The 144,179-nt window shown below is 37.6% G+C and overlaps 2 protein-coding genes across 7 annotated transcripts; one reads left to right on the forward strand and one right to left on the reverse strand.

Moving 5' to 3' along the window:
- The first annotated feature begins 26,835 nt into the window (after positions 1–26,835).
- nav2b (neuron navigator 2b) lies at positions 26,836–116,524 on the forward strand. 4 transcript variants are annotated; one of them, XM_073813413.1, is made up of 36 exons: positions 26,836–27,075; positions 31,948–32,065; positions 32,464–32,516; positions 32,612–32,684; positions 34,452–34,719; positions 35,717–35,856; positions 47,270–48,170; positions 48,694–48,803; positions 52,205–52,316; positions 55,912–56,256; positions 65,447–65,569; positions 88,213–88,339; positions 89,888–90,185; positions 90,629–91,283; positions 91,768–92,154; positions 95,337–95,494; positions 95,775–95,942; positions 100,027–100,079; positions 100,813–100,836; positions 101,185–101,259; positions 102,880–102,963; positions 103,642–103,753; positions 104,440–104,606; positions 107,524–107,696; positions 108,617–108,770; positions 108,851–108,998; positions 109,094–109,191; positions 109,274–109,369; positions 109,464–109,632; positions 109,759–109,991; positions 112,075–112,229; positions 112,342–112,413; positions 113,225–113,421; positions 113,520–113,638; positions 113,747–113,950; positions 114,058–116,524. In XM_073813413.1, exons 1-36 carry the CDS (start codon positions 26,851–26,853, stop codon positions 114,181–114,183), a joined length of 6,720 nt encoding a protein of 2,239 aa, XP_073669514.1. In that variant the 5' UTR covers positions 26,836–26,850; the 3' UTR covers positions 114,184–116,524. The 4 variants fall into 4 exon arrangements, with proteins under 4 accessions (XP_073669514.1, XP_073669516.1, XP_073669515.1 ...); XM_073813415.1 differs by lacking the exons at positions 26,836–27,075; positions 31,948–32,065; positions 32,464–32,516; ... (5 more) ...; positions 52,205–52,316; positions 55,912–56,256 and adding an exon at positions 64,132–64,257 and having other exon boundaries at positions 90,605–91,283; XM_073813414.1 differs by lacking the exons at positions 26,836–27,075; positions 31,948–32,065; positions 32,464–32,516; ... (6 more) ...; positions 55,912–56,256; positions 65,447–65,569 and adding an exon at positions 82,613–82,764 and having other exon boundaries at positions 90,605–91,283.
- A 592-nt stretch (positions 116,525–117,116) lies between these two features.
- On the reverse strand, positions 117,117–120,190 carry dbx1b (developing brain homeobox 1b). Of its 3 annotated transcripts, none has more exons than XM_065273584.2 (4): positions 119,655–120,190; positions 119,349–119,450; positions 117,783–117,970; positions 117,117–117,690 (listed from the first exon to the last, which is right to left on the reverse strand). In XM_065273584.2, exons 1-4 carry the CDS (start codon positions 120,004–120,006, stop codon positions 117,382–117,384), a joined length of 951 nt encoding a protein of 316 aa, XP_065129656.2. In that variant the 5' UTR covers positions 120,007–120,190; the 3' UTR covers positions 117,117–117,381. The 3 variants fall into 3 exon arrangements, with proteins under 3 accessions (XP_065129656.2, XP_065129655.2, XP_065129654.2); XM_065273583.2 differs by having other exon boundaries at positions 117,783–117,973; XM_065273582.2 differs by having other exon boundaries at positions 117,783–117,985; positions 119,655–120,187.
- Between the last annotated feature and the right edge of the window lie 23,989 nt (positions 120,191–144,179).

Genomic DNA, 144,179 nt, shown 5'->3' on the forward strand with positions numbered 1-144,179 from the left:
GATTGAGAAAGCAGTCAAGAGTGCAGATTTGGTCGGAGGTCCCGGGTTTCCGATGTGATGGAGGTACGTTCAGAGAAATGTCCACATCATCACCAACTTCAGTACCAGCAGCAGAAGAGAACCACTGTCTCGCATGCTCTTGAAGACCAGAAAAAGGTAAGATTAAGTTTTGCTGTGTTTTTGTGACCCTGTCTGTGGCTTAAGTGTCATCAAAGTTTAGTTGGAATGGAGCATCAAAGTTTGATTTTAATCATTGCTTTTTTTTACTTTCATTTCAATCTTTGAAATGACCTTGCTCAGTTTAATAAAGACATAAATGTTAATTTTCACAGATTTTTTTACATTATTTAGGAAGATTTTATTTAAATCATAGTAAAAAATGACTTCCTGGGAGTTTGCAGGCAGGGTCACATAAAAATACTACTGTATTTATATAGTACTCAAATAGTTAAATATTACTTGCACCTGCTAGCTTTTGGTATCTTTGTTGAACACTTGGAAAGTGCATTGTTTTTTTTCTGTTGAATTTTTTCCCCTCAAAATTCCCATTGAAACTGAAAGGCTAAAAATCTGCATACCCTACTGAAAAATCCAGCAAACACCAGCATAAGCTGGTAGCTGGTTTTAGCTGTTTTAAGCTGGTTTAAGGTGGCAGTATCTGGTCTAAACTGGTCCTCCGAGCCTGGCAAAGCTGGTCAAGCTGGAAGACTTAAAAAGTGACCAAATCACAGCTAGACTAGCTTGCTACACCAGCAATACCTGCTAAAACCAAGCTGGGAGACCAGCTAAAACCAGCTCAACAGCTTATGCTTAGTTGGTTTTGGGTAGTATGTAATCCATACAGTCTCGTTCTGTATGAAGAGGTCCTCACTAGTACCCCACATTTGCACAGCTGAGGCACCTGCTATTATTGTAATGAAGCCACATTTAGTGTTAACTGTCAAGATCATTAGTTATTATTTGGCCAAAGTAAGTGAGGATGATTTGGTCTAATGACTTGTTGGGTGTAAGATGGACCTTAAGGCCAAGAACCACATCGGGAAGAATCAGCCTCAAATCACTCAAATGCCAAGCTAATATCCAGAATGCACTTGGTTTATTATTGGCTAAAGCTTTCACCATCAATAGTTAATGTGTAAACTTGAAAATAGTAAAAATTATTATTTAGAGGTGAGGTGTTTGAGTGGTTTTTCTTTTGCAAGATACAAAAAATGATAAGCAAATCTTAACAAACTTTATAGTTGTCAGACATTAGTGGAACTTGTTCATGTGATGAACTGAACCTTAGATTTCTGTTTTTGGAGTCTAGAAACACTCTAAAAACAAACGGTGCTATATAGCACCAAAAGTGGTTCTTTGCTCGTAATCATATAAGAACCGTTTTTAGTGCCATATAGCACTGGTGAAGCACCTGTGTAGAACCAAATAGGGGCCATATAGCACCACATATGGTTCTACATAGCACTATATGGTTCTACACAGGTGCTTCACTGGTGCTTCACCGGTGCTATATGGCACTAAAAATGGTTCTTCTATGATTACGAGAAAAGAACCACTTTTGGTGCTATATAGCACCGTTTGTTTTTAGAGTGAATGGTTAAACTTAAAGGACAAGTTCGGTATTTTAGACTTAAAGCCCTGTTTTCAGATTGTTTATGGTGAAATAGAATGGTTTTGACTGAAATTTCGACATTTGCCGCTGCCCTGAGAATTTTCGCGTGTTTGTGTTTCAGCTCAAACCTCTACAATGGGTTTAATGGTGCACTGGAACAATCCTTCCTAAAATGCATTAAACTTTCGTTTACAAAGACGTGAAACTCACCGAGTGGTCAGGGGTGTTCACTGGTATGCTCACACAAAAATCGCTGCAAAAGATGCTTTCCAACAGCTGTTTTAGCATTCGTTGTTAACTTGTGGACCTATTTTTCCAAACGCCTCACACCCGTACATTCTTCCGCTTAGAGCTTGAATAATAGACACTCCAGCCCAGGTGGTGGCGCTAATCCGCCTTTGCCAATTGCAAGAATAGAAACAAAGTTCCCGGCGCGGAGTAATACCGTACCTCACAGGACGTCTAATACAAGTCCATGGAGCTGGTAAAAACTACGATAAAACCTGTTGGAATGCGTCTTTTGGAGCGATGTTTGTGTGAGCATACCAGTGAACACCCCTGACCACTCAGTGAGTTTCACGTCTTTGTTAACGAAAGTTTAATGCATTTTAGGAAGGATTGTTCCAGTGCACCATTAAACCCATTGTAGAGGTCTGAGCTGAAACACAAACACGCCAAAATTCTCAGGGCACCCGCAAATGTCGAAATTTCAGTCAAAACCATTCTATTTCACCATAAACAATCTGAAAACAGGGCTTTAAGTCTAAAATACCGAAGTTGTCCTTTAATACATTGACTGCACTTCGGATCAGTTGGTTAAAAGAATTGTAAGTTTTGGGAAAATGACCAGCTTCATTTACTGTGGATGCCACTTCATATATGTATAATTATTTAAAATCTGCCTTTATAAACAAAAAGCTTTTTTGGCGGGGGGCTACATTATGATCTTGCCTTGCATAATCAGCTGCACTTTTCTCTTGTAGAAACCTTTCTATGAAACATCTAACATCACATAACATCAGGTTTTTCTTCTTCTGTGGCCAATGAAAAGTTTTTGCCGAGTTCACCTGCAGTACAGCTGCACATTCATTATGATTATAACAGTGTCACAACCTGACAGTTCAACAAAGAACAGGTTGTTCTTCCCAACCTTTGGCATGCCTTGTTTCTCTGACCTAAGATGAGCTGTTGCTTTTATTTATGCAGGTTTCTTTCAGCAACCAAATCTGGTTTGCAGCATAAATCCAGATTAAAACATTGAAGGCCTCCCGATCGCCCCCTGCAGAATGCCTCTCTTTCATGAGCTGAGTTCAGCCCGTGGACTTCTGCGTTAATTCTCTGTTTTTCCTGTCATCACCATTAACTGGTTCCACTGACACGGAATCAAATCACTTTATAGGGGCCGTTAGGAACGGAGAATAGTCCACAGTCTTCCTTCTCGATATAGACAAGCTTGCCATTAGACATTAGGGTTTCTGCGTCAGACTGTCGAGCATTGTTAAAGTTTCCTTTGGTAAGCTTTCTGTGGGTGTGTTAGTCAGATGTGTGTTAGTGAACTCTCCTGATTTGCCTTTGTATTCCAGGCTCTTGCCCAACTGGGCAGAAGATCAAGATTTTGAAGTTTGGTTTTCTTTTTGTCTTTTTGAGTTACCTTTAAAGAATTTATTTAAAAAGCCCTTTAAAAGGTTATATCAAATACATGCTAATGGTAAAGGTGGTCTCTTGTAGATGATGTTCAGTCTGTGATGATTCATTTCTACTATTAATCATTGGCAGTAACTAAATGTAACGGCTAACTGAAAGTAAACCTTTCCAAGTGGACTTATTAAATCCAAAATGCTAAGTAGATGTTGTCGGGGTTGTGTAATTACACAGTTGTATCTATATCTATATTCTGTGGTGCATTTGAAGCATATTATGTAACATACAATACGTAATTTTGACAGATTGAATTAGTGATAGGCCAATATATTGCAGATGCCGATATATCGGCCGATATTTGGATTTTTTTATCTGCATCAGCCAATAATTTTCTCTTACTCAAAAGCCACTCAGTGTCACTCAATGTAAAGCCAAAGTCTGGCAGACAGTAAAATGACCAATCATTCATTTTTTTAACATGACGCTATGTTGTGTCACGCACCACACTAGCTCAACAAACTTATTTAAACAGTATCGTGAGATGTCAGATCCACATTAATTACGTCTATGTCTAAAATTTTATTTAGTTTCCCCAATTTTGTGTTTGTCTCTTATTAACTGTAATAACATTTTTGTTATATCGGTCTTTTTTCGGCCAATCGGCCATACAGCTTTCCTAATATCGGCATCAGCCATAAAAAAAACATCGGTCGACCAACTAGATTGTATCATTTTATGAAAACCAACACATGGCAATTTGTACCTATTTCACGAGGTGGCAAATTAATTTGAATCGCTATAAACTCATTTGAAATTTTTCATCTACTTTCGCCGCAGTGGCACTTTTATTTTCGAATGACCCTACGTTTTCGTACAAAACATGGTTGGAATTAATACAAAATCATGTACTTTTTCCCTTTCCCATATCTTTTATTTGTGAAATGTAGGGATGTAACGATTCAACCGTGTGTCCCATTAAAAATGCCTGTCTGAAATCGATTCTGAATCGCAAGGTTGCGATTCTTTGTTTTACTCTTTCACCGCCAGCATTTTTCATGATTTTCACAAAAGTTTAATGCCTTCCAGAAAATGCTTCTTTTTAAATATATAAACATACAATATATGAAATTTAAGAACAGACCCTCTGTTTCAAACAAAAAAATCAGTTTCATCCTACCTTCATGTGTTCTGTTTTTATCACCTCTCAAATATGTGTAGGTTTCATCAAAAACATCAAATTTTGAGCAAAAAGTTGAGATAATTCAATTTTTGTGAAGGACTTTTGATAGAGATGAGATGCAGAGCGATCTTTAAAACATACACGGACATACAGCTGTTTGCCCAAGGGAAATACTTCCGTTTTTTATAAGTTGCGGACCTGGTGGATAATAGCGGTATTGCAGATTGACGAGAGATCTCGTCAATGGTGGGGAAAGAGTTAATGCACAGCTTGTGCGTATACTACTAGGAAGTCCTTATCAAGCTAAAATCATTAGAAGTCGGAGTCGTTAATAACGTGCATTTAAAAAAGCAACACTCGTTAAACACAATCATTTAAAATATTTGAAGAACAGTGATATAAATATTCCTGTAAACATTTCCTGGAATAGCATTCGTAAAGCTACTTCTTCTGTGGCACAAAGGGAGTTTCTGCACGAGAGCGCCCCCTGGCCTTCGGATGTGCCTGGATTTCACCGTAATTCATTCAAATTCATTCACTGAGAAAACACGCATTTGAACGGTTAATCGTTACACCCCTAGTGAAATGTGTCAAGCATAATTGTGTTATGATAGCCAAACCGTAACCTAAATTTATTAGAAAGTGGAAATTGTGCGAATTGAATATGGGGCCAATAGAAATACGGCAATTTCGGATAAACCCCTATATATCGCAAAACAGTTTTTCCGCTCTGGTGAGGTGGTTTTACAGGCAATTCGAAAAAGGAGTATATTGCAAACTGCATTGGAAACAGTTTTTCCGTATTTGCAGGTCATTTGGCACATTACATCAAAAAAACCACAAAATGATTCGGGAATCAACTGCTCTGTATGCTTTCGAGCCGTTCTCGCGATATTTTGATGCTTGTGCGGCGCCGTATGAAGTCGAACACACACGTCACTACAACCTTTTTTGGAATGACTCATCGTGAGACAACACAATTACGTTTTAGTCGCATAACATTGGTTAATTTCGCAATAGTTTTAGTTGACTTTTACAAAATAACACTAAAGTTTTGCATAAATCTTTAATGGAAATGCAGTGTAATTTAACTACTACACAAATTTGTGATTGTGAAAAACTGTACTATTTTTATTCTTGAGCGAGAAATCTATTCCTAATTTGGTCCTGCTGGAACAATGTTTTGTAGTCCTGAAAAGTCCTCTACAAAAACAATCATAAGTTAGTTTAATAATACAACAGTGTGATACTTAATAAGGTCCAATGGGAAATTCCGTAATTGGAGGACTTTGTGGTTGAGAGTTTGGGAATTGGTCTTTTTGGGTTTAATAAGGTGTACATACACTATGGTGTACAAACATATGGTGTATATTACAGTGACTTAATGATTTGTACACAAAAATCAATTTTAAGTCTTTCCTTCCTGGATCTTTAACCATTCACCTTCAGAGCGGATCTATATTCTCTGTGGGTCAGTAGGAAAGACCTTGAAGCCTAATGGAGGTCAGCTTTGAGCTAAAGATTAGCTCTGTGAAACTGCGGCTCTGTTTATTGACCTCTGCTATGACATCATTCCCATTTAATAGTTTTTATTTCACTTTTTAACTGTGTAAACCAGTCCATAACTGCTATTAGTTTTTCTGATTTGCAGGTATTTTTTGAAGGGTTAAGTCACCAAAATTAAAGTCATCATTTACCCTTTCTTCCTTCAGAGATCTTAGTCAAAATATTAGTAACTGACAGATTCAGTCCCCTGAAAATGTCAACAACTTACCTCAACATTTCTTCTGTTTCTCAAAAGAACGTAAATGCAGCAAAATAAATGACATAATTGTTGGGTAGACTGTCCCTTTAATTGTACAGTTGTAACCTTTCGAGAGCATAGATGATCTCACCAGTTGAAAAAGGAAAGATAGCAGTGGAAATTATTCATGAGATAACCACATTCATATTCAGATGACCTTTACAGTGTCTGATGTTTAAAGGTTGAAAACATAATTTATTCATACTGTAGGTATATTGGTCATTGCAAAGGAAACATTGGTGTTAATAGAGGCTTGTACGTTACCTTTCTGAATGATGTTAAATAGAGGTCGATACTGGAGTCCTCATCAGTGCTCTTCCCCTCCCAATGTCTTAGAATCAAATTATATGGAAGGCGATCTGAATTGCTAAACGTAAATTAGGCCATATCAAGAGTATGCTATGTTTCATCTGCACTGCTACCTATGTGAATTGATTTTTAAACCTAAATTTATTAGAAAGTGGTTTGCAATGCAAGTTAGAGACAATAGCTGTGTTTATTACACGGCTCTCTGGAATGCTTGATTCTGATTGGTCAGTTGAGACATTTGCAGGTTCGTTCTTTTCGAATAATTACCGCTCCAAAATAATAACGCATAGCCGGTACTACTTTTATGAGTAAGATCGCTCCGCGCCAATAAAGATCAATAAAGATTACTGTTTGTTTGGCGCCATCTTGTGACAAACACTCGACAACCACGACAAGACACAGAGAGCTTACTGAGACTGAACTTGACAAAATAGAGCATGACAGCTACGAAGCCAACACACAAAAAAATACAGAATGGGCATTAAAACTTCTCAAAGACTGGTTAAGAGGAAAAAATAGAGACAGACAAGTATGAAGCAGAGGATCTTAATAAGGTATTACGATCATTTTATGCATCTGTGCAAAGTTTCGCGGAAGGATAAAAAATGTTAATTTAAAACAAATATGCCAATAAAATGTTTCAAATTCATATTCATGTCCAGTTTTTTTTCTTATGTGACAAGTAGCCGTGTAATAAGCGGGATAATGTAGAGTCAGCCGGTAGTTATCGGGAAATAAGCCCCTTCAGTGTGATACAAGACCCTCCGCTTCGCGTCGGGTCCTGATCACACTGTCGGGGCTTATTTCCCGATAACTACCGGCTGCCTCTACATTATCCCTTACTTATAATACCCTTCAAATTGTGCGAATTGAAAACGGGGCCAATAGAAATACGGCAATTTCGGATAAACCCCTATATATCGCAAAAGTTTTTCCGCTCGGGTGAGGTGGTTTTTCAGGCGATTTGAAAAAGGAGTATATTGCAAACTGCATTGGAAGCAGTTTTTCCGTATTTGCAGGTCATTTGACGTGCGTTAAATTAACAATTAAACGCATTACATCAAAATACCACAACATGATTCGGGAATCGACTGCTCTGTTTGCTTTCAAGCCACTCTCACGATATTTTGATGCTTGTGTGGCGCCGTATGAAGTCGAACACGCACGTCACTACAACCTTTATTGAAATGACTCATCACGAGAAAACACAATTACGTTTTAGTTGTGTAATATTGGTTCATGTAAAAAACTGTTGTTGTAGTGAAAGTTGGGCGCGTAGTGAAAGTTGGGCGCGTAGTGAAAGTTGGGCGCGTAGTGAAAGTTGCGGCGTGTGGTGAAATTTGTGCGCGCAGTGAAATTCGACGTCATTCACATTGTATCATTGTATTATTTAACTAACTTACAATTGTTTTGAAATACGCGTCATTCGTGCGTGATATTCCTTTTTCTATAAAAGTACGAAAATGTGTTCTGGGTGTCCACATACCACGACAATGATTTTGTCCTCCATTGTTATTTCGTATTTCTGCCTCCGCTCGCTACGTCGTAATCACGTCACTACTAGAGCAAGCTCCTGATTGGTTAACGTGGTGCGAATATCTGCCAAATCTTTTTTTTTACTCAATTCGCATCATTCATGTTGCAGGATGTCTATTGCATCTTTGCATTGACTTAACATGTAAATCATTCATGCTTTATGCTTCATTTGCATCTGGTATGAACCAGATAAGACACTAAATGTGTCTAGAATGTGTCTTCAATAGCAGATTTTTTTTATAGTTCACCCAAAAATGCCTAAATGTCTTTAGTTATTTAAAAGAACCAAAACGCAGATTTAAAGTTTTGTTTTGGGTTTTCTGTAAGTCGCTTTCCATTGTGTGGTATGACGCAGCTAGCAGCCTTGTTTTACATGCCTAGGTTTGCTTGTCCATCACAGTTTAGTGCCCCTTCAGAGTGGGTGGGATTTATAGACTTATCGTTACAGTTGCACCACCTCTACCGTTTTGACATAATCATAAACTATACAAACAAATGCTCAAAACGGGAGCAACGGAGCATATTGATGAAATGGTTTTATTGATTTTTGGCGTGTAGATGTTTTTCATCACTAAAAGGGAGTTTGGGAAATTGTACAACATCACTTGGGTTGCTCGACGGCTCGGTCTTGCATTTAGCAATGATGCTGGTAGTGACGATTCTCTAACTAATCTGCAGTGTTTTCATGCCACGTTTTAGTAACAGTACGGCTCGCTTGGAACCTAATGCCGCTTTTCATTAGATAGTACAGCCCCATACAGCTCAGTACTCCTCACAGGTTTTTCACCTGCAGTACCTAGTACCTGATACTTTTTTAGTACCACCTTGGTTGAGGTTTCCAAGCAAACCTTTCTTGTTGTCAATAGCTCTGTTGTTTCAGTTGTTGATTAAAAAGTAAACATCCTAAAACTGCACAAACAACAGTTTAGATACATAAAATTTGCGCTTAAAAAATCTGCATTTGGAGAAATTGGGGTTCAAACAACCTGAAGATGAGTAAATAATGAGAAATTTTCATTTTTGGGTGAGCTATCCCTTTAAAGTTTATCTCTGTAAAATATGACGGATTGTGTTTTGTTTTTGTGTTTTGTTGCGTGTGCACCAAATGTCTTGTGTTGTACTGTAAACAAATAAGGGCATCTGCATCTGAAAATCTGAGGGTTATGTGTGTAATTTTCCTTTTTTTGTTTTCTTCATCAAGAAGCCTCCCGTATAGTCCCAGTGTTTGATCTCCAGGGTCATGTACACAGGCATTTATTATAAGATGCTACGTCATTCATTGATTTTCGGCACAGTCGATGTGAGACTAAGGAACGATTTAGTTAACACTCGTATCCAAACCCATTCATCAGACAAGTTTAATACCATGAGTGTCTTTGGTAGACCCTCACTTTGTCCCAAACCGAGGCATCTTTGGTAGATGTTATTTTGTGGTTCTGTATTTTGTGGTTTTGTTACTTTATAAATTGTAGGCTGGAAAATCAAAATTTATTGGCAAAATGAAAGACTGGGTTTGCGAAAGTAATTAGGGTTGTAAGCTATTATTTACAATATTTATATTTCTAATTCTGATGTTTGAGGTCTGTGTGGTTTGGATTTCTTAATATTCCCCTTTCTCTATCTTGGGATGAAACACTCTCTGCATGATCTTTTGTTATTCTGTTTTCCTCTTGTTATGCTAATTCACAAATGTATTCTTCTCTTTGTTACTGCAGTTGGGGTTAGATTAGGTGAAGGGACCGCTAGTCTGCATATAGTATGAATCCTGAAGCTGTGTTTATCCATGGGACCCTGGAGTACCACAAAAATATCATAATGCAGTCATTTCAGTACTGTGCTATCACGGTACCACCCCAGTGCTTTTTGTAACAAGCTCTTGTAATCACACAGGGTTTGATATCATGGAAAGATGCATTAAAATTTTAATCTTCCATATTTGAACTTTAATCTTGTGCGATCTGTGACCTAGTAGCAGTGGCGGCGTTTCAAGAAAACCTAGGGTATGGCAAAAATTCTTCGTACAAGAAGGCCATTTAAATAACGAATCTATGAAACCATTATATCCATATGTGTACATACTCCACCAACCTGTATAAAATCATATTATAATTGCACGGATGTACACTTACTGACAACAATACGGAAGCAATACAAATGAAAAACAAAAATAGAAATCCTGGTTGTTTAAAATGCTTTTCAAATGTTGTCATTCTTAACTAAGTGCAACTCCAGCAACAGATAAACTAAAACAAGATAATATCAAAACATACTGTAACATCCCTTCACAAATCTTGCCATAACAGCCGCCAATAAACACTTATAAAAACACAATAAAGACTTTTAATGATGTGATAGAGCACACGTAGTTAACCCAGCCAGCTAACCAAAGACTAAAACACTAAATAAAACTCTTAGTAAAACAGGGCTAAATGCAAAAACAACTTTTGGTCGTCGTGCAGTTTTTATTCCACAAGTCGCCATATTCAAAAACGCGCGCAAATAATTAATACACTTCGACTGGGCTACAATTTCCCAGTGTAAGAGAACATGTTTATTTATCCACAGAGAACAAATCATATTACTTCTGGAATAATGTATGCAATATGCATTGCGCGAGTGTGGGGGAGAACCGTGAGTCTGTTTGAATGTTAAAACAAAAAAAGGAGTTTACAACAGCGATTATAATAAGATTATAACAACAGCGGTCATCATGAAACCTCCTGCACAATTCAAGCTGCGCTGCAAGAATGACAGGCTTGTGACATCAAAGTACCGCGAGGGTGAGGTGAGAAATCATGGGAAGAGTTTGCTTTCAAACCGCTCTCGCGGCACGTTGATGTCATCCACATGTCGGTTCCTGTATTATAGCATGAAGTCGAGCACACGCGTAAATTATCCATATTAGTGATGTACCAATGTTCAGATATGTTCTACTGAAAATATTTAATATTATTTTTAATGAGCTTCATTATAGCCTGTTGATTTCTGGTGTTTTGTCTGACTGCTAGGGTATGGCAACTGCCATACCCTGCCATACGCAAACGCCGCCCCTGCCTAGTAGACAGTCATTTGTCAAGACATTTTTATGATAGATGTGTTATGTCTATGGCTGATCCATTGGAATTTAGGAGTTTAGACTTGAAAACATTTTTGATAAGGAAATTCCAAGTCTCTTTTAGGAGATCTCTTTTGTTTTGTGTCCTGTACGTTTAGTGGCGCAGTGATCTGTATGTGTTGATGTGATGGGAGGTGACTCAAGGAGGTGATTCAAGCAGATTCGAGTAGCAGAGTTTTTCCTTTCATCTCCTCTAACTCAGTCGTGAAAGTTTCTTAGCCTGGTTATGATTGTGCTTTAAATGGGGGCTGTTTACACTTGGTATTAAGATGTGTTTTCATCGATCGGATCACAATTGGGCGAGAGAGACACATTACGTTAACACCTGGTATTTAAATCCGTCTTTTTTGTCCACTTTCGACCGCTTCTGTCCTGAATACTGTGAGGGGGTGGTGAGACGGTGGGCGAGTCTCTCTGCTGTCATTCAAACCCGAGCGGGAGTATATGGACGCAAAGTCCATTGCTTTTTTGCTGCACAGAGTTTTGTACGTGTGTATGTAAGAGCTTTCTCTGAATTTTCAGCGCAATTGATGAAATAGGATCGCGCAACTTTCACACGCTTTCAAAATGAAACTACGGAGATCAGTCGCTTTAGTTTTATCAATGAAAGGCTAAAAATAGCGCTGTTCACCGTATGTTCACGCCAGAAGTAAAAAAAAGACGTAAAACTTGTGTTTAATACCTCAGATTAGATAAATGGGCGGAGAGAAGGCGGTCGCGTGTGGCTGTTCAAACACATTCAACCACATGTGCGTTCCGCAACTCCGAAGCGATCCGATCGAAAGTAGGCCTGGCAAACTCGATTCCTTTTAAGGATCCGGGTTATTGTGAGTCACTCACTAAAGTGATCCGGGTTGTGTGATTCACTTGAGTCATTTGAGTCAGTATTGCTAAATTGCCAAGGAAACTCAGTACAGACCCACTTGTAACCAGCTGATCCACGCGACTCGAGATTCTCAGACCGGATCAGACTCGCAGACCATGGACATGAGATTCGCTCTACAGATCCACTAACCGGCTGATTTGCGTGGATCAGCCGGAGCCGGTTAGTGGATCTATAGAGCGACTGAAGTATCCTCAAAAGCAAATCCATAACAAAATCCTTTCACTTCTGAAATAACATGCTTATAGGTTTTAGGTTTGGTGTGTATGGTCAACCATTTAAAAAAGAAGCCTAATAACAATAGCATAATAATATAGAGAAAATATAGAATAAAACTGTCCTGCTATTGTAGCCCTCAGAGCCGGAGAGGCAGTTCGCGCAGATCAGCCGGTTACGGATCAGCCGGCGGATCAGCTGGTTACGGATCAGTCGGTTACGGATCAGCCGGTTACGAGTTGAGAGACTCTCGAGTCAGAGCAGATTCGCATGTCTCTCGAGTCCGCATGGTTTCCGGCTCTGGGTGAGAATCTCGGGTCAGTTCGCGGCTCGCGCGGATCCATGGGTCTCTCGAGTTTGCAATGTTTCCGGCTCTGAGTGAGAATCTCGGGTCAATTCGCGGCTCGCGCAGATCCGCAGGTCTCTCGAGTTTGCAATGTTTCCGGCTCTGAGTGAGAATCTCGGGTCAGTTCTCGCGCAGATCAGCCGGTTACGAGTGGATCTGTAGTGCGAGCGAAGTCTCATCAATAATGTTGAAAGAGGTTTGTGTGTGTGGTGGCGCTGTTTATGGTTTTACATTGAATAGTAGTAGGACTCAACTGATCCGGGTTAATGACACTAGAGACTCGCGACTCATGAGTTAATTTAAAGATCCGGGTTAAAGATCCGAGTGAGTCGCGACTCGAACAGGTCTAATCGAAAGTGGTTTCGACTACCTCTGGATGTGGTCGAAAGTGGACGAGCTCAAAACGTTTTGAACACCGTTTACACCTGGCATTAACGCCGTCCACTTGTGATCCGATCGACGAAAACGCATGTTAATGCCAAGTGTAAACAGCCTCCCATAGTTCTTGCTAGTTTAAACCCTATATTAGTATATAAACTAATGTACAAAATTGGTAAAAAAAAACTTTAACCTTTTAAAAAGATTAGATTTAAAGGATAATTCTGGTATTTAACACTTTGAGTCTCATTTCTGGTTTGTTTTGGAAGAACTACAGTGATGGACACTGAAATTTTGACAATGGGTCGTGTCTTGACTTTTTGACTCGTTTAGAAGCGTCTCTTGACTGCTTCAAAATGGAAGTCAATGACCATGCACAAACATGTCATTAAAACAACACTTAACGTTCATTTTCAATACTGTGCTACTCACCGAGTGGTTCGTGGTGTTCGTTGATGATTAAAAGCAAGTTGTGTAGCGAAATACAGTTTCTGTCGTGTTTTATTTGGCATTTTGTAAAATTCAATTGACTTCTCTTGCTAGCTGATATATCACTCCGCCGCCGGGAAACAGAAAGGGGTCTGTTTACATGTGGTTGTAGTTTTTTCGCTCGGTTTCTCTCAAAAGAAATTTTTCCCATATTTGATGGCTAAGTAACCAGCTTTAGGTTTGAATTTGAGCTCGATTGTGACTGTCTATACGCTAGACACCGAGCGAACTTGTATGGCAAAGTGGTTGTCGCCATCAAGTGGTCGGGAGTGTGCTAACGCTTCAGACTCAAATATAGAGCGGAAGTATATACGCAGTTGTGAGATATCTGAAAAAATAGTTCCACTACAGCAAATAACACAGATTGAAATCATACATTGCGCTGATATATTTGTTTTTAATCATCAACGAACACCACAAACCACTCGGTGAGTAGTACAGTTTTGAAAATGAACGTTAAGTGTTGTTTTAATGACATGTTTGTGCATGGCCATTGACTTCCATTCTGAAGCAGTCAAGATACGCTTCTAAACAAGTCAAAAAGTCAAGACACGACCCATTGTCAAAATTTCTGTGTCCATCACTGTAGTTCATCCAAAACAAACCAGAAATGAGACTCAAAGTGTTAAATACCGGAATTATCCTTTAAATAAATTAAGTCTGTCGAGTGCAATGCACACCAAATATTTTTTTTCTGTATTTATGTATTGTTTCAGTAAAAATATCAAAAGTTAAAATATTTTATAAAAAATATAAAATATTTTCTGGATCTTATAACTTCAAAGAATGTTTCAAATGTAAGTGAAAGTTCACCCCAAAACACAAACATTGTCGTCATTTACTCAAGTTGTTACAAACCTGCTAAACACAAAGCAAGATATTTGTAATCAAGCAGGAGCACCATTGACTTCCATTGTAGGAAAACCAAATATATGGAAGTCAATGGCATTTTTGGCTAAAATATGCTTCTTTGTAATGACTAGAATAATGAAATGAATGCAGGTTTGAAGTTACTTGAGGGTGAGTAAATGATGACAGAATTTTCCTTTTTGGGGAAACAATCCCTTTAAGTTCATTTTAATGTATGTACAAATACAGTTTTTTTGTTGTTGTTGGTACTGGGTTGGTTGCCTCTTGAAAAATGAATGTAAAATGAATGGGTCAGAAGCAAAACCAGTTCAGTGCAGGCTGCAGGATTTTCATCATTTTTTATCATTAATTTATCTGGAACAAGCTTTTTAAGTAAGTGTGGAACTGGGGGTGTGAAGACCACATGGCAGTGGTGCTTTTTCAAAGGACAAACCTCCCCCCATCCACGGCTTGGCTTCAATAAATAATAGATGAAGCCTCAGAATCAAGGGGGCTGGGGAGCACACGCCTCTCATAGACCCTCAGATGAAATAAAATTAAATACAATGAGTATAGTCCATCTACATTCAACGTGAGTCTCTTTTATTACCATTTAATTAAGTGATTTGGTTGAAATTGATAATTTATTTAATCATTTTTGTCTCATTGTTCCCCTGAATGTTAAGTCGAGCTGAATGCTTGAGAAATAACATCTAGTTATAATATTCTTGTGATATAATAAGGTGTTTGAAAACTGTTTTGAATTCTTAATAAATATATTCAGTATTAAATATAAATCCAAAATCATCTTAGCATGTTACTTTCCTTTTAATGTCATTTATATGCCAGTAGGTGGCAGTACTGCTGCAGACTGCTAGTACAGAAGACCTCAGATTGACTGAGGGATCTCACTACTTGCTTACCATCTCAAATACCAAACGGTGCACTATGCACTATGTACTGTGTATGTCTAGTGTATGAGTCTATACATATGCTATTTGGGACACAAACTATTCTTTGTTTTGGATTTTTACCCCATAAGGCTCTTTACAAATTAGCACCACATGCAGCTTTAAATTTTTTATTTATTTTTTTTTTCAAAAAATTTACTTTTACTATTTTTAATACGATTTTGCAATTGTAGGCACATCAATGCACTAACGCACATTACAAAATCTTGTAAATGTACTTCCTAAAGTAATTTCTTCATTTCCCCCAGTGGTTGCATTTAGGCTGGTGTATTCTGGTGTATTTTGCATGATAGGTCTACGTTTTTGGTTTCCTGGAATTAGCATCAAGTTGAAATTCTTTAGCATTAAGTGTGTAGTAGTGGGTGGATGGTTAACCAAAAATCAAAGATGTGAGGATTTGGCAACACCGTAGTCTACAATTGAACAGCCCCAAAAAATGACATAAATCGGATGGTTTGTTTTTATGTCTGATCTTTATCTGTCTCTGTTGCCAATTGAGGTCACATGTGCTTTTAAGGGTTTTTCCTCTTTTACAAACTTTAACTTATCAACTTATGTCCCACACATTTAAAGGGATAGTTCACTCAAAAATGAAAATTCTTTTATCATGTCATCTGTCATCTGCTTTCATGTTGTTACAAACCTTTATAAATGTCTTTTTTTGATAAACACGAAGGAAGATATTTTGAGGAATGTTTGTAACCAAATCGTTCGTGAGTACCATTGGTTTGGTCCCTTTAAAACATTGTGTAGTAAAGCTGGATTTTTTCTTTTAAGGTGCTTTAGAAGGAAACTGTCTACTAACTAAGCAGCTATTGTATCCCATTGGTGTGCATTGATATCTTGCCTTATCTGTGTGATATAAAGGAGAGTAGCGTAATCTCAGGTCCCTCATGTACTTCTAGTCTAATCTCTTTGACGGAGGCATTGTTTCGTGTATGAGTTCCTGTGTGGTGGATCTTTGCACGTTTACTTCCTCCAGGGCAGCCGTGATTCGCGTGCCACTGCAGGACTGTTGTATCTCCTCCTATTTATATCTACTTGCTATCAACTGTTCTTTCCTGTACAAGCAGCCCTGACTATGACTTTGACCTCTTTCCTTAGGAAGGAATGCTGTCCAGGATGTAGAGAGGTGCCCAATAAACTATAAAGAGGTGATCCTGTATTGCTGATTTAGTTGACTTGGCAGAAACCCTGGTCCAAAATGTAAGTCATTTTGGCAGAATACTACCCATCTACATGCAGTGTAGCAACTATATTTAGCTTGTTTTAATATATAAATGCTTGTTCTTGAGACAGTTGGTGGTGAAGTACGGTTGTTTAAATAAGCAAGTCTGTCTGGCATCTATTCAAGACTAATAAGTCCTGGTTATTTTATTTTAGGAAGATTATACAGTTTTGCTTGAAGATTTACTTTATTTAGGAAGTGATGGCTGACAAGCCAAAATTGTGGAGAATGTGCTATGTACAGTATGGTATTGGTGTATGGCAGGGGTTTTCAAACTTTTTGGTTAGATGAACCCCCTTGACTTTATTATTTACTTACATTACCCTCTTAGATTTTAAGTAGATGTTTTAATAATTTAATAGCACATTTGTAACTTAGAAAACATTTAGTTTTCATCCATTTTAAAGTTTTTAACTGTACATAGTTATTAAGATGAATCCCAATTAATCATATACAAAATAAAAGTTTGTGTTTGTATAATATGTAATTTTTTATATGTTTAAATATTTTATATTATATATACACATAAAAAATATACATCAACATTTTTTTATTCATGTTTGTGTGTTTATTGTGTGTAATTATTATATATAAATAAACACACATACATGAATAAACAAAAAAAATATTTAAACATATACACACACACAAACACACACATGTAAATGTTTTTTAAATACATACATGCATATGTGTATTTATATATACTAAATAATTTCACACAGTGCACACTGCACACACATATTATGCAAAAACAAACTTTTATTTTGTATGCAAATAATATTGATTAATCTTTTGACAGCTCTAGTTATTATTATTATTATTATCACCTGTTATTGGACCTTCATCTCATTTTCGTTAATTGGTACAACAGATTATAGTTGTTGTGGTTGTAGTAGTGGGGGTCACATGACATGCACATTCAGGGCTCCAGACTAACTTTTTTCACTGGGAGCATAGTGGCTCCCAACTGAAAATTTTAGGGGCACAACCAGAAAATTTAGGGGCACACACTGTAAATCAACATGCTAACCACATAATCACATTTATACTAATTTAAACTGTATTACTAATAAATACTTGGTAGATGCAGAAAGTACAATGTGCTGTTTCAAATTCAGCGTCACATTACAAAAAAAAGGTCAAATTTAATGGTCACATATGTGCGACTGGATGTAAAATTCAGGGGCACACTCTCATATTTTGGTGGCAAAATGCCAGCATTTGGTGGCAGTCCGGAGCCCTGACATTATTTAGATTTTATTTATTTAAATTTAATGATTTATTTATAATCAAGTAATTGTTTTCCATTAACTCACAAATGCCCGTTTGGGAAAACCTGGTGTATGGTAGGTTTTTTTGGCATTTTGTATATTAGCCAAGACAAGGTTTTTTTTTTTTGCAAAATCTGGCACATTTTACATAAACACATTTTGTTCTTCATTTGATTAATTTAGTTTTGTTCCTGAAATAAACTTAAAACTTCTTATTTCTAAGTACCTATTTTAGGTCTTTGATTGGTTTGTGCTGTGCTAAGATTAGAACTGAAATTTCAACTGAAGAATCTCAAGCATTTGTTAAATGATAAGTAGCTATAATATTATTCTGATATTTATCAAACACATCATGTACAGATTCAACCTCCAGCTGATAGCACCTGTCAGGTTTCCATGCTAACAGACTGGCTAGCAGCATTACGCTAAGATGCTAATCTAGTGTGGAGTTTCACTAAACCCCTTATGCTATGAGTGGTTTGTGAATGTTGCTTATGGCTGAAATCCCCTACTAACCTCACCTAAGGAGCAGTAAGGTGTGTGGTTGTGCGGTAATAGGATTCAAAAACAGGTGGTGTTTGATGTGACCTATTCTCTGCATTTGCTTCTCAGTTAATGCCTCTTTTTTTGCTGTAGTGTGGCTGTAATTTCGATTCCCTCGTTATTTCTTTCCGTGTATATGTGATGTGTTAAAACAAGTGTAAATTGGAAGAGCCAGTGAGAAACTTCTCTTGTAAAATTACAATGTCAGAAGATTTTGTGGTTTTTCTTCCAAATAAGAAAGTATGCATGTGTGCATCTGTGATGCTATAAAGTGTTAGCGGTGAACCGTAATTTTTCATCACCGTTACTGATCTTTGACTGGAATGGTAGCGTATTTGAACGTTATCCTTCAGAAGGTGCGATTGTACACATGAAGGATCTTCTGACCCTGTTGCAGATACAGCGAAACATTTAAGACAGTAATGAGATTGTTTGCTGACTAGGCATGCAAATTGTAATCTAATCATTGGCTTGGAAAAGTGGAATAAACTGGTGCCAAGTCCCGTCTGTCTTTTATAAAGCTAGTGAAAGGAACTCCAATACCGTAAGTTTACTAGGTCATCAACAAAGTTTTGCTTTCCTATTAAAAATTGTAAAATTAAAATAGCAATTTTTTACGGCTTCCAATGTACCTTAAAGAAGCAATGAAAACCTCATGCCTCTGAATAGGCTTACAAGAAGCAATACAGAGTCAGGCATCATTTAGTGTCAGCCATTTAGCTGATAGTATACTGCTATCTCTGTGTCTGTATCCTGTCGGCAGAGACTTGCTATCATTGAAGTACAACTGGCATTTAGCCGTGAACCAATTTTGGGCAATAGTGCAGCATGCCTGGGATAAAGTGGGCAAAATACGCAGCATAATTTAAGTGAATTAATGCTAATAATTCTGGTTGTTCAGGTTTGTGAAGCATGTGCAAGTCTTGCCTCACATTGCCTGGTTTTGGTTCTGGAGGTGACTGCGTTTTGGTCAGCGTATCGCTGATAGTTCTGAAGTGATGATCTGTTGTCACCGCACAGCAGTGTTTTGCTGAAGTGAAGCGTCTGTTTCACATCCTGTCCACGTTTGTCTGATATGGTCCTCTGATGACCTATACATCACTGCTCTTGTTTCAAGCTGTTAGCATGAATTGTGATACAGTTGAAACATAAGGCCTGATCATTGCTGTACATCTCAGTTGAAATAGTTGCATCTTTTTCTTTCAGATTTCTTCAAGCATTTTTTCAGTACATAAAACATTACGGTCAACATGATTTTTTTTTCAGTTTTCATTAATTTACTTTCTTAAAGAGTAACTAAACCCTAAACCAACTTTTTTTAGTTAATGATCTGTGAGAATGGGGCTTTATTAGTGCTGTTCATTGATTTTAGTAAGTTTTTTGACATTTGGATATAAAGTGTTTCAATACTACAATATATGGTGTAAAAACGTCTTAGTGCTGCCCTCTTCAGGTTGAACGGTGGCTACTGCAGTTGAATTTTCCTATTGGATGGTGGGTCCAAAAAATGACTCGTGACATAAGCAGGTTCAAAATCACCACGCCCTAGTTACGATCTCACCACACACTTAGTTCGTCCCCTCTATCTCCTTGGGATCTGCCCACTTTTCTTGCATTTTTCAAATATTGCCAGTGGGTGGAGTCACGCTCTGACCAGGGGTTTAGTTACACTTTAAAAGGCACCAATTGTCACGATTTTACATTTCCTTTGGTGTGTAAGTGTGTATTAGTTCATGTTAACAAGTAAACAATGACGCGAATTATCATCTCCAACGTAAATCTCTTTTCTTGGACTACAACAAACACACGGATTGTAGGCAACATTTTACTTCCTGAGATTGGTGATGTAGAAAAGACCGACATTATCATAATTCCTCTCACTTCGGACTCATTGTATTATACCAAATACAGAAAATATTTTTTATTGCTAAAAATATGTTTTTTAGCAATGAAATAGGTCCACTTTAATATATGTTGTTATATAATTGGTTTATAAAGTTTTTGTCCTTGTAATTTTTCATCTCCACCTCAAGTTTCCTTTTTGTCTGACTTTAACAAGTCGTCTTATTTTTCTTTTTTTTATTAATTTCCAATATTTTTGTCCAAAAATATCATTAAAGGGGACATTTCACACATACTTTTTTAAGATGAAAAATAAATCTTTGGTGTCCCCAGAGCACATATGTGAAGTTCTAGCTAAAAATACCATATAGATAATTTATTATCGCATGTTAAAATTGCCACTTTGTAGGTGTGAGCAAAAATGTAACATTTTTAGGTGTGTCCTTTTAAATGCAAATGAGCTGATCTCTGCACTAAATTGGTGTGCCGTGGTTGGATAGTGCAGATTAAGGGGCGGTATTATCCCCTACTGACATCATAGAGGGAGCCAAATTTCATTGACCTATTTTTTCACATGCTTGCAGAGAATGGTTTACTAAAACTAAGTTACTAGGTTGATCTTTTTCAAATTTTCTAGATTGATAGAAGCACTGGGGACCAAATTATAGCACTTAAACATGGAAAAAGTCAGATTTTCATGATGTGTCCCCTTTAAATATCCTGTTTCATTAAAAAATGGGACCCGGTCTGTGAAATCCAGGCTATGGTGTCATAATCTATTTATGAGATTAGTTGCATCAAAGGTTGATTTCACATTGATTTCAATCTTTGACATGACATTACTCATTCAGTATTAAAGATTTCAAGGTTATATTTTCACAAAATGTTCAAAATGTTTAATGATTTTATGCAGAAAACAGTAAATCACAAAAATGACTTTAGCTGAGTTTGTCACATTGAAGTCAAATAAATGTACATGCATTTTCCTCAAGGACAGTTCTCTTGGTTTATAATCATGTTAGCTGACTGCAAGGACAAACATTTGTAAAGGAATTAGTATAATATTTAACAACCTGTGTATCAGAATGGATTGACAAGACATCTAGTCATGCAAAATGTATTTGAGTGGTGTCTTTGTGAGATTTCAAGGTCTGTTGACCGTGACCCTCAAACTTTAAAATATTACTTCCACAGCAAACACCTTGAAAACTGCTGGGTACACATAGCTTTTAATTTTCCATAGGAGAGAGTAACACATGCTCACACTAAACATAATGGGTTTAACAGGTTCATTGTTTGTGCCAGACCACGGTGATGTTTATCCGTTCTTACTGTTTAAGATTACAGTGAACTTAAATGTAACCTTTCCTGCTCTGTCCAGAGAGCAACATGTTGGGAATGAACTGAGCAGATGTCCACACACGACAAGTGACCATATGGGATAAGCTTATCTTATTGGGTCAAGTTTAAAGGCTAACTTTGAAAGAGTTGTTCTTTAAGTGACCCCATGGGCTTTCTCTGATCTCTATATGTTAAAAGTCATTTCAGAGAAATGTTTCAAACCGCATTATAAACGTTAGAAATGTGTTGCTAAAGCATTTAAAACCTTTAAGCTATGTAGTACTGAATTGTGGAGTTACACCATTAAAGGAAAACACCACAGTTTTTCAATATTTTACTATGTTGTTACCTCAACTTAGACGAATTAATACAAGCCTATCTTTATTCAAAGTGTACACTAAGTCTTTGTACAGCGCTTGTTAAAGTCTTAGCATTTAGCCTAGCCCCATTCATTCCTTAGGGTCCAAACAGGGATGAATTTTGAAGCCACCAAACACTTCCATGTTTTCCCTATTTAAAGACTGTTACATAAGTAGTTACACCCAGTAAGTATGGTGGCACAAAATAAAACGTGGCGATTTTTTTTAAGTGCATAAAAAATGAGAACTATATTGTATGGCGGAAGAGCACTTAGTTTGCAGCACTTCGGCATGGGCGCGCAGTAACATCATCACTCCTGACTACTCCTACGGACTTCAGTCAATATTACTGCGCCCGAGGTAGAAGTGCTTTTCCGCCATACAATATAGTTATCATTTTTTATCCGCTTAAAAAATCACCACCCGTGCGTCCCAAACTGCCTACTTCCATACTATATAGTATTCAAAGAGTACAAGAAGAAGTGCTTTTCGCCTACTATGTAGTATGGAAGTATGCGGTTTGGGACGCAGGGCACGTTTTGTTTTGTGCCGCCATACTTACTCATGTAACTACTCATGTTACGGCGTTTTTTTAATAACCCATTTTTTGTTTTCAGTTCTGAAACTTACAGGATGTTCATTCAAATATGATGACCTCATATATAACAAAAGCTCAAGTTAAAATTGATTCCTTAATTCACCGCTCCTTTAATACCTGACTTTACACATACTTTAATGTACACATGATAACGTTTAATTAAAACCATACGAGATGTCTACCGAGGGCGTGAGAATTACTTTGAGCCATCCAATCAGCCTTACAAAGCCACAAGTGGGGTTCATCTACAGGGGTAAGTTGGGTTATTTTTGTCAGAGGAGAACTCAGTTGGCCATGCACAGCTGGATATTTGCTGCTGTGGGTATGTTCGGTTGTAAACCACCACCCAAAACGTGTTTGCCTTCGAGGGGTATTCTCGTGGTTTCAATGATCAGATCCAGTTTTGGGTCTGTAAAATTGAATCCATGCTGTGTGTTGTGGTTGCACATGTGTGTTTACCAAAGCCTCAGCTTAGCAACCTGCACCTACCACCCACCGTTAATGTGGTAGTGCGGCAGGTTTTTATTACGATGCCCTTTCCTTGATTCTCGGTGCTGGATAAGTTCCTTATGAAATAACCTGAACGAAACTTTTTTTTTTTTTTTGGTGATAAGTTGCTGTAATGTTATCTTTTATATGTAAAGATGATGTGTTTAATTTATATTATAATATGTAATGTTAAAATACTTTTAAGTTAGCTGTGTGTAAAACGGCATCTTTGGTCCAAATGATAGTGAGTTTAAGGCGGGCTATCTTTTTGTCCAATCAATGGAATTTTTGCAATTCTGTTTGATGACGATAGTAGCACAGAACTTAATTTTTTTACATTTATTCATTTAGTAGACATTTTTAATTATAAGTGCACTACAAGGTATACATTTTGGGTATACATTTATTACTTGAGTTTAACTGATCTATGCTAGACTGAAATCATTCCCAATTTAGCAAATTCGACAGCGTTTTGTAAGATTGTGAAGTGATGCATCGGTGCCTTTTGAAAGGCTGCAGATAGGCAGTGGGTTTCATTTGTCCCCATAGGGATTATTGGGTTCAGTCTGCAGACTTGCAGATTTGCTGCTCTGGCAGAATTTTATCCTCCCAAAGCCGCCGCTCAGCCTGTGTGAATAACCAAACACTTTCTCTTAGCGTGCAGCTATAAATGCCACCAGGTATAAGAATCCACCAACTTCTGAAAAATCAAAGCGAATGAGACATAATGTTTCAGTCAGGGGAAAACCCTGCACATCATTTTGATTTAGAGTAAAACACCTGTGCTTTCAGGCAGTTTTTGTACTTTCACTGAATGTAATAATGTTACTGTTTAATAGATGTTGTTCGCAGGGTAAATTGCTTTGTTGAGATGACAACAATAACAAACAATTCTTAAAGGGATAGTACACCAAAAATTAAAATTCTGGCTTTAATTACTGCACTTACCTTTGTAACGTTTTAAACCTGATTCACTTGTACTTTTCTGTGTAAAGGGGCGTTCATGCTTTGACAAAAACTATAAGGGTTCACACCACACCAAAGATAAAATTGTGACACTGTACAACTTGCTGAGGGCAAAAAATATGGTAATGCAGGACTGTCAGTCAGTCAGCGACCGTGGGCGGGATTCCGCATCAGTCGCGCGTGAAGTTCGTGCGAATGTTGCGAATTAAGCTTTGCTGCCGGAAACGCGCGAGTTGAAAAATTGTAACTTAGGTGAAAAAATGCGCCACGTTAACTAGGGCTGTAACGATTAATCGTGCAAATGCGCATTTTCTCAATCAATGAATTTTAATGAATTACGTTGAAATCCCGGCACATCCCAAAGCCAGGGGGCGCTCTTGTGCAGAAACTACTTTTGTTCCACCGAAGAAGTATCATTACAAACGCTATTCCAGGAAATGTCTGCAGGAATATTTATATTGCTGTTCTTCAAATAGTTTCAGGTATTTTCATGATAATAAAGAACGATTTTGTTTAAAAGGTGCAGTGTGTAATTTTTAGAAGGATCTCTTGACAGAAATGCAAAATAATATACAAAACTATATTATCAGGGGTGTATAAAGACCTTTTTATAATGAACCGTTATGTTTTTATTACATTAGAATGAGACGTTTTTACCTACATACACAGAGGGTCCCCTTACGTGGAGGTCGCCATTTTGTGCCGCCATGTTTCTACAGAAACCTTTAACAGACAAACTTTTTTTACTAAGTTGTCTCTGACGATGACCTGTTTTACCGGTGACGGCTACTGTAGCTTCTCTATGTGTTTCAAAAGCGAGGGGTGAGCAGTGTATTGAGCCGTTAGTTGCAATTTGCAACCTCACCACTAGATGCTTCTAAAATTTACACACTGCATCTTTAAAGAGTGTTGCTTTTTTTAAGTGCACATTATAAACGACTCATGATTTTAGATTGTTAAAGGGGCCATGTCACAGGACTTTTTTAAGATCTCAAATAAATCTTTGGTGTCCCCAGAGCACATATGTGAACTTTTAGCTCAAAATACCATATAAATAATTTATTATAGCATGTTAAAATTGCCACTTTGTAGGTGTGTGCAAAAATGTGCCGTTTTGGGTGTGTCCTTTAAAATGCACATGAGCGGATGAAATTCAAACACTGATCACAATGATGGTGGTTTGTTGAAATTGAAACTCAATTGTTCTGTGAATTATTTTCTCTCTGCACTAAATGGCAGTGCTGTGGTTGGATTAAGGGGTGGTTTTATTATAATAAGAGCTCCTTATGACATCATAAGGAGAGCCAAATTTCAACGACCTATTTTTTCATGTGCTTGTAGAGAATGGTGTACCAAAACTAAGTTACTGGGTTGATCTTTTTCGTATGTTCTAGGTTGATAGCAGCACTAGGGACCCAATAATAGCACTTAAACATGGAAAAAGTCAGATTTTCATGCCATGGCCCCTTTAAGGACTTCCTACTGACCAAATGCCGTACTATACGCACAAGCTGAAACACAGAAATGCAGCCTTGCGATTAAGAATCGATTTCAGACAGGCATTTTTAATGGGACAATTAATCGTTACAGCCCTAGCGTTAACCAATCAGGAGCTTGCTCTAGTAGTGACGTAAGCGAGCAGAGTTGCAGAAGCCCCTCCCGTCACGCGAATTTCTGTGTAACCGTGGGTTTACACCAGCCGCGTTTGAGGCGTCAAAATCGTGTCTACCGCGCCTAGTTTGCCGCTTGAACAGTTGTTTACTCGCTACTTATGCGTGAAATTCTAGTCATCGAGACATTCACATCGAAATTTGCCCCATAGATGCGCGAATGAAGCAGAATCGCATCTGCTGTGCTAAACGGCTCATTCGCCCCGCGAGACCTCCAGATGCGCGTCAACGCATCTTGACATTGATTTAACATTGAAATCACTCGCACTTGACGCCTCTACCGCGGCTGGTGTGAACACAGCATAAATGTCTCGATAACTAGAATTTCACACGAGAATGAAGCAAGTACACTCAAAATGTTAAATCGTCCAACAATGCACGGTAGACGCGAATTTGACGCCTCAAACACGTCTGGTGTGAACCCAACATCAGAGTAGAAATTTAGAAGAATTTTTTGCCTTGTACTACTATGCTATTTACTCATAATATAGTTAGTTACTATAACAATAATAAATAGTATCAGTTTAGGCTTCCCAAACCATAATTCCTTAGGGAAAACAAAGTCCTAATTTTTCAAAACTTAGATCGTATTTTGACCGATTAGGCTGTTACCGAGAGATGTTAGTCTGTGAGTTTTCCCATTAGACACATCTGCTGTTGTGCTAATGACTTCTAATCCTCCACAAGCTTGTGGTTTATGTCTTGCTGCCATTGCATCTGGAGGCTGGTTACATGGAGAGTTCATTTACAGACCGTAAGTGTATCTTACACTGACAACAGATTGCATCCTGCGTTCCCTCTTATCTGTAAGTTCTGCCTGCCACAGTTTGCTGACTTGTTTCTCAACAGTGGCTATATTGGGAAGCACCACGGTGCTTTGCAACTAGGAGCAGGTGGCGGGCGGAGCCCGATTCTCAAGTCACATCTTAAGTAGAGGCTCACCGGACGAGAAAAGCCCCGAAGATGCCGATGACGGAGAAGGTTGTGGCTGATCCTCATGGGAAAATCATATTATTAGTAGGTTTCGCGAGTGTGTGTAGACGTCCGTGTGATGTTGTGCCTTTCAGTACCGCATGAACGCGGGTTCGTGGACGCATTTCTCCAGTTGTTAAGCCTAGTGTGGTCACTGTGCGACCAGACGACCTCGTGCCAGGGCGATCGTGTGTACGCTGCAGTTTTGCAAACGTGGTTGGAGTGAAAAGCATGAGAAGATGCCTGCTATTCTAGTTGCCTCCAAGATGAAGTCAGGATCGCCTAAACCCGTGCACGGTACTGCTCTGCCAATTCCAGTCAGGGTAGTGACACACCAGAACGGACCCCTAAAGCATTCCAGCCTCATTCCTCTAAAGTCCACCGTCTATAGACAGCACAGTCAAGGCAGTGCAACTTTACAGAAAAAGAATCAGACAACCAAAGGAACATCAGGAGATCCTCAGGTTGGAAAGCTGATGCATTATTTATTTGTGCTTTTCTGGCTGCATTGATTTTTCTCTTTTATGCTTATTGATCGTTTTTTGTTTTATTTGACATTGTGCAAGTTTATTGCATGTGCACAGTTAGATGCATAAGGATGCTCTTTAGCTTAAATAAGACCTCTACTTTGTTGTTTAATCAATATTTATTAATAATCCAGTTAATGTTTTTTGCTGTTTTATAAAGCATAACCTCTTTTGGTTACATTTTATTTTACAGTGTAATTATTACTTAGTATTTAAATGTACAATGATTTACAACATGTGCTTACTATAGGGTTGGGGTTAGGTTTAGGGTTAGGTTCAGGGTTAGTTGAAATTTCTCAAAATTAATTGTGTTGTGTGTGTGTAGAGCAGGTGGTCACAAGGTGCAATGTTTCTTTTATTAATATAATTTTTTTTATTTGAAATTGCGTCTGAGCTGCAAAAATACATTTGCAATTCTCATGCGCTTCAAACTTTTCTAAAATAAATTATTTTTTATTTATCACACACATATTTTCCCATGGTTCCCAACAACTGTTCGAACTTTTACAGCCTAACCACTATGCCACAGTACAAGTGTCAGTCGTATCCATGTCTTTGAAATGGTTTATCCTGGCCACATTACTGTCATTGTGTCTTGCGTTTGTAATTTTCCCAGCCGACGGCCCTTGCCTTACGTTTACGTGATAAAAATATTATGATTTTTAAGAATAGATCCCGCTGCCCTGGTCAAACTAAATTGTCTGTAAACAGCGTCCACAGCGGCGGTGTGCGAGTTTACAGTACGCCTGCGTGTGTGCGCGTGTTTATATAGCTTCATGCGTTGAAGAGAGACTTGAAGGATGCCCAGAGCCAAGTTCTTCATGTGGTGTGGTCGAATGAATAGCTCAGCCAGTTGGTCTGTAATTACGGCACACGCGCACACATGGACACGGTCATGGAGGTTTTACTATAGTGCTCCATTAGTAGCGGTGAGCCACACTGCAGGTGGGCATTTGGCCATATGGACGCCACACACACCAGTCCTACGGGCCAATAGGGGGACCGCCTTCAGCAAACACTGGTGCTAATGTACTACTGTACCTCTGTCCCACTTTGTTCTGGCCAGGGGGCTGGAAAATGCTTCACTTTAAAGAAAGTGCCACTGGGTTTTTTGGTACAGAGCTGATGTGAGAATAAGGTCGGCATTGTCAAACAACGCGATCACTGTAGGATGTTCAGTATATTCATGTAGTCTTGTGTTTGGAAAATTTGTGAAAAAGCAAGGAATGGAAAGTCAACTTGAAAGTTCCGAAAAGTTTCACTTGGATATATGTCACCACGAGGAAAATAAGACAATCACTACTTCAGTTTCATTGTGACTTTAAAGGATTAGTCCATTTTCTTAAAAAAAATCCAGATAATTTACTCACCCCCATGTCATCCAAAATGTTGATGTCTTTCTTTGTTAAGTCGAGAAGAAAGTAAGTTTTTTGAGGAAAACATTCCAGGATTTTTCTCATTTTAATGGACTTTAATGGACACCAACACTTAACAGTTTTAATGCAGTTTCAAAAAGGACTCTAAACGACCTCAAACGAGGCATAAGGGTCTTATTTAGCGAAACGATGGTCATTTTTGACAAGAAAAATAAAAAATATGCACTTTTAAACCACAACTTCTTGTCTTCCTCCGGCTGTGTGACGCGCCAGTGCGACCTCACGTAATGGAGTGGAAAGGTCACGTGTTACATATATAAAACATTTGCAGACCATTTTAAACAATAAACTGACAGAAAGACATTAATTGGTATCATTCGACATAAAACAACGTCGGAACGGTCCTCTTTCTCCACACTTGTAAACACTGGGACATAGTTTCGCACGTCATCTGTGACCTCTTGACGTATTGCGTGAGGTCGCACTGGCGTGTCACAGGACCGAAGATAGACGAGAAGTTGTGGTTTAAAAGTGCATATTTTATTTTTCTTGCCAAAAATGACAATCGTTTCGCTAGATAAGACCCTTATGCCTCGTTTGGGATCGTTTAGAGTCCTTTGAAACTGCAATTTTAAACTACATTATAACTGTTAAGTGTTGGGGTCCATTAAAGTCCATTAAAATGAGAAAAATCCTGGAATGTTTTCCTCAAAAAACACAATTTCTTCTCGACTGAACAAAGAAAGACATCAACATTTTGGATGACATGGGGGGTGAGTAAATTATCTGGATTTTTTTAAGGAACAGGTCAGGCATAAATAAAAATGTGGTTATATTAACTTCAATTCAGTTTCATTTTATGTTAGTCAACGTGACTTTACTCCGGGTACTCTGGTCAAAAACATGGAAGCTAGGTGAATTGGAGATACCAAATTGCCCCTTCCCTAACCTGTGTATGGATTAACTTGTGTGGATCAACTTGTCTATGGATTAATTGGTGCTCGGCATGAATATAGCTATAGCTGGAATGACGTTAAGAATAAGTAAATTAAAAAGAAAGAATTTGATGTTAAACGTTAGTAATGTTATCTTCTTAATTTTGAAAAATTGAAATGTAAACAAGCAGATTTAAGCGACACATTCCAACATGACACAACCATGTGTGCGTCTACATGCACAAAATAAGCGGATATCTAGCAAAAATCTGTTTATCAAAGAAAACTGTTTTCATGAGTTTACATACAAATCAATAAACCGGCTATGCAGACAACTTTGTTTACATGGGACTTGGAGATTTATCAGGTTTCCCACAGGTAGTGACGTCACCGCATATAGTACATAATAGTCGTTCAAAAAGCTGACAGTACATCTGTCTTAAGCTATACTGTTGTATCTCTTATCATGTTAATAAACCTGTAAATATAACATGAGCTTTAATTTTACAGTTTCTCTGCCAACTGCTTTAGTCGAGTGGAGACTTTTATGCTTTACCTTGCGCTTGCTTCCGCGTGTAACGTTTATCTTTCACAAGCAGAGACATGCGCACATGAAGAAAACCGTGAAAATGCCGGTTCAGGTGTTAACAAAAATCTACTTGTGACAATTGGTTTTTGCTTACGCCGTTTATGGGCTTTCCCCTATAAAAGAAAACTGTTTTATGCGTTTACATGAACCCACATGTTATCAGTTTATTAAGCATAATCGGTGTAAGACTGTGCATGTAAACGCACTCATTAACATATAACAAATCTCATTGGTTCTCACGCATCTCATGAAGAAACATGCAAGAGTTTAAATGCAAGTTATAAATAAGCTAAAAAATGACTTTTTCTCACACAAACGTATAATTTCGCTTCAAAAGACATATGTTAAACAAGGAGTCATTTGGATTACTTAAGTGATGGATGGATGTTTTTTAAAGCATCTCCATTTCAGCACTATATAAGAAGATAACATGACAGCACAGCATTTTAATATAAATTGTATGTGTTAAACTGAAGAAAGTAATTAATATACATCTGGGATGGAATGAGTGAGTAAATTATGATTTTCATTTTGGGGGAATTATTCAGTTAAACTTTAAATGGAGAGTGCTGCTATGCTGGTTTTGTGACCTGCATGGTCTTATGGTAAAGCTAGTTTTCCATGAAACCATGCAGTTGATTATTCCCAAATTTTAAAGTCGGCGAGCAAGTGTGGTCTGTGTCAAATGTGCTATACACAATCTTCTAATGCTATGTTATATATGCTACACAGATGGGTTACTGCGTTGTTAACACAACGCACCTCTTTGTATACGTTTCTATTATTAGATGTTATTCTTTTTACATGCTGTCCACCACATGTTTACAGCAAATGGGTGGAGCAGTTCTCTGAACTCATGTCGAGTCTCTGTATTAAAAACAACAGTAAATCCAGATTTAAAGGGATAGTTCACTCAAAAATGAAAATGCTGTCATCATGTACTTACCGTCATGTTGTTACAAACCTGTATTAATTTCTTTGTTCTGGTGAACGCAAAGGATATTATTTTGTAACCAAACCATTTTTTGAGCACTATTTACTTCCATAGTAGTATTTTGGAAGGCAATGGTGCTTCCTGTTCAAATATCTTCTTTTTGTGTTCAGCAGAACAAAGAAAAGTATACAGGTTTGTAACAACATGAAGGTGAGTAAATTATGACAGAATTTTCCTTTTTGGCTGAACTATCCCTTTAAATCAGGAGTGCCCAAACTCCATATCGTCCTAGACAATCGTAACATTTAATTTTCCGCCATTCTTAGTACACGATGTCACTACAGAAGAATCAAGTTTTACCTAGGAAAATATCTAAACACTTTGGTTATTTTTGGGCTGATGCTAATGGTCTAATCAGATTCAATGAATTATGCTAAGCTATGCTAAAAGTGGTAGCGCCAGACACAGAGATCGGCTGAATGGATTTCAAAACGGTAAAACTCAGATGTTTAACTCTAGGGGAGCTGGAAAACGAGCCTTTTTTTTTCTTTTTTTTAAGTGGATTGTCCCTTTAACTTATCCAGCAGCAAACAAACACCTATAACTATCTACTATCTATGGGGCCAGTTGAGAATGTGCTGCCTCCTAGTGCTTACTTTATGTAATTGCATAAAGATAATAGTAGAATGGCATGCTACCATATTACACAGTAAATTTAGGAAAATTAAGGAAATTTTATGTATGCAAAAAGTGTTTTATAACACAGTGATAATATTATTTAGTAATACATTTTCAGGATTTTTTCCAAAACATTTTTACAGCCTGCTTATATATAATATAATTTTTCCCAGTCTGTATTTTTCATATTTTAATGCTAGCTGATGTACCACAATGTGGCTTTTGTCTTTCATTCATGCAAAATCTGAATCCCGAGTAAGATGTTAAATGTCTCTCTGTTTTTCTTTGGATAAATAGATTTACACAGACTGGGCCAACCACTACCTAGCCAAGTCCGGACACAAGCGACTGATTAAAGACCTTCAACAGGATGTTACCGATGGCGTTTTGTTGGCAGAAATAATTCAGGTTGTAGGTAAGAGGAAACATTAAAAATCATTTTCCATCGCAAACCTCTCTTGGATAACAAAACCTACAATTTTGCTTCACTGTACCGAATAGTAATTCTAACCATAATGAGAATATAAAACAGAAGGACACACAAGTACAAGTTTGGCTGTCACCTGTATTATTTTGAATGGGGCTTAATTTATTTAGCATTGTAGTTGTTTTATTGGATCGGTTTATGAGAAGGGGTTATTTGTGGACGCTTTATGAGCCTGCGAGCAAGTTGTGAACATTTGTGTTAAACCAAAATAAAATGGGCTTATGCTGAAAGTGACACATTTTCTTTCATGACTATTATATGAGACCACACTTGATGTGTAACGTGTTACTCGTAAAACTTACATTTACATTGTTATTTCCTCACAGCTAATGAGAAGATTGGTGATATCAATGGATTTCCTCAGAGCCAATCACAAATGGTAGGTCGTATTCCAGTGTGTGTCCTCTACCTTTGAAAACGAAATAGGACACACAATAAAGAAAACAAATCAATAACTGTTTTTTTCTATGACAGATTGAAAACATTGATGCCTGCCTGGGATTTCTAGCTGCTAAAGGAGTGAATATAAAGGGACTTTGTGCTGAAGGTGAGCAACAGTATGAATGCATACATTTTACAATTTGTGTGTACACTCATCTAAAGGATTATTAGGAACACCTGTTCAATTTCTCATTAATGCAATTATCTAATCAACCAATCATATGGCAGATGCTTTAATGCATTTAGGGGTGTGGTCCTGGTCAAGACAATCTCCTGAACTCCAAACTGAATGTCAGAATGAGAAAGAAAGGTGAATTAAGCAATTCTGAGCGTGGCATGGTGGTTGGTGCCAGACGGGCCGGTCTGAATATTTCACAATCTGCTCAGTTACTGGGATTTTCACGCACAACCCTTTCTAGGGTTTACAAAGAATGGTGTGAAAAGGGAAAAACATCCAGTATATGGCAGTCCTGTGGTTGAAAATGCCTTGTTGATGCTTGAGGTCAGAGGAGAATGGGCCGACTGATTCAAGCTGATAGAAGAGCAACTTTGACTGAAATAACTACTCGTTACAACTGAGGTATGCAGCAAAGCATTTGTGATGACACAACACGCACAACCTTTAGTAGGATGGGCTACAACAGCAGAAGACCCCACCGGGTACTACTCATCTCCACTACAAATAGGAAAAAGAGGCTACAATTTGCATAACCTCACCAAAATTGGACAGTTGAAAACTGGAAAACTGTTGCCTGGTCTGATGAGTCTTGATTTCTGTTGAGACATTCAGATGTTAAAGTCAGAATTTGGCATAAACAGAATGAGACCATGTATCCATTATGTCTTGTTTCCACTGTGCAGGCTGCTGGTGGTGATGTAATGGTGTGGGGGATGTTTTCTTGGTACACTTTAGGCCCCTTAGTGCTATTTGGGCATTGTTTAAATGCAACAGCCTACCTGAGCATTGTTTCTGACCATGTCCATCCCTTTATGACCACCATGTACCCATCCTCTGATGGCTACTTCCAGCAAGATAATGCACCATGTCACAAAGCTCGAATCATTTCAAATTGGTTTCTTGAACATGACAATGAGTTCACTGTACTAAAATGGCCCCCACAGTCACCAGATCTCAACCCAATAGAGTATCTTTGGGATGTGGTGGAATGCGAGCTTCGTGCCCTGGATGTGCATCCCACAAATCTCCATCAACTGCAAGATGCTTTCCTATCAATATGGGCCAACATTTTTGAAGAATGCTTTTAGTACCTTGTTGAATCAATGCCACGTAGAATTAAGGCAGTTCTGAAGGCGAAAGGGGGTCAAACACAGTATTAGTATGGTGTTCCTAATAATCCTTTAGGTCAGTGTACTTTTGTATGCAATAATAATAGAATTTACATTTATGCATTTGGCAGATGCTTTTAGCCAAAGTAACATTACAAGGCAAACTTTTTTATTCAGCATGTGTATGGGTTCGAACCCATGATGTTTTTTGCCACTTATGCAATGCTCTACGACTGAGCTACAAAGGAGAAAATGCGCACTTCAAAATTCAGCTTTTTATATTTTCAGTAAATGCATTTACACTACAAAATTCATAAAAAATTTGTATTCATCTGTGCATAATAAGTTGTTAAGTGTCTTTAACTTTTGTTAAAGACAGAGCTTATTTTTTTACCATAATCCAGAAGTCTGTTGGAAAAATGAATGGGCTCTTTTGTGAGGGAACCAGTGTCCCGCTAACTTCCCTGTTGGCCTTCAAAAATACGTCATCCCTGCGGCACTCTATTGGGATCTAGTAGGTTGCTTGTGTCTGGATGCGTGTGATTGATGCTGTCTAAAAATCAAGTTTTATTTTTTTTAACCTCAGAGATCCGCAGTGGCAATCTCAAAGCCATTTTAGGCCTGTTCTTCAGCTTGTCTCGCTACAAGCAGCAGCAACAGACTTGTAAACAGACATCCGGCAATGCTCAAATTCTCCAGAACAACCAGGCCCACCGATGCGCCAGTCCCGCCCTGCCTTCTCACGCCTCTCCTGGTCACTCTCCTCACGACTCTCCCTGTCCCTCTCCCATCAACCAAAACTGCCAGATCTCCACCACATGTGTGCAGAAACCACAGACAGACCTGCACTCCAGGTATTGTGCTCAAAACTGAATTATGTATTTTCTAACCTTTAAAGGGGGACTTTTTTAAGATATAAAATAAATCTTTGGTGTCCCAAGAGTACGTATGTGAAGTTCTAGCTCAAAATAGCATATAGATAATTTATTATAACATGTTAAAAATGTTGAATGCAAATGTACTAAATGGTAGTGCTGTGGTTGGATAGTGCAGATTAAGGGGCGGTGTTATCCCCTTCTGACATCACAGGGGGAGCCAGATTTCAATGAGCTATTTTTTCACATTCTTGCAGAGAATGGTTTACTAAAACTAAGTTACTCGGTTGATCTTTTTCACATTTTCTAGGTTGATACAAGCACTGGGGACCCAATTATAGCACTTAACCATGGAAAAGTCAGATTTTAATGATATGTCCCCTTTAAAGTCACTGCGTTTTTGGGAAACACTTTTCAAATTCAATTCAAACATGTAGGGAGCTGCAAGAAATATCGAAACATCACAAAATGTTTTTGCCTAAATCCATTTCCAACTAATTTTCTGTTCTGTATTTTAAAACATCTTTTTTACTTCCTCTCTTGTGTTTCTCTTAATCATGAAGTCATTCATCCAAAGGCTGCGATCAGAAAAAAGCTGCCAAGCTCACAATTGCTCGGAAAAACAACTCTAGGTTGGCTTTCCATATTTTTGCCCCCACCATTAAAACATCCCAGCCCCCTTTATTCACTTCCTCTCTGTGTGTACTCTGTGTGAGATGTGTTGTGCCCTTTGTGCCTACACAAGATCGCCATCTACTGGCGATCTTGTGATCCTACAAAGCCTCGTGTCCTCTGAGTCAAATAAGCATGTGAATCCCATTCAATAGTCACTTTGTTCTCGACTTTATGATCAGATATTGACTTTAATATTATAAGGTCGCTGTAGTTCATTCATATAATTGCCACTTTAGTCTTGTGTCTTGTATAGCATTTTTAGAGATTGAATAAATTTTTTATTATTTAAACTTTCTGTCAGGCTTCCAAGTCCCTCGGTGAGGACGGCTGGAGCGGGCGGAGAGTGTAATCCTCGAACCTGCAACCCTAGCAGACGCAGCCAGAGCTTCAATCAGTGTGACCGAATGAAACCTTCAATCTCTGCGTGTCCTCAGGAAAGAGGTGAGTTATACAGCATCAGACTACACAAATCAGCAAGTTAGTCTTAGGTTGTTTTTTTACATATAACACTTTCTGTAGTAATGTACAGTAGTCACAGATGTTGTCGATTGAACTTGTACTGAACCTGAACTTGTACTTTAAGTGCTTAAGTATTGTAATGATGTCTGTGTTTGTTTAACGGTCTGGTGTGCAGCTATAGGAACAGCTGCGTGTGGTAGTAATGTAATGTTTAGTGTTTAGACTGAGTAGAGAGATATAGTAATTTGTTAACAGACAAACTGCATCTGTAGTTTTCCCACACATACAGACAGTATATACATAAAAGCATCTCATAGAGTTCCATTGTGTTAAATTAAATTTACCTCAACTTAACACTATCAGTACATTTCGTAAGCCTTTTCACTTGAGGATCACCTAAAAGTCAATTGTCGGCTTTTCACTTTGTTTATGTGAGAAATTTTTGGATGAGAATTAACACTTCCACACTTAAGAAATATTTCTCATCGCAACTTTTTCATTTTTTTTCACTTGAGTCGGATAACTGCTCATGATTTTCACAGTTTTACGATTCTGTAATTGCATGCTGTGTTTGTGACACATTATTGGCAAGTTGTCATGTAATTACGGCAGGCGTGATTCACACTATCTGAGTTATGGAGGGTTTCTTCTCTGAAGTTTTTCATTTATGACATTACTGAAGCTTGTGGTTGGTAACAATTGAGCATCTTGCGTGCTAGGAATTCCAGATATAAATCCCTAGAGTAAAACATAGCTGCTTTGTGCGCCATTGTAAAGTGTGTGTGGCCCAATTGTTTGAATGAGAGCATGTGGACTGTTGGAAGGAAACTTCACTAAATTATGTTTAATCTTAACAGGAAGCGAGCCCCTGAATGATCTTTAGTCATGAAACGTGTAACATTTTGGACTTTGCCTGTGAAATCCAAGATGAAGTCTTGTAATCTAATGATGAGATTAGGAACATCAACGTTTGATTTCACTTTCATTTCAATCTTGCTCCTTAAAGATATCAAGGTTATATTTTAACAGAATGTTTTTTTTTACATTACATAGGATGATTTTATGTAGAACACATTCAATTAAAATGACTTCTGGGTCAAATGTATGAATCGATTGTCACACTGAAGTGAGAATCATCCACATTTTGTCCAGAAAGGTCAATGGAGTGAGATGTACTGACTCACTTAAGTACACTAATAAATAATTTTCCCGTTTGCATGGTGTGTGTGTGTGTGTGTGTGTGTGTGTGTGTGTGTGTGTGTGTGTGTGTGTGTGTGTGTGTGTGGATTCAGCTGTGCACGGCTGGCTGTGGTATGCTTGTGATGAGGCGTTTACTGCATACTGATTCAACACTAATTGGTGTACTTGTGGAACAGTCCGAGAGAGAGAGAGAGAGAGAGAGAGAGAGAGAGAGAGAGAGAGAAAGAAAGAGAGAGAGAGAATAAAAAGCTTTAGTTTGTAAGTATAGGCTGACATAGGTAAAGAAGACTTGTGTTCATTTTCCTTGGAGCTTTTGGGCTGTTTGACACCATATAAAAGCCACATGGTCCTGCTGTAAGGTAGGCAGCAATAAACCAACTTTATTCAGAGCGGGTCGGTCAATGATGTCATTTTTGCACAGTGCCAATTACCAGCTGAATGTAGCACATGGTTAATTTGAATTTTCTCATGAAATCAGGTCAACAGAGATAGATAGAGAGAGACAGAGAAAGAGAGATAGAGAGAATAATCAACAAGTATGATGCTTTTCAAATGTTTAGTTAGCAGCGTTTTGTAGCTTGTTTTGGTTTTTTAATTAAATTTGGATTAAATGGGTGTTAAACTTACATTTATGTGGTTTGTATTAGTAAACAAAACAAAGCATAACAAATGTATTTAGCTAGGGTCATTAATCACGCTGAAAGCACATGGCTGTAAATTTGTGACCCAATGTGTGAAAATTATAACATTGATATATTTAATATTGACTGAATAAGGTCATGTCAAAGATTGAAATGAATGATTGAAATCAAACTTTGATGCTCACAATTTTAGAAAAAGATTATGAAACTTCCATAGTAGGAAAACAAAAATTATGGAAATATTTAGGGATCGACCGATATGGATTTTTCAGTGCCGATGCCGATACCGATTTTTGTTCCATTAGCCTTAGTCGATGACCGATTTTCTTGAGCCGATATTTGGAGCCGATACTGCTTTTGCTCACTCAATTTACATCATAAAAATGACACGATGATGCCAAATGTCTCAATTTTAAAAAACTAACATTTATTCAACTTAAAAACTATATTTAACAAATAGTAAAAGCAGGTGAGGGTGCTATGGAACCATGAACTGCACTCTCCACAATGACGAGGAACTATCAGCAAAGGATATTGATTTCTAGCACTTTACTACTACAAATATATAAAGGGGTGATTTCCCGGACAGGAATTATCTTAACCTAGGACTAGAGCATAGTTTAATTAGGACATATAACATGCCTTACTAAAAACATTACTTGTGTCCATTTTGAGGCAAAACACAGGGCACTGATGTATTTTAAGATATATTAAAAAGAGATGTTATTAGTTTGGACAGTTCTTACTTTTATTTTATTTTAGTCTAGGACTAGTCTAATCCCTGTCCGGGATGATCAGCTGTTAGGCTGAGCTTTCAATGTTGTCATGGAAAGGTTGGTTGTTTTTAGTCACATGACCTGCAATCGCTTTTGGCTTCAAGCTATCTGTCTGTAATAATGCCGGAAAAAATCGGCGAACACGGCAGCCACGTATCGGCCGATGCTGATACACATAAAACGCGCAAATATCGGCTGGCCGATATATCGGTCTATCACTAGAAATATTGTGATAAATAATGGAAGAAGATATTTTGATAAATTATGGTAAGCACACAGTTAAAGGGAGGGTATCTGATTTGATCCAGAAACATTTGTAGTTATACTGGTTAAAAGTCTCCTCACATCTGATAGCAATCACTAAGTTGTTTAAAGGGACATTCCACTTTTTTGAAAATATGCTCATTTTCCAGCTCCCCTGGAGATAAACATTTGATTTTTACCGTTTTGGAATCCATTCAGCTGATCTCCGGGTCTGGCGCTAGCACTTTTAGCATAGCTTAGCATAATCCATTGAATCTGATTAGACCATTAGCATCACACAAAAAAATAACCAAAGAGTTTCGACATTTTTCCTATTTAAAGGCGGAGTGCACAACGTTTGAAAAACGCTTTGGAAAAGGGAGTTGGGCCGACTACCAAAACACACTTTTAGCCAATCAGCAGTAAGGGGCGTGTCTACTAACCGACATCCTTGCCGGGGATGCGTATGTGTGGGGTGCGTCTATCAAAAGAAGGTCCAGATTCTATTGGGGTAGGGGCGTGTTTGTTTAGGTGATTTTAAATATCAACATTGTCTTTCAAACATTGTGCACTCTGCCTTTAAAACTTGACTCTTCTCTAGTTACATCGTGTACTAAGACCAACGGAAAACTAAGTTGCTATTTTCTAGGCAGATATGGCTAGGAACTATACTCTCATTCTGGCGTAATGACTTTGCTGCTGTAAGTTACATGTCTGCAGCAGGCGTAGTGATATTACGCACTGACCAAAAATAGTCCTCTTGGTTACTTTCAATGGCAGGGGACTATTTTCGGGCAGTGCATAATAGCAGTACGCCTGCTGCAGCCATGTTACATCAGCAAAGTCCTTGTTTATTATGCCAGTTTGACAATATAGTTAGCCATATCTGCAATTCGCAACTTTTAATTTTTCCTATTTAACTTTTAAATAGGGAAAATATTGAAACTCTTTGGTTATTTTTTAGCGCAATGCTAATGGTCTAATTAGATTCAATGGATTGTGCTAAGCTATGCTAAATGTGCTAGCGCCAGACTCTGAGATGGGCTGAATGGATTCCAAACAGGTAAGAATCAAAGTTTTTTGGGGACATGGAAAATTAGCATATTTTCAAAAAAAAGTGGAATGTCTTTTTAAATGTATTCTTTATAAATTGTTGTCTGTGAAAGGCAAAACATTTTCAACAAATGATTGAACTCGGACCGAACGCAATAATTGGACGCATGTCATTTTTGCCTCTCATCTGTGAACGTGTTTTGCATATGCCACTGTGCAACCTGTTCACGCAGACAACATACATCATCAGCGCGTTTACCTGCTTGCTTATGAAGTTTGTGTTACTTTACAAATTAGCGTAACGATATACTACTACGTCTACAGTACCAAAAACGTGCTTTAACTAATTTCAATTTAAAACAGTTGTTTACGTTGGTTATTTTGGTAATGTTATTCACTTTGTACTGCAAAGTTTTCTCACTGGTGAAAAAGACATGAGATGTGGACGTATGGTCTGTGCGTGTTCATGTGTTTTGGAGAAGGCGTGACTTTGGATGGCAATTTGAATGGAGGGTGGGATTGTGATTTCAGTGCTAGTAAGCTACCATTAGCATTTTTCAAAATCAGATACTCTGCCTTTAATGGTACCCATTGAATTCTATCGTATTTGTTTTTCCTACTATGGAAGTCAATGGGTACAATCAGATGTGTGCTTATCATCATTTATCAAAATATTTTCTTTTGTGTGCATAAGAAAAAAAAAGAAATCCATACAGATTTAGAACGACATGAGGATGAGAAAATTATGATAGGATTTTCAGTTTTGGGTGAACTATCCATTTAAGGCATTAGGTATAAATACATCACTGCACATTCTTAAAAAATTTATTTTTCATTTTAATACCCACTTTTTAACATGCCAATGACATCATATTCTCATGTTCATTTATGTGTGATGGCTTGCCATGGTTCCACTTGCTGACCCACTTTCTCAATGGCAGAGAGGCTCTTTGGCCCCCCGTTTGGAAAGTTGCCTATTACAGTAGTTGAATGCCCAAATTGGAAAGAAAACAATATAACGGGGCATATATGTGACCCTGCATGAGAAAACCAACATAAAGGCCTTTTTGTTGATTTACTTTGTGATCTACATAAAATCATCAAATGAAGAACATTCTGTAAAATATAACCTTGATTATTTCAATATACTAAGTAAGGCTATGAAATGAATGTTGATTAAAATCAAACTTTGATGCTCCAAATCTCAGAATAAGATTTAGATTTCAGTATGACTTTCACAGACAGGGTTACATATTGTTACGGGTAGTCGGACACCACCCTTAACATAAAGGAGAGACGCACACAGAGCAGCTCGTATCAAAAATATAGGGGTATTTATTTAACAGAAATAGGTTCAAAATAATGGGCAGGTTGTCAAATAAAGCTCGTAGTCACAAAGGCGGAACGTTGTCTACTGCTGGGTGGCCACAGTGTTGTAACTCCAGAAGGCACGGCTGTGCTCAGCTCTCAATCTCTGTGTGCGTGACTAGAAGCAGTCCGAGACTCTTTTATAATCAACCCATTAGGCTTCGCTCAGGTGCGGCTCATCTGTAATTAAAGAGACACTGCACTCACATATATGTAGGCATGAAGACCAGAGCTGGGGAATGTAACACCCCCACCCCAAAATGGTGACTTGTCGCCATACACTGATCAATAAAACACATATTTGTATAATCTTATGAATTTTGTACTCAGCTCACTGCCGAGCCAACCCAGACGATAGAGTTCCTGCTACAAAATCATCATTAAGGCGTATCTACATGTGAAAAAAGAATTAGAATTACACAGGAATATATCATAGATAAACCAAGGCATATTGCAACTACGCAATAGTTATTAAATAAACGAGCCCCCTATAAACTCTTTTTTTAGCACAACTGAATGTATACGTTCTTTTCCTAATTAAAGTTTTCCAATCAATATCCAAACAAACATGCAATAACTTTTATTCTAACAAACATTTTTTTTTTTTTTAACATTGTAAAAGTGTAACATTAAGAATCCACCCTAGACAACGCATCTGCGACAATATTGTCTTTTCCCCGTACATGCACAATTTGGAGGTTAAATGGTTGAAGCAATAAACTCCAGCGCATTAACCTACGGTTTGAATTGTACATGCGACTGAGGAATTTGAGTGGGTCATGGTCAGTATAAACCATAACGGGGTGTACCGTTGAACCTAAATACACTTCGAAGTGTTGAAGAGCCAAGACTAAAGCCAAAGTCTCTTGCTCAATAGTGGAGTACTTTTGCTGAGCAGGATTAAATTTCTTCGAGAAGAAACTCACGGGGTGGTTTACATTGTCAGCACCGGATTGTAAAAGTACGGCACCCGCGCCAACATTACTGGCATCCACAGCAAGTTGGAAAGGTTTATTAAAGTCTGGCGCAGCCAGTACGGGAGCAGTCAGCAGGAGCGCTTTGGCGTTTTCAAACGCTCTATTACAGGACTCCGTCCAGTCAAACTTAGTTTTAGGGCTCAATAAATTAGTGAGGGGACAAACCACAGTCGAAAAGTTCTTGCAAAAACTGCGATAGTAACCTACCATTCCTAAGAATCGGCGTAGCGCGCGCCGATCGCAGGGCACAGGAAATTCTTGAATAGCGGCTACCTTGGCCATTACTGGAAAAACTTTTCCTCTGCCAACTACCCGTCCCAGGTAAGTGACAGTGGCTTTCCCGAACTCACATTTTGCCAAATTAATTGTGAGATTTGCATTTGACAGCCTACAGAAAAGCTCTCGAAGTTTTGTTACATGCTCGGACCAGTGTGTACTATATAGGACAATGTCGTCTAAGTACGCCTCGCAATTTGACATTCCAGCTAAAACAATATTTACTAAGCGTTGGAATGTAGCAGGTGCGTTACGCATTCCGAAAGCCATAACCTTATAATGCATAAATGCATCTGGGGTCACAAAAGCTGATATCTGTTTTGCCCTTTGTGTAAGGGGCACCTGCCAGTAACCTTTTAGGAGGTCGATTTTTGTGACAAATGTGGCCGAGCCAACACGGTCTACACAGTCATCCATCCGCGGTAATGGATAACTGTCCGGCAATGTGATGGTATTAACACGTCTGTAGTCCGTACAAAAGCGGTAAGTGCCATCAGGTTTGCCAACCAAAAGGCACGGGGAACTCCAAGGGCTAGAGCTAGGTTCAGCAATATTGTTTTTTAACATGTACTCAACCTCTCGTTGCAGAATAGCTCGCTTTTCTGGATTTACCCTATATGGGTGTTGTTTAATCGGGCATTTATCACCCACGTCAATGTCATGTTCCAAAACTGTCGTCACAGTCGGAACATCTCCGAACAGCTCAGGGAAATCAGCGATCACAGACAATATGTCGGCGGTTTGATAGGGAGTTAAATGTGATAAATGATCTGCAATGACCGACAGCATAGCAGAGTTGTTGAGTCGACCTTCAATCACGCATCGCGACGGAGGAGACACTGCGTCATCTTCTTCTACCAGTGAAGAAAGCAACACGGAGGATTCGACTGGATGAGGTAAATTAGAATTACATAAGTTAGTTTTAACATTTTCACGTGTATAATATGGTTTGAGCATATTTACATGACAGACGCGAGAATGCTGTCGCTTATCTGGGGTTAAAATGACATAGTTCAAATCAGATATTTTCTTTTCAACAGTATATGGTCCTTTGAATCGTGCCTGGAATACAGAACCGGGCACGGGTAAGAGAACCAACACTTGGTCTCCAGGCTTAAATGAACGGGCTCTTGCTTTTCGATCATACCAAGTTTTCATGCTAGATTGGGTCTTTTCTAAATTATCTCTTGCGAGTTCACGCGCCCTGTATAGTCGGGTACGAACGTCGCTTATAAATTGTAATGCGCTACGAGAAGTAGGTTTGCTCAACCACCGATCTTTAATGACACTTAAAGGCGTACGCACATCGTGAGCAAACACCAGCTCTGCAGGGCTGAAACCAATTGATTCTTGCACAACTTCTCTAGAAGCCATAAGCATCCAAGGAATCGCATCTTCCCAGTCTGTACCCACCTCCAAACAATATGCACGCAGCATAGATTTTAGCGTTTGATGGTATCGCTCGAGAGCGCCCTGACTCTCCGGATGGTACGCGCTAGAGATGTGGTGACTAATTTGGAGCGACTTTAGGACTTGGGAAAAGACACGCGACGTAAAATTAGTTCCTTGGTCAGTTTGAACAAATTTTGGTAACCCAACGAAAGAAAAGAATTTTAATAAAGCCCTGGAAATTATTTTAGCCGTTATCTTCCTCAGAGGCACCGCCTCTGGGAAGCGAGTAGCAGTACACATTATAGTTAACAAGTACTGATATCCACTTTTTGACCGTGGAAGCGGACCGACACAGTCAATTATTACTTTCTCAAAAGGCTCACCGATGGCAGGTATGGGGTGTAACGGTGCAGGTGGAATTGTCTGGTTTGGTTTACCGCTGATCTGGCAGACATGGCACGTTTTACAATACTGCCTTACATCACGCTTTAGCCCAGGCCAAAAAAAATGACGAAGAACGCGGTTGAATGTTTTAGTCACACCTAAATGACCAGAAACACCATCATGCGCCACACTCAAGATAGCGCGTCTGCTTTCAGACGGAACAACAATTTGTTCAATCTCATTCCACACATCACTTTTCTGGGGTCTCCACCTCCGCATGAGCAAGCAGTCTTTGATGAAATAGTTCGGACTCTCGCTGGCACGACCTGAAACAGACTGAACTGCTTTAAAACATGAAGCAAGAGTGGGGTCTTTTTGCTGAGCATAAATAAGTTTTTCTAATGACAACGAGACATCTAACGTTTTTTCTCCCTTTTTTTCATCGTTCACTACAGGCACTGGGCTACCGCGGCACTGAGTGAAAGCGGGTTCGAAGAGCCTTTCACACTTCGCAGGGTGAGCGACAAAACTGTCACTCAGGTCGACGTCATCGGTAGGTGCTGCATCCCTCAACCTCTGAGCCTGCGACCTAGTGACGACACTTGTGGGAAATACCTCTGGGAATTTTTGTGCGCACTCATCAGGACACTCTTGAACGAGTGGTATAGACACAACCTCGGGTGGGACATCGCCACGGCTCCACACGTTTCCCCCGGCTAAATCATTGCCAAGGAGAAACGTGACACCGGGAATTGGTAAAGAGTCTTGAATGCCAACAACCACATCACCACACACCAAATCTGAATCAAGATGCACGTGATGTAAGGGAACATCGAGAAAACCCATCTCTATTCCTCGAACAAGAACACTACTGCCAGTTGCAGTCTTTTCAGACATCGGCAACAAGCCACGGAGAAGAAAAGACTGCGCAGCGCCAGTATCACGCAAGATGCGCACAGCAACAGCCTCTTCACCAGGCACAGATACGGTCCCATTCGTCAAAAAGGGCTCGTACACGGACTTGGTTTTCTCTGATTCTAACTCTGCACGAAATACAGGCGGCAATTTCATGGAAGAACTAACGAGACCCATTGGTTTTGTGGACTGTTTTTTCTTTAATATTAAACATTCTGCTACAACATGCCCGGGCTTTTTACAATAAAAACAGTGTCTGTCCTCTTGTTTTACGGTGGCATTCTTTTTCGTGTCTACATCGGTGCTAGTGGATGGATTAACTCTTAAGCGGAAACGTTCTCTGGAGATGTTATGCGTTAAAACATATTCATCAGCAAGTATAGCAGCTTCAGAAATAGATTCAGCCTTCTGTTCAACTACATAGGTTGCCACAGCGTTTGGCAAACAGTTTCTAAATTCTTCTAAAAGAATTAATTCACGCAATTTCTCCTGACTATCAACCTGCTGTGATGAGCACCAGCGGTCAAACAGGGCCGCTTTATCTCGTCCAAATTCAACAAAAGTTTGACGTTCCGCTTTTTTTAAGTTCCTAAACTTCTGTCGATATGCTTCAGGAATCAGCTGATAGCACCTCAGAATTGACGCTTTCACAACATCATAGTCACCGCTCTGCGCCACTGTTAGTGAAGAGTAAACCTCCTGCGCCCTTCCCACTAAAACGCATTGCAGGAGAAATGCCCACGCAGTTTTCGGCCAACTTAAATTGGTGGCAACACGCTCAAAGTGTGGAAAATATTTTTCCACATCTTTTTCCACAAAAGGTGGCACAAGTCGGATGTGACGACTGACATCAAATGAATTCGGATTAGAAGGAGGAATACCCTCCCTCTGGGCTTCGAGTTCTAATTTTCTCAACGCCAGTTCACGCTCACGGTTCTGTGCTTGCATGCGCTCACGATCAAACTCGATTTCCTTTTCTTTAATACTTAACTCTCTCAGCCGAATCTGTAGCTGTAACGCTTCTGTAGACACGAGAGACTGCATCTCTGCAGGCAGAATGCCCTTACCAATCAAAACGGTTTGTAACACAGCCTTGATTGTATCTTTGGTGCGCTTTTCAGCAGAAGTGAGCTCAATGTTATAAAGTGCAGCCAAATTCAGCAACTGCTCTTTGGAAAATTTCAAAAATGACTCCACAGAGGGTTCTTTAACGAATGCTTCCTCTGTTGCCATTTTAACGGAAAAAGACACTTAAATGCGCAAAATCGAATACAAGAAAACACTTACCAGAAAAAAAAAAACTTAACTGCGACGAAGCTACAAAGTAGCGAATATCTAAAGTGGTCAAACAAAGAGCACACTATAGGCTACAAACGACCACGAATTGTTACTTCCACCCACGAATTTAATCTAGTACTATCGAAGTACCAGCTCTCACTAAATAGACGATATGCCACAATATATCACAAGCTTATACGACTAAACAAAAGGTATTTTGATAGGCAAGATGTTGTCCAACTACTCTAACTAACTATACATGAAAACCAAAACAAAATTCTAAATGCCTACGCAATCTTCAGTGGCTTACTCAGCTCGAGACCCCATACGTGCCCCCTCCTGAGATATCCACCAAAATAAAATAAACTTCGATTCTAAACAAAACAGACAATCATAATTGCCCACCAGAATACTCACCAAAATGTCGTAGCATTCAAAAGTTCCGCAATTAACACTAAAGTCCAACTTAACCAAACTATTAATCTCGGACGAGCCTCCACTATGTTACGGGTAGTCGGACACCACCCTTAACATAAAGGAGAGACGCACACAGAGCAGCTCGTATCAAAAATATAGGGGTATTTATTTAACAGAAATAGGTTCAAAATAATGGGCAGGTTGTCAAATAAAGCTCGTAGTCACAAAGGCGGAACGTTGTCTACTGCTGGGTGGCCACAGTGTTGTAACTCCAGAAGGCACGGCTGTGCTCAGCTCTCAATCTCTGTGTGCGTGACTAGAAGCAGTCCGAGACTCTTTTATAATCAACCCATTAGGCTTCGCTCAGGTGCGGCTCATCTGTAATTAAAGAGACACTGCACTCACATATATGTAGGCATGAAGACCAGAGCTGGGGAATGTAACACATATCATGTGATTTTTTTTGCATTTACAGAGAAAACAACTCCATCACCCATAATGCTTGAAAATGGGCCAGTCAGCTCTTCGATTCCTCCGCCCAGCGGCAGTGCAGCCACATCTAAACCCTGGAGAAGCAAGTCGCTCAGCGCTAAACACACTGCCACATCCTCCATGGTCGCAGTTAAACAGCCATCTCCACCTTCTCTCGAGGTTCCTCCTAAAGTGATCGCCCAGAAGTCCATGCTGGAAAAGCTCAAGCTCTTCAACAGCAAAACAGTTTCCCGAGCCCCAAAAGCAGAATGCCTGGATGCTGCAGAACCAGAGGAAGGTCAGGTACACAATGAGATCAACCCTGGAAACCAGCGACCGGTCACTCCCAGCGGCTCTAGGTGCTCCAGTCCCAAGCTGGCCTTGAAAGGCATTGCACAACTGACACTTGGCAGGGCCTTGGCACCCAAAATAGCATTCGAAAAAGTCAGGTCGAAACCTAAAGAGAAAAACACACAACTGCCTGTCGCAGAATCGGACCACCTTAAACCTGTTGCGCCCGAGTCCAAAAAGTCAATTCCTAAAGGAAACAAAGGCACCAACGTTGCCAAAAAAGACCGTTCGAAAGCAGCTATTAGTGGCATACCCAAACCAAGCCAGGGTGGCAGGGCTGCAGCACCAAATAAGACTTTAATGTCGCCCCCTTGTGGTCTGGATGTCGAACGGCCACGGCACGGAAAGTTTGGTTTGTCTGTGCATAAAGAACAAAAGGACATTAAAACCTCCGACTCTACTTCTAGCTTGGTGGTTTCAGACAAGGAAAGTAGCCACGATGTTGCTAAAGGCGCTCAGACCCACTCAATAGCCAGCAATACAGTCAGTGTGCAGCTTCCAAAGCAACAATACAACCACCCAAACACCGCTACTGTCGCTCCATTTATGTACAGGTAAGCATCATTGCTACATAGAAATTTAGGTATTTAAATGTTTGTATGTATATTAACACACAGTCCCTTAATGTTTTTTTCATGCACATATTGCATCTAAATCAGTGTTTCCCAACCAAGGGGCCGGGCCCATAGGGGGGCATCAGCAGATTTCAAAGGTGGCCATAAGATTACTTAAAATTATAAAAAAATTGGACAAAACAAACATTAAAATAAGCTAAAACAAGCAAAAATCTTATTTTTTGGCCATATTAGTAGGGAATATACATCTGTCTAGTTATTCCAAGCTTTTGTTATGTTTATCTGGTGAGTGGGGGGCTTTCAAATATTGTTGTGGGCAACTAGGGGTCCTTGATGTGAAAAAGGTTGGGAACCACTGATCTAAAGCACCTTACAGTTTATTAATCCGCATTTGGAATCATGATTCTGCCATTGCTAGTGCGGTGCCATACCCATTAAGTGCCATAATAAATGTGGCACTGAACCTATGGATTGCCTTGTCTGTCTGTTTGTTTGTTTGTAGGTCTCAAACAGAAATCAATAAAAGCGGGATAATGGCGGGAACAGAAGAACGAAGAGACGAAATAAGTTTGCGCAGCAAATCCATTCATACTTCTCTTGAGAACCTCACAGGTACGAATAAGTGAGAATAATGATTTATAGTCTGTCTTTTAAGTTTGTTATATGTGAGTACACCAAACAAACATCCTAACCTAACAAATTAAATCTTATCTTTTTTAGTTCAATTCAAATGGATTTATATGGCACTTTTTACTTAGTATTCTTTATAACAACATAGTATTGCGTAGTATCAAATCAGCTTTACATGAGAAAAGAAAACCGGAAAATGTATAAATATATTGTAGAATGCATGATATTATTTCATTTTTTGTCCTGCATGTACCTTTTTTCGACTACTGGACAATTAGTCAGTTACTATGATCGATGGATAACAGGTGTCACTGGGACGTTACCCTTTAAATAGTTCCTAATATGTAGCATTTAGGTACAAAAAAGTACCTTTTGAGGTACTGGTAACACTTTACAATAAGGTTCATTAGTTAACATTACTTAATGTATCAACTAACATGAACAAACCATGAGAAATACAGTACATTTGTTATAGTATTTATTCATCTTTGTAAATGTTAGTTCATAGAAATAAAGCTTTTAATTGCTTGTTAGTTCATAGTGCATTAACCAACATAACAAGATTAAAGTATTAGTAATTGTTAAAATTAACATTAACAAAGATTAATTAATGATGTATAAGTGCAGTTCATTATTCGTTCATGTTAACTAATGTAGTTAACTAATGAACCTTATTGTAAAGTGTTACCGAGGTACTAATAATTAACTTTTTAGGAACAAAGGTGTAAGAATGTGAAATGGTGAAGTCTTGAAAGGATTAGTCCATTTTCTTAAAAAAAATCCGGATAATTTACTCACCACCATGTCATCTAAAATGTTGATGTCTTTCTTTGTTCAGTAGAGAATAAATTATGTTTTTTCAGGAAAACATTCCAGGATTTTTCTCATTTTAATGGACTTTAATGGACCCCAACACTTAACCGTTTTAATGCAGTTTCAAAGGACTCTAAACGATCCCAAACGAGGCATAAGGGTCTTATCTAGCGAAACGATGAACATTTTTGACAAGAAAAATAAAAAATATGCACTTTTAAGCAGCAAATTTTCTCGTCTATCTCCGTAAAAGTAAAAAGGTCACGCGTAAAAAGGTCACGTGTTACATACAGTATATAAAAACGCACATTTGCGGACCATTTTAAACAATAAACTGACACAACGACATTAATTAGTATCATTCGACATACAACAACGTCGGAACGGTCCTCTTTCTCCACACTTGTAAACACTGGGGTGGTAGTTTTGCATACGTCAGCTGTGACCTTTTGACGTGATGACGCATTACGCCAGGTTGCGCTGGTACGTCACACAGCCGGTGCAAGACGAGAAGTTGTGGTTCAAAAGTACATTTTTGTTTTCTTGCCGAAAATTAAGACCATTTCGCTAGATAACACCCTTATGCCTCGTTTGGGATTGTTTAGAGTCCTTTGAAGCTGCCTTGAAACTGTAAACTGTTGGGGTCCAATAAAGTCCATTAAAATGAGAAAAATCCTGGAATGTTTTTCTCAAAAAAAATAATTTCTTCTCGAGTAAACAAGGAAAGACATCAACATTTTGGATGACATAGGGGTGAGTAAATGATCTGGATTTTTTTAAAGAAAATTTAGTGTCCCTTTAATGTTGTTATAACTCTGTATGAGTTATTTTATTTTGTAAAAAACACAAAGGAGGAAATTTTGTTAAATCATAATACGCACACAGTTTACAGTACCCATTATTAACTGTGTCACTACCATCACATACGTTTTAAAATATCCCATACAGGTTTTAAACAACATAAGGGTATAATTTGACAAAAAAAAAATTTTTGTGTAAACTGTCCCTTTAAACAATTTTCATAACGATTTCGAATTGATATATAAAACAACAAAAAAAGTATACCGAGCTGTATTTTCTTAAGCCAATGTCAGACCAATCCGAGGGTTAAAACGAAAACAAAACTACTCTCATCTGCATGTTAAAGGCCATAGATGTCAAGGAGTTGCCAAGGCCTACCAGCGGTGTGTGTGTATGTGTGTGTGGATCCTTTCTCTGTGTGTCAGAGAGAAAAACTCCTCACCACGGGGGAAAGTCACTGGACTGGTGCAGACATGAGAGCTATATTCCAACTTCCCCTCTCTCTTTTCCATGAAGGAAAGGAAAAGGCAGGACGGCCTTTACAAGAGCTTCATTCATGAATCAATCAGCACATTCTCTGGGAAAACAACTCAAAACGTGTCCGACAGATCGTTTATTCGTCTTAGAAACGTATTGACAATAGAAAACGTGCAGGGAAGAACAGCCTTATCTTCTCTATGGACCAAACAGGAAGCTGTAGTCCATCTTCTGCAGAAGTTGGTTCTCGTGAGGACACTTTAGAAGAATGCGTCAGTCTCAGGAGTAGATGTGAGGAGGTGGACATCTCTGATGGACCTTTAACATCATCGGAAGGGTTGTCAGAAAACACTCAAGCGAGGGTTTTGAATGATGGGGAGGTGAATGCATACAGCTGTGTGTATCAGGTGCACTTGACCCAGCATGCGGGTGTATGGGATGGCATTGCACGGGTTAATGAGGAGATCCTTCTGACCATGTTGGATATTTTTGAGAAGCGTGAAAGTAAGTCTGGTGATTGAAGCAGGATGTATTTGTTCCATGTTCTTTGGCACCTTTCTTTAACAGGAAACCGGATTATATTACATCACATTTATGCATTTGGCTGATGACTTTTTATCTAAAGCGACTTGCACTTTACAGTTTCTACGTGTGTACTCTTGCACCTATGACCTTTGAGCTTCTAACGCAATGATGGGCCAGATTTGAATCTTTGTCCCTTCTGTGAATGCACATGTGCGCTGGCAAGTGTGCTTTTCAAAACAATGGTGTGTTTCAGGCCTCGGTAATTCAAAAATTGATGTTATAGGTGGGTCTCTTTTGGAGATTTAGCATTAGTTTTGGCAAGAGTTTGTTCCTTGCTTTTACAGCCTTTAAGAATGTACCGTACCACGGCACTCATATTCCTACACGTTTTACATCATGTGTGAGTTTGTGTATTTGGGTCTGTGTGCCTCGTGAGCCCCCTCATGATCGGTAAACAGCCCTTAATCCAACTGACCAAATCCCTCACCCTCACCTCCAGAATACACTGCGTGTTTATTTTTAAGCAGTGCTTGGGTAACGTTACTTCACAAAAAGCTCTTTTACAGAAGGTTTGAGGATTTAACTTAAAAAAAGAAGGAGAGTTTGGAGGAAGGCTTCTTCATTTACATTATATCCCATGATTCCTAGGTGCATTTTTTAAGCGTTTTTAACGTGCGTGAACGTGTGTGTTCGGACATGCCTCAGAGTTACGGTAGCAGCTGTTTGAAGATGTGGTGAAGTTCGTGATGAAAAGTCTGTTTTTTCAGGTGAGGACTCCGAGACCAAGAGACAACGTACTGTAAAAAACATTGCAGATCTCCGGCAAAATCTAGAAGAAACCATGTCCAGCCTGCGAGGGACACATCATATGAGTCACAGGTAAGATCGGTGTGGCTGTCTATGTGAATGAGTGCATGGTTTTTGCTTATGAGTGGTTGATAGATAATCAACATTAGATTTTAGGATAAATATGTATGGATCTGTTAGGGAAAGTATACTATGTTTTAGCTATAATATAGTGACTGGTGATAGTTGCTTTCATGTTTTCAAATCACTTACAAGAATAGACCCAAAGTGAAAAAAATTCTCATAATTTACTCACCCTCTTGGTATCCCAGATGTATATGACATCTTTTTCCAAAAATAATTTACATTTAAAATATCTTTGTTATCTAATGTTATTAAGAGAATATGTGTGAACTATATCTTTAATTTTTCAAAGTACAATTTTTTAATGTCTTAATATACAGTGTATATTTTTTATTTTATTTAATTTATTTTATATATATTTATATTTAATATTTTATATATACACAGTTCTGTGCAAAAGTCTTAGGCCACCACCACCAGACTTGTTGTTTTAGAAGTTTTAATGTGCATCCATATTTATTTTTCAATCTATTTTATTAAAATACAAACAGAAAATACAAAAAATATGTACACAAACTAAAAAAAAAACAATTTTCGAAACTAAATGTCTTCTTCAGACATCGGTCAGTATTTAGTGTGACCTCTCTTGGCACTTAACACATCTTGAGCTTTTTTGAGGAGACTGAAGTCCTGAAGTAATTCTATTAGAAGTTAAGATTTAATTTCATATAGGTTAAAGACTAACTAAACCCCTGGTCAGAGCCTGACTCCACCCACTGGTCATATTTGAAAAATGCAAGAAAAGTGGGCAGACCCCAATGGAGATACAGGGGACGAACTGAGCTCGTACCAAGGGCGTGGTGAGATCGTAACAAGGGGGCGTGGTAAGCTTGAACCTGCTTATGTAGGGTCGTACCGCTTACATCACGCAATACCACAACATCCAACATAAAAATTCAACTGCAGTAGCCACCGTTCAACCTGAAGAGGGCAGCACTCTGACGTTTTTACACCATATATTGTAGCATTGTAACACTTTATACGCAAATGTCAAGAAAGTTACTCAAATCAATGAACAGCACTAAAAAAGCCCAATTCTTACAGACCATTAACTTAAATAAGTTAAGTTGCCTGCTATTGCTGAAGTGAAAGGGCAGTTTACCCTAAATACTTGACACTTCAGCTTACACTTTTATACTGTTTTTAATACTACATACACATTTCCTGTATTTTCTGGTTGTATTATAATAAAGAACCTGAGAAATTATTAAATATAATCCCTATAACATTGCAAAAACAACACATCTAATTATGGCATGTTGGCCTAAGACTTTTGCACAGTGTAAATGTATGTGTATGTATGTATGTGTATATATGTAAGGGATAATGTAGAGGCAGCCGGTAGTTATTGGGAAATAAGCCCCGACAGTGTGATCAGGACCCGACGCGAAGCGGAGGGTCTTGTATCACACTGAAGGGGCTTATTTCCCAATAACTACCGGCTGCCTCTACATTATCCCGCTTATTACACGGCTACTTGTCACATAAGAAAAAAAACTGGACATGAATATGAATTTGAAACATTTTATTGGCATATTTGTTTTAAATTAACATTTTTATCCTTCCGCGAAACTTTGCACAGATGCATAAAATGATCGTAATACCTTATTAAGATCCTCTGCTTCATACTTGTCTCCATTTTTTCTCTTTTAGCCAGTCTTTGAGAAGTTTTAATGCCCATTCTGTATTTTTTTGTGTGTTGGCTTCGTAGCTGTCATGCTCTATTTTGTCAAGTTCAGTCTCAGTAAGCTGTCTGTGCTTGTCGTGGTTGTCGAGTGTTTGTCACAAGATGGCGCCAAACAGACAGTAATCTTTATTGATCTTTATTGGCGCGGAGCGATTTTACTCGTGCAAGTAGTCCGGCTATGCGTTATTATTTTGGAGCGGTTATTATTTGAAAAGAACGAACCTGCAAATGTCTCAACTGACCAATCAGAATCAAGCATACCAGAGAGCCATGTAATAAATATATATAACCCAATCATAAAAACTACATGCATAATAATTATATGCATAATACATAATAATTATATGTTGTCAGAAAAGAGGTACAAAAGCTTTCACTGGGACGGTACCCTTTAAAACGGTACTAATATGCACCATTTAGGTTCCAATATGTAACTTCAAGGTACTAATATGCACCCTATACGTAGAAAGGTGTACTTTTTGAAGGGATACCGCCCCCAGTGACAGCTGTTGAACCTTTATTTCTGAGAGGGTGGCATGTCTTGACAGACTTTTTCATTTAAATTTGTATACATGGTGTGTTTTTATCTGATGAAAGTGTATGTTTGAAAATAAGAATTATTATTTGCATACACTTGTATGAGGTATTTGTTAAATACATTACATTATAATGATATATTTCTATTAATGCAACAATAATAATGTGTAATAGCAAGCAAGTTCACACCTATTACAAACACAAAGCTTATACTTACACTTCTTTTTTTTAAATTATAGCCGAAATATCATTTTGTCTTCATAGTTCATCTTTTACACTAGCTTATCATATAACTACGGTTATCAGATTTGTACAAATTTGATGATGATGGGGTCCCTCTACTGGTTGTTGCCTCTTATTGCACTTTCCTCTGCTAAATGAATTCCGTTCAGAAAGGCTGAAGTACAACATGACATTAATTATGATGAGGCACAGAGATCACAGAACAGCACTGAATGCCCCCCGTTGTTCCTGGGTGTGTGAACCCTTTTATCTTTGAGGGTTTGTGAACTGTTAAAATCTCTAACAGGCTTTGAGAAAGACAGTTTGATTGGCATTAGGAGCTGTTTTGGGGGTGCAGTTTTTGCCCTCGCCGTGATCGGTTTGATGTGCCTCTCCGTCTTTCAGTGTACAAAAGATAGCCGTAAAATCGTCCGGGGCCACCCCACTGACTGCTAATGCTGGATAAAGGCCTGTTAGAATATCCCAGACAGGATGTAGAATTGTGCCAGAAACGCAATGTTACTTATGCATTTTGTTTCTGCTGTCTTTGTTTCTTCATGAGACAATTTTATTTTTTTCTTAAAGGGCCGGTACACATAAAATGGAAAAAAGAAAATTCATGAATACAAAATGACTAATTTTGCTAAATTGCCATAGAACTTTTATCTAGATCTTATCCAAAGCTATAAACTATTTATTTCTTAAAGGTACAGTTCACCTGATAAAAATGTAATTATTTATTTTTAGAAAAATCAATTGTATTTACTTTGCAAAAAGTACATTTAACCCTTTATCTCAAGAGATGACTGTCACCCCCAAAAATACCATCATGTATTTTCATAACTAACAATTTTCTTTTGAAGGACATGAATTGTAATTATTTAGCAAACTTTCAATGCAGCTTTTATCCAAAGCGCTTGCATTCAATCAAACCCATGACCCATACCAATGTAGTTTTCTACCAAATCACTACAATGACACCATTTTAACAAGATTCATCTTTGATAGCCATGTCCCTCGATGTATCTACCTGACTATGAAACATTAAAAGTGCATGTTTACATTAAAAGTCTTTTCACTCTGCCCATTACCTGCCAGCACCCTGGAGACGACATTTGACAGCACCGTAACCACAGAGATTAATGGCCGGGCCTTGCATTCACTTAGTCCCCGCCCTGCCTCTGCATTGCCATGGCGACTGGGCTCTTCCAGTCCTCGTTTACAAGCCGGCGATGCCCCATCATCAGGGAACGGGTACGCCCACCATGGCTATGGGCGCCACGTGCGCAGTTATCAGACCTGCGTGCACAACAGATCTCTGAATGGCCTTGAGCACTCAGACAATGTGGAGGAGCTGGAGGGGGTTGCCATGGAGATGCCAGGGTACATGAGTGATGGAGATATCCTGGGCAAAAGCATGAGGGTGGACAATGTCGCTTGTGGGTAAGTTTGGTTAGATTTTTTTGCAAATTGTTTAAATGTTTCATGTATATGAGTGCTATGTTATGCGTGTATAAGATTACTGTGCAAAGTCATCCAGGTGTCATAAAGGTGAGAAAGTAATTATCTGTATCTGCCTCCAGGAGGCACTATTTAGTTTTAGAACTTTTTTCTCTCTGTTCTTGTCTTTCTTTCTGTCATTCATATTTACAATAACATGCATGCCAAAAAAGTTCCCTATAATGACAAGTAGCATTTTGACAAAACTGTACAATTTGCCTTTCTTAACAGGTTATGTTTGTTTAGCGCTACATTAAAAGGTTTCGTGTGTACATGCGAGTGTGTAAACAGTACAGTGGCTCAGTACTCCCTGCACGAATTCCTACACTGTCCGTGAGCGGCTAGCCGCAGCTTTTCAGCATGTAATCAGTCTATGTTATTCCCCTTCATTGGTTCATTGTGTTGGTCATCAGGAGCTCTGCCAGGTTTTGCTTGCATGCCCAAAGTCTGCGTGCCCCAGTAAAACATGCTGGTGTGGTTTGTGGCAAAATGCAAATTACTGTATGTGAAGATGAACTCTAGCCTCGTCCTGTCTGCTCTGTCTTTGCCGTTTTAAGCAGCTACACATTTACACGGTTACATCTAATAGAAATGTTTCAAATATTACAAAACAATCATATTATTATTATTTTTATATTTTATTTTTGCATAAATATTTTTCAATATTTTACTATGTTTTTACCTCAACTTAGATGAATAAATACATGCCTATCTTTTATCAATGCGTGCACTTTTAATCTTTGTACAGCACTTCATACTCGTGTAACTACTCATGTAACAGTCTTTAAATAGGGAAAAGTGTTTGGTGGCTTATAAATTCATCCCTGTTTGAATCCTAAGGAATGAATGGGGCTAGGCTAAATGCTAACACATTCACGAGGCGCTGTACAAAGATTAAAAGTGCACACATTGAAAAAAGTTTAATTTGTCTAAGGTGAGGTAAGAACATAGTAAAATATTGAAAAACGGTGGTGTTTTCTTTTAATATACAATAAAAAATATATTATATAATATATTATAATAATAATAATAATGATACATTACAAAGTCTGTAATAATGACTGGATCCGCTGCTGTATATACTACAGTGCAACTACAACTCGAAAGGATCTTTATAGCTCTTTCCTTTTAGCAATGTATGCCCGTCTGTTATCAGCTGTATATTTCACTATCTGTCAGTTAGACATGAAATGCCTCCGCACGCAACGTGTAGCCTGTGATAGCAGAGTGGAAGTCAAAGGTCATGGGAAATATCCATGGCTAGATCTTAGGAGATGAATATTTGGGGAGTTAAGGGAAAAACTGAAAAAATACACTTGAGGTTTAGAATTTACCTCACATGTTTTAGATGACTTTGTGGAAAATCGGTGACCATCTGACCTCGAGTGCTAGATATGAGGTCACGTCCAAATTTGGAAATGGTACATGCGACAATGCACAGCCGGAGTCTTGTTCGAACAGGAATCAGGCAGACATTGTTTAATAGATTCCTGGATTTTTTTCGCTCATTCTCGAATCTCCGTTCAGTGATTCTTTCATAAGAAAATCTTTGTGGGACATTTGATCATAGTTGGAAAGCTTTCAGGTCCAATTACTGTAACCATATATGGATGAATTTTGAAAGGGAGTCAACATTGGGTATTTACAGCCCAAGTCTCTGTCTAAAACTTGATTCCTTGGCTTGGATTTTACTAGCTTTTTACTTGCTTAAGGGAACAGTATGTAAGAAATTTATATCAATTAATCATAAAATGGCCCTGATATGTCACTAGACATTATGAAATCATTTTCATTTGTAATACTTACATCACTCACACTAGTGGTCTGGCCAGGATATTGCCATTTAAAAAGTGGAGTTGCAGCCCTCAACTGATGTTTATGTTGTCATGTTGTGTATTGGCCCCTAGTTGGGTGATTGCAGTACCAGTTTTAACCACAAGTTTTGTGATTGCAATACCAGTTTTGGCCACAATCCTACATACTGTTCCTTTTTACCCTATATGGGGAGGCTGCAGACCTGGAGCCGGTAGATCTACACCCCTGGCAGTTTTACGCCCCTGCAGTTCCTCATGCGTCCAGAAGGGGGAGAGGGAAATACAACTAGGATACTAGCCTATTTAAACAACCGTTTATGAGCACTATTTAATAATATTACACATTTAAGCGAAAATTGTTTACTTACAGTGTACACTGCAGTCTGCACACTACGGAACCACAGACAGTAAAAAAATCCATATCTAGTCATCTTGGTTTTTATTATTCGAGCTAAAAATAAGGATCATGGGTTTAAATAGTTTTGCATTATAATACGAGTGTATATTAGCGTGTTTTCCTGTTATTTTCTATGGCATTTAAAATCGATTGTACCTGGAAGCGGCGCATGATGACGTCACACTTAACTATTTATATTTATTTATAAATTGTTTTTATATACAAGAGACTGACTGATAGGGGTGGGCGGAATGACCAAAAATCTATTTCACGGAATGAGTCATTTTATTTCACGGAACGGAATATTTCACGCACGATATACATGTTTTTCAGTTTATATTGTTTTTGATGATAAAAATGTACAGAAATACATCACTCACTATAGCTTTAAACTAAATGCTCACCACAGTTTTTAAATATGAGGAATTTAAAGTTAATAATGTTAAAGAGAAAATGCCCAGAAGATAACAACAGATAAGTCTTGATTAGACAGAATCTTGTTTTTAATTGAGTTATTAATTTTATAGACTATTGAAGCTATAGTATGGCTTCATTGTATTTTGTATTTATGCATACATTACATTAAACATATGCAATATGTAAAATGAACAGGTATAAATATATGCAAAAACCTACAGACAGGATAAATACCTGTATATGAGAAGATGATATAAATGTGACAGGTGCTATGATGTGATGATCATAAAGTTTGTTTTAAGGTCTTGACGCCCTTTACTTTCTATTACATTTGCATCTCTTTCTCGTCTTTCCGATCAAATATGTTTGTATAAGCAAATGGCGCATCAAACTACATCGATCCAGCAGCACACGTGTCATTGATATAAACGCGAGTTTTGTCTTAGCTTGCTTAAAGTTCAGAAAACTTTACAACTATTAGCATTATGTGCGAGAATAACTCTTTATTTGGCGTCGCAGGCGCAGCTCTTTGCGCTTGCCTAGAGAGACCTCTGCACGCGAGACCGGCGGCTGCTGCATGAGGAGAGAGAGAGCGCGTGAGAGAAAGAGCGCGAGAGTGAGCAAGAAAAGAGTCTCGCTGCGTGACCCGCGGTGGATTCATTGGCACTTATTATAAAAAATACACAAATAACTCGTTCATTTTTTATAAGTGAACTATTTTACATGGTTCTCCGTCACACTCAGTCTAACATGCTGGAGGGCAGAGTTAGCCACGCCCACTTATTTGCATTCCGCGGAATAGACGGAATAGAAAAATCTGTAACGTTTGACATTTTATTCCGCGGTAACGGAGTATACCGTCATTCCGCCCAGCCCTACTGACTGATCTATGATTACATTTGATATTAACCTTATTTAGGCCATTAGACTTACAGTAGGCTACTGTGTAATCATATGGATCCTAAATTAAATATCTGCTGTACAATTCACAATTGGTCGTCATACAGCTAAAAACATGTCCTACATAGCATTTTATGAAGACAAACACAATTTTACTTTTCTAAAATTCCAAGGGTCATTTAAAAGAAAGAGACAATATTGTGGTTCACAAATTTTTTTTTATTAACACCATGACTGGTTATTTCTTAACAGCATGTCTCTCCTGGTTTGCCACTCTTCTTAAAGGCGCTCTAAGTGAATTGACGCGTTTTAGACCATAAAACATTTTTTGTTACATACAGCAAACATCTCCTCACTATCTGCTTGCTGCCTGTCCGCAGATCAAACTGTAAAAAAACACGATCTCTGTAGACAGCCCAGGCTTCACAAACGGCAATAACAACATAGTGGCCAAACCTAACACCACAAAACAAAACAAAGGGTTCCAGCCAATAAACTACAAAAAGGATTTTGGGGTGGGAGCTGGGCGCGTTCATGAAAGCACGGAAGGGAGGGGGAGGAGTTAGCTAAGCTCCGTCTGTTTGAAAACAGTTCAAACGTCAACATAAACTAACGTCTCGCAGATTCGCTTAGAACACCTTTAATAGTTTTTTTATCCTGCTAGCAAAGTGCTCCCGCTCACTGATAAAAATAAAGCAAAGGTTGAATAGTGTTAGAAACAATGGTTACTTTAATTAATGGCAGGATGTTATGTTTCAACATTTTTTCCTTTATAGGACATCTGACTCAATCAAGTACGGTACTCGAAATAAATTATTGACCCCTCTTTTGAATTGATATTGCATCAATCGTTTATAAATAATAAATGTTGCATTATTACAATACAATCAACAACAACAACTTGCAGATTATTTAACATACCTCAATTCGTATCTCTTCAAGAAAGGTCTGCTGTTATTATCATACGGTTCATTTGATATATAACTACGCTTATATACTAATATACAGCCTCCCCCTACTGGACGCATGAGGAACAACAGGGGCGTAAAACTGCCAGGGGCGTAGATCTACCGGCTCCAGGTCTGCAGCCTCCCCCTACTCTTTTTACTTGGTACTCTGTGCTCGAATTGGACCCATTTCACATGCTCAGTTTAAAGCAACACTAATAATATGAAATCCTATTGAAATAATACATTTAGTTCTTGGTTAGATTAAGTTATTGTATGTGACCCTGTCTGTGAAATCCAGGCTAAAGTCTCATAATCTAATTCTGAGATTAAAAGCATCAAAGTTCGATTTTGATCATTGATTTCAATCTTTGACATGACTTTTGATGATCAGTCAATATTAAAGGCGGGGTGCATGATCTCTGAAAGCTAATGTTGACATTTGAAATCACCTAAACAAACACGCCCCTACCCCAATAGAATCTGGACCTTCTTTTGATAGACCCGCCCCACACATACGTTGCGGGTCTATCAATATGTCTTACCAGGCAACGATGTCGGTTAGTAGACAACCCCTCCCCCTTACTGCTGATTGGCTACAAGTGTGTTTTGGTAGTCTTCACGAATCCCTTTTTCAAAGGGTTTTACAAAAATCATGCACCCCGCCTTTAAAGATATTAGGTTATATTTTCACACATTGTTGTATACATTATGTATCATTTTATGTAAAAAAAATAATAATAAAAAAATTATAGCTACAGGCAGGGTAACATCTTTTAGTGAATAACACCTCAGGTCGGTCTATCCATCTGCATCTCTGTTAAATGACTTACAGCAGGTTACTAGGTCAGGGCAAATACATCACCCACTTGGACCACAATGATTTACCGGTCAAACCAATGTTAACAAGCCTTTGTTGCTCAGTTACCAATGTTTAACGAGAGCTATTGCCCCAGTTTTGTGCAGATTAATATTATTTAAAAAAATTGCGCATTGAAGTCAATCACAATCACAGAAGATCCCTACAACAATACTGCAATAATATTATAATTTGAGACTATAGTATAGTACAAAATATGTGACACTAAATCTGTGAAAGCCCTGTTTACTGTTTTCTACATAAAATCATCCTACATGATCATTCTGTGAAAATATAACCTTGATATCTTTAATGTTGACGAAGGTCATGTCAAATATTGAATCCAATATGAAATCAATCTTCGATGCTCATAATCTCATAATTAGATTGGGACTTAAGCCTGGATTTCACAGACAGTGTCATGTATTGTATTACATAATGGATATCTGGCTGGATATCACTATACTGTACTTTAGGAAATAAATAATAAATCTAAAATAATACTAATTTATTTTAAACTAATTTTATTAAATGGTAATTTTGAGTCAAATTTATCATGCTTATTTAAGTCAGGTTAACATAATTTATATGGACATCAAAACTGAAGTATGCATGCAGTACATTATCTTTTTAATACTCCGGGTACATAGTCTATGCTAGATGTTTTGGACAGCATGATTGTGCAATTCATATTTACTGACTCATATGAATCAAACCTGATGGATCATTGCCTGCAGCTGAATGAAAACTCATAAATTCTTTGTATGACGTTTGGAGACGCTCCCGAATTTGCCTTTACCTGAAATGTCTCACGCGCCCGACAGGTAAGTCAGCAGCTGATGATGAAACTTTGAACGCCTCGCAGCAGGAAATGAGAGATTAGGATAAAGGATGTGTGTAGGATGGGTGTGTATCAAGATTGTCATAACCAGCAGCTGTGGGTGTGAGTTGACTAAGGTGGCACAAATCTAACATTGTGACGTCGCTCACTTGAATAAGAGTACATGGTTTGAATTTACAGTACCAGTATGTGTGTTCCTGGGAATTAAAGGGGACATTTCACAAGATTATTTTAACTCATTCCCTGCCAGACATTTTTTGAAAAGTTGCCCGTCAGCATTTTTTTTTCACAAAATGCCTTCCAGGAAAATGTTCTTCTAAAAATATATAAACATACAAATATATCAAATGAAAGAACAGACCCTCTGCTTTCAAACAAACAAACAAAACAGGAAAAAAACTTTCATATATTTTTTTATCTCCTTATAAACTCTTAAATATGTGTCTTTTTCTTTAAAAATATTTTTTTTTGCAAAAAGCTGAAATAATTGCATTTTTGTGAAGGAATTTTGTAAGAGATCAGATTCAGATTATCAAAACATATGCTACATAGAGTTTAAACTTAATAAATAATGTTTTGGCATCAGTTTTTTCATGAATTGGGTATCTAGTAGATAATCACAGTATTGCAGATTAACATAAAATTCAGAAACACGTTTTTTTAATGCAAATGTGTGTTGATAACGCGTCAATGGCGGGGAAAGAGTTAAGATGTCAAATAAATCTTTGGTGTCCCCAGAGTATGTATGTGAAGTTTTAGCTCAAAACATCGTATAGACAATTTATGATAACATGTTGAAATTGCCACTTTGTAGTTGGCCCATGTGTAGTTTTTGGGTTTTAAATGCAAATTAGCTGATCTGTGCACTAAACAGCAGTGCCGTGATTGGATAGTGCAGATTAAGGGGCGGTATTATTATAGAGAGATCCCCTTCTGACATCACAAGGGGAGCCAAATTTCAATTTCCTATTTTTTCACATGCTTGCAGGGAATGGTTTACCAAAACTAAGTTACTGGGATAGAAGTTGATAGAAGCACTGGGGACCCAACTATAGCACTTATACATGGACAAAGTCAGATTTTCATGATATGTCCCCTTTAAACCCATGATGCTAATGCAATGCCCTCCCAACTGAGCTACAGAAACACATTTTTATTGTAGTTGCCGTTTATCAATCTGCATATGGAAGACAAGAAATTTAGCCTACTTCATATGGACTTTTTAGAAAAGGTTCTTTTGGGTGCAATGAAATCTAAATGTGTTTTACATTTGTGTTTCATTATCTAAACTCCAATAGGATTTTGTTGTTATTCATGCATTTGCTGGTTTCCCCAGCAGTAGTTTCAAGCATTTGATGACTCAGGTTGCAGGTCCCCAAAGGGCAAGTGAGTCCTATTGAGAACCTGTTCAAAACATTCGCTGCTCAACAAAGCAAACACCATTCAGCCATTGCCTTGGGTTAAAACACTGTCCCACAGAGCTCAACTGTCCACTTTTGCCTGCAGTCCAGCTCTCTCTCTCTCTCTCTCTCTCTCTCTCTCTCTCTCTCTCTCTCTCTCTCTCTCTCTCTCTCTCTCTCTCTCTCTCTCTCTCTCTCTCTCTCTCTCTCTCTCTCTCTCTCTCTCTCTGCAATGAGTCCTTAGGGATGTTAAGAATTCATAGATAGTTACACTAGAAACACACCTTAAGTCGACAGACAGTCATTCATGTTAATCTATCAAATAAACTTTCGTGATGGTCACAGTTTTGGTTTATGACCTTTAGTAAGGTGAGTGGATATTTTTATTGGCTGGATTTGACTTTGTTGTGTTGTATTGTTTGTTTTGGAGTCTAGTTTAAGTCAACAACTGCTTTGGACTAGTTTATAAGTTTTTGAGACATTTGTATTTGAATCTGTTTCATTGTTTAAATTATATTATGATGAAGGTTCCTGTTTATTTCTTACCTTTTGAATTTCATTTTTTTCAATTTCGTTTTGAATAACATTTGAAAATATTTTTTTTCTATGACAAATTAAGAAGAAGCCAAAAAATAAGCATTTACTAATTGTCTGTGATACAACATATGGTCAAAAAATTGTGCCTATAGCTGTAACTGGTGCAGTTTCCCCTTTAAAAAGTAAACCTTTGCATCTAAAAAGTTCAGAATAGTACCTGAGAGGTACATATTGGTACCAAATGTATACATATATGTATGTATCTGTTCCTAAATGGTACATGTTAGTACCTTTTATAGTTTGGGATCATTTTATGTCCATTTTTGTAGTGTGCATACTGTCAACTGTACATGCTATTGTCAAAACATACAATGTCAAGTCAACATCTTCATTAACCGTTACAGCTCCGTGACAGACTTTAAAGATGAATTGTACAGAGCTAAACACCTGGTACAGTACATGTACAATCTAAACTTACTGTACATTTATTCAACAATTACTGATAGATAAACATATTATGGTTAAAATACTCTAAAAAAATTATCATCTTAGTTTTTGACAGTATTATAAATTTGTGCATGACATAGGCAGAATATATTGCATGCCACTTATTATTATTATTATTATTATTATTATTATGACTTTAAAGAAACACATTGTTGATGTTCTGATAGGCACGAAAACACAACCATAGCCCAACCATAGCACTTTTTCATTTAAGCTTTACCTGTGGTCAAACTGGTTTTTCCTGTGGGCTGAATTTCCAAGACATTGACAGACGTTCCTCTTTGCACGGAGCGATAATTAAATGCATTTGTTATGAATACGAACACTGAGATACAACGGGTAAAAAGCAGATGACAGATCATGCAAAAAGATTTATGTTGTACATTTTTAACCACGGCGAGACATCTTGTTTGTGATCCGATTACAGATAAAAGACGACACTACGCCTGTTATTGCATTTCATTTGATTGACATTGTAAAGAAATGATATCACCTCGTCTGTGTGTTTCTGCAGCTACATGACGGATGGTGGGCTGAACACGTACACCCGCGGTGTTAACCGGGTCTTGGATGAAATGAGCTCTGGAAGAGGTGCCATACAACAGCTCAATCCCAAAAGTCAAGATGACACCGATAGGTAGGACTTAACCTTTGACATCTGCCCTCTGGGTTATACACTTGTTACCTATCCGGCTGGTGCCGGAGGTGCGAAAATTGGCTTTACACTGGCTGTGAAGCTATGAAATGAAATTTCAAAAGGTTTAAAATGCTATCATGTTATCCTGTATGGGGTTATTAAACTCCAGTGGGTTAATATTAGCCACTCTTACATCCAAGTACTAGCACCAGTTTTGTGTAAAGTGAACCTGTGGACCCTTGTGATTCATCTGTTTGTCCTATACACCTGTACGTAGTCCCCCATAATGTGTTTAATAGTCAGCATTTTAGTTAAATAACAGTGTTGCCTTTGTTTCCTCACAAAGGAGAGAGGAGCGATTGTCTTTCCCAGTGCCAAAGGCAACAGCTAATGGATGGGTTTAGACTTATGCACACAAACCATTGCATTCACGTCTTTATGCATTGTTTTCTTTGAGTAAAACGTGATGACTCGCATTAATGTATGTGTGCCTGCTTGTGCTTGCGTTTGGCGTGTCTGTTTACTGTCCTGCAGGCCCCGAGGCTATTGAATATCCCACATCTTGTGCCGTTTGTGCTGCGCCTGCTCAAAAACAACATCACTCTGAACGAACACGTAACAAACGATCTGTGTTTTTACTAAACGCACGTCTGAACTTGGCAAACTTTCATTATTTGCTCCGTCAAATTATGGATCCATGATGGATGCGTTGAGGGTGGAGAAGCAGGTGAAGATGGGATGGAAACAAGCAAATGTTACTTTTTGGGGAAAAAAATTCATTAAAAAACAAGATATGTGAGAAACAGGAGAGATAATTTAGAAAAGTAAGAAGCAAAAAATGAAAGTAAAAAAGCTGTGGATGTCAGCTCAGAAAGCGCAATAAAACCTCTGAGTAATACAATTTCACTTTAGGCTGTGTGCCTATTGTCTCTTTTATTAGGTTATGGTTGTCCTAGTTTCTGATTTAAATGGCACACCCGTGGATTCCTCATAGTCCATCTGATGCATATCTTGCACAGACTTATGTTTACTCCAATCTGATCTGCTCATCTCAACTTTTATTTATAGTGCACTTTCAAAACCAAGGTGTGCTGGACATAACTATAAAGGAACAAAAAATAACAGTAAGAACACCAATTTAAAATCACAAAGTGTGTGATGAACAAGTAGGCATAGGCATATGACAACCAGAGACACGAGACGCACAAAAACTGATGAGACCGGCCTGCCTCCATATTGGTCCACCATAGAGATGCCATGACGTGACGAAAAATTATATTTTAATTATATTCAGGGGGGTGGCGGGCGGTTGAACCAATCAAATTAAAAGTATATGTATGCATTTTTAAATATTGTTGAATATACCTATATTCCAAAAAATCGGGCACACTTTGAAATAGTCAATTTTTCATCAGGCAGGCTAGTCGGTCTATGCAGATCGACCGGTTGTTATTATCAGAGATGGCAACGCCGGCGAAGGAGGTACGTGACAAACTCAAAAAAGGAGAATTTAAAAAAAAAGGAAATAGAAGGTCAGAAAAGTATTGCCTGGAATAAGTTTTACATAATGGTAAATCAGGATGACACCAGTGCAGGCTATGTAGGCCTAATTTGTGCATTTAATTTAGGCTATTTATTAATTTTTGTCCCTGTGCGCCGATCGGAGACGCAGTTTACTGCTGATATTCTGAGAGCTTTCTAGTCTCGCGGCTGTCATCAGCAGCGCTTTGCATCGCCCGATCAGTGGATGACAGGCGGGTGCGGTTTTGAAAATTGGTCAAAAACGTTGGTGCGGATGGATGGCGGACGGATGATGAGTTCTGTGGTGTGTTTGCGGATGAAATAATAAGCCATCCGCGCATCTCTAGTCCACCATTGTAGTTCTTCACATACATAAATACACATCATCATTTACTAATTAATCAAAATTTTCCCTCACAAATCTGTTGACTGTTGATGCTCCGTGTTGATATTATTGGCGCTCCTCAAAATATAATTTGAATGCAAACATTTTTTTATTTTTTTATTTTTTGAAAAATGAAATTAAGCATCAAACAAAAATGCATTAATAGCCTAATTATAAAAAAATAAATGGAGAGTCAATAATTTTAAAACAACCGACTCATGGCCGATATATCCTGTCAACCAAATGAGAACAGGAAAATACAATGAATTTGAGCTCTGTTTATAGAAAATGTCAAGAAACACAGTTTAATATTAATGGTCAATATATAAATGAATAACATTAAGAAAATGTTATCTTCAGAATGCAAGTTAATATAACCATCAAACTATCCATATCGGCAGATATTAGTCTGAAAAATCTTTTATCGATATTGAAGGAAAAAATTCATATCGGTGCATCTCTAGTTTCTATGATACAATCTATTCGGTTAATTTAAAATGAAAAAAAATATTTATAGCAAAACCATCATAACAAATTAGGTAAATCCAGTCTTAATTTGATGCATGTTAGGGCCGGGTGTTGCGACCAATTTGGTGATTCGAATAAATTCTTTTGTATATGGTTCCTATTCGATTCAGTCCTATATAGATATTGCAATAAATGTATTTTTGCATACATGGAATTTATTTGGTCTGCTGTCCCTTTAATATCTACATGTAATGCACAGATCTAATATATTGTTGTACATGCATTTTCTTTCAGAATTTTTCACATTTACACAACAGACAAGGATAATTGTGGATTTTTGAGATGCGAATTTTCCGCCTTGATATTGATATTAAAATCGAAAAATAAATATGAAGAACTCGGTTCCAAAACGCGATTAACGTCATTTAAAAAAAATTAGTAACTGCCAAAATCAGTATTGTATCAGGTCAGTATTAAAAAGTCAATTCTTAATTTTACGTAAAATTTGATATTCGCCGTGCTTTTCTGTTATCTTTCCTCCCTTTTTTCCAAAATGCGATAAATGCCAGTCCTTCTCTGCAGAATGCAATAAATCCCCTTAACCAATCACAGCGCACCACTCCACGCATTGTAACAATGGCGGCGCGTTGAATACACACAGGATCCTAGTTTTCCGTATCTACTTTGTGATCAAGAAACAAACAAAAACAAAATAGTAATTTTGATTGCATTGATAAACCTGTGGTAGTTTTCTGTGGCGGGGAAGAAACGTAAGCCATCAAAATCAAATAATTTACGTGAGAGGCACTCGGGAGACAGAAAAATGCCCGTTGTTGCATGTTCTCACACGACAGCATCAAGCTTCTCTCATGCTAACACATTGACCCCAGGGGATCTTATGAAAAACTTTCCATTATTTTACGCAAAAAGTCAACGAAAATCGAGCAGGACCAAAACATTTTACAGCTGATCGCTGTCAAAAAAGTTCATTGACGATGTCCCAAGGATCACCACACCAATGACAGTGTTGTTAATATGACAAAGTAAGTGTTTTGATTAATGCCATTAATGTTTCTTTTTTTAATCGGTGTATGCCACTAGTCAACTAAATGAATATAACATGGCAAAGATGAATTCACAATTTTATATTGATTCAATAGATTTATAGCATTTTGAAAAAAAAATTTCATGGATTTATTGCATTTTGCGGACAAAATCATCCGTTTTTATGATAAATCTTCTTATGCTATGTGAAAGATTGTATGAAAAATTGTAAATATTGGTTTCCCAAATTAGTTAAAAAAGTTGAAGACCTCTGTAAGTGGACGGATCTTGGTCTAAACAAGCTAAGATATACATAGACAAGACACTGAAAGTGTTAAGTCTAGTTCTGCAAGACTAAACCTGCCCTTTTCTTTATGAAGTCAACACACATCTCACTGATGGAATGGCAGTAGTTAAAAATCTTTCAAACCTTGGCAGAAAATGAGAAAAACCAGACAGATGACCTGCAGACAAGAGCTGCTCGATCCACATTTGCCCAAATAAGGTAATTTTTTAGCCTTACCAGGTGTGCACAGGACATTTTGTGCCCAGTACCTGTCAAAATATCAGCCTGATGTCCAGATTGGTACAGGTGAAGGAGGGATGATCTAAGACCTTGTGAAATGTTGCTGGGGGGCAGGAATGGCGAGAATTCAGTAGGAATGTCTTTTTCTCCCCTCTTACTGGAAACGGTTGATGTCATGTGTAATTTGGGTAATTCTTTATCTAACAGCTGGTGTAAGAAGGCATTACATCTTTTGTTATTTTGACTTGCTTTGTCATCAAATTTGCAAAACATAAGAACATCCCGGATTGGTGGAGAAAGATGAGGCAGCATAAACTACGGTGATACATCGTCATGAAGGCTGTGTGCATTCCACGATGGGAGCCATGTTGGTTTTGGAGTTAGATGATGAGAGCGCTGTACAAGATTTGTATGATTCATTTAGGTTGCATTGTAAATTAGATCGAGGCTTAAGCAATGAGATTCATTTCAGCTGATTCGCGTGAGACATTAAGGTTCACCTGAATTTGCTTTTTTAAAACAAATCCAGATAATTTACTCGCCGCCATGTCATCTAAAATTTTTATGTCTTTCTTGTTCAGTCGAGAAGATATTATGTTTTTTTAAGGAAAACATTCCAGGATTTTTCTCATTTGAATGGACTTTAATGGACCCCAACACTTAACAGTTGTAATGCAGTTTAAAATTGCAGTTTCAAAGGTTCCCAAACGAGGCATAAGGGTCTTATCTAGCGAAACGATTGTCATTTTTGGCAAGAAAATAAAACGTATGGACTTTTAAACCACAACTTTTCTTTTTCCTCCGGCTGTGTGACGCACCAGCGCGACCTCACGTAATTGCGTAATGACGTGGAAAGGTCACGTGTTGCATATATGAAATGCACATTTGTGGGCCATTTTAAACAATAAACTGACACAAAGACATTAATTAGTATCATTCCACATACAACAACGTCGGAACAGTCCTCTTTCTTCACACTTGTAAACACTGGGGCGTAGTTTCGCATACGTCATCCGTGACCTCTTGACGTGTATTACGTGAGGTTGCGCTGGCGCGTCACATGACCGGAGGAAGACGAGAAGTTGTGGTTTAAAAGTGCATTTTTTTTTTCTTGCCAATAATGACAATTGTTTCACTAGATAAGACCCTTATGTCTCATTTGAGATTGTTTAGAGTCCTTTGAAACAGCAATTTTAAACTGCATTAAACTGTTAAGTGTTGGGGTCCATTAAAGTCCATTAAAATGAGAAAAATCCTGGAATGTTTTCCTTAAAAAAAACATAATTTCTTCTCGACTGAACAAAGAAAGATATCAACGTTTTGGATGACATGGTGGTGAGTAAATTATCTGGATTTTTGTTTTTAAGAAAATTGACTAATCCTTTAAGGGTCAGTACTCCTTGACCTGTTTAGTGTACCATTTTGATCAATTAAAAAATATAAATTTTTTGACTAAATCTATATTAAAGATATCAAAGTTATCAATGTTCTTTACATTATGTAGGATGATTTTAATCAGCAAATTACAAAAAACGACTTTCACTAGACTGGCGTCCCATACTTAATATTCATACAGTACCTTAAGTGTGACTTAAGTGTCGAAATAATAGGCCCATTGTATGTCAAACCTGTTTCGGTGTCTGTGTGTAAAGGAAATAAGACCTCTGTCCTTTTATATACACTTTCACACGCTCGGACACACCCTCAAAAATGACAGTCGTCTCAAACATGTGGCGTCTTAATCCCAGTGTAGTTTCCTGCCAGTTCAGTGATGTTCATTTTTAAGCCGCGCTATGATTGCTACATTGTGTTTGACTGTGTAATTTGGCCGAGGCAGTTCAAACACAGCGGTGAAACGCGATCGGGGCGTCTCACCCGGGAAAGGGGCTCGGGGACATCCAGGCTGAAAAGGGAGATTTGGTCAAATCCACACCCACACGCAGTTAAAAACGTGTGCCGTATTGCTCACATCTGTGGGACAGTGGCTTTTGATTCTTCAATAGCTGTGTAAGCTTTTGGCTCGGGAATGCTTAAGTTGTTGAAACCGATCGGACTTCTGTGCAGTGTCCAGGCGGTTTGGTGAACTCCAGCTTTATAGCTGTTGAGAGATGTTGTGCAGAAACTCATAGGGCTGTATTTTACATTTTTGTAAAGCTTGATTGGATGGAAAAAGAAAAGTCCACTTATAATTTTAGTCAAGGTTTCTTGGATCAAAAACAGTCATTTTGTTTTACATGACTGCTTTGCTCTGACCCTTGTAATTATAATGGAGTGTTTTTGCTAGTTTCTTTAAATGCTGGTTTCAGCAACCACAAGCATTACAAACAAATGTAGTTGTTGGATTTATAATATTGGCAAACATAACTGCAATTTTTACATTCCTGCAACAAACACCAGCAGGGTTTGCATTAATCTGACAACTACTGGAATTTGGTATTTTTTTTGTTTGTTGGGACAACGAATAATATCCATAACGTCCATCTAGTTTTGTTTGTTCGAATACTGAATGCGTGATGATATTTAAATTTTTTACATCAATACTATATTATTTCTTTTTAATACACTGCTTGTTAAAATGCTTGATTCTGATTGGTCAGTTGTGACATTTGCAGGTTTGTTATTCTCCAATAACAACTGATCAAAACTAATAACACACGATAACCCAGATGCTGCAATTTCATTACACAAAAATGAAATATAAATATCTTGTCTTTTAAAGGTGCAGTGTGTAGATTTCAGCACCATCTAGCAGTGAGATTGTGAATTGCAACCAATGGCTCAGTCCACAATTCACAGAAACGCATAGAGAAGCTACAGTAGCCGCCACAAGACAAACATGTTGTTGTCTAAGACAAAATACACTAGTGACAAAACGCGCTCTGTAGAGCAGTTTGTCCATTTAGGGCTACTGTAGAAACACGACGGCACAAAATGGCGACTTCCGTGACTCGTGATGTATGTGGATAAAAACAGCTCATTCTAAGGTAATAAACACATAACAGTTCATTATGTAAGGTCTTTATATACCACTCATAATATAGTAATTTATATAATAGTGCATTTCTGTCATTAGATCCTTCTAAAAGTTACACACTGCACCTTTAATTACATTTATGACATTATATTAACAAATGATTAAGCCAAATAGTGTGTTCATGACATTTGAACATCTTGTCACATTTTAAAATATAAAAAATAAATGTGGAATGTCTATATTCGTTAAAAAAGGATTTCAAATCAATATTTAATGTACTTACTTTACGTATAGGGTGAATAGCCGTGTAATAAACAGTATAATGTACAGTCAACCGGTTGTTATCACAAATAAGCCCTGACATCTCTTAATTATAACTGAGGTAGTGTGGGAGAGGAAGCTGTGCATTGTGAATGTTAGATATGTCTACAGTACATGCAAATTTGTTAAAAAAAAAACAAGAAAAATCCTGTTTGCCATATGTCCTTTTATACAGACATTTTGATTTACGACTTTCAAGTAAGCTTAAAATAGTTCTCGGAAGGCATTTTGCATGGTTTTTAATAATATTTTTCTCTTCTCATATTTTGATTTATAATGTGCATGTTGGTTTTTCTCTAGAAAGAATTTTCTTGACCTGTTTTTTTAACATTTTGACCAGAAGCCTGTAGGGGTAAGAAACGTCCACCTACACAAGCGTGTTATCCAACCAGACTTTGATCCGAGCAAAAGAGCGAACAGTACAGAAAGAGAAAACTTGGCTTCTCGCCAAACGTGCATTAGTATTCATAATAGGATAGCAGGTATAGTCATTATGTACAATCCTGCACACACACACACACACACACACACACACACACACACACACACACACACACAGTAGTAGCATACAGTAGTGCTTGTGTTATGCCTGGAGCTGATTAGGATTTTTGATATTATTGGTGTGTCTGGTTCTCATGGATTTACTAACATACAGTAGAGAGAGACAGAAGTTAACACAGGCAGTGAAGCGTAAAATAGGGAATAATATTTTATGTCTCTGTGTTGTTTTTGTGTTGGAGTATGTGTGCACATATTTTGACTGGTCATCTTAAAGGGACACTCCACTTTTTTCAAAATATGCTCATTTTCCAGCTCCCCTATAGTTAAATATTAGATTTTTACCTTTTTGGAATCCATTCCAGCTGAGCTCAGGGTCTGGCGGTACAACTTTTAGCATAGCTTAGCACAATCCATTAAATCTGATTAGATCATTAGCCTTGCGCTAAAATATAACCAAAGCACTGCCTGAAAATAATCCCCTTGGTATCTTTTAATAGCAGGGGACTATTTTCGGCACTGCGTAATATCACTACGCCTGCTGCAGCCATGTTACGGCAGCAAAGTCCTTGATTATTACGCCAGAATGAGATTATAGTTCCTAGCCATATCTGCCTAGAAATTCGCAACTTTTAATTTTCCGTCGGTCTTAGCACACGATGTAACTACAGAAGAGTCAAGATTCAAATAGGAAAAATATCAAAACTCCTTGGTTATTTTTTTAGCACGATGCTAATGGTCTAATCAGATTCAATGGATTATGCTAAGCTATGCTAAAAGTGGTACCGCCAGACCCGGAGATCGGCTGAATGGATTCCAAAACGATAAAAAATCAAATGTTTAACTCTAGAGGAGCTGGAAAATGAGCATATTTAAAAAAAAAAGTGGATTGTCCCTTTACAAGGATCTTTAAAATGTTTGAATTCAATCATATTGTACATATTGCATTTATTACTGCTATTGCAAATCTACATTTTAAATCGTTAATTTAGACTATCATTTAATTCATTACAAGCGCTGTCCTTTGTTATGCTGAAGTCATCCCCTCAGTGCCAATAATGCAGACGGTGTAAGTCTGGTTGTTTTACTCCAAGCCCTCAGGACAGGCTCAGTGACTGTATTCGGCACATTCTTCACCTCCAAGCTGCATTAGTAGACACCCATGCAATTATTTTTCTTGTTGTCATGTCAAGACTAAACTTTTAGGAAACTTGATCTTTTGGGAAAATACAAAGGGGATGTTTTGAAAATAAGAGACGGCAAAGTGAAGGAAATTGAGGTTGATTTGTTGTTTTGGTTCGAATTAAGAATACAAAAGCGCATCCATCCGTTTGCGCTTGACACGTCTGGTATTGATGGAGCAAGCGATACACAGAGAGAAAGAATCGCTCCATGTGGCTTTAAAGGGGGGCTTAGCAATCACAGCAGAGTTCCCACTCCAAACAGTTGAATGGATGAAACGAGAGAGAGAGAGAGAGAGCTTTTATCTTTCATCTGTAAGAGGAAATAGTCTCTTCCTTTGACCACCAGTTGATTCAAAAGAATACACTTTAAACTGTAATATAATACACATTTTGCTGTTTGTCCGCATGACAATTTGAATGTAAGGTTAAAGTTTTCTTTTGAAAGCTAACTTTTTAATCCTCAGTTTATTAAAGCTACAGTCCATGGCTTTTACTTTTGGATAAAATTATTTTAAAAAATCACTTGTTGAGCAAGAACATAAAAACGGTTAAAATCGTCTTATTATACTGCGATCGGCCACTGGTAAGCTTAGAAAAATTATTTATGAGTTTAACTATTGTGTACGATTTCATAGGAAGTTTGATGTCATTTGAATTTTATGTTTCAGAGATGGCAATAGAGAGGCAACAATACGAATTGCAGTTTTACGTATTTTTGCTCAGATGATACAGCAATGCATTATCAATCCAAAGGTTCTGGGTTTAATTCCTAGAAAAACAGCGATAAATGCACAGTATAGCATGAATGCACTAAGTTGCTGTTTATAGCTGGTATTAAGGTGCGTTTTCGTTGATTGGATCGCAAGTGGACGACAATAAAGACAGGTGTAAAAAGTGTTCAAAACGTTTTGAGCTCGTCCACTTTCGAACATTCAGAGGTAGTCGAAAACGCATTCAACCGGATTCCTTTTGTGGTGTAAACGTGCGTGTGGTCGAATGTGTTTGAACAGCCACAAAAGACTGCCTACTCTTCGCGCATTTATCTAATGTGTTTTTTTATTGATAACACCAAAGCGGCTAATCTCTGCGTCTTTCGTTAGTTTAATTTTGCGAGCGTGTGAAAGTTGCGCAAGCTTATTTTTATCAATTGCGCTAAAATATCAGAAAAAAGCTCTTACATATAGACCGTTTCATCTGGCGCACGTGCGGTGACGCGATAAGCGTCTGGTCCGAACTTTACTTCCTGTTTCTGTTTGTTTAATGGTCTGACTAGTTGCTGAAACTGAACTCTTAAACAAATACCTCATTGAAAATAACAAATGTTTTGCGTTTCGATGTAATCAACGTGTTGCTTATTTTGCTTGTTATATAAATAAACTACCTTAAAAGGACTTTGTTGTTATTTATTCTTCACAGAGTTTACCGGAAGTTACGTAATGACCACGAAAGCCACTTGTTTTTTGTTGTTACTGCTGAAACCGTCTATACACGTACAAAACACTGTGCAGCATGTTTACTAACAATACAAGCAGCAGACTCTGACATTATATTAGTTCACATCAATTTAAACCCGACATTTCTCCTGCTCGCGTTTAAACGAAAGCAGAGGGACCTTTAAGTCGCTTTGGATAAAAGCATCTGCCAAATGCATAAATAAATGTACATGTAAATGTGCATTTCTAGATGGTACCGTTATGTAATTTAATATGTAGCTGTTGATGAATATTTTTGTTAATTTAATTATTCTTTGATTGGTCTTCTTTACAGCTTTTATTTAATAGTAAGTAAAGAAGAAAAGTTTGTTCCAGATGTTAAACTCTGTTGCTATATTCTGAACTCTCTGGTTTTCAAACCTACATGTAAACTTTGTAGCAATTGTGCTTATGTAGGAGAATCACACCCTTAACTGTTTTAATCTAATGGTCGAAACAATGATCTTAATCATTCAGTACGGCCATCACACCCAGCGTTCCATTCACATGCAAATGCGCCCAGAGAACAGGAAGTAAGAGATGGCAGGACAGAGAAACTGAATAGAAGACTGAGGGAAGAGGATATCCATCAACACAAGACCACGCAACCCCACCCCCACACCACAATCTGTGTGTCATGCGAGAGAGAGATAGAAAGAGAGAGGGAGAGGGAAGATTTTTAAGAGAAATGGATCGAGTGCACAGTGTTGGGGAGTAACCAACTAAAAATAGACACACCACTAGCAGAGGTAAACTCCTAAAAGCAAAAAAAGCTGGGTTTTTTCAACAGACGGTTGTGTAAAATATGGACAAACCCAATAACTGGGTTTAAATTAACCAATGCTGAGTTGTTTCGACCCAAAATGCTTGGTTGTTTCGACATTTTCTAGGTTCATTTAAGTCAACTCTTGAGTTTGTGCTCAAGCCAGCTGTGACTTGAAACAACTCAGCATTTATAAAGCCAGATAATCGAGACATTCATGCGAAAATTCAAGTCATGGGAGGGGCTTTTGCGACTCCACTCGCTTCCTGTAATCACGTCACTACTAGAGCAAGCTCCTGATTGGTTAACTCGATTCAAATTTTTCAACTTGCTCATTTCCCGCAGTAACGCTCAATTTGCACCATTGCACCGAACTAAACGCGCGAATGAGGCGGAATCACGTGCCTTATTCACGCAGTGAGACCTCCAGATGCGCATCAACGCGTCTTTACATTTTACTTAACATTGAAATCACTCGTGCTTGACGCCTCTACCACGGCTGGTCTGAACGCAGCATGAGACGCTTTGTAGAGCAGTTTGTCAGTTTAGGGCTACTGTAGAAACATGACTGCAACTTTCATGTATGGACACCGTAGTGTATGTAGATAAAAACAGCTCATTCAAAGGTAATGAAAACAATACATTTTATTATGTTAGGTCTTTATACACCACTGATTATATAGTCATGTATCTTATATTGCATTTCTATCAAGAAATCCTTCTCAAATTTACGCAATGCACCTTTAAACAAAAAACATGCCCACATTTTGGGAATTTAGCTTATTCACCGTATCCCCCAGAGTTAGATAAGTCCATACATACCTTTCTGATCTCTCTGCGTGCTGTAACTCTGTCTGACGCAGCCCCCGCTAGCTTAGCTTAGCACAAAGACTGAAAGTGAATGGCTCCAGCTAGCATACTGCTCCAAATAATTGACAAAATAACCCCAACATTTTCCTATTTAGGTGTTGTGATTTGTATAGCATTTTATGCATATTGTGAGAATACTGCGGTTTTTTGTTTAACTGCAGAGATTTATCTGAAGAATAAATGCTGAAGCATCCGTTCCCAATTCACAAAAAAGCAAAACTCTGGCCACTAATTACTGTGCTGTGTTATGTCTAAAAGGAATTTTAAAGCAAAAAATACACAAGGTGTGACTATACAAATCACATGGTGTGACTATACAAATCAAAACGCATAAATAGGAAAATGTTTGCGTTATTTTGTCACTTATTGGGAGCAGTATGCTAGCTGGAGCCATTCACTTCCAGTCTTTGTGCTAAGCTAAGCTAGCGGGGGCTGCATCATACAGAGTTACAGCACGCACAGAGATCAGAAAGGTATGTGTGGACTTATCTAACTCTGGGGGATACGGTGAATAAGCTAAATTACCAAAATGTGGGCGTGTTCCTTTAAAGAAAGTGGATTGGTTATCACACACGTTTTTATAAAAGTTCACTTCTTTCTTTCTAACACATTTTGTAGCCTTAAAGCCCATTTTGTTGGCTCCACATAAAATTGTGCCAACAAAAATGAAATGCTAAAACAATTTCTATACTTAAACTATGCAAATCATGCTGCACGTCCCCAAATAACGGAGACGGAAAAGCTCAGAGTCTTAACAGATGATGAGTGAGATCCAAAAAGTCCTTAACTTTGTCATACTTTTATATTTAAGTCATGTTGAAGTAGATGAGAGAGCAGAAGAGGGATGGAGAAAGGAGTTACTCCGAATTCCTCATGCTCACTTGCAGCTCTGTCATTACACACGTCTGGCGGCAAACTTTTGGGCACGAGAGCCGGAATCTCTCTCCCTCTCCGTCAGTCTCTGTGTTATTATATACAGTAACACGCTCATAACTTCTCTATGAAGACAGGAACCTCTCATCACACTCCCAAAACCTTTCGGATTTCGGGTTTGTTTGCATTTGCGTCTTTTGAACACTACATCAGTGGCTATCTCTATTTTTATGGGTTTGTGTATATAAGCGCAGCTGCGTATCGGGCCCTCGTTTGCCAACACAGAGTTGTGCCAGCTTTCCGAAATGCTGTTTACTGTTTTGGAGAATCACATCCCGTGCCATTGTTGGTTAGTCTGGTCCAAGCTAAGGATTAGTATAGTTTGACCTTTAACTATGGGATGTGACCCTGATAGAACCTCTTTAAACAGCAGGGCATGAGAACACAAAACATTGTGGAATGAGCTCATTGGACAGGTTTGGTTAAGTCTATAGTTTAGTCACTTATTGGCCACAAGTTAACTGCACACTAAACTCCAGATAGACAGTTGTGAACCTATGCGTCCAAACTATAAAACCATACTTAGCCATAACTTATCACGAATGTTGTAGTACCAAAAATGAAAATTCTGTCATTATTTACTCACCCTCAATTTCCCATCCTGGATTTATTTCTTTGTTCTTTTTCTGAGCAAGGTTTGTAATCAAGCAATTTTGGATAACCATCAACTTCCATAGTATTTTCCCCCACTATGGAACTAAAGGTGCTCCAAAACTGCTTGATTACAAACATTCCTTAAAATATCTTCCTTTGTGTTCAGCAGAACAAAGACATTTAGACAAGATGGAAACTTGAGGGTTAGTAAATGATGACAGAATTTTCATTTTTGGACAAACTAATACACCTTTCACGTAGGAAGTTTGAACCTGCCTTGCCTCAACCAGTAGGGTCAATTGGCATTTACGACATAAGGAAGATATCAAGACCTCTTATTTAATGATGTTGACTTTCAGACCGGCCCTGCCAAGATGGTAGACTACATTTACTGTATGTCATTTTAACAGATGCCATTAAATTGAAAGGTTTAATATATTAACATATCATTGACCATTGAAAACCCAGTATCATTCAACCAATAATGTCATTATTGAGCTAAAAAAAATGACTTAATTTCGTCTATTTCGTCATCTTTGTAAACACTTTACAATAAGGTTGTATGGTTATTATTACTAAATGTTTTAGCTAACATGAACATGAAATAAGCAATATTGTTTATCAGCATTTGGGACCCTGGACACAAAACCAGTCATAAGTCACATGGGTATAATTAGTGGCAATAGCCAACATGGGTCAAAATTAGAAATTGATGCCAAAAATCATTAGGATATATTTAGTAAGATCATGATATTTTGCAAGTTTCCTACCATAAATATATAAAACATATATTTGGGTCAATGACGTGACGTTATTTTTTTGTGTCCGTATGTTCAATTAAATATAAAAGGGTTATATTCTCTTTTTTGAGGACCAAGTCTAAAATTTCTGGTTTTATTTCATTTTGAAAGAATATTTGGAGGATAATTGCATAAATGTCAATGTGGTGTAACCGGTCTGTGTCAATTGGTGTTAACTAGTATTTTCTTAAATGAAAATATAAAGATATTCATAAAAAAATTTTGGAATAAAATGTAATAATCTAGTTTAGTGTAATATGATTTTTTTAAATACATTTTTACATAATTTTTTAAAGATTACGGTTTTCAGCATATGTCAGGACAAATATTACAAAAATGCATTAAAATTCACATTTAGAAATAACTAATAAAATGATATTTAAAATGTTATATTAATATATAAATTAAAAATATAAATTTATATATTTATATATTTAAAATTAAAATATATATTTGTTATGACTACGCTTACATGCCATCAATGTGGATAAAATATTTAATATTTCTCATTCTTTGGCACAATTTGTGGTTGCACCATTTCACAATTCAGGTCTTAACTTTCATAAAAATGTAAGTAAAAATGTAAAAAATGTAAATTACATGCAAGTGTAATTTTATATTGCATAAAAATAACACTATGTGCATTGAAATAAACCTGATGCGTGCTTTTAAAACAAGTTTTTTGTGTCCGTATGTTCAATTAAATATAAAAGGGTTCAAATTTCAAAATAAATTTGCAGATTACTTGCAAATATTCTCTTTTTTGAGGACCAAGTCTTAAATTTCTGGTTTTATTTCATTTTGAAAGAATATTTGGAGGATAATTGCAAAAATGTCAATGTGGTGTAACCAGTCTGTGTCAGTTGGTGTTAACTAGTATTTTTTTAAATGAAAATATAAAGATATTCATACAATTTTTTGGAATAAAATGTAATAATCTAGTTTAGTGTAATATGATTTTTTTTAAATACATTTTTACATAATTTGTTAAAGATTATTTAGAAAACAGAGCGGTTTTCAGCATATGTCAGGACAAATATTACAAAAATGCATTAAAATTCACATTTAGAAATAACTAATAAAATTATATTTTAAATTTTATATTAATATATAAATTTAAAATATAAATGTATATATTTATATATTTAAAATTAAAATATATATTTGTTATGACTACGCTTACATGCCATCAATGTGGATAAAATATTTAATATTTCTCATTCTTTGGCACAATTTGTGGTTGCACCATTTGACAATTCAGGTCTTAACTTTCATAAAAAGGTAAAAAATTTTAATTACATGCAAATGTCATTTTTTATTGCATGAAAAATAACACTATGTGCATTGAAATAAACCTGATGCGTGCTTTTAAAACAAGTTTTTTTTTTAAAGATTCTTGAATTTCTCATTTTGCCATACTGTTTTTGTCACTGACCCATTTATCATTAGTAATATGTGTTGCTAAGAACTTCTTCATTTGGACAACTTTAAATGCGACCCTCTTGACTCCAGATTTTCAAATTGGTGTATCTCTGCCAAATATGGTCATATCCTAACATATCATACATCAATGGAAAGCCTATTTATTTATTTATATGATGTATAAATCTCAATAAAAAAAAAAATTACCCTTATTATTTGTGGTCCAGGTTAGCTAATGCATTAACTAAACGTAACAAATAGAACCTTACCCTACAGTCACATTATTTACAAAAGTGAGCACCAAGCGACACGCACCCGCTTGATGGGCGTTCCTTGACTAGTATCTAAAAGCGGTATCAAAAGGTATTGTTAAGTTACAAGAACAATGTTTTTAGATTTAAAAGTATTTGTTTCTCAATAAAAGTAACAAAATATATGAATGAAAAATAAAACTAAATAAAATGCCAAACTTATCATATATATACAGAAATACACATTTTCCGAATTATTTTCTTCAACCCGGCCACAGACCTACGTCACGCTGCTTCTTCACTCCGATTGGCAGTCGCTTTGTCGCATCGCTCAGCATCTGCATAAAATAGCCTTTTTGTCTATTTTGGCCCCACCTTGCTTGCGCAGCGGCGAGCTCGTCGCTATGTCTTTGGCAAACGGCCACTCCCATTGATAATGAATGGTAGCCTGTTGCTCTGTCTCTGTCTCTTGTAGGGGTTACTGTAACTACTTCTCCCATGCAAGAAAACTTAACTTTAGGGAAAAGCATCTAAGGGGAACCACTGAGCACTCTCCTCTTAAAAGAGACTGGTTTGGTTCAACCCAATGGTTGGGTTTGTCAATTTTTACCCAACCATTGGCTGAAACAACCCAGCATTCTTCTGCACTGATTTTGAAGCCTTTTCTCTGTATTTGTTTTAAGTTCACACAATCCTGATGTGTTCGTACTAAACACATTGTATTAGAAACAGGTTTGGGGACCACTCTGATTTGCCTTAAAGCTTTGTCACATTACACATGACTAACTCAACTTAAAGAACATCTTAACGTCTCATTCGAATCCAGCAGCTCTGTTCTGAGACCAGCTTACCCAGTCAACACCCATCTCCTTTTGAAGTCCTGCTGTGCTTTAAACTGCTTTGTGATCAGATTACCATTCCTTCAGCCGGTGAAGCCGCTCCCCTCCGCCTGTGGTTGGTTGTTGGAGTGTACGTGTGTAAAGGTCTCTCGCTCTCTTTCTCTCTCTCTCAGTCAGTCAGAACAGTATAATGCGGAGAGGGGGAAGTAGTGCAGTGGAGATACACATGAAGCTCCCCGCCACCCAGTTAAACTTTAGCGGCTTCACACCGGCTGCTCCCGGATCAGGCTCCTGCAGGGGAATTCTGCAGCCTGGCTCCGACACTCAGAGGTAGAGAGGAGGAATTTTCTTTGTTTGAGGATTTATGGGGTGGTAAGTTGCTTTGCCACGTGGGACTGTTTTTGTGTGCGGGGGAGAAGAGGGAGTTTGTGTTTCGATGACAGCCTCTTACGCTGCCGGTTTCTGATCTCAGATCAATTTTTGTAACAAAATAGGAAAATCTTTAGGCTGGTAATAAAAACCGTATGGAATTGCAAACAAACAAACAAACACGCTTTTATAACCAACACACCTTTACCTTTACCTGAAAAAAAAAGTTTTGTTTTGAATATGTTTAGATTATGTTTAGATTAGTTTTGATATTTAGAAATGAGATGAATACTTTACAAAAAGGTTAACATTAGTAAATGCATAAGCTAACATAAACTAACAATGATCAATTTAGTTTTCGGCATTTATTAATGTTTGCTACCAACATGTAAGTAAGTTCATTGTACAATAACTTATGTTAACCATTTACAACTTTAGATTTTAAAAATGTATTCGTAAATGTTACAATTAATTAAGTTGTTAGTTAATGTTAGCTAATGCATTAACTTATGTTAACAAATACAACCTTATTGTAAAAAAATTCATAATATATATATTTTTTAAAAACTTTAACAGATTTAGATTAATATGACTTTTATTATATCAATCAAATTGTTATGTATCGGGATAATGCGTTATGATGATGTGTTTATGTGCTTTGTTGTAAGAATGTTATTGTGTATTATGGCGGTTGAAATGTTGTAATTGTAATATCCTCAGGCTTATATAACACATGTCACCAAAACTAGTATTGACAAGCTTAAAATGTAGCACACTTGTTGTTAACAGTGTTGTTATTACTTCAATTTCTTAAAATAGTTAACAATAGTTTGGAAAGGTGAAACCACAAGTGTATTAAACATGCTTGTCTTTTCTAAAGCAACTCACCAATCTATAATCAAGACTTTGGTTTTGCTATTTCTAGTTAAGGTAATGTTACTGATTTCTCCGGAGCCTGGCAACAGCGCTTGGGTTGCTGCAGAGATGGGTATCCTTGCAGAAATAATTGATAGACTAAACAAAGCAAACAGGGGGGCAATGTGTGCAGTCTGGCTGTAGCTCGCAACTTCACACTGGTCTTCCATAACAGGTCTTTAGAAAAAAGCCCAATTTCCTGTCCTGTGGATCATTCCTCCCATATGCCTTTACTTCTATGGGGCTTTGAACTAATCTAATGCCTCAGATGGGGGAGGAGATGAGGGCCGGTGTTTTTGCATGCGTGTGTTTGTTTATGGGGGGTGGATGACAGGTTATGTGTACATGTACACTAGGCCGTGTCCACATCCAGTGTCCGTTTAGCCACTCGGCACACCTGCGTGTTCTGCCGATGTGTGTGTTTAATGAAATTTGATGATTCATACAATTATTTTAATATTCTGTCTGTATGTTGATCGAGGGAGTTGACGCTCTGGATATAGTGCACATAGTTTTTATTCAAAGCACTTCATGATTTGCCTGTAGGATTTGCCTTTTCATAGTATCTCTTATAGAGTGTTCTTTCACCTGTGATGAGACATATGGAGACCTATTCCTGAACTTACACGTTTCAAGAGTTTCTGAAATATTTTCTCACAGCGCTCACATTTCCCAAGATGCCGAAGTCAGAGAAGTATATTTCTAATCAAATTCCCATATATCCAAGATCTAAATATCTGAGCTATGTTTATTCGCAATCATTTAATAACTCTATATAGTGCATGGAAACTTTTTGTTTATTTTAAAAGTTCACATTTAAAAAGTATTGACAGAGAGTTAGAGATACACATAGAGAGATGGATGGATATAGATGGATAAATAGAGATGGATTGATGAATAGGTATGGATGGATATAGATATAGAAGGAAGGATGGATGTATAGATATGGATGGATGGATGGATGGATGTATAGATATGGATGGATATATAGATAGATCGACGGACGGATAAATAGATGGATGTATATAGATGGATGGATTGATTAATGTATGGATGGGTGAATGTATAGATGGTTTGATATAAATATAGATTTATAGATAGATAGATAAAGATGGATGGATATAGCTGGATATAGATTGATATATGGATAAAGATGGTTAGATATGGATGGATTGATGGATATATGGATGGTTGGATGGATAGATGGATGGAAATAGATATAGATGGATGGATGTATAGAGATGGATGGATGGATGGATGTATAGATATGGATGGATATATGGATAGATCGATGGACGAATATATAGATGGATGTATATAGATGGATGGATGGATGGAGATAGATGGATGGATGGAGATAGATGGATGGATGGATGGAGATAGATGGATGGATGGAGATAGATGGATGGATGGATAGAGATGGATGGATGGATAGAGATGGATGGATATAGATATGGATCGATATAGATATGAATTGATGAATGGATTAATGGATGGCTATAAATTGATAAATGGATAGAGATCGATGGATGGATGTTGATAGATAGAGATGGATACAGATAGATAGATAGATAGATGTGGAAAGACTGATGGATGGATAGATTAATGTATAGATGGATGGATGGATGCATAGATATGGATGGATGGATGGATGGATGGATGGATAGATGTATTAATGGATGGATATAAATAGATAAATAGATGGATGGATAGATATCCATCCATCCATGTGGATGGATGGATGGATGGATGGATGAATTGATGAATGGATGAATGGATAGATAGATGTGTATATTGATGGATAGATGGATGGATGGATGATATGGATAGATGGATGAATAGATATAGATGGATGGATGAATATGGATGGATAGATGTATTAATGGATGGATATGAATAGATAAATAGAAAGATGGATAGATATCCATCCATCCATGTGGATAGATGGATGGATCGATGGATGGATGAATGGAAAGATAGATGTGGATATTGATGGATAGATTAATGGATGGATGGATGCTATGGATAGATAGATGAATAGATATAGATGGATGGATATGGATGGATAGATGTATAAATGGATGGATATGAATAGATAAATAGAAAGATGGATAGATACACTGTAAAAAAAATCCGTAGAAATTGCAGCTGGGTTGCCGGTAATTTACCGTAGATTTACATTTATGTTTTTTACTGGCAACATTTTGTTCAAAGTTAAATGAAAATTAAACATTTACAAGTCTTTATCTTTACAGAGTAAAACTAAAAAACAGCATCAAGCAAAACATTCTGGGAAACAAAATCTGGACCAAAAAACAGAAAAAGGTTGATGATGATTTCTGGTTCCCAGAATGCTTTGCATGAGGCTGTTATTGTATAGTTTTATTCTGTAAAGATAAAGACTTGTTAATATTTGAAATTTATTTAACTTTGAACAAACTCTTGCCAGTAAATAACATAAATGTAAATCTACGGTAAATTACCGGCAACCCAGCTGCAATAACATTGAAATTTCTACGGATTTTTTTTACAGTGTATCCATCCATCCATGTGGATAGATGGATGGATGGATGGATTGATAGATAGATAGATGGATGGATGGATAATTGGATAGATGATTGTGAATATTAATGGATAGATGGATGGATGATATGGATAGATAGATGAATAGATATAGATGGATGGATGGATGGATAGATAGATGAATAGATATAGATGGATGGATGGATAGATATGGATAGATAGATGAATAGATATAGATGGATGGATGGATGGATAGATATGGATAGATAGATGAATAGATATTTAATAAACAGATGGATAGATATGGATAGATGGATAGATGGATGGATGGATAGATTGATAGGATGGACAGATGAATAGATATGGATTGATATAGATAGATGGACATACAGACAGACAGACCTCACAGCCTGACAAAAATGGAACCTTTATTTTTAGTGTAGTGCACTGCACTAGTATTTAGTATAGATGATCTTCAGGGTACTAAATGTACCAGAAGCCAAAAAGAGTTTTTGTAGATTTTAATGGAATAAGTGACTCATCATAAGCATGCATGCATGTTTTTTTGGTCGTGTGTTTTTTTTGCTTGTCAGTGTTTGTTTGCATTCACCGTCTTTAGCATTTGACAGCATACGCCACATGATGAATGAGCTCGATCGTTTAACCAGAAACATACAACACACACAAACACATTAGCAAATGTGTGTAAGAGCTTTTAATGACAAATAGTCCTGCCGGGACCGAGTTTCTCACAGTTCATTAAAACAGGAACTACAGACATCTCTCCACGCCACAGTTGTTGGATATCAGTTATGTTGTGACAGACATGAGCTATGGAGACTTCACTCCGATCAAAACAAATATCTATTCACCTCCGTCGCAGAACCTCAGTGTGTTTCAGCGAGATAAATAATGTTTGCACACACACCTTTTGATTCATGACTGCCTGTGTATGTGATTGTGAGCTGGTTTGTTTGCCCGAATGATCCTGAGAGACGGCGGGATTAGCAGATCTTTAGGTGTTGATGGGAGACACAATTTGAGACACAATTGTCCCCCTAGCATTACTACAATGTTGACTTGTGGGAGTTTGGAGAGTAGTTGTTTGGGTTTAAAATGGAAGTACTTCCTATATACACACCCACAGTAATACACATATCAGTAAATGTCCTTTTCCTCAGTTATTGTCACCTAAAGCCATTACACGTTATCAGTTGCTCTCTTATCACAAAATTACCAACATCAGAGACGGTAATGAGGAGGCGAGTCGATGAAAATAAATAAGAGGCGTTTTAAAGTGTACTTTGGACTTTATGCATGTCGTTTTAAACCCTTATGACTAATGTTGCGGTTTCTCTTTTCAATGCAATTACAAAGCATGGTAAACATATAATACTGTAGGTTTCAAGCTTGAAAGAAGACATAAAAGCTCCATAAAAGTAATTCATGCAATTGCGCATTATTCTATACATCGTCTGAAGTCATATGATTTTGTGTATGAAGCATTTGATTTACAGTGCATTAATCCTGTTATTTTTATTAGTTCGCATATTCCCTGGGATCAAATCTACAACATTTTGCATAATCCTCTTATGCAATGGATGACTTTGTAGAGCATTGCATTAGCAGCGCAGTGCATCATGGTTTCAATCCGAGGTAACACACATGCGGATAACAAGTATAGCTTGAACAAAAAGTCGCTTTGGGTGTCTGGCAGATGCATACATATAAATGTAGAGAAAACATCAGATGAGAATTTGAGGAGCGGAGACGCACCTAACGTCTTAAGCATGATGGGAATGACGCTGAGGTCGTCACTTTATGGAGTGTGTGGAGATGTTTTATTCTTATTTGGATGAATTAGATGCTTCATGCATTCTGTTTTCTTCTCCTTTTTCTAGAATGATAGCGTGTATCCTTTGATTTGTGCGTTTTCAGAAAGCATGAACTGTTTCTCTCTTCTCTTCTCAGTTGGGACAGCAGTTCAGTCAGCAGTGGCATTAGCGATAACTTGGACACAGATGACCTCAACACCAGCTCATCTCTTAGCTCCTTTGTCAACACCCCATCAGTTCCACACCGGGACGTAGAGGAACAGGTCAGTCCGAGAAATGAGAATAAAGTCATATACAATTACATTTAGCATAATGAAGTTTCAAAAAGTAAGATCTCTGTTGGTAGTAAATTAGTAGTCTTGGTCATTTGATTTACCATCTCGATTCATTAGATCAGAAACAGACTTTGATGTTTACAGCACACCTTTTTGGTGGTTCTGCTTCCCTTTGATTCAATTAAATAAATATTTGTGGGCCATTTGCCTGTGTTTGCCTGCAGTTTTTATCAGTGTGTGAGTCAGCAAGATGACTCAGCTCTGCCCCGATAATCTGTACAAGCTTCAAACATATGCTGAGCAAATGGGCCAGTCAAACTATGTTACCGTGTCTGTCTAGCCTGTTCCAACAAGAGGACCTCTTTAAATCCTGGCTGTCTGGATTATTTTGCAAGAATCTTGTAATAATAATGCCTACACATGTGCTGTGTTGGTGTCAGTTTTTATCTGAGTTTGAAGACTTAAGTGTGGCTTTTTGGAGTTTACAACCTCTCATTATGGAAGTTAAATATGTGATCTTGTTCCAGCACCCATTATATCTATATATTGTCAGATGTAACAACATCCACCCTACTGGTAGGAACGTGGTGGGTGGTTTCTAGCTGGTCGATTCTGGTCATTGTTTGGTGCAAAGCTGGTGGATCATCTTGGACTAGTAGCAAACAGCTATTAGATTCAGGTGGTCCAGCTTGTTGTTGGAAAATCCTCATAAACTAAAAGTCTCATACTGTCTAATACTGAGATTAGGAGCATAAAAGTTGATTTTACTTTCATTTCAATCTTACTCAGTCAATATTAAAGATAGCAAGGTTATATTTTCACATATGGTAGATTGTTAACCAGCTAAAAGCCAGCCTCCATGTTCCAAAACACAGCTGTTAGTTTAAACTGGATTTTCCAAATCTGCATGACCCTTTATAATCATGGTTTCACTCTCTTTTTAATCTTGGGACTGCATAAATCTACAAATGATTCAAAAATGATTCAATGATTCAAAAAAAAATATTCAAAAGTCTCAAATCCAGAAATGTGAAACTCAAAGCCAAATATCTGCCACCTTTCACCTTCACACCCTTAAACTTTCTCCCTATAATCTCCCCATACTTCAGACCGGAGTGGAGCAACGATTTATTGTATCAGCGTAGAGATAACAATGTTTTGGACTTGGCCTGATAACAACTAGAGGCTATTAACATTCTTACCTTGGCAATAATTTTTATGAGGATTTTTCAGTAGCAGCCAAACAATGAACTTTTCTGAAAGGGGTTGATGTCATCTTGGCTAGATTTGTGGAAGGCCATGTAACAAATGGCTTGGCTCCAACTTTGTCTCATATAATCGAGTTTTATATTAGCTGTTTATAGTGTTGGTTTGTAAAGACCCAAATTAGCGGTTGGTGATCATATCATTCATTACAGATGCGTTTTAATTCGGCACAAACCATATTCTCATGATGGTCAAGATATTCAAAGAACATGGAAAGCAGATACCAGGTCAGTTTCTTTGTAAATATTAATGTAGTTTTTCTTCCTGCAGCTCCCAACAGATGCAAAGAAGCATTCTGCAGTGAAACAAACCTCTGATTGGTCCATCGACAACCTCAAACGTTCAGAAGGGGGCTCTGACAGTGACCTCAAAATGGAGACCACCACCAAGTGGAACCACCGAACCTCTGATTTCTCTGATGAATCTCAACGAAGCTTGACGGGTCGCAAGACTCCCATAATCTCCCAGACTGGTTCTTGGAGACGAGGCATGACCGCCCAGATGGCCATCAATTCCCAAAGGACCAAGGGGACAACACCTAACAACTGTAGCTCGCTCAAGTCACATGGTAAGTGGTGAGAAGTTGATGGTGATCTTTAGGTAAGCAATGTTGGCATTGTTATGTGACCTGAATGGCCCGAGGCATATTTGTACTAAAAGAGTGTTTTTAGGGGTTGTTAAAAGTAAATTGCATGGTTTTGTCCTTAAATGCTGCATGTAAAAGTGGCGCAACTCTTTTGTGAAGTTGCCTCTGAATGATTAATCTTGATTGAGCTACGTCTGTGTTTTATGGGGTTGTCTAAGCCATGTGTAATCTAAACCAGACGTGAGTCAACCTCAGAGATGTTATCAGATCTGCATTGTTTTATGAGGGATATGCTGCACACCTTTAAGACGTAGACGGCTTATGTTCAGACGAGTCCTGACACGGACCCCGCTACTGTATTCAAAGCTGTAGAAAACACGATTTCATTTTCTGCTTGACAGTCCGTGTCCTTAATCATCCCACAGGTAAGACCGATGACGCCAAGGTGTCGGAAAAAGGGCGAATCTCCCCATGCTCCAACAACATGGCCCATTCCCCCATTCACAGTGTCGACGAGACTAAGAAACCTCCTTCCAATTCAACTTCTCGCACCCCGACAAGTACTTTTGGTTTCAAGAAGCCTCCGGGTTCCATGGCGACAATAACGGCAAGTGGTGCTGTGGTAACTAGCGGCTCTGCAACGGTGGGCAAGATACCTAAATCGATAGCGTTTTCTGGGAGCAGACTTTCAAGTCGGCAAGCAAGCGTGGATGATGGATATTTTCCTCCAAGTGCTCGGACAACTCTTCAGTATCGTAGTTTACCCAGGCCCAGTCGTGGAAGCAACGGAACCGGCACTGTACGTTATTCGAACCGTTCCAACATGACTACCTTCGATGCAAACAAGGGTACTTCTACGCTTCCCAATCCTAAGAGTCGCAGCTCAGTCAAATCCCCAGTAGGCACTACAAACCAAACGGACAGAGAGAAGGGTATCATCTCAGAAGTGGAGAGCCAAGTATTGGGGCAGGTACTTAAAACTGGCACAGCTACCCAGACAGGGATGCCAACCCAGTCCCAAGCAGGAAGAAGACAATCGGGGGGAAAGTATTCAGAAATGTCCTCGCCAACCCTGCGTAGGTAAGTTCTCGCTCGATGAGTGCTATTCACAAAGGTTTGCTTATGCAGTTTTAGCATAAACTTGAAAGAAGAATGGAAAATGACTTTTTGCGTGGATAAAAGCACCGGTTAAAATATTTATACAGCAGTTCTCCTTTGGTGTTGGACAGTGTTCACAGAGAACTCAAGTGTTTATCTGGGTGATTTGATGTTGGTTAAGATTTGAACTTTTAAATGTCCTGGCAAGTACATGCGTCCTTCTGTAAGACATGGCACAGAGTGTTTGTTTTAGCTGATAGCAAACTTTAACAGATTACTTTCTTTATGTCAGTCGAACCAAACTCTAGATAGGCTGATGTTATCTCTCCACCATGTCCATGAAGTAATGAGAAAGATCAAGAATAGTTTTTATCATAGTATGCATTCTTTTTGGGAACATACCTTTTGGATTGTATCACATATTGGGGGCTTCATCTATCTCACTCAAATCTCTGCCCCATTTCAGACTTTTTGGTAGCAAATCTGCTAACAAGCAAGTCCCAGTCACCACCATGGAGAACATGAAGAACTCCACCGTCATCTCCAATCCCCACGCCACATCCATCCAGCAGGCTAGCGGAGATCCGAACACACCGTCTGTCACCAATGGAGGCAATAGTCAACTTTATGGTGACGGGATAACGGTGGTTTCCCGAGGGAGTGGAGAACAGGGGCTTACCTCTGTTGTTGCCAGCCCGGGATCGGCTTTCTCATCTTGGGGAGGCAGGGATGGAGTGAGGTACCCTTCTCAAAGCTCAAACCGGACCAGTAGTGACTCCATGGATGTTTCCCTGGGAAAGGAAGATTTGTGTCTTAATCCAACTGGCAGCGCTCGAACTGGTCCGACAGAGAGGTGAGAAATTGCGTATTTAACATTTCAAATTTGTTTATTTCTGAAGTTCATTTGTGTGTTGCGTAATAGTAGTAGTAATTATAACCACAGTATTTGTTCCTTAAGTAACCTAAAGTATTTTTTTGACCTTGGGTACAAGTTGACCATTAAGTGAAGGCAACTACAAAATAAAAAAGGTGCACAACATTTCAGCTTAGGATAGTATAGTTATTTATTTAACCTGTTATAACAATACTTGTGTATTTTTGTAAGTGTATTTCCAGTCATGGAGAATGCATACACAGTGTATAGATTTGATGCATTGTAGTTCATTTTGAATAAAATCATCTGCCAAATCCAGATAAAAATTAGGATCAGTGTAAATCTTTTTCAAAGGGAAAGATAGTCAGAAAAAAAATCCATAGGTGAGTGAATAAAACAGCTTTTATTTAATTTGGTTTTGGTTTGCTTGGCCCTTTAAGTGCTTTGATTCTTATGCTCCTTTTATCATGATTTTTTTATACAAGTACCTGCATTGCATGCTCAAAACATTTTTCCTAAAGCTATGTGGACACCTTTTCCTCTTTCTAACAATCATTTATGATTAACATCATGCCAAAATTAGTGGGTCTTTCAGTTGTGACTCAAATGTAGGTTGGATATCACTCATGATCTCAATTTCCACTTACTCTCTTTAATCGTGTACATTATCTATACCCCTGTATCTTTCTATCACTCTGTTTTTGTTTTGTCTACCCCTCTTCCCACCCCAAAGCCTTCCGCCTTAACCCTCCGTTAGTCCTAAATTTACTCATAACACTTTGGTAGGGAAACAGGGTAGGTAAAGGTGTTTGTGTCTTATTGTGATTTGTTTCACGTTGTGTTGTTATCAAGCTTGAATGATATATTATTATAGTATTATTTTAATGCTGAAGTAAATCATCGCTGCCATTTACATGACCAAACAGAGTTGAAAAATGTAGATTGGTTGCCAAAGACTCCCCTTGTCTCCCATGGGTTAGATAAACAGAAATTTTGACCGTAAATGTATGCCATTGGTTAAGCCAATATTGCTGTATCGAGCTATAGTTGGGACACTGAAACAAACAGAGCAAAGTTTCTTTTATTTTAAAGGAAAACACCACAGTTTTTAAATATTTTACTATGTTCTTACCTCAACTTAGATGAATTAATACATACCTATCTATTTTCAATGCGTGCACTTAATCTTTGTGCAGCACGTCGTGAATGTGTTAGCATTTAGCCTAGCCCCATTCCTTCCTTAGTATCCAAACAGGAATGAATTTAGAAGCCACCAAACACTTCCATGTTTTCCCTATTTAAAGATTGTTACTAGAGCCCGACCGATATGCTTTTTTTTTGGGGCCGATACAGATATTGTATCGGCCGATATTCTTTATGTGTATATTATAGTACAGTACACATATACTACAGTATATTATACTACAGCAGGCTACTGTACATATAATACACTATATACATTAACAGAATACTATATATAAATACTTTTTTGTAATGATCACTCACAAATGTGGTGACCAAACACTTAAAATGACATGACAAAGATATGTAATATAGGCAGGTGTGTTTTACAAGTTAACAATAAACTTTATTATCCAAAATGATTCTGATATAAGTGCACAAAACAGTAAACTTGACTAATTATAAATAACTTTAAAACACAAACAAAACAAAATACATATAACTTAACTTAACTAATAATGTTATATTGGGCTTATTTTAAAAAATGGAAACTTATGAAGTCATTGTTTATTAGCTTTACAGTAAGTTATGTACTTCACAAATTAATTAGAAACTTACCGTTAAGATGACAATGTTTGACTTACTGACAACATAATGATGTAGGCTAATGTTTAATGTACTGCACAACGTTTTTATAACACGAACCCACAGTGTTCTGCTGGGACTTTAAACTTTTATAAAACTAAAGTGTCTGCTCTCCGCCTCTTTTATTTAGCGAGGTTGTAAAGTTGCGCGAGCTTATTTAATCAATTGCTTTGAAATGAGCATGTTCAGTAACAACACAAGCAGCTATACTCCCACAGACTGCGCGTCAGTTTAAGCGCGTCCTTTCTCCGCCTCGCGTCATTTCTTCCGCTTGCGTTTTAAACAACCCGCAAGTGGACAAAAGAGACGGATTAAAAACACCAAATGTAAACAGGAATGTGTCTCTCTCGCCCACTTATAATCCAATCGACCAACGTGCATCTTAATACCAGGTGTAAAATGTTGTGAAGAAACCGCGTGACTGCCTCCACCTGAACTGAGGGACTGACTGAAGTGAAGGGGGTGGGGGATTGGCTGGTGTCACTACAGTGAGTGACCTGGGTCACCATTAGCAACCAGTAGGATGCACTCTGCTGGACAAACAAGTACTTACATCTTTCAAAAGCATTTAATGTTTTCTGTAAGGAACGTTCATATCGGCTTCATATCTGCGGCTTATACGCCGATACAGATATATATGCGACATGCTCATATCGGCCGATAAAATCGGCAAAACGATAAATCGGTCGGGCTCTAATTGTTACATGAGTAGGTAGACGAGTAAGTATGGTGGCACAAAATAAAACATAGGAATGAATGTGGCTAGGCTAAATGCTAACACATTCATGACGCGCTGTACAAAGATTAAGTGCACGCATTGAAAAAAGATAGGTATGTATTAATTAATCTAAGTTGAGGTAAGAACATTGTAAAATATAAAAAAAAAACTATGGTGTTTTCCTTTAAGGAAATGTAACATATAAAATGACGACTTCTCTAAAATACTTTCTCTCAAGTGATCTTACCTTTAAATAGTTCCTGTTGCTCAACTGGTAAATAATAGCATTAGCAATGTAAAAGGTCATTGGTTCGATCCCAGCGAACACAGATACTGATAAAATGTCGCTTTTAATGACGCATCTGCCATATTTAATGTAACTGTAATTTAAATACACAATTATATTTCTTTTTAATGCATTTTAGGTTGCTCCATATCCAGTTGACCTAGTTAAATATTATGTAGTGTGTAAATAAATCCAGTACACAGAGCAGCTGTGCTTATCTTGGCATTTTAAGGCATTTTTCTTGGAGCTGTTTTCATGAGAACCAGACTGATCCTGAGAGAGTAAGCACTGTTTCATACCCCCTCACGTGCACTTTTGTTTAATCTGCAGGTATGCCCTTGCGCCCCAGAACAGAGGTCATGAGGAGACTCGCGATTGGCTACGTTCCCCATCTGTTGGGCTCCCAGAGTCAGCAGGCTCCTCCCCTTTTTCCTCAGCCTCCACACTGAGCCCGTCCTCTGGCACACGGTTCAACTTTGCCACACTTGGTAAATACAGGCATACACTCACCTGCTGCCCTATTATTCACAAACCAAGGGTTTTTATAAGTTTAACAGCTGTCTAGAGTTTTATTTTACATGATTAATCTTGTTGGGTTAATTGGTTTAATGCTGGGGTTTTCGGTGATGTTTCTACAAGGGGTGGTTTTTAGGGTACTCTGCATGTTTTTGTGCGTTTGCCAGCTTGTTGCATTACTTTAAACTTTGATTGCAAGCATAAGGCCCAATCGTAGTGTTTGTTGACCTCGACTCTGTCTTGACGCTCCAGGCAGCCCTACTACAGCTTCTCAGATCCACCTGGCAGCTCTGCGCAACGCCAATGACGTCTCTTACGACCCCTGCGGTGACCCCCGTCTTCGAAATTCCTCGGTTAGCCTTGAAGACAAGGGTCGTGCCATGAGTTGCTCCGGATCTTACCGCGAGAGCTTAGAAGAAGGTGGGGCATTGATTTGTTTCGAAAATGAATTTTGGTGAAATTCATGTTGCATGCTATTTTTGTACGGTATATGACTAAGGAGATGTTCACACGACAACGCTTTCAACCGAAACCGATAAAGTTTTTAAGCACGACAATGACGATTTGGTGTACGTGAAACACAAACTTTAAAAGACGGATTTCAAAGTGAACATTTTTTGAGAACGACGTCTTGTCGACTCTGTGTAAACTGCGAGAAAGCGAATCGCTGATAACGGTGATGTCATGAGTTAAAACAACAATGGGCGTCTACACGACAAAATTTCTTTATACAGGGTCACTTGTAATAAAAAACCTACCTCATAGTTTGATTAAACAAAACCGCTTACTGCTTTGCCGTCTTGATTGTTTGTATTTTTCGCTCTCTAGAAGAATACGTATATGTCTTGTGTTTCTTAACAAAGTAACATCGCCATCTACTGACTTGGCACACATTAAACTATTGAGTTTTTGCATTTATGTGTAAACGCATATCTTTTTGATAGCATTGTCGCGCGTACATGAACTTTTAATTCGACTTTTCAGTTTTTTTCTATATTGTTGTCGTGTAAACATAGCCTAAAAACATTTAGTCTAGCTTTTTTTAAGAACAAATAGATCTGCATTGTTCTGTTCTGCTAATCCCTAAATGATAGGTTGTTATTAATTAGGGATTTTGACAATGTCAGGCTTTGTCTTTACACCACCCAAAGCACAAACAAAGAAAGAAGGGCTTTGTCATCTTGGCAGTCTTCACCAGCAGTTAAAGTTGATTTGATGATTAACTCACCCGTGTTGGCTCTACTCGACTTGTCCCAGGGCTCTTTTTCGCTTGCTTTATGATTAATGTCTTTCTAAGGTGGTGATGGTTTTGATTTCAACGTGCCCATGAGCTCAAGCTAGAATTATGCTTACCAGTGTTCAGGCTTGTAAAAGGAACACAGTTGTTGATCACAACGATGCGTGTACTCACACGATGCTGACGCTGGCACGTCAACGTTTTTCCGACAAGTTTTTGCCCAAAGCCTGTGTTTTAATTGGCTTAAATAATTGATTCGGAAAATGATTAAATTGTTTTTGCAGACATTTATATGCAGACTCCTACAAACAAGTACTGTGTTGATAACATGGCATAGATACTTTAATATGTACATGTTTACTGGATTATTGCCATATTCACATAAAGTACCATGATATTTTAAGGTAGTTCATAGAATAAATGTGTAAAAAGACACTTTGGAGCCCAACTTTATTTATTTATTTTGAAACAAAATGAGTTGTAGTCAAATGTAATGAAAAACTACGTTGTTAAAGTTTTTTTTCTTTAATTGTGTCTTATCTTGGTTAGGAGTCAGGACAGGAAAAATAGGTGTAAAGGACTTCTTTCATTGTTGAGATTTCTGCATCATTTACAGTTTTCATGTCATGCATTTAACCTTTTAGCAGAACTGTAGGTTCCAGGTAATTCACTTCTAGAGCACTGGTCTGTTTGCTTTTAATGGAAAAAAACAAGTTCACAAAGTTCAAAGGGACTTTTTGTTCATAGGTTAAAACTTGGCCTTCAACAGCTTGCCTGAACTGTGAAGAAATTGTTTTGTTTTTTACTAATAATGCGCTGAATATTTTTAAAGCTACTGAGCTAGTACACAAAATATCACTGTTCAAAATCCTACACCTTTACCTTACCATAATCCGCAACAGTAAGTTTTAACAATGATTTATTATTTGAGCAGTGCATGAAGTCATGTAAAGAGACCTATGTTAAGCAGTTGTAATTTTATGTTTCAAACAGAGATGGCGATAGAGAGGCAAAGTTACTCCTAACTGCTTTAAAGGTGCAATGTGGGACTTTTAGCGGCATACAGCGATGCAGCCAACGGCTCAGTCCACAGCTTTCCTTTTCGCAATGCATAGAGAAGCTACATTAGCCACCACAGGACAAACACGTCATCGCTTGAGACAACGTAGTGACAAAACGCGATCTATAGACCACTTTCGTGTTTGCAAACAGAGAGGACATTTTTTGTGGGCGGAGCCAAACTGGTTGCAGAAAGTGATAATTCCCCTTTAGTGCAATGTTTCTAATAGCGTTTTAATCACGTTACGTTTATTTTTTAGATAAATAAAAAGTTTAAATGGCTTGGCCACTGATATGCATGTTTGTAATGTATTGTTCTTTTTTGCTAATCAATTATTTTTACAGTCTGAATCGCTAAAGTACATATAAAGCAATACTATCATGTATTCTATCTAATAACGTTTATTAAATATTTCATCATTTTCCTGTTTTCTATTATTTCTTCCTTATATTTATAGCCTAGTGTTTTAAAACTATTATGAAAGTATTATGTTTACACACAAATTAAAAAATGGCCTGTTTATATATAAATAACAATTGACTTTTGTGTGTGTGTGTGTGTGTGTGTGTGTGTGCTATATTTATATATTTATTAAGTATGTAAACATAATAATTTTAGAACAAACAGGAAGACGACGTAAGCTAAGATATAAGGAAATAAAAAGAAATAGTAGAAAACAAAAACAATTATGAAATATAAAAAATTGTGATATTATTGCTTTTTCAATATAATTTTTTTTATTCTAAATAAATTATAAACATAACGTGATAAAAACGCTATAAGAAACACACAGAGGGAACAGACTTCGACAGAACATCTTCTCTACTTATTTTCTATTTTAATAATTTCCAGATGATTTAGTGCTCCATTCTGTCCGTTTAAGGGCTTATTGTAATCATAAACACCTACGTTTATCTTCAAATGATGTCTTCGACGATGGTATTCTATAAAAATGAAAAACCATCTTTTTTGGCATTCCTATTCTGACACTTAACAGCACAACAGGACATTTTCTAGTGAGTTATCTTGCTCGTTTCACTCGTGTCTCATTCATTTCCACTTTTTTTTTGCAACCACATTGCGCGCGCAGCTTGCAGTGACAAAACTGTGACGTCTACTCGAAATTGGTCTATAGAACAGTTTGTCCGTTTAGGGCTACTGTAGAAACATGACGGCAACTTCTATGTAAGGGGACCCACGGGGTATGTAGATAAAAACTGCTCATTCTAAGGTAATATAAAACAATATATATTTTATGGGGCTTTATACACCTAGTTATATATATTATATTGCATTTCAGTCAAGATTTCCTCCTAAATGTCCCACATTGCACCATAAAATTTCTGTCATTATTTACTCAACATCATGTTGTTCTAAACCTGTATGAGTTACCACACAGTTGACGGTTCCCAATGACTTCCATAGTATTTTTCCTACTATGGGGGTCAGTGGGTGCCTTCAACTATGTGTGGCTTCCATAATATATCAAAATATCTTCTTTTGTGTTCAACAAATAATGAAACTCATACAGGTTTAGAAACAAGTGAGGGGGAGTAAATAATGACAGAATTTTTATTTTTGGCTGAACTATCCCTTTAAGTGTTGCAGCATTAAAATCAAATAAGTTTAAATACCTTTCAACATTATTTCTCAATTATTTCTTAATTTAGACATTAACCCATAATTCTCTGCAAGGTTGTGGTATCGTGAAGGCGTATTTTAACAAAACAGCAAATTAAATACCTTTTAATCCACAAATTACTTTTGCATTATGCTTGTTTTGGCATGCTTTTATTGGCTTTGGTTCTTGCTAGGGATTCTGTTTTACCAAACACACATATTTAAAAAAGCTCACATCTCTACCTCTTTTATCTCTTGCTATGTTATAAGTGCAGTTTCCTAGAGAGGGCCTAAGTCTAGTCCAAGACTAAAATGCTTGTTTTTGTTGTCCTGACTGAATTTAGCTTGCACTGGCATATCTTAAAATATTGTTTTGTCTTAAGGTGCACACCAATATTGTTTTTTATATGTTTATAAAACAGAACTTTAATCTAAACTCTGTCTGTGAAACTGTCCCATAATGCATTTACTAAACAGCAGCTTACTGCTGTATGATAAGCAATTGGTAGCTTTTCTTTTTAGCGGGTGCTAACTTATCTATTTACTGTATGCTATTCCAATAAAAAAAAAAATTATTTCATCCACAGTTCATGGTTCCTCTTTATCTTTGGTCTCAAACACATCTTCAGTTTATTCTACGGTAAGTCAATGGTTTTGTTTTGGCTATTATTTTAAACAATGACCTATAAACAAACGTATATCTGTCAATTAAATATAATCACACTTATGTGAGTATTTCGGTGTTCATCAGATATTGTAAAGCTAGTGGAAAATTGAAACAGGATGGAAGGGCTGGTGGCAGTTTTGGGAACATTATTGCAATGCTGTTTAGAGAAAAGTTGCTGCCCTGCTTAAAAAAAAAAAACAATAAGAATTCTATTGGATTTAATGGTATTAATGGGAATTTTATTGGTTGTAATGGAAACTATAACGGTTTCAACTGGTATGTGTTGGGATCTATTGGTGGGACCATTAAATCCTACTGGAATATGTCCCAAAACACACTACAAATTTTACTTATAGTTCCTATTTGATATTTTTTATTGGAAACCAATACAGTTTCTGTGATGGTTTTTTATGTTGTTTTTTCAGCAGTGTAAACGGTTGTTCAATAAAATCATTTTCCCTGTGCATGACAGATCAAATTATTTTAAAGAATATAGCTCTTTTCACAATGCAAATTGTTTTTCAAAACCTATTGCAGAACTAATGACTTAGATTTCATAAAGTCCTCATTGAGCAATTCTGTTTAAAATACAATTAAAAATACTCCCAGTCAGCAATACAAAGGTGCCTGTGGCAAAGATAAAAATAAACTCTGTGTACTTTTAATTCAAACCATTTATACTCTGTTTGTTTTTCCCCAACCATAGCCAGAAGAAAAGGCTCAGACTGAGGTAAGAGCACCATCCCTCATTTGATTCATTATAAATTGTTATTGTGATGCACATTGGAACGTGTAAGCAACCCCTGCGCTACTTTTCCCATATGCTTTGTAATTATAAACACACTTTGATGTAGCTCTATTTAAAGCCTTGAAAATTCCCTGTTTGTCATGATGGTCTTGGGTAGTAACTGTCCTTGCTATTCCTTAATCTCTGTGTTTTATGTCTCTAACCAAAATTTCCCTTGTGCTGATCAAGGGTTTATTTCTCTTCACCAAATTATTATTTGCGAAACCACACAAGTGGTCTCGCGTAAGCATCAAGAGTCATGTGTTTGAAGTTTAATGTGCGTTTCTTTAGATCCGTAAGCTGCGCAGGGAACTGGATGCCTCTCAGGAGAAGGTTTCAGCTCTTACGACGCAACTCAGTGCCAATGTGAGTACATTACATGCATGCATTTTCAGTACACACTAAAGGGTTATTAACGTAAATTAATTTTAACCGTAAACGGGAACGGTTTTATGCGGTTTGGCTGTTTGTTTACACAACGTTTTGGGGTCATGGAAATGCATGAAGACGGGTTTTTTATTCGTAAGTATTTTTCACTCTTTAGAATAATGCATTTGTGAAACCTCAAATAAAGTGTGATAAATTTATATTTGAGATACACACCAACATGGCAGCCCATATCAAGCCATCACATGCTAATGAATCGTTACATCCATAAGCCCCTATCCATCTGTTGGTTCACATACAGGCTTTACAACAAAGTCTGAAGTCTTGATGTCTTGTCTAACACACACACACACACACACACACATATTTAACAGCAGTTTAACACACACTTTAATGCTTCCTCACTTGAACGTAAACCCATTGAAAGACCTTTATTGAGGGTTATTTGCCGTTTGAAAGACAGCATGTCCAAACACAAACCTGTGTCTCCTGATGGAGATCACCCAGAACTTGGATTCCCTGATTATCGGCTCATGTTGCACATGAGTATATGATACGCTTTTTTGTGTGTGAGCGTGTTGCTCATTCCTGGAGTGGAAATCTGTCTCGGTCTGTGATTAACATTCATCACATCAGACAAACAACAGAGATGTTGATGGACAAAGTGGCTACTCTTAAAGGAAAACACCACCCTTTTCCAATATTTTACTATTTTCTTATCTCAACTTAGACGAAATAATGCATATCTTTCTTTTTTATATGCGTGCAATTAATCTTTGTACAGCGCATTGTGAATGTGTTAGCATTTAGCCTAGCCCCATTCATTCCTTAGGATCCAAACAGGGATGAATTTAGAAGCCACCAAACACTTCCATGTTTTCCCTATTTAAAGACTATTACATAAGCAGTTACACAAGTAAGAATGGCGGCACAAAATAAAACGTGCCGATTTTTTAAGCGGACAAAAAGTGAGAACTATATTGTATGGCAAAAGAGAACTTAGTTTGCAGCACTTTGGCCTCGGCGCGCAAGTGCTGCAAATTTTTTATCTGCTTAAAAAATCCCCACGTTTTATTTTGTGCCACCATACTTACTCGTGTAACTACTCATGTAACAGTCTTTAAATAGGGAAAACATGGAAGTGTTTGGTGGCTTCTAAATTCATCCCTGTTTGGATCCTAAGGAATGAATGGGGCTAGGCTAATTATATTCTAATATATAATATATTCTATAATTTCTAAGTATTCTAATAAAGAGACTGAGAAATAAATATATCTTTATACGTATTGTTGTATGCTGAAACAACAAACCTAATGGTGGCATTTTGCAACTTTTGCGCGGTGTACATAAATCTGCTTTTGTATACTTTAGATGGCACATCTCATGCTACAACATGTTATCATACAGTCCGGTCACACACAGACATAGTTGGCGCCCTGGGATACATTACTGACACAGAAATATGATCATAATTTAGTTGACTGCTCAGCATCTGGTTTAATTCTATAACTTTGAGTCTTTGTCCTTGTATGGCTGTTGCTTTGTAAAATATAAAAGTGATTTATCTTGTGAGTGAAAATATTTTGTATGCATCTCCAGGCTCACCTTGTGGCAGCTTTCGAGCAAAGTTTAGGAAACATGACCATCCGACTGCAGAGTCTGAGTATGACAGCTGAACAGAAGGTAAGTGTGAGTGTGCTGTCAAAACCTCCCTTTGGAAACATCTGGAGTAGTTATTTAACATGGATAGGGTTTAGACATAAATCATGTTTTACCATTTTAGAAAAAAAATAAAAATTTTAAGGCGAAAGGTGAACATACACACCGGGGTAGAATGCACATTCTTGCAAAGTTAAGTATAGTTTATTTGTAGTGTACATAGACATTTGACGCATGCGCATTACGACAAAATGCAATGCATCTCCTGGGCAACATACTACATTCTCATGTACGCGTGCATGCACAACCTACATGTACAAAATACGTTTGGTTACAAAAACCCGCGCAAACTATTCTGATGATGAAATTTCTGTCACGCGCACAGTATGTGGACCCGCGTGTATGCATAAAAACGGGACTATACTTTGAGTTTTACAGATTATAATCATAAGGATATCTTTATATAAAAGCAACCTGTGTGTGTGGGTGTGTTGGGTTTTACCTATACATTGCGTAGTTGCAGTCAATTTTCAGTAAACCTAAAATATCATTCATAATGTTTTTTTTTTTAAATATAAATGTGTTTCAACTTCATAAATGGTCAAAATGATATTATATTATATATAAACTATATTTTTAATAGTGAAGTCCCTACAGATGTGCATGTGATATGAGTGTTGACATCGCTCTAACCTTTTGTAGGACGCAGAGCTGAATGAATTGAGAAAGACCATTGAACTCCTAAAGAAACAGAACACAATGACTCAAGCCACCATCAATGGAGTCATGAACATGCCAGACTCCAACCGTAAAGGTGACACAAAATGAGAAATTATATATTACAGCAAATTTTATAACTATACAATAATCTATACCGGCCATTCCCAAACTGTGCTCCGCGGACCACTAGTGGTCCGTGAGGGTACTGCAGGTGGTCCGTGTAAAGGCAAAATAAAATATAAAATAATATTTTGTTTTAAGAATCTGTTGTACTGATGTGATGGCCAGTTATAGTTTTAGTGCTAGTAACCCTATTTAGGGGTGCAGATATATTCAGGACTTTGTGTAGACATATTTTATTATAAGTATTATGAGGTGGTCCGCAAAAATTCTTGATTACAAATAGTGGTCCACACACACAAAAAGTTTGAAAACCCCTGATCTTTACAATACTTCATGTGTGAACCCTGTCTGTTAAATTCAGGCTAAAGTCTTACACATTGATTTCAATCTTTGACATGGCCTTACTCAGTCAGTACTAAAGATATCTATAGATATTAAGGTTATATTGTCACAGAATGATCTTTACATTATCTAGGAAGATTTTAAGTAAATCACAAAAAATATGACTTAGCTGGGTTTTTACAGATCTGTAATGTTTTCTGGTTTTTCCTTTATTTATGGTGAATAAATAAAGGCATGATTTTTCTGTAAATCTGTTTTAAAAATAGCACTATGTATATAACATTTTTGATTGGGGTTTATCTTTTATTCCATTAGTATCTATAGATTCAGTCAACGGGTCACCTCAGTCCCAGCGAGACATGCAGATCCACAGGCAGCCATCGTCAGACAGCGTCTCCAGCATGACCAGTGCTACCAGCCACTCCAGCATCGGCAGCAACCTGGAGCTGGACGCCAAGAACAAGAAAAAGAAGAAAAACTGGGTAAATGTTCCACCTTTTCAATTTGAAAGAATGGATAATTCTTTTCTTGTTTTCGTAAATGTCGATATTTACAAAGACTAATTCAGGTTCAGCTTTTTGCCTGGTTTAGCTGTTTTCCCATTTTGCCCAAGCTTTAGACCCTTTAAACCAGCTTAAGCCTGGAATACACTGCAGGATTTTTGCACTCCTATCAGATCATTATTACCTTATCACACTGTGTGACATGGATCGTTTAATCTTGGGTACGACAAGCATACAGACTGTACGATGATAACACGGAGGCTTCGACGGCTGCGTCACATGTTAGCGCAATGTCACCAGCATGCACTAGTGGTAAACAAATACCGGTACGCAGATTGTGGCAGCAAACACACTGTGCGGTGATCATGCTGAATTTTTGACACTGTCAGAAAACTATCATAGGCTATCTTTGGACGCAAAACCGGGAAAACGTCCGTCTTTGAACCTCTCTCACTGTACGACATAGGACCACAGAAATCGCTACGATTGTTTCATGATGGCAATCTTTCGTCTGGGACAGCCAATAATCGTGCAATGTTCCCCGGGCTTTAGACTGGTTTAAAGGGTCATGAAGGTCCACAACACATTTTTAGAGATGTTAACGATTATAAATGTGTTGCACATCATTTAAAACAGTAATAGCTGTCACAAATGATATTACAAAGTGGTAATTTTTTCCGCTTTTTGGTGCCATTTCATTCTTCTGGTTTGAAAAGTTACGTTGAAATTGTCCAGCAGAGTTGAGTGACTTTTAGAGCTGCACGATTCATTTACGTAATCATAAATTACGATTATTCGCTTTGATATTGTAATTGCGGTTATTATTGTTGAATTATAAGATTTTACATTGAAGTTATGTTTTATAACTTTCTGTGAAGCAACTGCATGAACAATTCTAAACATCTGAAACCAAATAATATAATGTAAATAACAAATAATTATGGGAGTTGGTAAAAAATCCAAAACAAATGTCTAAGAGACACATCAAATTTATCCATTTTAAAATCTTTGATTCTGAATTTGGGGCTCAAACATACTGGCAAAACGCACAGAAATAAGCACAAATGGACAGCTGTAATTGAGACGATTATTAGTTTTTCGAATAATTGTGCCACCCTTAGTTTTATAATCTGTATTCAGATCAGTGCTAAGTCAAACCATTTAAAACTTGACAGTGTTGATGTTTCTTTTTCATTTGTTGATGTCATCAGTCTCCATGTGCTGGAGGAAAGGTGAATACCTCATTATAGAAAATGTGTTTTTTTGTTAGCAAATGTACCAACTTAGTGTTAACTTTCTGCATGTGACAAACATAAAAACAAAAATAATCCAATTGGATAAAATTCATAATACATGCTTGTCAAATGCAGTGAATAGTGTGTAATTCAAGAGTTTGTGTTGTTCGTTTGTCCATTCAACAATCTATGAATTAATTTGTCGTCCCGCCCTCAGACTGTGTCGTGTGTTGGAGGGACAACGCAGGATAAATATGTACTACGCTAACCTTTACATTGTAGTGTTGATGTTTTGGTCTTGGGCTATTATGTTGATGGTGACTAGGATGTAGATCATGCGACGCTGCTGTGGGTTATTCAGTAGATGAGTAAATTCCCTCATGCTATATATATCAGCACATTTATACTGACCAAATGATATTTAGATGGATTTAGCTGTTGGCTTGCTGTGTCCCCTCAAAATCTTTAGACATTTTTAGATTATATTCTAATGTGAACTCTGCTTATAATAAGAGTTTTTGAATATTAGCTGATAATGGTGTCCTGAAATGTTTATTTTTTATTTTTCCTTACGCTTTCATGTCATGGTACAGGTATCTGAGGTAAGATATTAAAAAATAGTGCTGAAATTTCATATGTAATTTCAAAGATCACATGAATATGCTAACATTGAGAGCATACATTTGTGTAGTGCATGACGAGTCATTAACATTTCCATTTTCCATTTTTAATGCATATTTCTTTCATTTCGGCCTAAAAATAAAGGTGCTACAAAAATACAGTGGTTCCCCAGAACCAGTCAAAGGTTCTTAATGGAACCACACAGCCAAAAAAAATTATTTTATTTCATCATGTAGCACCTTTATTTTTAAAGGTGTGTATAAATATATATATAAGCAAAAGTTACACTAGCCTATGGTCTTAAAAAAAACATGCATAGCTGTAGAACTAAAGCCGCCTTTCCACTGCACACAACAAATGATGGACAATAAAGCGGAAGTTGTTAATTCCCTACGGAGAGAGTCGCAAAGGGGGCTACATGGGGTGCCAACCACCTGCAGATGCGTAATTTTCGGATCCGATTTGAGCTTTGGATGCGTTACAGAAATTGAACTTGTGCGACTACACGTCATGCGACTACACGTCTGACCCAAAGTGATTGCATTTCGGTGTATTCCAATCAAAACATTAGGTTTGAGGTGAAAATGATGAATCATTTTATGTTTAACTTTATTGGTAACACTTAAATCCTTTAAAAGATTGGTAACTGATAAGAATATAATATTTATACGTTATTATTTTCTCCATATATTCTCTCCAAAAATACTGTTGGTCTTTGTCATATATGCATAGCTGTTTATTGTTTTATTCATTTGCATTCATTTCTTTATTTCACCATGTTGAATATTTGTAGATTGAATATTCACTGGAATAAGCGTCTCTCCCATGTAGGCACAGATTTACAATAAAACTGAAATCTCATTACAACTGCCACTAGGGGGCGAACTCCGACAGTCGTGTCCGAATGTCATGTACAGCGAAAAGCCGGCTTATAAGGCAAAACTATGAGGTTTTTATATCTTGTGAAGATAAATATGTCATAACTTTCCTGGTGCATCAAAGCAAGATGGTCACTTAGTTACACTTTGTTTTCTTCACAGCTACGAAGCTCCTTTAAACAGGCATTCGGGAAGAAAAAGTCTCCCAAATCGGCGTCTTCTCACTCGGACATCGAGGAAATGGCCGACTCTTCATTGCCATCTTCACCTAAACTCCCTTATAACGGCTCGATGGGCTCCTCACCAATGATACGCAACTCTCACTCCAGCTCCCTGTAAGTCTTTCCCACGTCCGCTCTCTCCTAAACACCTGTTTTATATGTTTACAGGTTTAGCCAGAGGTTTTGCTGGTACCAACTAAGCTCTGCAAGCCCTGCTGAAAAAAACAACCAAGAATTTATTTTAGGTCCAGGCCAGTTGGTCTGCCAACATGATCTTTCTGGTAAAACTTGTTGACCAAGGAAGTTTGATCCAAAACACAACATAAGGAAATTTTTAAGCTGGGTCAAACAGCACATCTTTAACCAAGAGTGTACTAAGCATTTAATATTGTGGAAATGTTTTGAGCTTTGTCTCGGGAGAGAGGAAGAATTTATAATCGACAAGCCCCATTTACAGTGTGATTTAGTCTAGAGCGAGGTGGAGTTTAAATATAACCCGTTATAAACAATAGTGTTTGTTTTACTCTCACCCAAACTACCGTATCTGCCGTTACCAAGCAACTCTTATTGTATTGAAGCACCTTATGCATTTGTTATCCTTTCGGTTCACATATGTGTTTTCATAGTCCTCAGCTGTCCTCTCTGCCTGCGTATGGGCACGGCTGGGGCAGTAGCAGCCGGTCCATGAGGTCTGCCTCTCTGGCACGGTAAAATAGACGATAGGAAACCCTACTTTATTATTCCTTAATCTCTGATAATCAAATCCCAATATAAGAGCAGACTTTCGACCAATGACTACAAACATAGCCAATACTACCACGTAACCGGTTTAAACCGTGTGCCCTAATTGGTAAAAAATTATTTATCTGACTGATTTTACTTTCACAGATCATTAATGGAAAATTCACATTCACCACTAACCATTATTTGATTGTTTTTTCAATCTAAAGCAATGAACTAAGACTAAAAAGTGTAAAATTTCAGTATCGTTTCAAATCAATCATTTATGCTCCAATATGCCGACCATGTCAAAGGATCTCCGAGTGCATGGACAGCGATGCAGAAACAGTCATGCAGTTACGCAGTGAACTGCGAGATAAAGAGATGAAACTGACCGACATCAGGTTGGAGGCTCTTAGCTCCGCCCACCAGCTGGACCAGCTGCGAGAGTCCATGAACCGCATGCAGGTAAGCATCTTACCACAATGGTTTTTTTTTTTGGTTTATTAAGGTTAATTGTGGTTTACTTAGTCATTTTACACTAACAGATTGAGATCGAAAGGCTAAAAGTGGAGAACGACCGGTTGAAGTTGGAGAGCCGGGGCAGCAGTAGCAGAGCTCCATCTCAGGTGTCCATCTCTCCATCATCTGTGGGTTTATCTTCTCAACTGAGCCTTACAGAATCCACCAGCCTGGGTATGAATAACTTCTCTTCATAAGCCTTCTGCAAACCAATACGTTGTTATTATTAAGCCTCATTTGTGTATATGTATTTGTTTTGGCTTTTATAGATATGTTGTTGGAGGACAGCGGAGATGGTACTTCCTGGAAAGAGGGACAGCATGTAAAAGTTGTGGTTAGCCTGGAAAAAGACGCTCAGTGGAAAGAGGTACGACTTGAGAGTTGTTAAAATCCTCATGTGGTCAAATTCGTGTTGTGTATATATAAACATCTCTGTACTGTTTTTACAGGAATGCAGACCTTGCCAGTTCCTGTTGGGCTGCATTGGTGTCAGTGGGAAAACCAAATGGGACGTTCTTGATGGTGTAGTCAGGCGCCTCTTTAAGGTACAAATTCACCTTGCCAACAGCGCTTTACTTTTACAACTGAGCTGTTATTTTATATAAGGCTTTAATCACTGTGTTGTATTGGACTTCATAGGAATACATAATGTGTGTGGATCCTGTGACTCAGTTGGGTTTAAACACTGACAGCGTGTTAGGATATAGCATTGGAGACATTCATCGCACTAGTGATGCCGAAACACCGGAGCTCTTGCCGTGTGGTTATCTTGTGGGAGAAAGTGATACCATCACTGTTAAGTTGAAAGGTACTGTCTGATGCTTTTGTACGAACACCTGAACTGTTCCTTTAAATAGAAATTGATATGGTATTGTGCGAGAGTGCCGCACCAGTTTCCAACAAATGGTCTGAAAGTGACTGTTCCCATTTGCAGACTCCCTCAACAGTCAGGACAGTTTGGCGTTTGAGACGCTCGTTCCAAAGCCCGTTCTGCAGCGATACATATCTCAGCTTGAGGAGCACAGACGTATCATCTTCTCAGGACCCTCGGGAACAGGAAAAAGCTTTCTGGCCAGCCGACTGGCCGAGTACATGGTGCTAAAAGAGGGAAAGCAGCTACAACATCAAGCTATTACCACCTTCAATGTTGATAATAAAACTACTAAGGTCAGTTGAACCATTGAGCTACTTCATCATTAAAAACTTTAATGCTTTAATTTTCTCTTATAACCTTCTAAGACCCGAGCTTTGGTTTGTCTTTTTTATCAGGTTTCTTCCAGCTATTTTGGGGTTAGGAAGAACCAATAAATAAAATAACAAATTTTTTTTTTAAACATGAAGCAGTGTAAATCTCCATGTTTATGTACAACAGGTTCCAGTTACATAGAATTAAAGGATTAGTCTATTTTCTTGAAAAAAATCTAGATAAGTTACTCACCACCATGTCATCCAAAATGTTGATGTCTTTCTTTGTTCAGTCGAGAAGAAATGATGTTTTTTGAAGAAAACATTCTAGGATTTTTCTAATTTTAAAGGAGTTTAATGGACCCCAACACTTAACAGTTTTAATGCAGTTTAAAATTGCAGTTTCAAAGTACTCTAAACGATCTCAAACGAGGCATAAGGGTCTTATCTAGCGAAACGATTGTCATTTTTGCCATGAAAAATAAAAAATATGCACTTTTAAACCACAACTTCTCGTCTGTCTCGGCCAGAGCTACCTCACGTAATACGGCATCCTGTCAAGAGGTCACGGATGACGTATGCGAAACTACGCCCCAGTGTTTACAAGTGTGGAGAAAGAGGACCGTTCCGACGTTGTTGTATGTCGAATGAACCTAATTAATGTCTTTGTATCAGTTTATTGTTTAAAATGGTCCGCAAATGTGCGTTTCATATATGTTACACGTGACCTTTCCACAGCATTACGCAATTACGTGAGGTCGCGCTGGCGTGTCACACAGCCGTAGGAAGACAAGAAGTTATGGTCAAAAATGACAATCGTTTCGCTAGATAAGACCCTTATGCCTCGTTTGGGATCATTTAGAGTCCTTTGAAACTGCAATTTTAAACTGGATTAAAACTGTTAAGTGTTGGGGTCCATTAAAGTCCATTAAAATGAGAAAAATCCTGAAATGTTTTCCTCAAAAACATAATTTCTTCTGGACTGAACAAAGAAAGACATCAACATTTTGGATAACATGATGTTGAGTAAATTATCTGTTTTTTTGTTTATTTAAGAAAATGGAACAATCCTTTAAGTATTATGGTTTAAATGACAAAAAATGTGATGTCCACGTATGTGGACACAGCAGGTCTCAGGTCTTATAAACATACAATATATCAAATAATAGAACAGACCTTCTGCTTTCAAACAAAAAAATTTGATCCAGTCGTTCTCTTTTTATCACCTCTCAAATATGAGTAGGTTTCTTCAAAAATACCAAATTTTGAGCAAAAAGCTGAATTTTATATGTTGGTTAAGAGCGCCACCTAGTGGATATAAGCAGAAATATGGACTAATCATTGTCAAGGAAGCATTTTCTCTTAATTGAGAGATAACTCGTCAATAGTGGGGAAACAGTTAACACGCTAATCTCAAACACTAAATACAAAATCAGCAGGGTTTAATTGCTTAGCATCATTTTAAAGTATCCGACATATTTAGTTTAGCACACGTTACACTTTACAATAAGATTGAATGCCAAAAAGGACTACATGCCACCAAAAATGCGATTATGAAATTAACTAAATGCTCTCGGCACATATTATACGTTCATCAAATACCTTTGCTTTATCCCCACCTAAGGAAATTAGAAATAGCGATTTGCTGACAAATTCGCTGAACGCTGTTATAATTACTGACTAATAACCTTTACATTGCCATTAAAGTGAAATGACTGAACCTAAAACATAAGAGCCTGAGGAAAAAATGCTCATTTAGAGGAAAACACGTCAGACGCCTTTATAGGGTTTTGCATCTAAACTCTTTAATCAATACAGTTGGTTATGTTAGTTCATTGTGCATTAACTAATGTTAGCAATTACAACTTTTAATTTGAAAAGTACATGCTGCAAGTAACCTTAAATAAGATTATTAACTGCTTAAGAAGTATTGTTTATTGATTTTTTTTCTGTTATGTTAATAGCTCACAATAACAAATACAAACCTACTGTAAAGTGTGACCCAATTTAAAATAATAAGGTTCCAGTAACAAGAGATAATGTTTATTTATTTTTTTTAATCTAGGAGCTGAAGCAGTACTTGTCCAATCTGGCTGAGCAGTGTAAAAACAGTGGACCGCTTGTAGACGTGCCTGTGGTGCTTATCCTCGACAACCTGCACCACGTCGCTTCCTTAGGAGAGATTTTCAATGGCCTGCTGCACTGCAAGCATCATCAGTGGTGAGCAAACTTATCTCACTTATTTACCTCCCTATATATCTGTCATTTTGCTTTAATTCCTTGCTTTTCATGGTAACTTTAACATAAAATTAATTCAATCATTTTCTCACAGTCCATACATCATAGGAACCATGAACCAAACCCCTTCACCTACTCCAAACCTACAGCTTCATCAAAATTTCAGGTACCATTTTATTCATGTTATGGTTTGAATCCGTACAGCATTTGGACCCATGTGCATGTTGTTTATGTGCCATATTAAACCATTTAGCGAATTAAACAAAACATTTCTGTCATAGTGTTATATGGGGTCAATCTCAGGGTGTAAAATGCATAGCTTAAATGCAGTGGCGGATCGTGACTGCTCTTTCGAGAGGCGCAAATTCAAAATATGCATCGTGTGTTGCTTGTGTTTTCAAAATTTGTGTTTGTTGTGTCATGTGAACCATGTGCATCACGTGTTTTGTCAAAATAAGTGCCTGCTGCACACGCGTCAAAACTTTTTTTTCACGTTTATGAATGCAAGACACTCCTTAACAGTAAACTCTGAATACACATGAGATTATGCGAGTATCTGGCAAACGCGAGCATCTTTTTTATCATAAACCCATTAGATGCGTCTGCAGAAGACACTTATTTTGACAAAACTCGCCATGTCAATGGGTTCACTCGACGCACCGAACACATATTTTGAAATAAGGAACCACACACAAGACGGGCTACATACATGTTGTGACGGACTTCGCATCATGCGCCCTCGAAAAAAGAAGTCACCGGCGGCCACTGTTGTAATTCACTTTGAATAAAAGCATCTGTCAAATGGGTAAATGTATGCCCATTGCTTTAATGGGACACTTGATGGGCCCCCTAGTGGATAAAACTGGTCTTACATTTGCATTTATTTATTCAGAAGATGCTTTTATCCAAGCGACTTACAAATAAGTGAGCATTTAACATTTTGTCAGCGGTCTCACATTTGGTTTCTCCGGTTTCAGATGGGTTTTATGTGCCAATCATACTGAGCCAGTGAAAGGATTTCTGGGTCGATTCCTGCGCCGGAAGCTTCTGGAGACGGAGATCAGCAGCCGCGTGAGGAACGGAGAGCTGGTGAAAATTATCGAGTGGATCCCGTCTGTTTGGCATCATCTCAACCGCTTCCTGGAGACACACAGTTCTTCTGATGTCACAATTGGTATGTCACAGCATATTATGTTTACAATTAAATCTCAAATATTGAACTATTTAATAATCCCAAATATATTTGGGTTAATAATGTATTTTATTACACAGGGCCTCGCCTTTTTCTCTCCTGTCCGATGGATGTTGAGGGTTCAAGGGTGTGGTTTACTGACTTGTGGAACTATTCCATCATTCCCTACATGTTGGAGGCGGTCCGAGAAGGCTTACATGTATAGCCACCTTTTTATCATACATTTCATATGTTGCAATTTTATAGACACCCTGAATGAGGGAAAAAAATGCACTTCGGTTAAACTCTTCCGCTGTGATTTCTGCAGATGTATGGGCGTAAGGCAGCATGGGAAGACCCGGCAAAATGGGTGATGGAAAGTTTCCCCTGGGCGTCTAGCCCGCAGCAGCACGAATGGCATTCATTGCTGCGCCTCCGGCCAGAAGACGTTGGGTTCGATGGCTTCTCTCTTTCACAAGAGGGCAGCCCGGGCAAACAGCCAGCTCAGAGTAAATCAGAGGAAGATCCTTTGGTACGATATAAATCCAAATGATATTAAGACGTGTACATATTTGCATGATTAAAAATGATATTTACTGTTTAATAACCTCGTTTTTTTTTTTTTTTTTTTGATCACAGATGAACATGTTAATGAGACTGAAGGAGACGGCCCACTGCACAGGCACAGAGAGCTATGACAGTGATTCAACCAGCAACAGCCACCAAGATGATATGTTGGACTCTTCATTAGAATCTACACTGTGAACTATAATAACATTTGCATTTATGCATTCAGCAAACACTTTTAAAGTGAATTCAATGCGTACATTTATCAGTATGTATGTTCACTAACCCTTGACCTTGGGTGTTGCTAGCACCTTGCTGCACAAGTTCAGCTACACTAGGGACCAGGACTCTTTTTTTTTTAATGTTAGATTTTGTTTTTGAATATAATTACAGGGTGCTGGTAACCCTGAACGTTCATGAAATTCAAGGTGCTGGTAACCCTGAAAAAAATCATTATTCATACGCGGTACACAAACCTGGATTGCACATCCACTGGAATGAAAATCTGATGATAGAGAATCAGTTTTGTATTTGATAAACATGGCAAAACATCAGAGCACATGTAAGGGTCTTTTCATTTTCTGAAATGGACTGTAGATGGCAGTATACTATAACTATATGTGTTATATTTCTAATGACCTTTCATGCAGCTCCTTGTTGCAAGCAGCATTTGCTTATTTTCTATTCTCATTACTGAATTAATCTTATACTGAACTTTATAAACTGGATCTCTTGGGTGACTCTAATGCACTAGTGAACTTTATTGGTGCTTAATAACAATCCCTTTATAGAAATACAACTATTGTGATGTGCTAAGATGTGCTACCTGACAGATTTGTAACGTTATACAAATGCAAACAATGCAATGACGTTATGGGGCAGTTTCCAGGACAGGTTTTTTTAATTAATCCAAGATTAGGCCTTAGTTATTTTAGGACATTTAAGTAGTTTTTACAAACATAGCTTACACAAAAAAATACTGGTGTGCATCTTGAGACAAAACAATGACACTGATATATGTTGAGATACGTGAGTACAAATAATTTTCAATTAAGGCATCAAACATGCATTTTATTTTGGGACTAGAATAAGCCCGACCTGGGAAACCACCCCTATAGGTATTAAATGGTGCACTGTCTTTGATGTGATATAATATTAACTATATTGTAGTTGCTTTTTGGCAACAACAGAGCATGTGTTAATAATTAAATGATATGGTAACATAATGGGTTGTTTGGGAAAGTAGTAAAAATATCAAAGATAGTAAGATTTTTTGGAAAGTTATCTAGAGAATCTTTTGTGCCTCTTTTTATGCAGCGTCACGAATATGAGTTATCAAGACAGCTGTTCATCTCTATGCAATGTTGTTACATTCAAAGAATATTTAACATTTATCGTAAACTTTAGTCAACAACTGTTTCTGTTCACCAAACAATATGAATAAATAAATATCATAGACATTTGCAGAAAAACCTCTAGCAACACTAAGTTTTCCAAAAAAACTTAATATTACAGCTTTTCTTTTAGTTTTTGGTACTTTAAAAATGTATAAATATCCTATTGAAAAAAAAAGGTTTTATAGAAGATGTGTGGTATTTCATAAAATTCCATTAATATTAACAGTGGTAGCACTTTTGTAAAAACTTGCATTTTCATTTTTGCAACAAAAAAAAAAAACAACCACTGGTTATTACATTGCATTCGTGTTGAAATCAGGAAGACTTAAAGACAAAACTGTGATTTTGTAGATTCAAAATAATTGTAATTCTACAGCTCAAGGACAAGTGCATTAAATGTGAGAGTCCTCTATGTAAGAGTAAGGGTTTATCCAAAATACTTATTGAGAGTAGTAATGCCTTTCTATTGTGCATATCATTGAAGGCTATACATAATGAATATCTTTGGGGGTAGTTATACATGTATTCAGAAAAGTCTGGCCCATGGGTGCGTGTGATGTGCTTTACTCTGAATTGAGGGTTGGCGTGTCTAGTGGCCCCCTCAGGAGCATTAACATGACACATTTGCATGAGGTCCAAATAGATTGAGGGTATCTTTATTTGGATGACTGCATGTTATTTTAAGCAGAAAATGAAATGTTTTTATGCTTTCACTCATTTGATTTTTTTATAAGTTTCCAGAACATGTTTTAGTATAAGACCCTTTGCAAAATGTCAAATGTTGTCTTTTATTTTGTTCTTTTATTTGTTGAAGCACAGAAAGATTGTTTCATTGTGTCTATACTGCCAAGATTTAGTCCATAAACATGTGAGAAGGTTTATGTTAATATAATGAAATGAGGCAATACCAGAAGGAAATAGTGTTTGTACTTTCCCATATGAATTTCCTGGTGTTGAGTATAGGAATTTTGTTTTTGTATATTTTCAGTTGTACTATATTTTTGTAAATATTTTTCCTTTAAGTGGCTTTTTTAGGCTTTAAGATAAAGTTTTTAAAGTTGTTATTATCTGTTCAGTTTGTTTATTCTAAATTTTAGTGCTCCCATTTGACACTTTCTAAAATAAATAATTTTCATATTCAATATATCAGTTGCTGTCATTTATTCATGGCAAACCGTGGACAATTTAAAAAGTTGGGAAATTGAAAATCAGAAGTTGACCTAAAGCACAAGCCAAAATTTTTTTTTTTTTAAGTATTTTTTCACTTCTTTTATGAAGATAGGCTATATATTAAATGTTTACACGTTCCTTAACCTCCTAAGACCCGAGCTTTGGTTTGTATTTTTTTTAGATTTCTAACAGCTATTTTGGGGTTAGTAAGAACCAATAAATATAGGCTATTAACCAAATATTTTTCTTTGAACATGAAGCAGTGTTATTGTCCACGTTTGTGTACAACAGGTTCCAGTTACACAGAATTAAGTATTATAGTGCAAACAACAAAAAATGTCATCTGAGGTAGGAAGTTAAATATTTCTTAAAATATTTTCTTGATTTTAATATATTGCCTGATGAAGTTGCAAATGATCATTCAAATCAAACCCCAGAGACAATAAAAAAATCCACAAACGTGCAATATGATTTTACATTGTAACCTTTGACAAGCGAAAGAAAGGAAGACACAAATGAAATGTATGGATTTTTAATGTGTAAAAATATTTTCACATATATATACATCTTTACAAAAAACATCAGTATACAAAATAATATAAAACTTTTAAGTTAGAAATGTGCCATCTACGCATTTAAGATTATAGAAAAACAATTTAAAATCAAGAAGAAAGGTATTCAAAATATTCGTACGAAATATTTTACAAGCTGCCAAAACGCAGCAGTAATATTCTCCTCAACAAGTGACCAGAAGTCAGAGAAGGACGACCATTATTTGAAAGTTATTTTCCAGTTGTGTGCATAAACTAAACAAAGTTTGTTTGTGTGATCATGATACAGTTATTTCCTCGTCTTCTGAATCTGAGAAATCTGAGTGCTTGCTCGAGACGGAAGATGAAGTGAAATGTAAATCTGCGTCGCGGACGAGCTCGTGATCTCCGCGAGACTCGCAGAATGGCGCGCGCGGGCTTTCTTCTCTCAGCAAGTCATTTTCAAACTTCATCCCGACATCGCTCAAGTCAGGATTGGGGTTCATTTTCGTCGGTAGGGTTTGTTCCCTGCATCCACCTGACGAAAGAAGCTCTCTTTCTTTGCAATTTCGCCATTTCATCCGTCGATTCTGGAACCAAATTTTTACCTGAGGAGAGAGTTAGCAAAACGTGAGCATGTTTAGCTTACTTCAGACATTTAACAAGGGTATAAACAGGCCTATGGACATCATCATCCTACCTGAGAGTCTTTGAGGCCGAGTTTCGTCGCCAGTTTCTTTCTGTCTGGTTTACTGATGTACTTCTGTTTCTGAAACATCTTTTCCAGAGCTTTCCGCTGCACGTCGGAGAAAACGGCCCGGCGAAGCATTCCTCTCCTCGGCTTCCCTCTGGCTGTCAGCGGCCATGTGAAAGTTCCGGGAATTGGCACTGCTGAAGACGAAACTATTAACAGAGGCAAATTTTACTATTAGACTATGTAAAACTGTGATATATAATAATATAATACATTATAACATAATATAAAACTAAAATATAGTAGCAAACGATGAACAGGAAGTATATATTGCGTTTTAATGTTGATAAAAACGAGTCCGTTTGAGTGATAAGGAACGAGGAAGCTAATTAGCACATTGCTCGGTTCCCAAAAGCATTGGTATGGTAACAAGGGCGAGCAGTCATTCAGAGCGCTCCAGTGGAAGATAGAGGTGCTAATGAAGCGTGGACGGTAATTGTGTAGTAATGAACTGACTGAAAAAGGCTTAGGACAGGCCACTAAAGCCATATATTACGGCCACAAAAGAGATTTACACTTTAAAACTAAACACAACGGCATGCCAGGGACATTTTGAGAATACTGATGGCGGGGGACTATGTTTGCCCCCAAATATTTTCATTAAATGGACACGAAAAGCCATTCACACTGCTCAAGTTGTTTTGTTGACGCATTCACGCCGCCGTGAAAGGAATCAGTCTATTATCGTTGGCCTGAATGAGTGCACGATCCTCACAACGTTTTATAAGCCATTTTCAAAGACTATTTGTAGCACGCATTCATTGGGGTGATGGACATGAAGCTTATCGCAAAATAAGGCCACTTTTTATTGGTTTTATTTTTGGGTATACTTAATAGATTTAAAGTAAGCCAACATTGTGGTCATCATGTTAAGATTATTTGAATTCAATTCTCATTTTCACTATTATATGATTAATTGAAATTGCTCGGGAATTCAGTAATTAGCACTAGTATACCATGTTAAGCAATTTTCATGCTACTACGTGAAACCCAAAATTTTGCCGGGACGTCCTGTGACGACTCCCTACACGCTATGTGGTCTTGTGAGAATATTGAAACACTGAATAGAAGCTAATAGGGGAATTAGTCCATGACTGGTAAATGCCTATCAGCAGCATGCTTAAGTCAACGACGGGTTTGTGTGTGGCTGCCCGGAGGGAGCTGACCAATTGGTCATGGTGCTGAAAGCATTGTTGCCAATCAGTAACTAAGTACACTGGCTCGGTGGGAAAAGCAGCGATGAAGAGACGCCAACAGTTTGCTTGTGAGAGTGGACCCGCCTTAAATTTGGACCATGACAATTCCGGCTAATTTGTGGATTAGGTTAAGCGGTGCAAAATGTCAGCAGTCACTGCGTTTGCTAAATAGGGCATCAAATTAGCGAGACTGATTCCACAATGTCCGACAAATTCCAGCATTGGAAGCAGCTTCTGAGGACCCATCAGTTTTACCAAATTAAGAAATGGCACATATACAATTTGCCAGAGACAAGCAATAGTGTAGATGACCCACCTGGGAAATATGCTGATCTGATGAAAGGGTGGAATGAGCCGTCAAAACAAGGGAAGGGAAATGTTTTTGCACTCATGCTCTGTACTGATGGTGGCGGTGAGGCTGTGACACAAAATAAAATGGATCACAATCAGATGAAGTGTCATTATATTATCAAAGAATGGATGACATTTCTGATCCATCCAGGTTTTGTCAATATGGCAGTTATAATAAAAATAATCATAATTAATAATAATAGAAATTTATTTTAAGTATGCATTGTGAGTAATGAATGAAATAATTATGTCTAAAATCAGAGAAACTTACCGTTTCGTGGTGTTGACGCGAGAATCGCATTCACTCCAAATTTCAAGTAATTTGGATCGTTGCCGGTAAGTGATGGCGAGCTTGGTCTTTTTGGCAAAGACGTAAACATGGAGACGTGCACTGAAGAGTTATTCAAAGTTGTTGCTCCAGTAGCCGGAGGAGATGCGCTCGGGGACGGGATGCTCCTGTGCATGACGGTGGCAGGTCTGCTGATCCGCAACAGGTCCTCCACCAGAAAACTCGAGTGCGTGGTAAAAGCCGACTGTAAAGTTGGTGGTAAGGAAAGACCGGCCGAGGGCCGCAGAAAGTTTGGATACATAGCAGGCGGCGCAAGAATACTTGGCAACATCATTGCACCGTTTTCGTCAAAAAAGAGTTTTCAGAAAAGAATTCACGTGTCGCTACTGTTTCACTGCACAAGCGTGTGTAGTTAGAGTCCAAGAGGGCAGACTGAAGGAGCTCTTGCCCGTCCCTCTCTTTTCCAGGGGTTTTATAATGGACCACTGGAGAAGCCTTTTCTGGCGTGACAGCTCTAACAATGAAGTTCAACCAAATTCTCCCCGTGAGTTCCGTTTACTCTGGAATCTGTGCGCCCTGATTGGACAGGACAAAAACAACAGATTTCAGATTGGATTAGACTTCACAAGTAAACCACAGTATAACCCCTTTACAAAAAAATGAAATGAGATACAAAATTGAAATAGTAATCAGCATCATCAAAGTCTTGACGTTACAAAGACTTCAATAAAATGTCAATTTAGTTTCGCCATCGAACGGGCAGAAATGCGAGAAAATCTTTTTTTCTTAATAGCAAACATATACCTTGAAACAAATAACATGCTACATTAAAGGATAACCAGATTATTATTTTTGATACAGTTTTAATTCGTTTTAATTTGTAATTTGTTTAATTCGTTTTTAAAAATAAAACAAAAACCGTCAATGACACCGCTAAACAATAAAATGGCAAAATAGTTTGACCAAATTTGTATTATCCATTATTATAAACACAAAGGCCAATGCAGGATATTTAAATAATTACCCCTACAATGTTGACAATAATTGCTGATGATGTTTAGCATCTTATTGTTCGTATAAGTTACTCGCGCACTGAGATTATATTTTAGAGTGGCTACAGGTTAGATAGATAGATAGATAGATAGATAGATAGATAGATAGATAGATAGATAGATAGATGCACGGTTGATCGAATTAGACTTATAGGTCACACACATTTCTTCCATTGAGTTACAGATGGTAAAAAAGAGGGATTTAATTTTGAGAGGAGCTGGGTCAGAAAACATGCTGCGCCACACGTGGATAAGGTTTAATGCGCTATGGCAAAGCACAACCTTTTAAGTATTGCTGCTGAACCGCAGGAGGAAAATGGCTAACGCCTACCGATAAAATATATTATTAAAGGAAAAAAGAGAGAACAAAAGGATTTCTTCTTGGAGGGGTTTATTGGGACAGACGCTCTCTTCTGTCAGATGCACCAAAAGAGGTGAATCCCGAGTCCTGTGTGCTAAGACCTGTGACTAATGGCGTTTGACCGCTGCTCTGTCAGGATTTGTCCCACTAACCATTCTTTCTCCCGCAGCTACCTTCACATTTATCTCCGCGGAGTCAACTCGTGTGCTTTGATTTAGGGAAAAAAGGCGAGGTGAAGACACAGTCCGCGTGAGCCCTGAGCGACGACACGGCCACTAACTCTCCATGAAATTATATGCGCCAGGCGTTGATGCTTTGCATGAATTGTAATACTGGATCTTTTTAGGCGATATTTTAGAACTTTTTAAACGGGATCAGGTCAACAGCCTTCTTAGTCCATCTTAAGAAGTCTTAGCATGCAAGCATCTTAGTAAAAGTAAAAAAAATCTTTGTGGGGGGCATCACTGTGTGTGATGAGTGGCAATGCTGTAATACTCCTATAAAGTAGAGCTCGAAACTTTTATTGGCCAAATTATATTTGGTTAATTATATTAAGCAAAAACCGCTATAAAAAAAATGATGATGTACTATTTTCAAATCACACTGGCGTACCTAAATTTGTCTTGAGCGGTATCGCCTCAAGCTTTTGTAATTTATTTATTTTTTACTGCATGCTGCTTAAACAAGTATTGAATCTATAAGCACCCCAAAACAAAACCATAAGATTACCATGTAATTATTCCCCCCTTTTTACAAAATAATACGACCGTTAGATTTGCATCATATGTTTTTAGCACTGCCCGGGTCGTATTAAGACACCTCACCACCTTCAGAAAACCAGGATCTGGTCTGCTGCACGTTCAAAGCACTTTATTCTTTCTCTTGCACTTGAAAATCCTTCTTTTGTACCTATCAAGCAGATGGTTTGCAGGAAATATAGCTTAGCCTCGGTGACCGAAACTAATTTCTGCTTGCTTTCCAAGGCGGGCACGATTGTTTTTTCTTTACCAAATAGAGGGTGTGCAGCTGGTCGGGCGCTGAATTAAACCCATTAAAGACACATTTCAAAGATATTATATCCACATAAATATGCCTTCCCTCCTCCAGACATACACTGACGGGCGCGAGTTTGCCTTACAGATTGTGTGCGGAGATAATTTATTTTTTAACAATATTTGGTGAGCTCAGCAGCATAAAATTAACATGATTTGATTTGATTATTCACATTATTTATTTATAACAACTTAAGTGATTAATAGTAATAATATGTATTAATTAAATAAATAATATTAAGATATTAATTAATAGCATATTATTATATATTTATTATTATTGTTATTGTTGTTGTTATTATTGTTATTATTATTATTATTGAGATAAAAAATCTGTAGTATTTTAACTACATATGAGTCTGTTTTTAACACCTTAAGCCGCTCCTTCAAGCAGACCTCTTTAATTCAGGCCCAGCATCTGTTTCTGCAGATCCGAAGACGGCTGAACATTGAGGAGATTAACCAAGTGCCAAAATACAGAGGAGCATTGACAGGCATTAAATTGATATTAACTCTGCGTTAAACATAACGCCGACACTCAGACGGAGCAAATACAAGTCTCGGAACAAAGCGTTTTGATGTGCGCCAGACACCTGTTCGGTCTGTTAGACAGCATTACCCGACACATCGCCAATAAAAAAAACTTTTTAACTTTTAAAGGCAGGGTTAGTTTATTTTACATTTTAAAATATTATTAGATTTTTACAAAACCACAAAAAAATCACAACAGGAATAACAGCTAAAAAAATATCGCAAAAGCACTTTCATGACACTTAATGAGAGCGATAACATCCAATAAATAACTCCAACTGTTTTGCACTGAATGGTTACACATAAACACTTACAATCACAAATTTTGCTTAAGATATCCTGCATAAATGATTATAAGAAGAGCAAAACTTAATTTCTTTTGATTAGTTGTTATAATCGCTTACAAAACTGCTTTCTAAAAATTATTTTAAAATTAAGAAAAATCAAGATTAGTATTTTTTCTCTTCAACAACATTATTTATTCATATTATTTATCTTCCAAATATTTATCGATGAAAAAAATCATTTTCCTGGATAATATAACGCGGGACTTTTATTTTTTTAATCATCATTCGGTCTCTTAAAGACATAACGCTAAATACATTTAACTATTAAGCGTTTTTTTAATATATAATTTTATATAAAAATCTCATTAAATCGAAATTGGTCATGGGAGCTCAGACTACATGTATTTAATTCTCATTTTAATCTCATAAAAGTTTCACAGTTACAGCGAATCTTTTCAGCCAGTCCTCAGCACCTGGCAGGTTGTTTTGAAAAAAGCTTGTAAATGGCTCTAGTTAAATAGTGTTCTGGGGAAGCCCAAGTGTTGCTATGCAGCCTTAAAAAAAAGGAACAATCCTTGTGGTTGTCAAGACCACTTTAAATTAAGGGCTTGTTGCTAACAAGCAATCACTACTGCAAATAAAATGACCCTCGGTCATGCTAACCTGTGCCATTTATCTTGATGGTTATAAAGAAGCACGTTGGAAAAAACACTCAATGAGCTTCAAGATGAGACAAAAAAATCAGAGAGCATGAAGGGAGGGCTCTTTATTTAAAGCTAAACGCTTGTATGGGGCTGTAGGGCGGTGTGGAGAGTATGAGGCCATCAGCACAATCTTTAGCTTTGTTTTAGACGTATACTCTGAGAGCAGGGGAAAGAACCTTGTCGAAAGGGCTCTATTGAGCATGCCTGATAAGTTGAACACGGGGCAAAGCAGACGTGGCCAAGGCGCTTGTGTACTGAGGAGGATCCAGGGTTGTTCACCGGCCATTTGAATGGGGGACGCCAGCGCCCGTTGGCTGGCTGGTATTGATGTGATTTAGCCGAGTAATCGGATTGAAAGTGAGCCACGGTATTTGTGTCAGTTCACATTTCGTCAAGTGCATAATATGCATGGCCTTGGCGTGGGGATTCTGTATTGAGACTTTGGCTTGCAATTCAGTGTTATGAAAAGGCCAAGCCTCATTTAATTCAAATATAACTCTCACTCCAGCATTTACAGATTGCTGTATTTGCATAACAGCAAAGAACTTTTGCCTTTTCAAGCTCCGGCTATGCATGTGTGTGTGTGTGTACGCGTTTTGTGCTTCTCCCTGGTCAGGCCTTAAAAGGGTCAAAATAAACGTGAAAAATGAAGGTGTACATTGTAAAGGAGTGGGGTTTCTCACAGGGATAAGCAAACAGGGATAAGGGAGAGAAGAAGTTAGAGTATGACATTTTGCTTTTTCCCACTGCTGGAGCAATATGTCGCACTGGACAACAAAGCAAATGTGCTATGGTGGTGTAATTCGCCTTAAGTGACGTGAACTCTCACACGATGGCATTTCTGAATGGGATTTCATTGTGGTCTTTGTTGTCATGTTTCAGTTTTTAAACCTCTCTTTTGTTTGGGATGTTGAGCCCTCATTTGAACTGTATGTATTCTTTGGATTACATTAGCATTTCTTCTTTTACAGTAATATTACTTAGCATATTTTATATTTTGGATAATAAAATAAACTCTTCTTTATTATCCTTCTATAAAATATTAAGAATAATTATGAACTGATTTGTTAAGATGTTGCCACATGTACAGCATTAAAAATGTACCCAAGCTGTCACTGGGGTGGTTTCCTTTAAAAACATGCAGCTTTGGACCTAAAGACCTCATATTAGGACCTCAAAGGTACATATTGTTACCAAAATCTGTTCCTTATTAGGACATTTTTAAAGGTACAACCCTGGTGACAGCTGATGTACACATTTTGACTTTTTTTCGAACATTGTATTATAATATAGGCACATTCTGACCCTGCAACACTGGCGGCAACCTAATCAAACAGGTATAGGTCTATCAATATAAAAAAAGGAAAGTTTAAGGTGCTTTAAAGCAACACAAAGTTTTTGCTCTTTGCTCCCCCTACAGGTTAGAAGCGTAATTGTCCATTACCACTGTCGTAAATACTGCAGCACAGCTGACTCTGATTGGATTGTAGGTCTGCCGTAAAGCAAGTTTTTGTAGTTTTCACTCGAACTACAGGACCGCGACCAGACAACCCGAAACTTCTTTAGTGCGGTTTTGGCCAGTAGAGGGCTGCAAAGCGAATGTGAAAGTGCCGTTTACCCTGTTTTGAGTGCATGAACGACTGAAACTTTTTTGGAAACGTTATTTTAAGGTAAAAAAAACTCTTTGGTGTTACTTTAAACAACCTACCTAATCACAGTGGCAGCTTGTCACTGCTCATTCGAGGGGCGCTAATTCAAAATAAGTATGTTCGGAGTGTTGTGTGTTGCTTGCATTTTTTGTGTTTGTTACATCTTGTGAACCATGTGCATCACGTGTTTTGTGCCTGCTGCACACGCGTCAAAACCGTTTATGATAAAAGAGGCGCTTACGTTCACAAAATACACGCAAAACACTCCCTTAACACTAAACTCTGATTACGCATGAGATTATACGAGTATCTGGCAAATGCAAGCGTCTCTTTTATCATGAACCCTCTGCAGCAGACACTTATTTTGACAAGACACGTAATGCACACAGGATCTCTAAACGCGCAGAACACATATTTTGAAAAAAGGAACCACACACATGACGGCTACATACATGTTGTGATAAAATTTAACATTGAGCGCCCTCGAAAAATAAGTCACCGGCCGCCACTGCCTAATCATGCAATTCTTTTGTAAACATCCTTTTGCTTTGAAGCATTTTTCCACAAGTGCCTCTAACTTTTTACTTCTCGCTATTGTAGTTTCCAGGTAGGCTGTTGCAAGCCTCTAGGAGATTTTGCCACATCTTATGTAATCACAAACAGTAATTGGAAATCAAAAAAATTTCTGTTAACAAACTAAGCAAAATAGATAAAGAAAATATATAAACCCAGGTAACATATATAAAACCAAGTCATTTATAAATAAAAAATTATGTAAAGAACATTCTGTGAAAATCCGTGATATCTTTAATATTGACAGAGTTAGTTCCTGTCAAAGATTAAATAAAAAAGTGAAAATTGCAAAATTCGCAAAATTAGATTATGAGACTTTATCCTAGATTCAACAGACAGACTCACCTACAGTACATCTTAAAGGGGACATATCATGAAAACTTGACTTTCCATGTTTAAGTGCTATAATTGGGTCCCCAGTGCTTCTATCCACCTAGAAAATGTGAAAAAGGTCAACAAAGTAACTTAGTTTTGGTAAACCATTTTCTGCAAGCAAGCATGTGAAAAATTAGGTTATTGAAATTTGGCTCCCCTTGTGATGTCAGAAGGGGATCTTATTATAACAATACACCCCTTAATCTGCATTATCCAATCACAGTACTACCATTTAGTTCAGAGATCAGCCCATTTGCATTTAAAGGCACACACCCAAAAATGGCACATTTTTGCTCACAACTTCTGAGTGGCAATTTAAACATGCTATAATAAATTATCTGTGGGGTATTTTAAGAAAAAAACCTCACATACATACTCTGGGGTGGACAAAGATTTATTTTACATCTTAAAAAAGTCTGGTGAAATGTCCCCTTTAAAGCCTTTTACACAGCATAGAAACAGACACATCTCTGTGTCTCTCTATATACAGTATGTTGAGAGATTGTGTATCTGTTTATATTTCTATTTTTTCCATCTAGACAGAGGGTTCATACCATATTAACAATTTATATATCAATATTAAGTGTCAGACTGCACACCTTGAAAAGTATTCAAGGTTACACAAGCACAGTGTGATCTAGACACTACTTTGCTTTTTTATTCTCATAACTGGAAAAACCAGGCCTTTGAACCTGTCTCCATTCTCTGGGCCTAATCCATGTCTTACACTTTCATGTGGTCAACCACCCTTCCCAACCTCAAGAAACAGATGTGACAGTACTTCCGGTGAACACTGATGGTGGGGTGAGACGGTGTTAATATCTACGCGTTGGACCTGAGATTAATCTTAATCTCTTTTCTGTGTGTCGCAGGGCGTGGGGTTGAAAGGCATGGGGAAGTACCAGCAGGAGTGCTCTGGTTCAGGATCTCCTGCCCAGAGAGGATAATGCCAGCAGCTGAGCCTGCTGGTCCTATGGAATCCGGTCGGAATCCCCACGGCTCCGTGCTTTCACTGCACACTTCCTGAAGAGGTGCATGATATTGGCTTCCCACCTCTCTAGCCCAAAGAAAACCTCGGCTAACAAGCTGTTTCTGTACCCCGAAAGCCGCGTTTCTGGCGCACATCAAAGTTAAAGCCACTTCTTCGGAAAGTTTGGAAATGTGTGCAGGACAGATAAGTGCTAATCTCTGCAAGGAACCAGTCGGGATGCAGAACAAAGCATCGGCGACAGGTGTATACATTGCTTGATTCGCTACTACCATCATGGTTAATTTACATATGGTAGGAAAATCAAAATTCAGCTGGTTTGTAAAACCAACCAACCACTTCCTTGAATCTTTAGGGCTGTGGATCTTTAAAATTCCCTTTATCGCATTTCTAATGCATACACTCCTCTCTGAGAAGCTAAAAAGATCTCTCCCTCCAAATGCGGTGCATGAAGACAGAGGCAAAGAGAAGCACAATGCCTTAAAAGTGGAGGTAAAGAAAGAAAAGAAAAAAAGCCAAAGAGGGACTTCAATTCTTTTCTAAAGGACTTCATAAAGTGAACAGCCACTCTAGACTTGGTTTTACTTTCTGCTGTCTGCTAACGGTCAAGACTGATGGCATCAAGGATCTATACATCCCTACGAAACCTTTGACCTCTTATACTTTCTAAAGACCCTCTTTCAAGACATGAAGCATTTGTTCAAACCCCTGGCAGTGTGTTGATGAAACCGCATACAGAATCAACCCTATAAACTCTCCAGAAAATACATAAAACTGGATACGGGCTACAGTAGAAAGCCATATGGAAGAACCGGTCAGTATTAAAGCCCCACGAGACAAATTTATTGTCTTCTTTTTCCTTAAAGTAGAAGCGCTGGAGGCCTCTCCTCAAGCTTCGCACAAAAACCCATCCATGAGTAAAAAGGCAAGCTGAACACTTGGCCTGCCCAGCTGCCTTGAAGTGAATGGGGTTTCTTTTTGAGGCCATTGAATGCTTTCTGTCTCTCTGCATACAATGTAGGTGTTACTGCTCAGAGAGAGAGAGAGAGAGATAGAGAGAGTCAGGAAAAGAGTCACTTGAAAACTGAGGCTGTTCCTCATTCTCAGTCAGTCATGAAATCATTCCTTCTTCAGATGAGGAGGGGGTCCGCTCACAAAGGGCCAGAGGACTCTCAATGGCTGTCCTAACATTTTTATGGGGCCCTTTCTTATCCGAGATAATAAATCTGATTTTGAATAAAACATGGATCCTCCTGTATATTTTTATATTTAATCTGAGCTGTCACAATGATTTGTGCATTCCGAATGCGTATTTATTAGCAAACTCGTTGACAGTTCATTCAGTTCGCTTTGCCTTCGTATTAACGTAAATACAAATTCTTTCCTTTTCGGATTAATTTTTCAATTTTATTGACTACATTTGCCCTTTTCTTACCTTTCTCAGTGCTTGGGACAAAAGGGAGTCTTTCAGCAGTCTATAACCCTCGCTGGGTCAAAGCGCAATCTAAAGACTATTAGGTCCAAAGAGAGAACAAAGGACTGGTGGGGGGAGTTGTGAAAATGGAAGCCCACCATTCTGCTCGCAGAGTTCGAAAGTTTCGATTTAGGTTTTGCCGTATTCATGGAGGTCGAGGACTGAATGGGTGTCCGCTGGACGTCCATGACGGCGCAGGGGACTTTTATTCTCTGTAGCTTCTCGGGGCGCAGTCTGACTTGCACTCGAAAGGGTGGCATGCTGGAGGCCTCATCTAGAGGTGGCGAATGGTGCAGGCACGCGAGCCTGTCCTCTGGCAGGGGGCTGCTAATCAACACCCTGGGTTGACTGTCGGGCCCGACTTCAAGAGGCTGCCTTCTAAGAGGCCAGAAAGTCTCTTCCCCTCCCCACTGTTGTTTTGAGTCGGTATGGAGAGAGTTTTTGTGCAGCTGCCTGTGATGCTGAGCGTAGGCTGTCGGAGAGAAATGTCTGTGTTAGACACTTTGTTTTGCTATATGGGCTAGACAGAATATAATCTTTGTTAGACTAAAGAGGTGTAGTATGACTATTTATTACACAGCTCGTTGGAATGTTTGATTCTGATTGGCCAGTCGCGACATTTGCAGGTTTGTTATTCCTAGATAAAAACTGCTCAAAACTAATAACACACTGTAACATAATCATTTTGACAGGTTCAGTTTAATATTACACAAAATTTTATATAAATATGTCTTTTAATAACTTATATGGCATTATATTTACAAATGATTAAAACAAATAGTGTGTTTGTGATATTTGAACGGGTTTTCCTTGTGTAAGGTCTGCATTAGTTAAAAATAAACAAATAAAGTATTTCAAATCAATATTTAATGTTCCTTACCTTTCTTATGAAGTAAATATCCATGTAATAAGTGGGATAATGTACAGACAGATGGTTGTTATCACAAGATAAGCAATGTCTGGGCTTATTTCTGCAATAACAACCGGCTCTTGATACATTATCCCTTACATAGTATAATATAACTTTTTTAATTATTTAATAATTTTTTATTATTTGATATAATACAAAGGTACAGTATGGTATAATATAAATATAGTATAACTTTTCTGTATTCATTTATAATGTAATGTATAACTATGGTGTTATGGTGTGAGAAAGTGACATGCAATTTGATATCTGGTACAGTGAAGTAACACAATCAGTCAAAAGTTTAGAATCACATACTCATTTTTTTATATTTATTTTACAATAATTGTAAACATATCAAATCTGTGGAGTTATGAAAACAGAACTAATGTGATGAAAAAATATGCAACATGAAGGTTAAACAACTTCATGCAAGTCAATTCAACCTACTTTTTTATTTTGACTTGTGATTAACTTAATTTTAAGTTAAAGATACATAAAAATATATGAAACACGATGAACACCATTACAGTTTCCATCAAAATCAGTATTGTATCTGGTCAGTATTAAAAGTAAATTCTTAATTTTACGCAAAATCCAGTATCCACCGTGTTATTCTGTCGTCTTTTCTCCCTTTTTTCCCAAAACACAATAAACGCCAATCCTCCTTCTCTGCAGAATGCAATAAATCCGCTTAACCAATCACAGTGGACCAAAACATTTTACTGCTGATCGCTGTCAAAAAAGTTCAGTGATGACGTCCCAAGGATGACAGCAGCAATGACAATGTTTTGATTAAAGACATTAATGTTTTTTTATCAGTGTGAACCACTAGTCAACTAAATGAATATAGCATGGCAAAGATTAATGCACATTTATATATTCATTCAATAGATTTATAGAATTTTGCGAAAAAAATAATAATCCGTTTTTATAATAAATCTTTGAAAATCAAATTATGGATTTGAATTTTAATGTTATTATAACCTAAAGATGCTATGAGAAAGTTTGTAACAGAAATAAGTGGTTCTCATCCTGTCACTTTCTTGGTATAGAAAACACAGTTTTACCGAAATTAGTTAAAATGGATTCATTGCATTTTGGAACCAAACTCTTTATATGTTGATATTATGTCATTTTTACAGTGTGTTTACTAGATTTCACCCCATGTTTATAAACAGTTCTGAAGCAGTTTATGCTGTGCTTTTACACTGTAAAAACTGAAAAGTTGGTCAAAAACACTTCATTGGGGAACCCTTTTACTTTTATGTTTAAGTTAAAAATACCTTAAGTGAAAAATTTAAGTTGAGAAAACTTAAACTGTTTAGGTATTACCAATTTAACTTTTTACAGTGTTTTAGCAGCTTTTCGTCTTTATTTGAATTTCAATTAAAGAAATAAAAATAATATTTTATTTAATTTAGCTATTTTAATAAATAACTGCACATGTCTACAAAAAGTAATCCTAAACGTCTGTTAGTGTATGGATTTTTTTTTTGTTTCTAGTAAGACAAAATGGTTTGAAGACAAAAAAACATCAATTTTTTTGTTTTTCTTTGTCTTCATTTTTTAGACTTTTTATTATTATTTATGACTATCTATTTTTTTATTATTTTTTTTATTCTCATAATAATTTGCCAGGTTAATATAAAGGGTTCCTTAAAACACAATTTAATTTACCCAATTAACACATACAATATTATATTTTATGTTATTAATAATAATTTTTCTCTGTCCTATTTAAACACTGGGCTTTCATATTGGGTGAAACAAACATGGCTGAAACCTTTATCAGTAATTTGTATTTGCCCTGTTTATTAAGAGCATAAAATTCTGATAAATCTCCAGTATCTCAGACGGTTAACAACAACAAATACAGTTTTCAGTACGAAATGATCACACACATCTTTTCCTCTCGCTCTGAGAGCCGTGTCATGTTCACCATACTCTCTCTGAGATTATAACACACGCTCAACCTGCCTTCCGTGTAGTCAGGGCCCCAAATCAGATTTCTCAAGGTTTGCCGTCACACACCCACCCACACACAGAGAAATAAAAAGCAAAGAGGAACTCGCTGCTATTTCCAAGCAATGCCTGCTCTCCGCATATTAGCCCCTGTTGAAAAGGGGTCTCGCCGAATGAAAGCATTCACCGGTCATTCATCTCCCATTGGCTGGTACTGGTTGGGCAAAATTTGCCATATCTGTAACACTTGAAGAAGTCCAAAGGTTAGGCGAGAGTGAAAGCCGACTCTTGATGCGCTCAGTGTCTCGCCGGTTATGGGGTTTGCTCCCTTTTTGTAGTTTCCCAGCAGGAAGCCTGTTGTCAAGTCACTTTCACGTGCCGTCGCCACACACTGGAGGCCTTCACCTGTGTGAGAGCCACCACCACACAGACTTTTAACACCAGAATACCTCCCTTTGTGCCTTTTCACCGAACAGACTGTAATTTCATCCATTTTTCATGGCTATAGTTCCCATGAATGCTTTACACTTCCATGTCTAAACGTCAACAATGAGGGAATTTCATGGACCACACTGGCAAGTTTCTGTTGCCTCCAGCTTTAAAACCACGTTAGCCTTCTTCAAACTAATTTTGTTGCATATCATGTGTTTGTCTCTCTGGATTATAAAAAATATGCTTTTAGTTACAGTTTTCAGCAGGTTTAAGTTATCGTCTTTAAGATAATTACTTTTATACTGAAGAAGCCGTCAGTCTTTGTTAACTAGGCAACTTGTTGTAAGAGAGCAGATCTGTGCAACAAGTACCCGAATCTGTTGGATGGGACACCCTTCACGAAAGTGTATCCAGCGGTACAGACAGACGGCATTACCCCCTCCTAATGCTCTGCTTTTGCATTTGAAAGCATCAGTGATCTCCTTCTCTGGCGGAGGGCTGCGCCACTAACATCTCTAATCCCTAAAATATTGTCAGACCCCATGAATGCTGGCAATCCGGGCATATGTGTAATTATTCTGTAATTCCCCCACAAATGTGATTTCTCTTGCATGCGTTACGGGTTGACGCCCCCCACCCTTTTGTCATCCAAATAATTGTTTCTCTTTTTTTGATAAATCTGAGAAGGGTACGGGTGGCTCAATAGATAAAGCGACATGAGCAAGTCTCATATGACCGTGCAATTTACATACTGATGGTCTCTCCCATCTCTTGATTCGAACAAAGGGGGCAGTTTGAAAAGATGAACGAAAATGAGTTTAAATTCAGGGGCGTCATCTCAAACTAAACAGTATTCTTATTGGGATTCAATAGACACGGAGAAAAATCACATAGAAAGTGTTGGACTGCTTTAAGATTATTAGGGTGTGTTAAAACAGTAAAAAAGGGGATTCATAATAAATATTAGTAACAACAAGGATCGTCATCTTACTATGTAAATATGTACTACAATATACAAAATGGCGAAATGTAGAAATTGGCTTACTAAAAAGAATAAAATATTAGATCAAAAGTGCATCAAGAGTAACAGAGCTGTTTAATTTGATAGTTTATATGTGGTAATATATATAATTGTTTTTCTTAAAAGTCATTGAGATTAATAGAGGTACAAATTAAAAACGTATCAAAGTCACAAACTGTGCTCAGCTTAACCAAAATAAACCATAAATAAGCATGCAATAGCCATCATTTCACCATCTAGGTAGACGTCTCTTAAATTTATACTGATAGCCCAAATTTTGCTTTGTTTTAGCCTCGACGTCTGGGCTGTCTGGATGGCTATTATATGTCTTTAAAACACAAGATAAAAAGCCAGAGATGTTAACATTTACTCAGACGTTTCTAACAAACATTCCCAAGACTTACAAATTAATTTGACTATCCTATTTACCTCACTTTTAAACTTAAAAAAGATTATGAAATAAACTTAAAAATATTAGTTAACTAAAAGTTTAAATAATATTTTTAAGTTTATTAACTCAAAATATTTTGATTCATTACTTAAATCTTTTATTTTAGTAATGAATGTCAACATTTATAACAAAACAATTTGTGTGTGTTTTCCTCATAAAGGGAAACATATATTAGTTTAAATAAAACCAGCTAAATGAAGTATAAGTGCATCTACTTGAGCTATAAAAGAGAAAAAGTTGCTGGACATATTCAAAACAGTTGTTGTCTGTGGTCCTGAGATCTGCTTACTGATACAGTTGGCACATTTTCTTAGAAAAGCTTCAAGTTTCCTTGAGAAATGAAACAGTCTCAACATCAGAACTGAAAGAAAAACCTCAGATACCCAGAGAAACTTCACGCTGCCCTGTCTGCAACAAACTGAAATACGCATCCACACAGACGCGCTGTACAAAAGAAAAAAAACTGTTAATTACTAACAAGGGTTATTTGAAGGGGGACTTTGAAGATGCTGTATTCATCTCCCATTCAGATCCTCATATTGAAAATAATGAGAGTGGATGACATGGGCCATGGAAGGGCTTTGCCAGTTTTAATTTGGAAACCTCTCCAAGTCATTGTATCTATTAAGACCCTATACTGGCAGCAGCAAACAAGCTTAACTTAAAGTCCAACTTCACACTTCTCTCTGCCTTCTTTCGGCACGCAAGAAAGAAATCCCAAATAAGCTGAGCCCGCTTGTGATTCTGTGCCTTAATTAAGACACTTGTGGCCAACTATAGAGCTTTCTTTCCCATAGTGCCGCTCTCGAGTGTGTGTGTAAAACAAGCGTGAAAGGAGAGAGAAACCACAGAAGAAGTGTTTGGAGAGAAAAACAGAGATTAATTAATGGACAACTTCACTTGAATAAGATGGGGGGGCACCTGCGATCGCTAACTCCTCTCTGCTTCTGCCCATCTGCATTGATCGGCAAAAGAAAAACAATTCTTTACAAAACTTTTATTTTGGCACTATACTGAGGGTTACTTTGAGATATGACGGCAACAACGCATTTCGACACTGTGACAGAATTGATTTATTTGAAATCTCTATAGAATTAAACCCAGGTAATGCTCTTCCATACTGTAGCTCAGTAGATTTGATAGATTTTTTTATGTTTGATCCCAGCTGTTTCTTTTAAGCTTCCTTAGAAAAAATTAAAACAGGACAATTGTTTATATACAATGACTACAGAGAGAAAGTATTAATGTTGATAGCATAGCTCAGCTTGTTTGGCCTTGGAAAAATAGATGATAAATGTTTGAATACTTGACACTTAGGTGTCTTGCCGGATCTGAGAAAAATTACAGACTTTTTTGAGATCTCTTCTGAAACTCTAAACTGTCAGAAAAAATGGTCCCTAGCGGTCACTTTTGATACACATTTGTACCTAAAGAGTGCATATTGGTACCTCCAAAGTACATATTTGTACCGAAGAGCGCATATTAGTACCTCAGAAGTATATATTAGTACCCCAGATGTCCATATTTGTACCAAAGAGTACATATTAGTACCTCAGAGGTACACATTAGGGCTGCACGATGTGAGGAAAGTTGCGACGTGCAATGGCATTGTTTAATGTTGCGATGACGATGTGAGTTGCGATAAATATTTTATATAGTATTTTTTCATGTTTTAGGGGCCATTCACATGTTGTGCATAAAAACGTGTGGAAAACGCTAGACACATAGGTTATTGTCACATGACCTGCACGCTGCGCTTGTGTCATTCTGAAAAGTTAAAATGTTTTGAAATAGCTGGAAATAACGAGCGTGTCGCACCGCGTGCAAGTCGCGACCGCGGCGCTTCCAGAGCGCACATACATTTGAAATAATGAACTTGAGCGCGCAATAGACGCAATATGTGAATCACCGCTTCCACAGTACCTGTGTTTGCGGCGTCATCTCTCCTAAATCCAAAATAATTCCATGATATAGCTGAAGTGCTGTTCCTTTTCACCACAAGGTCTTCGTCTGACAACACATTTTCCTCACTCTTCTCTCCTTCCTCGCCATCATTTTTGCTAACAGGCACAGCGTCGCAACTGACACCTCACAAATTAATCTGAGCGTAGCTGACTTCGGGGTTCCCCTGATTGGCCTAATAGTTTTCCCTTCATTCATCGCATAAAGGCTGTCTGTTGCAATGTGTTCATCACGTGAGTTCATATCGCGATGACAATGAAAATTCGATGTATTGTTTAGCCCTAGTACACATTGGTACCAAAGAGTTTGTATCTGTACCTCAAAGGTACACATTGGTACCAAAGAGTGCATATTAGTACCTCAGATGTACATATTTGTACCAAAGAGTACATATTAGTACCTCAGAGGTAGACATTGGTACCAAAGAGCGCATATTGGTACTTGAGAGGTACACATTTGTACCAAAGAGCGCATATCAGTACCTCAGAGGTACACATGGGTACCAAAAAGCACATATTAATACTTCAAAGGTACACATTGGTACCAAAGAGCGCATATGAGTAACTCAGAGGTACACATTGGTACCAAAGATTGCATATGAGCACCTCATAGGTGCACATTGGTACCAAAGATTGCATATCAGTACCTCAAAAGTATATATTTGTACCAAAGAGTGCATATCAGTACCACAGAGGTACACATTGGTACCAAAGAGTGCATATCAATACCTCAAAAGTACATATTTGTACCAAAAAGTGCACATCAGTACCTCAGAGTTCCACATTGGTACCAAAGAGTGCATATCAGTACCTCAAAAGTACATATTTGTACCAAAAAGTGCACATCAGTACCTCAGAGGTACACATTGGTACCAAAGATTGCATATCAGTACCTCAAAAGTACATATTTGTACCAAAGAGTGCATATCAGTACCTCAGTACATATTTAGTACAAAAAAGTACATATTTGTACCAAAGAGTGCACATCAGTACCTCAGAGTTACACATTGGTACCAAAGAGTGCATATCAGTACCTCAAAAGTACACATTGGTACCAACGAGCGCATATTAATACCTCAAAGGTGCACATTTGTACCAAAGAGCGCATATCAGTACCTCAGAGGTACACATTGGTAACAAAGAGCGCATATTAGTACCTCAGAGGAACACACTGGTACTAAAGAGCGCATATTAATACCTCAAAAGGTACACATTTGTACCAAAGAGCGCATATCAGTACCTCAGTGGTACACATTGGTATCAAAGATTGCATATCAGTACCTCAGAGGTGCACATTGGTACCAAAGAGTGCATATCAGTACCTCAAAAGTACACATTGGTACCAACGAGCGCATATTAATACCTCAAAGGTGCACATTTGTACCAAAGAGCGCATATCAGTACCTCAGAGGTACACATTGGTACCAAAGAGCGCATATTAGTACCTCAGAGGAACACACTGGTACTAAAGAGCGCATATTAATACCTCAAAGGTACACATTTGTACCAAAGAACGCATATCAGCACCTCAGAGGTACACATTGGTACCAAAGAGCGCATATTAGTACCTCAGAGGAACACACTGGTACTAAAGAGCGCATATTAATACCTCAAAGGTACACATTTGTACCAAAGAACGCATATCAGCACCTCAGAGGTACACATTGGTACCAAAGAGCGCATATTAGTATCTCAGAGGAACACACTGGTACTAAAGAGCGCATATTAATACCTCAAAGGTACACATTTGTACCAAAGAACGCATATCAGCACCTCAGAGGTACACATTGGTACCAAAGAGCGCATATTAGTACCTCAGAGGAACACACTGGTACTAAAGAGCGCATATTAATACCTCAAAAGGTACACATTTGTACCAAAGAACGCATATCAGTACCTCAGAGGTACACATTGGTACCAAAGAGCGCATATTAGTATCTCAGAGGAACACACTGGTACTAAAGAGCGCATATTAATACCTCAAAGGTACACATTTGTACCAAAGAGCGCATATCAGTACCTCAGAGGTACACATTGGTACCAAAGAGCGCATATTAGTACCTCAGAGGAACACACTGGTACTAAAGAGCGCATATTAATACCTCAAAAGGTACACATTTGTACAAAAGAACGCATATCAGTACCTCAGAGGTACACATTGGTACCAAAGAGCGCATATTAGTATCTCAGAGGAACACACTGGTACTAAAGAGCGCATATTAATACCTCAAAGGTACACATTTGTACCAAAGAGCGCATATCAGTACCTCAGAGGTACACATTGGTACCAAAGAGCGCATATTAGTACCTCAGAGGAACACACTGGTACTAAAGAGCGCATATTAATACCTCAAAAGGTACACATTTGTACCAAAGAGCGCATATCAGTACCTCAGTGGTACACATTGGTATCAAAGATTGCATATCAGTACCTCAGAGGTGCACATTGGTACCAAAGAGTGCATATCAGTACCTCAAAAGTACACATTGGTACCAACGAGCGCATATTAATACCTCAAAGGTGCACATTTGTACCAAAAAGCGCATATCAGTACCTCAGAGGTACACATTGGTACCAAAGAGCGCATATTAATACCTCAAAGGTACACATTTGTACCAAAGAACGCATATCAGTACCTCAGAGGTACAAATTGGTACCAAAGAGAGCATATTAGTACCTCAGAGGAACACACTGGTACTAAAGAGCGCATATTAATACCTCAAAGGTACACATTTGTACCAAAGAGCGCATATCAGTACCTCAGTGGTACACATTGGTATCAAAGATTGCATATCAGTACCTCAGTGGTACACATTGGTACCAAAGATTGCATATCAGTACCTCAGAGGTGCACAGTGGTACCAAAGATTGCATATCAGTACCTCAAAAATACATATTTGTACCAAAGAGTGCATATCAGTACCTCAGAGGTACACATTGGTACCAAAGAGTGAATATCAGTACCTCAAAAGTACATATTTGTATGAAAGAGTGCACATCAGTACCTCAAAAGTACACATTGGTACCAAAGAGCTTATATTATACCTCAGAGGTACATATTGGAACCAACTGTACACATTTGTACCTACATGGTATATACTAGGACCTTATTAAAGGACAAGTTTGATATTTTACACTTAAAGCCCTGTTTTCAGATTGTTTGTGATGAAATTGAACGGTTTTGACTGAAATTTCGACATATGATGCTGCCCCGAGAATTGTCGGGTGTTTGTGTTTCACCTTCCACCTCTACAATGGGTTTAATGGTGCACTGGAACAATCTTTTCTAAAATGCATTAAACTTTCGTTTACAAAGACGTGAAACTCACCGAGTGGTCAGGGGTGTTCACTGATATGCTCACACAAAAATCGCTGCAAAAGATGCTTTCCAACAGGTGTTTTACCATTTGTTGTAAACTTGTGGACCTATTTTTCCAAACGCCTCACACCTGTACATTCTTCCGCTGAGAGCTTGAATAATAGACACTCCAGCCCAGGTGGTGGCGCTAATCCGCCATTGCCAATAGCAAGAATAGAAACAAAGTTCCCGGCGCAGAGTAATACCGTACCTCACAGCACATCTAATACAAGGCAATGGAGTTGCCTACGATAAAACCTGTTGGAATGCATCTTTTGCAGTGATTTTTGTGTGTGCATATCAGTGAACACCCCTGACCACTCGGTGAGTTTCACGTCTTAGTAAACGAAAGTTTAATGCATTTTAGGAAGGATTGTTCCAGTGCACCTATAAACCCATTATAGAGGTGGGAGGTGAAACACAAACACCAGAAAATTATCGGGGCAGCCGCATATGTCGAAATTTCAGTCAAAACCGTTCTATTTCATCATAAACAATTTGAAAACAGGGCTTTAAGTGTAAAATACCGAACTTGTCCTTTAAAAGAGTACTGCCCCAGGGACGGCTTGAGACCATTATGTGACAGTCGAGGACAAGTGTAAGGTTACAAAATACAGAGAAAAATCAGAAGTGTATCAGACGTAAGCAAAATATTCGTTTAATTTGAGATTTTTTCCTTAGGGAAGCAACTTAAACAGTTTTCGGTCTTGAACCTGTTTAAAAATAAATCCCATTCCCAGAGGCCTAAAGGTTTTATGAATACATTTACTCCTCATTTATTCTCTCGTCCCTCTTCTTTCTCGCTCCCTTTAATGTTTTCCTTGATCTAAGCTTATAGTTTCTTAGAGCTGAGAAGACTCATGGGGCCAAGGCCAGCAACAAAAGACACGAAAAGCTGCTCTCTCATATTTCTTTGAGAATTGTTCTAATCTTCTACATCAACCCTGAGTGACTCACTGATAAGTCAGATTATAAACAGTGGCACTAAGCACAGAGGTCCTGTGATCTTTAAGGGATTTGGCCACCGCTCGGGGTGTCCAGGTCGATGATGTCACTCTTCAGGCTGTCAATTATTGGCATATGTGGCTCAGTGTGGCCCTCTGTGTCAGTTCAGTGATGGATCAGGAGAGAGGTTCATTCATGTGCAGATTGTACACGCTGTGATTGAGGTGTTGCATTAAGGTGTGTATGTGTCCAATTAAAGCAGAACTAATTCAAAATTAGTCACACAAATGGCACTTTGCATTACAAAATGTCAGCCATAGTAATATGATATAAGGCACAAAAATTAAACTATTATTATTATTATTATTATTATTAAGGTATTATAGTTCATTAATCTATGCTGTTACACATTTTCAAAGTACACTTAATGTTTTATTTGTGACCCTGTCTGTGAAATCCAGACTAAAGTCGAATAAAGTTGAGATTTGATGCATCCAAGTTTAATTTCAATGATTAATTTTAATACAATTTCAATTTTTGACATGACCCAACTCAGTGAATATTAAAGATATCAAAAAATTATTATCATTTGCTGCGTTTACACGGACTGGGTCACAAATTGGCTATTTCACAATGTCTTCGAATGTGTTTAATCTAAACAAAGTTTAGGAGGAATATTTTTAAGATTGAAGATTAAAATTTAATTTAATTTTATTAAGAATTCAACTACTTTAAAACTAAGCTGGAGATATTAAATCTTCCCTATAAAAAACACTGAAAGATAATGATGTAAAGTAAGCAGAAATATTGTTTATTACCTGCCTCTTTATACTTTAATACAATGCATTTGTATAGATTTACAAATTTCACCTGTTTATGGCTTCCTTCTGGAATCAAATCATTTTGGTGAATTAAAAATTTTAAGTTCAGTCTATGTGGCCACCCAGTTAAGTGAACTTAAATATATACGTTTTTGGGAGACCTATTACTTAATTTAATTGAGGAAACGAGTTTATTCATTAAAATTAGTTTAGTCAACTTATTAGGGTTTTCAGTGAAGACGTTGTCCAGTTGAGCTATATAGTCAAAAAGAGATAAACCTAACCCGTTGGGTTGTAATTTAACCTATTCTGGGTTGTTTAAACCATTGTTGTGTCAAATATAAAAAAAATCATTGTAAAAAAATGTTATGTTACTTTAACGTAACAAATTAAGTTAACAATTTGAACTTGTCAACTTAGGTTGAATTTACTTGCAAAATCAAGTTGTTTTAACTTCATGCTGCATTTTGTTTAACAATGTCCCTTTATTTCTCATCACTTTGTTGAAAATAACAGATTTTTTAATAATTACACATTACACAGATTACACAACATACAACATCAGTTTTAACAAACTATTTTAAATGCTAAATACTTGTAATTAAGTGTAAATAAAGTATTTACACACTGGTGTTCTGCTGGGTTATTTATAACCGAATGCTGGGTAAATATTGGACAGAACACATGTTGGGTTATAAATAAACCTATGCTGGGATGTTGTTAACCCATGAGTTGAAACAACCCATCATAGGTTTATTTATTAACACAATATGTCTCCTGTCCAGTATTTACCCAGCATTCTGTTAAAATAACCCAGTGTATAAAACTACATTGTAATATTTTAACAAAAAAAGGCGTTGAGTGTGTTGCACTTGGCCTTAGATCAACATCCAGACATTGGTTAATGGAAAACTGTGTGCATCCTGCATAAGAAAGCAGCTAGTGTCCATATAATGGCCAGATTAGCTTGAACAGATGGAGGGGGTCACAGTCCAATAGCTAAACACAGAGCACATAAAGACAATGTTTAAGCAGAGTCTATTCCCACTCAAAGACAATGTCAATCAAGCTCACTTCAAATTTCTAATGGACGTTTTAAATCACTCCTTAAACAGGTGCGTGTTAAAAGAAGGGTACAATTTGTTAAATAGAGCAGAGTGCGCTATACTCTCATTTGCTAGAAGAATCATATATATTCAAAAACTTTTCACATTTTTAATAAACGTAACCCATTTGTGAAATCCAAGCTAAAGTCTCATAATCTAATTTTGAGAAATCAAAGTTTAATTTCTTTGACATGACCGTACTCAGTCAGTATTAAAGCTATCAAGGTTATATTTTCACAAAATGTTTTTACATTACGTAGGATAATTTTGGTTGCCTTTCAATTTTTTTTGTTTGTTAATTCAACTTAAAGAAAAACACCACCGTTTTTCAATATTTTACTATGTTCTTACCTCTACTTAGATGAATTAATACATACCTATCTTGTTTCAATGCGTGCACTTAATCTTTGTACAGCGCTTCTTGAATGTGTTAGCATTTAGCCTAGCCACATTCATTCCTTAGGATCCAAACAAAAGTTTTATTTTGTGCCACCATACTTACTCGTGTAACTACTCGTGTAACAGTCTTTAAATAGGGAAAACATGGAAGTGTTTGGTGGCTTCTAAATTCATCCCTGTTTGGATCCTAAGGAAGGAATGGGGCTAGGCTAAATGCTAACACATTCACAAGGTGCTGTACAAAGATTAAGTGCAAGCATTGAAACAAGTTAGGTATGTATTAATTCATTGAGTTGAGGTAAGAACATAGTAAAATATTGAAAAACGGTGGTGTTTTCCTTTAAAAACATGAACATAAAAATTTTTTTTTTGCCCAACGTTTTTGAGTTAAATAATATTTGAAGTTGAGTAAACTCAAAATTTTAAGGTAACCAAGTAACTTACTGTTTTAGGTTGGTTTTTTACACTGTATATAAGACAATAAATGACTACTCGGGTCTCTCTTTGGTTCAATCAATCAACAAAGTAACCTATTATTCTCCATTTCTTCCACTATTTTCCCTTTACATAAGATTGTCTGCTTAGACACGACTTAAATCCTTTCTTGTGTTTTGTAAAAGTGTGTTTGTCGGCATCTGCATTGTCTCATTAACCTAAAAGCCTTTGGCACGGAGGTAATAGTTAACACGGCTTTAAAGTAGCCAGAGATGTAACACCAAAGCCCAGCATGTTTCACTGTCTGTTTCGTCTCATTAACAAGAGAAGAACAATCCACAGGAAGGAAACAAGACAGTCAAGATGGACAGATTTGTCTTCTCTATCGAGGACAGAGACCAACAATCCCTCATTGTACCGCTTGTTATTTGTATAGGTCTAGTCTGAGCTAATTGAATTTAAAATGAGATCTTCGCTCGAGGTTCATTCATTTGCAGAGTCCCAACAGAAGCACAATAGCCAAAAGACCCCGTCCTTGTGGAGCCAAGCAATTTCATATATGTGCTTGCTTGCGATGTCACTCAAACTCTGAGAAATAGAGTTATTTCCATTTTGCTATATAAGCTTTAACACCCAGTACCTGATGCGGTACAAACAAGAAGGATGGTTTGCTCTTCATCGGGCAGGCGCTAGATCCTACCCGTCCTTGCCTTTTGTGCATGTGCACGGAGGGGTGGGCCCGTCAGGCTTTGATTCTCAAACAGACACCCTTTCAGCCGCTTTCCCGAGCCTGGCTGTGAGCTCCTCTGCTCACATCCTCGGAAAATTCGGGAGGAGAAAAAGTTTATGGAAGCGAGCCGCAGTTTATTCAGCAGCCCGCCAAAGCCTTTCACAGGCCTGAAAGTGAGAGTCTATAAGAAGGCAATCAAGCATGTGCTGGGAATAAGCTCTGTTGCCTTCCTACCTGTGACGGCCCCCTCCTCAAGTGCGGCTAAGAGACTCTGTGAATGGAGAGAGGAACAATGGACGATAGGAACAAACAATTCAGAGGAGTCTATCATTCTGTATGCTGTTATCTTAGGCACTGAATAAAAGCAGACTCCCCCCTTCTTCAAGATAGTCAGTACTATTTTTAGAGAGCGGCAGCGGCCCTCGGGTTCCTTTCAGAAGATCTCAACAGGTTCACGAGGGCAAGAAGTGCAGTATATTAAAAAAATGGCCTAGTTACTTCACTTGACTGAAGGCACATAGAGGTTGACTTTTATTTTTTCCACAGCGTATGACTGTAAAATACAAACATAAACTGATCTTTCTCAAACATAATTGCTTTTATTCTTTAATTAAAATGTAAGTTTTTAATAACTCAAAAATATGATTAAGATTAATTTAATGAGGAGAACTGATTATGAAACAAAATTTGACAAAATTACTTCAGCTGTCCTTGATAAAAATATAACGTATGCTTTATGTTTCATAAAAAGTAATGCAATACACTGAAAAAAATTATTTATTCAATTTACAAAAATTTTTAAGGTAAGTGGTTGTAATCAATTTATTTAGGCTACATTTAAACAAAAGGTTTTTTTTCTATTTTTTAAATATTTTTTCAATTAATTGATTGCAACCACTTACCTTAAAAACAGTGAGGAAATTGAATGA

This window comes from Paramisgurnus dabryanus, chromosome 23 (assembly GCF_030506205.2).
Source record: "Paramisgurnus dabryanus chromosome 23, PD_genome_1.1, whole genome shotgun sequence".
Classification (NCBI taxonomy): Eukaryota; Metazoa; Chordata; class Actinopteri; order Cypriniformes; family Cobitidae; genus Paramisgurnus; species Paramisgurnus dabryanus.

What these genes read in the sequence shown, in the direction of transcription:
- nav2b (XM_073813413.1), top strand. Translation starts at nt 26,851, where the DNA reads ATGCCTGCTATTCTAGTTGCCTCCAAGATGAAGTCAGGATCGCCTAAA. An exon ending in ACACATCATATGAGTCACAG is followed by an intron (nt 52,317 to 55,911) that starts GTAAGATCGGTG and finishes ATTACCTGCCAG; the next exon opens with CACCCTGGAGACGACATTTG. An exon ending in AGTCAAGATGACACCGATAG is followed by an intron (nt 65,570 to 88,212) that starts GTAGGACTTAAC and finishes TTCTCTTCTCAG; the next exon opens with TTGGGACAGCAGTTCAGTCA.
- dbx1b (XM_065273582.2), bottom strand. Translation starts at nt 120,006, where the DNA reads ATGATGTTGCCAAGTATTCTTGCGCCGCCTGCTATGTATCCAAACTTT. An exon ending in CGCGTCAACACCACGAAACG is followed by an intron (nt 119,451 to 119,654) that starts GTAAGTTTCTCT and finishes TTTGTGTCACAG; the next exon opens with CCTCACCGCCACCATCAGTA. An exon ending in CAGATCAGCATATTTCCCAG is followed by an intron (nt 117,986 to 119,348) that starts GTGGGTCATCTA and finishes CTCTGTTAATAG; the next exon opens with TTTCGTCTTCAGCAGTGCCA.